This window comes from Cricetulus griseus, assembly GCF_003668045.3.
Source record: "Cricetulus griseus strain 17A/GY chromosome 1 unlocalized genomic scaffold, alternate assembly CriGri-PICRH-1.0 chr1_1, whole genome shotgun sequence".
Taxonomy (NCBI): Eukaryota; Metazoa; Chordata; class Mammalia; order Rodentia; family Cricetidae; genus Cricetulus; species Cricetulus griseus.
This window is the reverse complement of record NW_023276807.1, coordinates 12301481-12445659: the sequence shown is the minus strand read 5'-3', so window position 1 is coordinate 12445659 and position 144179 is coordinate 12301481. Positions and strand designations below refer to the sequence as shown.

Below are 144179 nucleotides of genomic sequence, written 5' to 3'. Positions count from 1 at the left end.
CTTTATACATAATAAATAAATCTAAAAATAGATTTAAAAAGAGTTTTCAGGCAGCCCTAAATGCCTCACATCCCAGCCCACCCTGCAGACGAGTTGATGGAGCTTTGGGTATGGCAACACCTTTGAAGACAGGAGACACAGACCAGATTCATTTTGCGCCTGTGTCTCCTCAGGACTCAACTCAGCTGCTGATTCTAAAAGGCCTGGGTTCTGGCCTTTCAGAACCTCCAGGAGCCGGTGATTGCTTGTAACAGTGATTGTCAACTTGACAGGATCTGTATCTCCAAGGAAACCAGCCTTCTCCCTGGTCCTCTGATGATAAGGTTTTCTGATTCCCACACACCACAGCATATTCAAGAAGTAATGAACAGGAAGGGCTTTCATAGGTTATAGAACTCCCATGCCTTGGAAGAGATTTGGGAGCCTCCTCTGGTGAGCCTTGGTCCTCCCTGGTGTTTCCTGCTGCTCTCCACACACACACCCATACATCCATACACACATACACACATGCACACAGCTCCCCTAACACCTGGTGCTCATCTGCAAAAGCAAGCCTGGGCTGTGCTGACCTTGAAAGTGTAAGCCCTTCCTTCACCTCACCCTTCCCTTTTCCTGTTGGCCTCCTCCTTTCTCTGTGTCTGAATGCAGTCAATTAGGAGAAAACACCTGCTAATTGTGCGTTTCCGCTTCCTCTGGCTTTCTCTCACCTCACTTTCCACGTTGCGGAAAAAGCTTTACTTAGAGTCTTTGTGGATTTTTGTTTCAAATGCTTTAAACCTTTAATGTTAAAATAATTACCGACGCACAGGAAATTTTAAAAAAAACAGTGTGAAAGTCTTTTGCACCTTTCATTCAGTTTCCCGAAACAATTATGTCTTCTGTGGGGTAATGCAACATCGAAACCAGGGAAGTGACGTTGCTGTAAAGTGCCCGGCTTCTCACTCTATGCCCTTCTAGCTCGTGGCTGGAGTCAGTCAGATCACAGCCACCACAGTTGAGACTTGGGACTTCAGACAGTACTTGCCAGCTTCCTGGCTGTAACAAAATGCCTGGGCAACTTAAGAAAGGGTTTAATGTAGCTTCTGGTTTGAGGATAAATGACAGAGGCAGGGATGTGAGGAGGCTGGTCACCTTATATGGTGAGACAATCTAGAACAGTGATTCTCAACCTTCCTAATGCTTCAACCCTTTAATACAGTTCCTCGTGTTGTAGTGACCCCCAGCCATAAAATTACTTTTGTTGCTCTCTTCATAATTGTAAATTTTCCATTGTTCTGAACTGTAATGTAAATATTTGTGTTTTCCTATTGTCTTAGGCAACCCTTGTGAAAGAACAGTTTGACCCACAAAGGGGTCCAGACCCACAGGTTGAGATCCACTGATCTAGATGAAGACGAAGGTGTTTTTGGGCTCATTGTTTTGGTGATTTCAGTCCATGGTTGTTCTTGGGTCAGTGGTTAGACAGCTCAGGACAATGGGGAACACATGATGGAAGAAGACTCACCTCATTGGGTCCAATGTATTGGTCCCCTTTTTTTTCTTCAACCAAATACCTAAGAGGAAGCAATTTAGGAGAGGGGTTTCTTTAGAGCCCAGTGTCATGGCAGGGGAGACATCGTAGCTGGGGCTCCAGCCTTAGTGTAGGAGGATATGGCTAGTCTCATCATGGTAGATGGAAACAGGAAGTGATGAAAGCATGTACCAGAAGGCTTTCTCCTTTTGCCCCTCTAATTCAGTTTGGACCCCAAGTCCCAAGTATGGTACTGTCTACCTTCAGGGTAGATCTTTCCTCTGAAAACATCCTCAGAGAGAGGAGGCCAGGTCTGTCTCATTGTTCATCCTAAATTAATTAAGATAATATGAAGATTAACCATTATGTTTAGGAGAGGTAGATTAGATGGGAGGGGGTACTGAGTTCTACAACTGTCTTTTGAGTATATGTCTCCAATTACTTAGCACCTCTCAGCAGTCTCTACTTCTTGAAGGTTCCAGCATGTCCCAGAAGTGGCACATGTAATAAGTCTTAAACACATGGGCCTTTGGGAATACATCAGATCCAGACTATAGCATCTTCACTAGAACAGCCACACCCACCACCTGCCACCAAGTCTCTAAGCCCTGGTAATAAGAAATCTGGCCCCAGTCTCTTTACTTCTGATCAGGACTCACAAAAGCAGAAGAGCAAGCATATAAGACAGGAAGTGCATTTGGTTTTTATTCTAATGCAGGTGGTAACTGTGTCTTTTCCCCATTGGCTTGGGACTGACCTCACAATCCTTTGTGATTGATTTGTTAGTGTGATGGCTATTCTTGGTTGTCAGCTTGACTACATCTGCAATTAATCAAAACCCAAGCATCTGGATACACCTGCAAGGGATTTTTTTCTTAATTACATAATTTGAAATGGGAAGACCCAAGATCTTTTGAGGTAGGAAGAGTCACCTTTAATCTACGCCACACCTTCTATATAAGAGACATGGAAGGAGAAAGCTTGCTCTTGTGGCCTGCTTGCTTTCACTGGCAAGTTCATTCCTTCACTGGCATTAGAGTCTACTTCTTTGGGATTCCACTATATATTGAAGGCCAACTGAGACATCTAGCCTTCTGGACTGAACAACTATTGGATTCTTGAAACTTATATTTGTAGACAGCCATTGTTTGGCTAGCTGGACCACAGCCTGTAAACCATTCTGATAACACACACACACACACACACACACACACACTCTACCAGTTCTGGTCCTCTAGAGAACCCTAATAATTAGTTTTTTAAATTAATGCTTACATTTTCTTCTAATTTGATTTCTGGCATTTTTCTATGTGGTTAATTAGAGATTAATAATGTTCTTACAATAACAGTATAGAAAATTCTGTACTGTTATTTGCTAGCTTTAAAGGAAGTGAAGGAAAGCAGAAAGAAGTTGGCCAATGACCTAAGCTCTGAGGATGGAACAGGGCTGTTGTGTAAACAAGAGTGTTACCAGGCAAGAGGCGAGCAAAACCTTTGCACAAAGGTTTTACAAGGTGAGAGATATAAAAAAAATTTACATAAAAGTCTTACAAGGTGAGGGAGATTAAAAAATGTAAATTTCTTGTTATAAACAAAAGCTTCACAGTATTTGACAGAAAAGACTAATATTTAGAGGGGTAGTTGGGTTCATCTCAGCTTACAATTCTCAGGTCACAATTCAACACTGAGGAAAATCAGGGCAAGAACTGGAGGCAGAAACCTGGAGGCAGGAACCACAGAGGAACATGGCTTCTTGGCCCATTCCCTCTGGTCTACATACCACCCTCTGGATAACTCTCTTAACAAACTATTTCTATCACTATGGTGGTGGTGGTGATGGTGATACACCAAAATCTGGACTCTGACCCATGTCTGCAGCATTGGCACTTGTTGATTCTGAGCAATCAGCCCAAATTCCTCCTTATCAGCTCCTCAAAGAAACTACAGATTCTTCAAAGACAAGAGCAAAATCGCATTTGTCTTCATTGATGTCTCAGGACCCAAAACAGAAACAGCACCATTGCTCACTGGGTTTCTTTATGAAGCTTCTGTCCTGGCTCATTGACTGCCTTTTGGATGTGGTGATGCCAGAGAGGCAGGAGACCTCAGGGTGGACTGTAGGTGAGACCTCCCTCAGCTTCCATTAAGGTATACCACCATGGCACAGGTTTCAGATACTCCTTGAGAAGCTCTTATTCTCCCTCCAACTTTGCTCTTTAAACAATATCCCCACAAGAATTGTGGGGGCGGGGAAATAGCAATAAGAGGGCAACTACCACCAAAACTGGTACATTTCCCATAAGAAACATGGCAAGAAACCAGGACAATGCCTAGATGTGGGAGGTGCCAAGGAATTGGTACTGAAAGAATTAACAACCCATGTGATGCTTCCATTGTGACATAAGTACAAAAATTTGTCCCTGTAAATGAGGCCCACCAAAGGCAAAGGTAAGTAGGGAGACCAAAGCCACACAGATTGGAACCTAATGAAAATTCAGTGTGTTCAAGTGTCAAAGTATCACTCCAGCACCAACACACACACACACACACACACACACACACACACACACACACACACGCCACTCCATCAAAGATGACTTAGAAGTTGTGATAAGAAACTATGGATTCCATGAGGGGACACAATCAAAATACAACAATAGAAAGTACACATTTCGAGAACTGTTTTTTTCTATCAAAGGTAGCTAGCCCATCAAAGGCTAGCAACCCCATCTTGGGATATATCTGTTGCCCAGTCCCTAGACTCTCTATTACACCCTTCCACTTGTGCCATATTGCATGTCACAATAATGTCAAATTGTGAGGTTGAACTTCTACCAGTAGGATGAGACACTGTCTACTGCCCACCTTAGAATACAAACTAAATGAACTTCCTGCTTCAGTGTGGTAGTTTGAATGAGAATGCCCCCGTCCCCCCATAGGCTCATCTGTCTGAATGCTTGGTCCTCAGTTAGTAGAATGGTTTGGGAAAGATTGGATGTGGCTTGGTGGAGAAGGTTTCAAAGGCCCACCACTCTCAGTTAGAGCTCTCTTTCCCACTCTCTCTGTCTCTCTCATGGTGTACCCCACTCACCTCTGGCTTGGGCTTGTGCATAAGATGTAAGCTCTCAGCTACTGTTCCATAGCCATGCCTACTTGCCAGCCGCCAAGCTTCCTGCCATAATGGTCATAAACTCTAACCCTCTTGAACTATGATGCCCCAAATTAAACCCTGTCTTTTATAAGAAGCCTTGGTCATGGTGCTTTGTCACAGCCATAAAGCAGTCATTAAGACACCCGCTGTGCTTTCTAGTTTAGGTTTGGTCTTGGTACACCCTGTATAAAAAGGAGCTTCCTTGCCAGGTTACTTTCACTATATTCATGTGTTTCTTTGTACAACACAGAGAAAATTCATTTCCAACCACCTGATGCTCCTTGGTTGACTATGAAAAGCTATACACGTTTAAGACACATTTTTGCAACAATATAAAAAAAAACATACCAGGACTATTTAAACTATAACTATGATTGTTTCTTGGAGTTAATGTAAGGTTCGGAGGAGGAGAGAAGAAGGGGAAGAGGGAGGAGAATGGAAAGGGGAGGTGAGAGATAAGGGAAGAAAGGGGAGAGGGAGGAGGATGGGGAGAAAGCATCCTTCAGGAAAGCCGAGGCAGGAACTGAAGCATATGGCATGTAGGAGCACAGCTTGCTGGTATGTTCTCCATTGCTTTCTTACACAACTCAGAGGTGATCCCACCCATAGTAGACTTTGGGGCCCCTCATCTCAGCCATTAATCAAGAAAACATCCCACGGACATGTCCACAGGCCATCCTGATAGAGGTAATTTCTCAGCTGAGGTTCCCTCTTCCCAGGTGACTTTAGCTTGTGTCAAGGTGACCAAAGCAAGCAGCACAACTTCTGTTACAGTTCAAATGTGAAATTCTCTGCAGGTTCATACTCTCAAATGCTTTTCAGAGTGCAGGGGTTCATAAGGCCCCAGCCACTTCCTGAGGATTTTTATGTAGTTAACGTGGTTACTGGAAGAAAGACATTTTCTTCAGTGGTGTAAGTTCCCCTCACCCGAATTTCAGTAAGTACCTCTTTAAACTCATTGCTTCATCAAGCTGGATTTGACTGCAATTGTTTCTTTGATTTTTTTTAATGCCCCTCTGGGGGTGAACAGACAAGAATATTTCACCAACTGAGAGCCCAGACCTGCAGGACAGGGCAGCATTAACACAGGACTGGGGCTAGAGCTGGTTGGAGGACAGAGATTGTTCCTGAACTACAGAAATTTAATATGAATGAGGGAAACAGAGCCAGACCTGAACATCCAGCCAGCTGGCTCTGCACTCCAAAGACTGTGGAGAGAGGGGCTGGTGTTGGACATAGCTCCAGCGTCTCAAGCCCTCTTTGACCTCTGGGTGGTAAGTGCTTGAGGGAAGAGTAGACAGTGAACCTGTATCACCCTCTGCAGGCCCCAGGGGAGCTAGTAGGGGCATGAACCACTTACAATGCCTGCTGTTTCCCAAGAATTGCCTCTGGTGAATAAAATGGGGAAACTGAGGCTGAGAACCAGCAAAGTAACAGAGCTGGTGTGTGGTGGGGTCTGAATTGAAACATGCCTCCTTGTGTTCGGCCTCAGTGAAGTCTCCATAGCCAAGGGAGGGAGGGGATATAGGGAGGGAAGAAAAACTCCAGATGACCCCACCACAGGTCTCAGCAGAGAGAAATCGAGTGTACAAGGCTGAGAGGGAAATAGACTCTTTCTTGTCAGCATTTCATGCAACTGAACATTGGTGTTAGGGTTTCCCACTCTTGATTGGTGCATGTGTGCACACCCAGACCACAGGCCTAGAAGTCAGCAGAGGCCTTTGTGACAGCTGCTTCTGTGCCATTACAGTACACAGACTGTGGATGAGAGTGGCTGAGGAATGTGTGATATTGAACACTTGCAGAAGGAAATCCCAAGAGTGTCCAACCTTTGACCCCTGAGCCACATATAACCTGTTAATGCAGCCCAGTGCAAACTTGTAAACTTACTGAAAACAATATGAGAGTTTTTTGTGATTTTTTGGTGACTCTGGAACATGACCTTTGGAGATGGCAATGTGGTGTTGTAGTATCAAAAGCTTGCGCGTGCCTGGGCCTCTAGGCTGTGATGGGGAGTACAGAGGTCAGTAGCTGTATGAAGACTGGAGTGGCTCCATTTTAAGAAATCAGACACCAGCGTCTGGAGACAATATTCAAGTCAGTAAAGTGTTGGCATTGCAAGAATTACATCACAGTTCAATGCCAGAACACACATTTTAAAAAGCTGGGTGTGGTGGCATATTCTTTTAATCAGGGTGTCAAGGAGGAGAAAACAGGTGACTCCTTGGCACTCCTGGGCCAGCCAGGCCAATTAAATTGGTGAATACTAGACCAGTGAGAGACCCCATCTCAAAAAACACAATAGAACCAGCAAAATGATTCAGCAGTAAAAGGCATCTGCCCTAAAGTCTGAGGCTTAGTCCTCAGAACCCACTGGTGGGTGGAGAGAACTGGCTCCTGCAAGATGACCTCTGACCTCTACACATGTGTCATGGTATGTACACACACACACACACACACACACACACACACACACACACACACACCACTAGGACTCACTGTGGCTGATAAATGAGAACCCGTTTAATGGCTTTCTAGCAATCTTCTGCACATGCATCTCCCCTCAGCTCTCTGTTGCTAGTGAGCTGTGTTCTGTCTGTGTGGTAATGATACAGAGAACATTCCCAGGGGCTCCCTCCCCCATCCACACATGAGTGTCTCTCCAAACCAGAGACCTACCGATTGGGTGGTTGGGCTGTGAACATTTTCACCATCGAAGAATCATCACATAGCATGCCATAAACAGTGAGTGGAAATCCCTCTACACCCAACTTCCACACTTGTCCAGACAGACTTCCTAAAAGAATCAACAAAAATGATGCTCTGATTTAGAGACATGCACACTTGAAAGGGAAAGAGAGCCAAGAAGTGACCACAACCAAGGGCACTGGGTGTCAGGGTGAAGAGTGTCACCCTAAGGGATATCTGTGATAGTTAATGTCAATTGTCAACTGGGTGGAGTGGAGAATCACCACTGAAATAAATCCCTTGGCATGTCAATGAAAGAGTTTCTCGACTGGGTTAATAAGGTGGAAAACACAACCAAAAGGAATGCCCCCACCTCCATGGGCTGTGCTTTGAAATAGAGAGGGTAAGGATGCGTGACTAAATAAGTAAGTGAAAGAAAGCTAACTGGACCAGGTAGAAAGTTACAGATCACCGCATGTATAACGTCAAATTTGAGTTCTTTATTAGCTGGGGACCAAGAGCAGGCTCTTCCCCCAAAGAACACTCAGCAGTGAAGCTCTGGGGTGCTGCGTATACAAAGTCAAACCCCACGATGACATCATTGTCAAGTATAGTTCAGGAGAACCTTGTAACATTTGTTTTGGCTGTACACGCAGCAGATATTTTGGTTATGCATCTGGCCATGGTCAGGATCATGGAAAGTACCCAATGTGTTGTTGCCAAGGAGGATATGGTTGTTGGGGGGTTAGGGATTGAAAAGCACCTGAGTTGACCCAAAATGGAGTCAGGGTATAATCAGGACAAGATAGCATTACTTTGGTCACTCCACTAAATACCAGCATTCATCACTCTCTGATTCCTGACTGGATGCGACGTGCACAGCCTTCTGGTGGGGCTGCCAACATGGCTTCCCTGCCATGATTAGCTGCTCTCTCACACTGTGAGCCACAATCAAACCTTGTTATCTTAAGCTGCTGTTTTCGGGTATGTTGTCTCAGCAGTGACCAAAGTCACTAATGCAAAGGCTTCCTCAGCCTTCTGTCCCTCACATGGACCCCCATCTCTCTCAGAACCTCTACTGCCTTCCTTGGCTACCAAATAAATTAGTGATTTTTTTTTATCTTTCTCTAATGGAAAACAGCCTTTTTCCTCTGTTTATAAACATGTTTGCTTGTTCTGAGATAAAATCCAGGATCTCTCCAAGTTACTCAAACTTCAGATTCACAATCCCATCGCCTCATCCTCCCACACACTTGACATTATAGGCATGCTCCATCAGGGCCAGCACGTTCGAAAAAATCCACATTAATTAACTCTGTATCCAACTTTACTCTCTCTTGTTCAGATACAAGGAACAACTATGAGATCAGAAGAGGAGAACAGAGTTCGCAACTGACTGTTCACTAAACCTGTCTTAGCTCTCCACCTCTGGAACATGCAGAAAGAGATGGCTGCAGAGGACATCAGGAATGCAGAGGAGCTGAACGCGAGTCTAGAAACTTAGGAAAACTGTGTCCTGCAGTGTCGGGGCTGGAATGGTAGCTTCTAAAGAAAGCCTAGAGAGGTGTCTTCTGGGGACACTTGACTCCATCTTTCACTTTGTAAGCCTATGAGTCACAGAGAGCTGTAGGAAATCAGGTCAAATTTGGACAAGGTAGGTTAGCATGTAGGGCTAGAATCTATGGTATGTAGAGGCCAAGGGAATAGAGCAGGATTTTGGATAAGAAGGAAGAGCAATAAGGTAAGAATTTGGAGCTCTGGAGGCTGGAATGAACTCAAGGGGACAGAAACCCCATGGGTTAGAAGCCAGGGGAAGACACTGGTACCCTGCTCCACCACTTTCTGCTCTTGAGAAAGCGTATTCTATTGAACCCAGAGCCCAGGTGGAGGCAGCAAGCCTCAGTGCACCCACCCTCATTCCCCACAGAGCTGTGGTTACAGGTGCACACGGTCTCACCTGGATCTCTATGTGGCTACTTGACATCCAAGCTCTGATCCTCATCAGAACATCAGGTGTACTTGGCCACCGAATCATCTTTGAAGCCCCTAAATAAGTATTTCTATTTGCCTTTATATCAAATGAGAAGATGGATCCTGTAGAAGTTACAATTTGCCTGAAATTGAGCAGATCAGGAGAGAGAGGGTGAGGACCCAAACAAGTTTCCAGAAAAATCTCAGTCTTCTGGCTAGGGTGTAAACACATGCAGAAAATTGCATCCAAGTTACAATGAAAAGATTCCGGGTAACTTTTTAATTATAAATTTCATTAATTATATAATAGGTCTGAGATTGTATAACACTCAATGAATCAACAAAACAGCAGGAACTGAGACATATCACTGCATTACTTCTTTTTTATAACTTTTTCTTTTTTTATTCTTTGTGTCTTTCGCATCATGTATCTTGATCCCATTCATTTCCCATCCCGGTGTATCTGCCTCTGCCCTCTGCCATCACAGTCCCCCACCCTCACTTGATTACTTCTACAGACCGTAGACAGCTTGCCAAAGGTAAGAAGAATTCACCCAAAGTTTTTAGTAAACAGCTGGTTGTTGAATGTATACTAAGAACCCTTCCCTACAATCAGGATGTTACTAGAACAATGTAAAGCTCAGACTCTAGTGAGGATGACTAAAGCAATATAACAACCCAACACAGCTCATCTTATGGATATATTACCCAGAATTCTCATATTAAAGCCTTACCTTTAAAAAAAAACACAGGGGCAGGGAAGGGTATCCATTTCTAAAAATTAACTCTAGCTACATGGATATCAGTTATCCTGGGATGGCTACTCTTCTTTGTCCACCTGGCTAGATTTAGAATCTCCTAAGAGATGGTGAGCATCTCTCTGGGTGTTTCTAAAGTGCTGTCAAAAGACTAATTGAAAGGAGACAGCCACCTGGGATGGGTCGGCACCATCCAATGAGCCAGGTCTCTGAGTGCAGTAAAAAGGGAGGGAGTGGAACCCAGCTGAGCTCTGCTGTTCACCTTTCTCTCCATCACAGAAAATGCTTTGATCCACCATGCTTTCCTGACATGATGGATTGAACCCTCTGAAACTGAGAGCCTAGCCCCTTCCTCCTCAAGTTGTTTGTGTTGTCACGGAAATGAGAAAATGTAATAAAGGGCCTTTAAAAGATGCCTGTCTTCCAAACAAAAGGTATAACACACAAACAACAGAGAGAAACAAGTTCAGAGTCCAGTACAACGCGGAGGTTGACTCTATTGTCTACTGCCCATCACACAGGTCAGTTAAAATAACAACTAATGTGTCCAAAGAAAAAGCTCAAGAGAGAAAGTTGTGGAACATAGCTCAGTGGTAGAGCTTTCCTATCAAATGCAAGACCCTGAGCTTGATCCCAGAACAGGAAACAAAATCCAGAGCCCTCAGAGGAAAAGGTAGATGGTTGACAGAACGCATGGTCACATGCGGGACTTTAGCAGAGTTGTGGAAATTATATGCAAAACAATGACTCAAGAGGTAATGGCAAAATAAAATATGTTAATGAAGTTGAAAGTGCTTCAGTGGTTTTGATAATATAACTGATATAGCAGAGCAAGGACTCAATATCCTGAAGACAGGTACATATAAATTATGCAAACTGAAACACACACAAAATGGAAAGAATGGGTAGAACAGGTAGAACTGAGTACCTAAAGCCACAGGACAGGTTCACATTGTCTAAGGTGGAGGAAGTAGAACCATTTGCATACAAAAATGTTCAAAAATTTCTTGAAGTTAATAACAGATACATAGATAAAAGTCAGAATTCGCCAGCATTAAACATAATAAATCTATCCAGTCCGCCCCACCTAAAAATCCAGACATGTCATATTTAAAATGCTGAAACACAAGTATGAAAAGTGAGGAGGGTTACTTAAGCTAACCACAGGGGAAATGCACGAGATACAGAGGAAAGCAGATTGGATTCACAGAAGGCTTTTCATCAAAAACTGTACAAGTCAGAAGAAAAATAATGACATATTTAAAGAGCTAAGACAAAGAAAAAATGAGAATCTCTTACACCAGAATTCTACAGGCAATAAAATACCTTTCAAAAGTGAAGGATGAATTAAAAGGTATATATCAAACAATACAAATGAAGACAGCTAACGCAGTTGCCATAAAAAAAAATACACAAAGAAGTTTCTTAGACATAGGAAATATGACACATGTATTCAGACCTGCACATGAAAATGTACTAAACTGTTGGAAATTATATTTATATTATATTGCTTTAAAAGTTAACAGTTAAGAAGAGCGCAGACTGCTCTTCCAGAGGACCTAGGTTCAATTCCCAGCACCCACATGGCAGCTCACAACTGTCTGTAACTCCAGTTCCAAGAGATCTGATGCCAATGCACATAAAATAAAGTTAAAATATTTTTTTATTTTATTTCTTTGGTTTATTTCAAGACAGAGTTCCTCTGTGTAGCTTTGGAGCCTGTCCTGAAACTAGCTCTTGTAGGCCACGATGGTCTCAAAACTCACAGAGATCAATAAAATTGTTTAAAACTTAAAATATAGAGAGAGATTAAAATTTTTCTGCAAAGTAAAAGATGTTTTTAGCTTTTTAAAAAGATTGTGTGTGTGTGTGTGTGTGTGTGTGTGTGTGTGTGTGTGTGTGTGTGTAAGAGAGAGGATTATTGTCTGCCTGTACATGCTGAAGCTGGAACAAAGCACCAGGCGTCCTCTATCTCTCCCTGCAAATAGCTTTGAGGTGGGATCCTTCTCCAAACTTAAGTCTCATCTTTTCCTCAGCTAAGCCAGAGGCCAATAAGTCTCAGGAGCTGGGATTTCAGGCATGCACATGACATAGCTTTTCCATGAGTTCCTCATGATTGCACAAGAGTCCTTAATGGCTAAGTCATCACTCTGAGCCTGGTTCAGGCTTTGGAATTACATACGGCCTCTGTCACATGTTCTTCATTTTGGTCTTGCAGCTGGTTGTTTGGCCTTGTCTTTTCTAGAATACCTTTAAAATGAACAAATTATTTCTGGAGATATGAATAGGTGGGACCTTCCCCTAGTCATCATGCTGAGTGCAATTAAAACTCCTTGAATATTATATGCGAAACAGACTTTAGAGGAATGTGAAGGTACAGAGATAAAAAGAGACAAGCTGGTGGTCTTGGTACCTAAGAAAATACATACTAGCACATGCCACAAAGTTCCTTCTTCCTTCATATATCCCAGACTTGTAATAGAAAACGCTGGAGGTTAAAAACAAAAAACACAAAGGCGTTAAAGCCTTACAACACTTTCCTTCCCAAGGACCAAAGCAGACGCTGCCAGTCAATACAGAAACCCATAGACCAGAACTGCTTGGTTCAGCAACATCACAGAGGGCAAGTGTTCCTATTTCACTGATACCAGCAAGGCCTGGTAGAGATTATCCTTCAGATTATCCAGTCAAAGAAACATGCCCCAGCCTTGTCCATGCAGCATCAGAACAAACTGAGCCAGAAGCTAGGACTTCATCCCCTGCGCAGTGAGGAGGTCCCACCACTGTGCCAGTGGAGATCAAGTGGGTAGCTGGAGCTCTGTCTTCTGTTGACAGAACTGAGGCATCCACTCTACTAGCGAACACATTCTCCATTTGCTAGAGGAATATCCTCCCCTCCTCTCCTAAAGAATCATCCTCCCCTCCTCTCCTAGGAGAGCACCCTCCCCTCCTCTCCCAGTAGAGCACCCTTCCCTCTTCTCCTAGTAGAGAGTTCTCACTTTCAACACTTCCCAGCAGTCATAAGACCAATTCCCATGTATATGGTAAAGTCTCATGGGGATCATTGTTACTACTCCTCCCAGCATGGGTGGTCCAGCAAATGCCTGGAAATTAACCTGACTGCCACCTGTTCCTGAGTCATGTGAGACAGCCTATAAAGACCTCATTAACATCTGGCTTTTACCTTTCAGAGCAGATGGGTATCACTGCTTCACCCAGAGCTGGGCTAGAGTAGTTCTAGAGGCAACAAAACAAAAGTTAATTTGAGTCACATTCCACAGTACGGTGTCAAAGCCATCCAGATCACAATTGAAAGTCACCTATTCCAGCAAAAATCATTAGGATCATGACTTGGATTAAAAAAAAAAAAAAGTCAAGTAATAAATAGCAGATACCAATGATGAAGAGATTTGAATTATCTGGTGATGATTTCAAAACAGAGGTGGACAAGATGGCTCCCAACCTAAGTTCAATCTCTGAGAGCCACATGGTGGAGGGAGAGAGCCAACAAGTTCTCTGGCTTCCACACGTGCACCATGGCATACAAGGGCATGCATACACACATAGATACATTAAACTGTTGTTGTTATTTTTTTTGAGACAGGTTCTCATTGTGTAACACTGGATGTCCTAGAACTTACTAAATAATCAAGGATGACCTGAAACTCACAAAGATCTGCTTTCCTCTACCTCCTGAGTACTGGGATTAAAGACATGTGCCACCATGTCTGGCTCAGTGAATAATTTATAATTGTATGCATATACAGAGCAAATACATAGGAGGAAGTGCCAGCAGAGAAATTAAAAATATATAAAGAGAAGCAAATTGAAATTATGTAATAATTTTACACAACCAAATATAAAACTGGTATAATTTAAGGAGCAAATACATGAGACTGTGCCTAGTGGGGAACAACTGTAATCCCAGCATCCAAGAGGCGGAAGCAGGAAGATTAGGAGTTTAAAGCTAACGTTGGCTGCATAGTGAGCTCACAGACTAGAGGAGACTGTCTACCAACAGTAAACAAATAAACAAACAGAATCGGTGAACTTATTGGTAAGCAAAGCAAAACTGTCTCATCAGAACAATAGCAACAAGACACACTAAGTAGAAGAATACAGTTTCAGGAACATGTGATTCAGGTCACTGCATCTGCAAAAAAAGGTGGGGGGGACACAAAAGGTAACTCAAGGGGTACAAGCTAGGTGCAGTGGTGACCCCAGCAATGAGGGCAGCAGAGCCAGGCAGATTCTGGGGGCTGAGTGAACAACAAATCTAGCAAAAATGGCGAGGGTAGGGTTCAATGAGAGACCTTGTCTCAAAAAATTAGGCGGAGAGTGATACAGGAAAACACCTGATGCTGACCTCTGGCATTCGTATAGATGTGCGCACACACAGGTGAGCACGCCTACACACAGGCATGTGTACACACGGAAAACAGGCAAACACAGCAGGAGGAAGAGGTGGTGGAGGAGATGAGGAGGTGAAGGGGGAGGGAAGGAGAAGAGAGGAGGGAGAAAGAAGGAAGGAAGGGTGGGAAGAAGGAGGGAGGGGAGGCAAGGGAGGGGGAAAGGAGACCATTCATATCTTTATTGGCTGAAAATTTCCAAAACTGCTCAACATGAAATTCAAGAATTTGAGAAAACTTTAAATAGGATAAAACCAAACAGTCTACTCCCAAATATATGTGTCCAATTTCTGAAAAGTGAAGACAAAAGAAAAATCCTGAGAGCAGCAAAAAGTAATTCTGCCGAGCCAGACAGAGAGAATGGCAGTAATTTCCCAACAAAGCCACAGAGGAAATACCAGAACATTTTCAAGTGCTGAAGAAAAAGAAAAGGCAACATGGAATTCTCCACCCAGTGAAGGTATCTTTCAAGGGTGAAGATATAATCAAGGGTGTGGTGATATATTGTTTATGATCTAATAAAACTTGCCTGAAGATCAGAAAAGCAAAGCAGTCAGCCACTAGAGAGGTCTTACCTCTACCAAGGCTGGGGTGACCCTGTCCTCCGTGTGGCTAGAGACTGAATGCTGTATGAGAACCTGAGCTACAGTCTTATAAACATCTCTAGTGCTGGGATTAAAGGTGTGCCCCACCACTGCCCAGCCTCTATGGTTTGTTAGTGTGGCTGCTGGGATTAAAGGTGTGTGCCACCACTGCCTGGCCTCTATGGCTGTGGCCAGTTTTGCATTCTGAACCTTCAGACAAGCTTTATTAGATAATAGACAAAATTTCACCACACAAGGAATTCTGAGATGAAGGGAAGAGTTATTTTGTCATTGTTGGTGTAGTCTGAGGTGAGTTCTTACACATCATGGGGATGTTCAAAGAGGGACTCTTGGGACATTAGGAAGGAATAAAAAAACGGAATGGAGTCCTGGACAGAAGGCTGCTCTTACAAAGGACCCAAGTTCACAGTACCCACATCAGGCAGCCCGAAGTTACCTGTCACTCCAGCCCCTGGGGATCTGATGCCCCTTAGCCTCTGGGGACACCTGCTCTCACACACAGAGACATACATACATCCTGTAATTAAAAATAAAATAAATCCTGGGCTGGAGAGATGGCTCAGTGAGTAAGACCACTGCCTGCTCTTCCAGAGGACTGGAGTTCAATTCCTGGCACCCACATGGCAGCTCACAACTGTCTATAATTCCAATTCCAGAGATGCCAACACCCTTGCATCGACATGCATGCAGACAAAACACAAATGCATACAAAATAAAAATAAATAAGTCATAAAAATAAAATAAATCTTTAAAATAGTAAAATAAATGGTTTTGAAAGATCAGAATGGGGTCTGGGAGGACTTAGAGATGGAGCCTGAAGAGGATGTTTGAGCAAAATATATTGTATACATATATGTAGTTCTCATATAAGTAAAAATGAAAACTCAAAACAATGTATAATACAGTCTCTTCCTTTTTCATCCTCTAAATGTTGGTTAATAGTGAGAAAGTATCATGTTGGCTTCCATGACTCTAAATGTGTTCAGACAATTATACTATAAACTTGGGAAGATAAAAGAACATACTGGAAGGAGTTGCCTACATTTGACTCAGACTGATAAAGTTTAGACAATAATAGGCTGAGTTATGTTATATGTATATAATTTACTACCAAGGAATACCCACTACTAACACTATCTAAAGAGGACCACAAAGATGACTATTGATACATCAATAACCCAAAAGGAAAATCAAAATCTTAAAATTAACCACAGAGGCCTGGAGATATACTGAGTTGTTAAAATGCCTCACAAGTATAAGGGCCTATTTCCTATCCCCAGAACTCATTTGAAAACACCAGACATAGTGGTACATAGTTGTAACTGAAGCACTAAGTAGGCAGAGGCAAACACTGGCCAGCCAGTCTGGCCTACTAGCAAGCTTCCAGCTAGGAAGAAACCCTGTCTCAGATGTAGTAGACAGTGTTTCTGAGGATGACACCCAAGATTGTCCTCTTGTCCCCCCCACATACACACATATGTTCATGTGTACCTGTACACACATGTACACATGCACACATGCATAAAAATATAAAAATAACCAAAGAAAGGAAAAATAGAAACAGAAAGCAAAAATGGAAATGTCTAACTTAATTCAAACCCATACATACCAGTAGTTATATAAATGCACATATTATAAACTCGACAACTAAAAGACAAGTGATTGACAGAAGGTATACATGCTATTTAAAAATAATTCACTTCAATTATAATGGTATGAGGAAGTGAACATTAAAAAGATAAGGATAAGTTGGGCCTGGAAGTGCACACCTTTAGTCTCAGCACTTGGAAGGCAGAGGCAGGTAGACCTATGTGAGTTAAAGACAGTCTAGTCTACAGAATGAGTTCTAGGACAGCTAGGATTGTTACACAAAGGAAATAAGGGATAAAGGGATAAACAATTTAAATATTCATCAAAACAAAGCATAAATGACTATGTTAACCAGATTAAGTAAATCTGAGTAAAGAAAATTACCAAACACAGAGAAGCTTTTTATATAATGAAAGATGAAACATTCAGTCCATGAAGAAAAAATAAAAATCCTGAATGTGCCTACATCAGACAACAGAGCTGCAAAATTTAGGAATAAAAACAGATAGAACTAAAAGACAATGAACACAAATCCTTAAGTGTTTTTGGAGAATTTAACATCTAAGTCTGGACAATTGATACAGCAATAAGACAAAAAGAGCAAGAGACAGAACTCAAGAAGATCATCAGTCAAAACATCTAGAACTTCATGGTGACACCAGCAGAATGTCTGTGTTTTCACATATGCGAAGCAAATACCAAGATAGGCCATGTCTTGCACTGTAAAACAAACCTCAACAAATTTCAGATAGGTAGTGGCACACCAGGGAGGAAAAGATGAAGAGGCAGAGGCCAAGAGGACTGAGGCCAACTGGGCTGCACCTTGTGTCTAGAAAAATGGCACAATGGGTTAAGAACACTTAGCATAGCAGAAGGACCTGAGTTCAGATCCCCAGAATCTATGTGCAAAAGAAAAAGAGGGGAATATGGAGAAATGGCCCAGTGGTTGAAAGCAGTTTCTGATTTTGCAGAGGACCTGGGTTCATGGGTTCATTTCCCAACACCTACACTGGACAGCTTACAACTGCTTGTAATCACAGTTTCAGGAATCAGATGCTCTTTTCTGGCCTCCATGGGTACCAGAACAACCCAAAATAAACCCTCCAGACTCAAATGTCTACCAAGAACACCACCACTCATCCAAATCCCACACCCTCCTTGATGGAAAGCCCTGCCACAGTATACTCAACTCCCCAAATACCCTCTGTCTCCATAGACCCTTCCTTCTCATCCCCACAGTCATACCACACTTCAGCTAAGCAATAGGAGATGACATCTTGTGTTTTATTTCTACCTGTCTTGAATCTCAGCCAAGGCAGTGCACAGCTAGAACTTCTTAGTAGAAGTTCATGGAATGGGAAACGAAAGCAGAGAGAGAGGAGGGGGAGGAGGAGGAGGAAGAGAGGAAAACAGAAGAATGGGAGGTGAGGCAGGGAGAAGAAGCAGGGAAAGCTAGAGAGGAACAGATGCAGAAACTAAGACCAACTAAAGGGAGCCTTAGAACCTACAGGACAGGCTCCAACTTGGCTTTGTAGGCAACTCCATTGAATTAATTGCAGTCCAAAAGCAAGTTCATATGCAGGACATGTTGCCATGACATGAAAGGGCTGTCAGTCACATGGAGTCTCTCTTTTGTTCACCAACTATACCATGAAAGACAGAGGCAGATAATGAGGATCCGTGGGTTCTTTAGGGACTGGGAGAGAGGAGAGACGCAGGAAGCAAGAGATCCAAGCCTTCATGAAAGAGGTCCCCATCTTCTTGGGTAGTTCCAGCCTCCTTTTAATGCTAGACAGGAGCCCAGATACAGATCCATGGAAATCCCTCTTTGATACTCTGGCTCCTGACAACTCTGTGTTACTCTGAAAGTGAGAGTTCCCAAGTTTGTAGGCCACAGGTGTGGGAGTCTTTTAAACAGAATGACAATTACACTTTCAGAATCTGGTCCATCCAGTGGTAGGTAGTGCAAGTCTCCTTCCTTGCCCATCAGCCGCTGTGTCACAGGATATAATTTTCTTGTCCCACATGCTGACTTGAAGGCAGCCTATATTTACAAACCAAAAAAAGGCTGCCCTCAAAGGCTTAGAGTAAACAGACAAAATGAGACATTACCTCTTGGCTCATTTTGAATGTTAAACTTGTGAACTGAACTTCCAAGAAAAAAAAAAAAAAAAGACCTAAGTCAAAGGTTCTACAAGGCTGATTCATGGAGTAAAACTTATTGATTGTGGAAAGTAGAAATGATACAGATGATACAGTAATGGAGCCAAATTATCTTGAGCTACCTTTGACCCACTTAATAGCCATTCATTCAGTGTCTACCTCTGACCTACCACCTTGTATCTACTATATAAACCTTACAGGATATACTAGCTTGCTAATCACCAACCCAAAAGCTCAGAGTGTCTTCAGATAGTATTAGACACCAACAGCAGAGATTTCCTGCCATTGCTGTAATGGTCTACCTGATACCCCAACCAATGTGTTTCAGAAGGTGGAGAGGGAACCCTTGACTCATGACTTTGTTTTGTCTGTAACTATAAAAACTCCATGAATCCATTTCCACTGGGGACTGAAGTTTCCCAGGGGGGAAAAAGCCACACCTATGTTTCTACAAAGTGAATTGATTGATTAGAAATTTGATTGCAGAGAGTTGGATTTTACCGACCCAGAGGCAAATTAACTTGGGCTGTCTTTATCTCCCTGTCTTAGTTTTTTCTATAGCTGCAAAGTGACACCATAACCAAGGCAATGACTTTTAATTTTAAAAAAATAGAGTTTAATGGTGTCTCATGGTTACTGAGGGTTAGAGTCCATGATCGTCATGACTAGAGAAGAGCAACAGGCAGACAGGCATGGCTTTGGAGCAGTAGCTGAGAGCTTATGTTGAAAGACCCGCTCGAAATGCCCCTGAGCCCCCTGCCCCGAAGCTGCCGGGGCCTCCCAAGCCTTCACCCCGGCAGGGCTCGCGCCCCCGGCCCGCCCCGCCTGGCACCGCGCCTCGGGGCTGGGGCCGAGCAACGAGCACCAGGTGGGCAGGCCCGAGAAGGAGCACCAGGTGGGCCGGCACGAGAACGAACACCAAGTGAGCCGGCCTGGAGCCCTGCCCCTGAGCCCCGCCCGATGAGAAACACTCCGTCCCAAGGTCTCCGCCCCCAAGGTCAGCCATCTGGACGCGGAGGGGGGGGAATTGAGTCTGTTGTACCAGACACCAGACCTTGAGAATATGCTGATCTGGAATGGCTCTGTGTCTTATTTGAACCATCCAATAGAAATGATTCTGTATTTCGCCTCATTTGAAAGACTCTGTGTTTCACCTCATTTGAATAACTCTGTACTTTGCCTCATTTGAATAACCCTGTATAGCGCCTCATATACATTGACCAATGGGAATAGCTCTGTACAATACCTCATTAGAATTATCCAATAGAATCCCTGCTCCTAGCTTGCGCCTTTTTCCCTATATAAGGACCCCTTTCCCTTGGCTCGGGGCGCTTAGCCACACAGAAGCTAAGTCGCCCCGGGTACCCGAGTCTCCAATAAAGCCTCTTGTTTTTGCATCCAAGTTCGTGGCCTCGCTGATTCCTGGGTGTGGGTCTCCCTCTACGAAAGTACCTCTTCGGGGGTCTTTCAATGTATTGAGACGACAGTCAGGAAGAAAGAGAGAAGCCTAACTGGGAATGGCATGGGCTTTTGAAATCTCAAAGCCTACCTCCAATGACACACCTCCTCCAATAAGGCCACACCTTCAGATTCTTCCCAAACAGTTCTACCAACTGAAGATTAAGCATTCAAATATATGAAACTACGAGGGGCATTCTCACTCAACCCACCACATGCCCTTAGTAGCCACCCATTATTCATCTCTGTGTTTGATGAACATTTTTGTGTCTATTAAGGAAAACCTTCTCGAATGTAAATGTTACTATTATCTTCAACACCAACACCAAAAACATACAGCAGAGATTGTCCCACTTTGTGTAACAAACTACTTTATGTTTCCACTAGTCTACTAAAAATGCCTCAATTTATGACTTCCTTTTGTTTTATTACAAAACAAACAACAACAAAAATCTTCATGAAACTGTGACTGCTTTGGAACTTGGTACTTGGGATAACTTGAATTGGTCTCACCTGTCATCACTCATGTTTGATTCCAAACTAAACTCTCTTATTCCTTCGAGGTGGGAGCTGTATTTTGCATCACAGCATCTGGTGGAAATTGAAAGGGAAATAACCCTGATGGGATCATATATTTGAACACCCAATAGGTGCTGTCTGAGGAGGTTATGAACCTCTACGAGGTAGAGGCTTACTGGATGGAGAGCATCACTAGGGGCAGACTTGGAGGGTTTGTATTCCTACCCACTTCCTGCTTTCTCTCTGCTTACTGTGTGTGATGAAAATGTGATTGGTCAGATTTCTGCTCCTGCTGCCATGCCATACCTTTCTCTGGAATCCTAAGCAAGACAAACCCTTCCTAAAGTTGCTTTTTGTCATGGTATTTTACTACAGCAACAGCAAAGTGATTAATATGATGTCACAGATAGAGCATCTTTATCGATTGAAAAATGAAAGAAAAAGGTAGAAGAGAGACATTACCTAGAATTCATATTCAGTTCTATCACAAACTCCCAGATTTCCTATCTTTAACATCTCTTTCAGACTCTGATACAGCTTTTAAACTCTCATTAATTTTAAATTAGCAATTTCAAATCCCAATCAAAATAAACTGCTCATTTATGATACTTGGGTGCATTGCCTAGGACCTGTAGTTTATTACATACAAAAAAAGATGGGAATATAAAATGTTCCTTTTTTAATACTTGCAAGTTAAATTAATGTAATTGTCAAATACAAACACAACTGGAGCACCAAATTGTACCTTTTCTCTAAGCATTTCCTCTTTTCTTGGTTATTTTTCATTTTCTCTTGAAAACTCCAGGCTTTTCTGTCAGCTAGTGATGTGTGTGTTTCATAGCAGCTGTACATGCTGCTTGTGGGAGAGGCTCTCTCAGCTCTCACACTGAGATCAGTTCCCCCTCACTGTGTCTTGTGTTTATCCTGAGCATCAGAGACATGAGCGGGCTCAAGAACTAGATGAACATCTCTGTTTGTGTCTCCCTAGCTGAGCCAATAAGATTTTTACTAACCAAGATTTCCCAGAAGACATTTGTCTCAGCCACCTGGGCATTACCAAAGCAAGGCTCTAAGTAACAGGAGTGCAATGGTGGCGTTATATTCTCCACAGTTCTGTTACAGCACAGCCAGGGCAGAGGGAAGATATTTATGGACAGCAGCTGCCAGAGAAAGGAGTGCCCTCCTCACTTACAGACCCACAACCAGGATAGTATACACCAGAGGACTGGCACAAGGCAGCTGAGCAGCAACCAACTCCATCCAAGCAAATCATCACACTTAATGAGCAAGTAGGTCCCTGTGATGGCGGTGCTGAAGCTGCAAGAGCAGTCACTGGAAAACGGGAAGGGAGCAGGTTCTGAGAGGAAGGGAGAACTGTCAGATGCCAGAGGGAAGGGGGGCATAACTTCAGCAGCTGACGTCTCACACTCATAGCTAAGTTGCTTGTTTTGTTTTGAAGCCCATTTTCCATTTATATGCAGCTACTCAACACCTGCACAGCAGTTACAACCAACCAGATGTTCAGAATGGCAGGACCGGGAAGGATGCCAGTTAGTCCCCTGGTCCTGCAGATGGCTTCAGTGGGGCAGGAAGCAGGAGTATGGCACTCAGCCTTTGTTCTGCTTGGCACGAAATTGCTGTGATAAACACCATGACCAAAAGCAACTTGGGGAGGAAAGGGTTTATTTGACTAACATGTCCCAAACACAGTCCACCATTCAGGGAAACCAGGGCAGGAACACACACAGGGCAGGAGCCTGGAGGCAGGAGCTAAAGTGGAGGCCACAGACAATGCTGCTTACTGGCTTGTTCTCCATGGCTTGTTCCCTTTGCTTCCTTATTCTACCCAGGACCACCTGCCCTGGTGTTTTGTTGTAACAATAGAAAGCTCACTAGCACCTCTAGGGCAATGATACATCACCTCATTCTCATGCCTCATCATTTCCCTTACTCCATGCAATTAAGACACAGATGTGGCTCAAATCCAAACATACGCAAGGGGGCAACTGATGGCTTAGCTGTTTCTATGCATGGTTCAGAACTTGGATTCAAGTCCTTTGGCCCAAGTGCTAATAATGACAATTCCAGGCCACAGATGTTTGCCAATAATAAGACCAAACTCCCCCAGGAAAAGGAGCCCTATTCCAGATTTCTGCCTGCCCTCCTGCACATAGAGTCTAGAGTACACACCTCAGAGCTAGGCTGGGCTCTAGCTCTCGGTTACCAGACAGCATGGGACAGAGTGGGTGGTGTCTGGAATGGACTTATCATTCCCTGCTTTTGCCCCAAGCCCACAGAGTCCCTGATAGGATGAACCCTCAGAATGAAAAGCAAACAGTCATCAAATAGTTGGAAGCTAACAGAAATGTGTTCAAATGTTTACCTAATATGTGAAACACCCAGGTTTTGGTCCCCAGCGCACCCAAAAGTGATGACAATAAAATTTCAAAAGAACAGTATCTTCCATTAAACCTGCCACCAGGCTGATGATTGATTAGAACCAGTGATTCTGGAGAGGTTAGGAAGTCCAGAGCCCAATCACAGTTTAGATTGGGCTATCACCAGCCCCCTTAGTAGCCACTTTCTGTCCATCTCTGTGTCTGAATTAACATCCTTATAAATAAACAAGTGAACTCTTTCAAAGTGTATTAACCAGCCACTACCTTTCACCAATCAAAAGGCTTATAAGACAGCTGCTTTCATGTAACCTGGTACTTCCACCAACGTATTTGAAAACTGTCTTGATTCATGACTTTCTTTGTTCTGTCACTATACAAAACAAAAAAACAACTTAATGAAACTGTTACCACATTGGAAAATGGAATTTGCATAACACGAATCTGTTCCCTGGCCATTCTCCCATATTTGGCTTCATAATAAAACCATCTCTTGTCTCCTTTGAGGTAAAAGTTGCATTCTTGCATTTGGGGATGGAGCATGGGTGGGTAGTAAAGTAGAACAGAGCAGAAGCCACAATAGCAAGTATGTAGAGAATGAGTTACTCGGGAGTCTGGATTGGGAGAAGGAGGAGGGGGGTAAGGAGGAAGTGGAAGAGGAGGAGGAGGAAAAGGAGGAGGAGGAAGTGGAAGAGGAGGAGGAGAATTGTTTCCTCGAGTTCCACACCAGCCTAGACAACATAACAGCACTCCGTATTAATTAGGTAATTGATTGTTACCAATCAATTTGGTAACCGTTTGGCTCATTCAGGGATGTAGCTCTGAGATAGACCATTTGCTTAGTATGTATAAGGCTATAGGTCCATCTCCTGCATGGCAATAATAATGATAATAGTGATGATGGTAGCCGTAATAAATTAGACAGACAGAGGTAGAGCTATGTCTAGATTTAGATGTTAGCAGCATTTTCTACATTTGGAGAGGAGAATAGTGTTGTCAACCATATTCTGGGTAGAGCCCCTGCTCAGCCCTTCTGGCTCTGGGACTCGGATGCTGAGTGCACTGTGAGGGCTGCCATAGCACAGGCAGAAGCTTAAGTCCTAGGTCCCAGGAATGAAAGCTGCGTGGTCAAGAAGGGAGCATTCCAGTCAGAGCTCCCATGAAGCAAAAATGTGTGTATGTGGTGGGGGGAGGGGAGAGGGAGAAGAAAAGGGAGGGAGAGGGTGGGGGAGACCCCTAACACTTTACTCCAAATGGGCTCAGGTAAGCCTATTGAGTCCTGATGGGGAATGTACTGTGTATGTTTATCTTACTGATTGTTAAATAGAATACTGTTTGGCCAATGAGACAGCAAGTTAGACTGGACTGGGAGTCAAAGAGGATTCTGGGAAATGTAGTAGAGAAGTGGTGATCCAGGCAGGAAGTGACACAGCAAGGAGATTCATATTTAAGTGAAGGAGAAACAGGAAGGGCCCCTTTATTCCCTTCACCTCCTCCAGCGGCAGGATGTGATCCACCGGCAAGGGAGGACACCAACAAGGCGTCTGATAAGATAAGTCTTATAATATATATAGGTTTATGATAGTTAAGACTGAGCTAACAGATGAGAATCCTAGTCATTGGCCAAGCAGCATTGTACCTAATACAAGTCTCTGTGTATTCATTTGGCCCCTAACTCAGGCGGGCGGCTGGCGTAAAGCTCACATGTGGCAGTGGGGCTCGGCAGCTTTTGGCAGAAAGATTTATCGTAACAGAGTCCTGTGACTGAGTGAAGGGACTCTGGAAGTATGTGACTGTTTCCTCTGGGATCTTAGTACCAGGCCTATAGAAATGGAGAGGGGAAGGTTTGCCTTGACAAGAAGACAAGCCCTCTCCCAGAAGACTTCCTCAGGCAAAAGGCTCTGGGCTTGAGGCTGGAAGTAAGGTACCGAGAAAGAGTCTGAGAAAGGGATGGCTTGTGCTTGCTCAGACTCCAGTGGGTATGTGAGCAACCCTAGAGGAGGAGCAGACCTTCTGCATACAGGAGAAGATAGCCCTGGCTACAGGACAAGATTAGAGTCCTTAGTTAGCCATGGTGATGAAAAAGCAGATGTCCACTCTGGCCAAAACACATGCAGTGAACAACCTAACTATCAGCGTAGGATGGCTGCAGTGACCAGCACCTGGCCAACAGACTGCACTCTGAAGAGGTCCCTTGAGAATTGAGCCACAAAAGCCTTTGGCAAGGGGCCTTCATTCTCCTCCTGGCCAGTATTTTCTATGTTAAAGGAAAAGGCAAAGAAGGGAACAGACCACACAGTTCTGACCTCTATAAAACCACTGATCGCCGCCCTGTGATTTTTCCTGATAATTTTGTCTTGCCCTGATTAATTAGCACTTTTGCTGTCAGCAAACCAGTTCTTAGGAAAGAATGAACGGTGTGTGTGTGTGTGTGTGTGTGTGTGTGTGTGTGTGTGTGTGTGTGCTTGCATGTGCACGAGTGTATTTGCCCACTCTGTCTCTCAGGCCTCTAGGAGAGATACAAATTGACTAACCCCTTTTTGGCTCATTAGGGAGAATGGAGACAGGAAGTCTTGCTCCTATGGGTAATGGGAAGGGGGAGGAGGACAGGGAAAAAGGAGGGGAGGGAAGGAGAGAGGAGGGGCTCTGTTTAATCCTCATTGGAAACCATAGAGTGAAAACAACAAATAAAACCACAAAGAGAAAAAAAGGAGGAAGGGACAGCTCTTCCTGGGCTTGCAGAAGCTGCCACACAATGATTAATGGCGCAATCAGGCCACAGAAGCTGCTCGGGTTTCTGTGCAAATGAAGAGGAAAAATTCAAATATGTGGCCAGATCCCAAACCCCAAAATGCCAGTGTAATCTGAGGAGTGTCTGGCAGCTGAGAGCAGGAGAAAAGCAACTGCTGGATGTCACTAGGCCACCCAGAAGGGACCTGGGGCACCACTCTAGGGATGCAGGGTAAGGCTTCAGTGCTATCTCACACATCACCTGCCGGTGATGTCTCTGCCGCCCTCTTGAGGGAGGGCGTGGAAAGAAAAGGAGCTCCTGGATGCTGAGTGTGGTTAAAGGCCCTCTGAATCTGAGCAGCATGGATCCCAGCACTGCCAACAGCATTTGCTGTGAAAGTTACTGATGGGAGAGTGTTTCCTTCTACCAGTGGTAGGTAGCCTGACAAGAGCTGGCATTCCCTGAACAGGGGTTTGCTCAATGCCTAAACGTTTCCTGAATTCTAGCACATCCTTTCCCTTCATACTCATTACTTTATTGAATCAGATTGTGAGATGCAACCCCCACCAAAGGGAAGAGACACAGCCACCACCTGGATTGGGGATAGAGGATGGAAGCCATCTTGAACCTAGTGTGCTCACTAACTCAACTTGGATTCTGGCATGCCCTTCCGGCAAAAAGAAATCCCCTTCCTGGGTTACTTCGTGTGTTTCTTTGCAAGACACCTAGATTATTCCTTCCCTACACTGACACGGAGATAATGTTCCTTTCGTATATAGATATTTTAAATTAAAATAGTAACAAACCAGGCTTAAGGCTTGAATATACACCATCTCAGATAGGGGCTCCTTTCTCTCTCTGACATTTTCAGGGAATCTCAAATAAAACTGTTGACTGTTTAGGGTGAAGATGTCTTAATTTCCTACACCTGTGTAATCTAAGATTCTCACCTTACCCATTGTAAGACTGCCAGGTACAGGTCCTGAACCACTCTGTCATCTCACCCAGGTTCCTTAGCAACCTTTTGAGGATGATAGCTTCAAAGCAACTAAACTCTGTGTGTGTGTGTGTGTGTGTGTGTGTGTGTGTGTGTACAATGAAATGTGGTTCTCCTTTGAGAAGCCCACACCCATACTCTGGGCTGTGCCTTCCATTCTTCCCAAACACGAATCCTTCTCTTAACCCTCATTCTAAAGCCCATGCTGGAATATCTCTTTTTGTTTTTAGTTCAAGTTAGGGAACAAGCTTGTTTCACATGTAAGTCCCTTCTCCCTCTCCCTCTCCCTCCCCTCACCCCATCCCTCCTCCCCTACCCCCAACCTACCCCTCACCCCATCCACCCACTACTCCCCAGGCAGGGTAGGGCCCTCAACGGGGGCTCTGCAGAGTCCACCAAATCTTCCTGGGCTGGGCTGGGCTGGGCCCTTCCCCATGTATCCAGGGCCAGAGTGTAACCCTTCATGTGGGATGGGCTTTCAAAGTCCCTTCTTGCACCAGGGAAAAATACTAATCCACTTCCAGAGGCTCCCTGGAGTGCAGAGGCCTCCTTATTGACATCCATGTTCAGGGGTCTGGATCATTCTTGTACTGGCCTCCCAGACAGCATCTGGGGTGGATGTGTTCTCCCTTGTTCAGGCCAACTGTGGAATATCTTTTAATAAACTCTGAGTCTGCTTTTGGCTCATCCCGAAGTTCTTTCCTACACTGACACTGATGGTCCACTTTCACTTGAGTTGGAGTCACTACAAGATAGCAAGAACACCCGGGGCTGCTGGGAGCCACAGTGTGGAGCTGTGCCTCAGTCCTGCCACTACCACCATTATTTGGAGTTACAGAATTATGACATGAGAACTGAACCAGGCTAGTGCTTGCCCTGGGATATACAGAAGAGACTCACATACTCTCAAAATCCAAGTTTTCCTTTGAAATGGCTGTGTAACAGTATTTTCATACAATTGACTTCTTTTAGAATTCTATGGTTTTTCACTTGAATTTTAACCCATTATTTTCTTAGGGACTCCAAAGATTTCACCCAATTGCTGAAGGGATAGCTCATACAAAATTAGGCCTGATACCTGGCCACCCTGTTGTGTACCGCCCCTGGGTCCTGTGGGCTGCTAAAGGAGGTGTGAGAGAGATGAGGCTTCTGCCCACTCGGGAAGCTGAAGCGATGACCTGACTGTCACCCTAAGCCACCACCTTAAGCCCCAGTTTTCCCAGAACCCTTGTCTTCCTTGTAGGTGACCAAGAGGCTAGAGTCCCTAGCGGCTTCTGTGACCTGGGCATTGTGGTAGTTGTCACAGGCTGTGAGTGGGGGCCAAATCTGGTCTAAGAAGACAACTTCCCAGCCTTACACCTGTGCAGGTTAATGTTAAGTGTGTGATGGGAAAAGTGGATGTGTGCAAAGAGAGACTCAGGACATGGGAAGGAAGGGGGGATGGGGCAAGAAGGGGGCAGGAGAGAGAAATAAAGAGGGCAGAGAGGAGGCTACACAGAGAGAAGGGAGAGAGGGGAGGGACAGGGCGGGAAAGGAAGGATCACGGAGCCAAGGATGGGGAGAAAGAAGTTGAGAAGGTGGAAGGAAGAGGAGGAAAGGGCAGAAAAGGGGAGGGTGAGGGAGAATGTAAGGAGAGAGAAGAATGGAGGGGGAAATAGAGAGAGGGAAGTGGGGGAGGGAGGAGGAAGAGTGTAGAGAGAAAAGAGAGGAGGCGGCAGTGGCTGATGGAAACAGAGACAGACATCCACAGATATACAATGAGCCGAAATCGGGAATTTAGTTGAAGAGAGGGAGGAATGAAGAACGAAGGGGTCTGTACTAGGATGGAGAAACCCACAGGAACTGTTGGCCTGAACAAGGGAGAGCACATCGACCCCAGATGCTGTCCAGGAGGCCTGTACAAGACTGATCCAGACCCCAGAACATAGATGTCAATAAGGAGGCCTCTGCACTCCAGGGAGCCTCTGGTAGTGGATTAGTATTTTTCCCTGGTGCAAGAAGGGACTTTGAGAGCCCATCCCATATGAAGGGTTACACTCTGGCCCTGGACACATGGGGAAGGGCCCAGGATCAGCATAGGAAGACTTGGTGGACTTTGCTGAGCTCCCGTTGAGGGCCCTACCCTGCCTGGGGAGTAGTGGGTGGATGGGGTTGGGGGGATGGGCTGGGGGTGGGGGAGAAAGTTTGGGGGTGAGGGGAGGGAGAGGGAGAAGGGACTTGAAATAAGCTTGTTCCCTAACTAGAACTAATAAAATAAAATAAAATTTAAAAAAAAAAAAAAAAAAGAGAGGAGGCGGGAAGGGACAGAAAAGAAAGGGGAGAGGGAAGGAAACAAACAAGCAAGGAAGGAAGGGAGAGGAGGAAGAGAGTTGGGAAGGGAAGGGGGAAGAGAGAGGGAAGAAAGAGCCCAGGGAGAAGGGGGAGGGATGGGAAGAGGAGGGGGAATGAAGGGAGAGAGAGGAAGAGGAGGGGGAGGAGAAAGAGAGAGGAGGGAGGGAGGGAGGGAGGGAGGGAGGGAGGGAGGGAGGGAGAGAGCAGAGGCTAACAGATTGAGAAAGTGAGACAAGGTAAGGAAAGATCTAGACTGAGAGAGAGTAATAATGAGAGGGCGATGTCCTCTGTGCTTGGCCAGCCTGCTGTGGAGGTGCCAGGCAGGTGACTATAAAGAGAAGCCCCGCCCCATGTTTCAAGGCTCCCCCCAGCTCAGGACTGCTAAACCAGCAGGGATTAAGAGCAGGTGCTGAAATCTCCAGTCAGACCCTGTTTTATGATTCTGGTGCTGGTGTCTTCCAACCAAAGCCTTAAGACTTAGTGGTGTCAGTAAGGGAGGAGGAGGGGAGGGAAGGGGGAGGGGGCTGCTACACGGGGCCCCTTGGCTTTGTCCTCTGCTTCTCCTCAGCCTTCCTAAGCCTGTTGTTCAGGAGAGGAGACATCTGTGGCTCTGCCTCTGGCCACCAGACCTACATGAGAATGATCCCCCAAAGAATTAAGAGTTCCCCCCGAATTGCATGCTGTTGGAGGGAAAGCCTGATGTCCCACCACCAGAAGGACTTTCTTCCCTAGGCAAGATGCCACACAGTTCTGTCAGGCCACAGGGCCACACAGTAGTGAGGGACACAGTCCAACCTGGACCAGGAGTGCTTAGCTATGCACTCTTACCTTCTATTCTAATCTAAACCCCAGGCCAGCGCCTTTGGGCACAATCACTGGGCCCCTTTATTTGTTCCTTTCCCAGTGTGGTCACAGTGAACAAATCCCTTTGCTTGGCTTTTCACCATTATTTGTTTCTCTAATCGGCTTGTTGAGGACAGGTGGGTGATCCTAGCTCATTAAGGCTGCCAGGGCCAAGGCTTTGCTGGGAGGGTGGGGCCTTCCTTTTGGTGTTTGTGTTCTCACAGGCTAGCAGGGGACTGACCTACTCTAGGAGCTTGGACTATGTGTCAGATAAGTGAATCTACTTTGTCTATGGACACCATGGTGGTGCATATTTTTAGTATCTCCTAGATGGCACTGCCTTGGAGAGAGGGGAGTCTTCATCCCTTTCACTTAAATCTCTAAGGTCTATGACCTTAGGGAAGTCAAACAGGAGAGTGAAACTAAGGAGCCACCAAATGACACTCCTGGTGCCACCTGGTTCTATTGGAACCTCTTCGAGCCTGGGAAGACAAAACCACCCCACTTCCCACTCCACACCCCTACCACCACCTTCATGTCCCACCCCTAGGGTCCACACCCTCACTCCTATCCTCCCCCTCCCACCTCCCATCTCTCACACCCCCACTCTCAAGGAGAGGCCACACTATAGAAGAGTAGGGTAAAAGTGAGGTCAGAATTAGCATATAAAAGAAACCAGTGGCAGAGAGAAAGAAAGAACACTCAGACTAGGCAACCTACTGACAATGTGGGGAGAGGGCATCCTCACTATGTGAATGACCCAAAAGCCTGCCATACTGGCCTATAAAAGTGTCACCCCTTTGTAGAGCATTCATCATTGAACCTTTGACCTTTTCCCAAGCTTCGGCCCACTTCCTTCCTTGGAAATGCTGTCTTTCTTAATAAATGGTCTCTGCTTCTACCAGTATCCATGTGTCCCTCCTTGGTCCAGTTCCTTTTTCCTAGACAAAACAAGCACCTAGAAATCCCAGTGGTATCCACCAGACCCCAATATATTATATTATGCACCTATAACAACATGCTGAGGTTAGCCCCGGCAGGCTTAGCTGAGGCCCCAGATTGCAGGCTGCCTCAAGCACCAGGCAGCAGAGCCACCAGCCTGGGTGAGTACAGTCCTAGATGGACATCTTCCCACTATTATGGACTCTAGACTCATAGCCTGTACCTCTGGCAGTCCCACCAAGCCACATTCAGCCACTCATTCTCAATAAACCAACTTAAAGAGCCAAATTAACAGTGAAGAGAAGAGGGACAGATTTATTCAGCGTGGATACATTGAAAGAGAGACAAAGAGAGCTAGGCCTTCCCAGTCAAGCTGTAGTCTAGCCACCACTCACTCACCTTCATCTTGGCTTCATTCTCCTACAGTGTGATCCAACAAATTCCAAATCTCTTTCCAGGGGAAAAGTTTACTCTCTGTCTGGCATTAGCCCTTTCTTTTCCCAACCTGAGATTCTTAGAGCATTTTGATTTGTGGGGGGAGTCACTAGTCTGATTGCCAAAGGGAAAGAAACAGGGTCTCCTTAATATATCCTCATTTTTGCCAGGCCAGTTACATCAGCATCACAGGGCAGAGACAGCATCCCTACCCTGCATGCTTCCAACCCATACAATGCAGAACGTTCAAGGAAGGGGCTGCAGGAGGGGCAATAAGAGGTAGGATGGAAGGGGTGGTGACCAGCATAGACTCAGAACAAAAGGTTTGAGATTGGAGGACTACACTGAAGCAGAGTTTCCCTTTGTATAAAAGCTTATTATAAGAGTTATTAATGCCATGGACAGACAGAAGGACGGCAGCATGGCATGGCCTCTGAGGACAGTTCAAGCTCCAGTGCCATAGGCAGAAAGACAGCATGAGCTCATAGTCTCAGAAGTCACTTCCACTAGGTTTCAGAGAAAGGGGTAAGTTGCAGGGCATGAGCTTGCAGCCAGGCTGTCCCTGATTCCTGGGTAGCAGGGGAGGGCAAGGAATTCTGGGTAAGGAATGTGTAACTCCAGGATTCAGGGGAGCAGGGGTACATCTAGTTGAGGTATACCCACTTTAAGAGTGAGGGAATATGGGCCACCTGTGGCCCTCTGATGTCTGGCAACCAGATCTGGAAACTTCCCTGGCAGTGAAAATGGTGCTTGTCTTTCTGGAATCCAAGCACCTGGGGAGCCTGTTTATGGACTCACAGACAGGTTCTGGGCAAAGATCTGTCTTTTTCCCTGTAGCATCAGGGATCCCAGAAAGAAGACAGAGACAGAACTGGCTGCAGATGTGCATAACTTGAGCAGCATCTGGTTTGGGATTGAAAATAAAGATGAGAGAGAGAATAGTAACATCAGAAGGACCAGTGCCTCCTGCCTCAGTGTGGAGGATCTGCACCTGAGAAAAGTAGACACGCAGATGGCCACACCTGGAAGACTCAACCTGTCACCCACATGGCCAGTTGTCTGGAGGTGACCAGGAGACAAGAAAGGCAGTTCTTGGGAAGAAAGACCAGGACGGCAGCAACCAGCCCAGGCCCTGTGTGTTAGCCCTTGCAGGCTGCTGTAACAAAGCACCATAGACCAAGTAGCTTAAGAAAACTAGGCATTTGTTTCTTACCATTCTGTAGGCTGGTGAATTGAAGATCAAGGTGCTAACAGATCCCAGTCTGATGAGGGCTACTTCCTTAACCACAGAGGAGGCCTTTGCTCACTGCGCCCTCACATGGTGGGAAGGGGAAGGGAGCTCCTGGGGGCTTTTTTTTTTTTTTTAATACTTGGTCCCCAGCTGGTGGTGCTACTTGGAAAGGATGTGGAACCTTAGGAGCTGGAGCATTGATGGAGAAAGTAGGGCAGCCTGTCCACATAGCCCCACTTGCTGTTCTCTCTCTGCTTCCTGAGTTCCAATATGAAGAGATTAGCAGCTCCCCGCCCTTGCTACCCTGTCTTCCCTACCATAGTGGACTCTATCCCTCTAGAACTGTAAATCAAGATAAACATTCTCCCCTTTAAGTTGTTTTTGTCTGGGAATGCTATCACAGAAACAGAAACTACACCAATCCCAATTGGGAGAGCCCAATACTCATGAGCTAGTCAGTTGGCAGAGGCTCCACCGCCAGCGCCAGCACATAGGAATTAAGTCACAGCTATGAACAGGTGGCATAGGAACATTCTAGGTGGGTCTCTCCACACCCTCTAAGACAAGACCTAGCAGAGATTTAGGTCCAGAAGGCCTATGTGTCTCCCACCCTAGGTCATATAGCTATGGCTTTCTAGGCCCTGATCTGCCAGGAGGAGCTGCTCAAGACCCAGACAAGCCCTGAGAAGACCTGGGGTACCGGGCATAGACATCTGCAGCCTCCAGCCACCCCAGGAGTACAGCATTTCCTCTGGGAGATGCCCCAGAGCCTCTGGGCTCTTCCTGTTTCTAAGACACAGGGCTACCACAGAGGGCTCAAAAACAGACCATGTGTCATTGGCATGCAGGCTTGTGTGTGTGTGTGTGTGTGTGTGTGTGTGTGTCTGGGAGAGGCAGGCCCAGCACATTTTTGGGATGTTATGCCTGATACTCTCTGATTTCCCCCAAATAGATAAGAGCAGTGTTCTACTTTGCTTTCTATTGCTGGGATTAATTTTTTTAAACAAAAATTCTGACCAGAAACAACTTGGAAAGGACATAGTTTATTTCCTCTTACACTTCCACATAACAGTCCCTCACTGAGGGAATTCAGGAACCTGAAGGCAGTAACTAAAATTAAAACCATAGAAAACTTCTTGCTTTTTTTTTTTTTTACATAATCCGGAAGCCCCTTCCCAGGGATGGCACTGTCCACAAAGGGATGGGCCCTTCCCATCAATCACAAATAAAGAAAATGTCACCCAGTCATGTCCCTGGACCAATCTGGTGGAGTAAATTACTCACCTGAGGTTCCCTCTTCCCAGGTGACTACAGTTTTTATCAAGTTGATAAAAAAAAAGTAGAGGTGATTATATAGGTGATTATATATCTCTGCTGAATAAAAGAGTCTATGGGGAGTTGAGGAGATGGTTCGGTGGGTATAGCGGTTTGCGGCATAGCATGAAGATCTGAGTTCAGATCCACAGCAACTGTAGAAAATGCTAGACATGGCTGCATGTGCCTGTAATCATAGTGCAGAGACAGGAGCATCCTGGGGAAATGCTGGCCCTGTCTTCACACACACAGCTCACAACACAGGCTCTTCAAAAAATAGGTTGAAGGTTGTGGTGATATATTATTTATGATTTAATAAAGCTTCCCTGGGGGATCAAAATGCAAAGCCAGCTATAAGCCATAGAGCCAGGCAGTGGTGGCACACACCTTTAATCCCAGGACTTAAGAGACAGGCAGATGGATCTCTGTTAGTTCAAGGTCACCATGGGCTACACTAAACTGATCCAGTCTAAAAGAGAAACAGCTCACAAAAAGGTGATTTCAGCACTTGGGATCCCAAGCATTTAATCCCAGCACTAGAGAGGTATAAAAGGAAGAAGCAAAGGACCTCGTGTGACATTTATTCTCCAGCCACACTGAGAATAGGACAGCCCTTTCAGCCTGAGGTAGAGGTAAGAGTTAGTGGCCAGCTTCTTCACTTATCTGTCCATCAGCTTAAACCCCAATATCTGCCTCTGGGTTTTTATTATTTGTGTTACAGATGGGTCCTGAGGTGGGGTGGGGAGCAGGGCCTGGCCAAACAGCTCTCGGGAGAAGCACTCCCCCACCTATGAGAAGCTGCTATTCTTGGCACCTTCTGGGTTTTGTCCCTGGAAATGGACCTACAAATTTCAGATGACTTTAGAATCATTTCCAAAACAGCATTAGGAGCTGGGAGACATGGCTCAGAGAGTAACATGCTTGCCAGCAGAAACATAAGGACCCACATCCAAAATCCACTGAAAAAGCCCAGCATTGTAGTATACACCAGTGCCGGGAGGTGATGACAGGTGGGCCTCTAGGAGCTTGGTGGCCAACCAGAATGCCAAATGAGGAAGCCCCAGGCCAGTGGGAAATCCTATCCCAAAACCCAAACAAACGAACAAAAAACCAATAGCAACAACAAAAGACTGGGCGGCTGGAGAGATGGCTTGTCAGATATTCTTCCAGAGGACCTGAGTTTTGTCCTCAACATCACGCAGCTCACAAGAGGGTGTCAAAATCTGACACCCTCTTCTGGCCTCTGAGGGCACCCACACATGTGGCATACAGACACACACACATACACACACACACACACACACACACACACAGTAAAAAATAATAATTTTTAAAGGTAGGAGGCTGATAAGATGGCTCAGTGGTAAAGGTGATTTCTGCCAAGCCTAAAAACCTGAATTTAATCCCCAAGATATACATGGTGGAAAGAAAAAAAAAAAAAAAAAAAGACTGGTACCCAGCAGTTGTCCTCTGAGCTTCACCTGTTTAAAACCAAATATATGTGTGGCAAGGCCTGGGGCCAGCGTCTTGGAGTAGGTTCAGTTTCAAGATCTTGAGAACTCAACTGTCCCCCCTCCCTGAAGGTCTATGGCTACTGAGCTCGTAGTCTGTGACACATGAGCTATGCTGTGTTCCCTTTGTGTACCATTACTTGATTAGCTTCCCACTGACTTTATCCCATTGTGTGACAGTTTTCTGCTGACTCTGTCCTATTTCCCCTTGTATATAAGATTCTGTCCTTCTTAATAAACTTGTTTGACATAACACATAGCTTGTGCAAGACCTCCTGACCCCACTTTCCTAACTACTTTTACTTCTGATCTGCTTGCTGGTCCTTCCTTTCAGAAGGTCATAACCCAATCTGGATTACTCCCACAGGCATGCCTGGGGCTAACCTAATCTGGATTACCCCCATAAAACAAGCTGTACAAAAAATCCCATTGTAAACTATTATTATTATTGGTGTTATTATTATCATTGAACACATATGTGCCACAGTGTCCTTGTGGGGGTCTGCAGAGTTGGCTGTCTCCTTCCATTTGCACATGGGTTCTGGGGTTTAAACTCTGCTCCTTAAACTCTGAAGTGCTTTTCTTGTGGAGCCACTTGCCTGCCTGACCTTGAATTTCTGATACTGGGGGTTGGATTTAGGGTTTCGTGATGATTAATCTCAGAGGCTCGCCAGAGGTAAAGGTGTCCTAAAAGGACAAGCTTACTAGGGACCGTCTCCCATGGTGGGTTGCACCTTCAGGTAACAGATATGGATGTCTAAGGATGGAAACTTTTGCTTTTTGCATAATTGCCTTCACTGCAATGCTTCTACTCTGTTGTTGCATTTGCTGCTGCCACCATCCTCAATTGACACCAGAACCTAGATAATTCAACCTTGAACTCGGTTCCACAATGAACTAAGTATCAGTGGCTATCTAGAAATCCTCCAGGCCTTCAGTGCCAAATTGGGACAAGTGAGGCATCCAGCCTCATGGACTGAACGGTAACAGGGTTCTCAGACTCTCCAGTGTAAAGACAGTCATTGTTAGCCTACCCAACCAGAATCCTATGAAGCATTTTTCTTCATGTATGTTCAGTTCTCTTCTTTAGAGAACCCTGACTAACACACTAGGCAAGCACTCTACCAACTGAGCTATTTCTCCAGGCCCTCCCTTTTCCTAGCCGACCCACGGTTCTCCATTCTGACTCAGCTGGAAATAGTTCTCTGTGGAGGAATCAAGATACAGACATCACCTGACTGGAATCTTGCAAAAAGAGCTCAGGCAGCCTGCATGCAGTGTGGAGCTGCCTCTTTCCGGTGGCCTGAGACCAGCATTTTCCAGCTTGCAGTCACTCTCCTGGGCTCCATGAACAGTGACTTCCTAAGTCAGAGAGCTTGAGAGTTCAGTTGAAAAAATGCTGTCATCTGTAAAAATACTTATTTTGCCTCTGTGTTTCCCATCGCTTTGACTGGGTGAACCTTTGTTTGCCTATTGGACACATTTCTTCACTAATCCCTCCTGGGCCCCTCTGCTGCCTCCCTGACTGACATCTTGATCCTTTCAAGGGAGAAGAGTTTTGTCTGAAGAAAAATGGTTTCTTCCTTTATTTTATTGTTCTGTTAGACTTGGAGAGATGGCTCTTTGGTTAGGAGCACTAGTAGACAACCTGAGCTAGGTTCCCAGCACCCACACTGGGCTGCCTACAATCACCTCCAACTCCAGCTCTAGGTATCCAGTTTCCTCTTCTGGCCTCTGAAGTCACCTGCACTCATGTATACCTGCCTACACACACACACACACACACACACACACACACACACACACACACACACACACACACACTCACCACACAAAAAATTAAAATAAATCTTTTAATTTTTGTTAACTTATTTATTGATTTACTTACTTAACATGCGTGTTCCCGGGGGTGTGCCACTGTGACATGTGGAAGTCCTAGGACAGTATGAGGGTCTTGGTTGTGTCTTTCCACTGTATGGGTCCCAAGGAATGAACTGAGGTCATCCGGTTTGGAGGCAGCCACCTCTACCCACCGAGCCATCTCACCAGCTCCTGCCTTCCTTCAATTCCAGTACCCATTGTTGGATCTTTTTTTTTCTCCTGTGCTTCACCCCTTCCCACTTTATTTATTTACTGCTCTGTTGGTGATCAGATCTTCTAAATTGTTTTTTGGTAAGGTTTATAATTATGTTGCTAATGCTTCCATTTGTTAGCAGGGAATGTTTCTTGCTTTTGTCCTCAGAGCCTCTATTGAATTGCTTACTTTTACATCTTGGGTTACAACTTAGGAGCATTTTTCTGTTGCCATTGTTTTAACAGCAGTCTGTCTGTTTGGGGGGTGCTTTCTTTTTAAATCGCTTTAGAAAATTGATTCTCCCATTCAAATTTATCTATAGAGATCCATTTACCATGTTATAACTATTTTATTGAAATTATCTCTATTTCCTATGGCTGACGTTAAGTAAAAACTTCAGGAGGCTGTTGTTTAGGAGTGGACTGCTACAATCCCCCCCCCAAAAAAAATAAAACCAGGAAAAGATACCAAAACAGGGGCAGAGGAGGTGGTTCCACCAATAAAATACTTGTCATTGGAGCATGAGAACCTGAGTTTAATTCCCAGAGCCCAGATAAACCTTCATGTGCCGGTGGTGATCAGCCCCACCTTCATCAAGAGACAAATGGTAAAGTCTTGCCCCCCTGTCAAGGCAGATCTGGGAGGGAAAGAGGGCTCTTATGGTATCATCTAAAACTTCTGCTGTACCATGTCAGGTAGAAGAAATGGGGCGGGGTCATGAGAAGTGCGAAGGAGTTGATGTCTTTGCCAGCAGTGAAGCAAGAATCCTAGAACAGTTTACAATGAATGTCTTAAGGCATTTCCCCCAGCCCAACCATAACTCAACATTTTTCTAGGAACATCACCAGAAAACCCCTTTACCGGGATAGGTCATGTACTAGACCCTTGTGCATCCCTAGTGGCTTCTGGTTTTGCCTTCTAATATTATAAGTTCCTTGAAGGCAACTCCAAACCATCTCACATATCTCTGGTTGGTCGTGGGGGTGGGGAGGATTGTCATTGGAAACCTTCTGCGATGTAACTTGAGAGTCACCAAAAGAGTACATATGGCTAAGATAGTTATTTGTCCTGTCTTGGAGAAACCTGTACCTACCCTTGGGTGTGTCTTACTTTTTCCCACCCTTCCTTGTAAAGAACCCAACCCCCATCCCACTTGGGTATGTCTCACTTCTTCTGTGTGTCTCTTGCTCTTAACCCTCAGGCCCAAGTCTGTATTAAAAATATCTATAATAAAATCCACAAGTCTGCTATATCAACTGGCTAGTCCTGAAATTCTTTTTGGTGCAAAAGCCACAAACATCATCAGATTGACTTGAGTTGAGGTCTCTAAAAGTCCAAGAGAATGCCTCAGGCTGATAAGGTGTCAATGTGGATCTGTGTTTCTGTCCCCTCATAGTTGACTAGACTTCTAAGTGACTTAAGGTCACTTAAAAGAATTTCAGCATGGTTCACTTCTATTTTGACATTCTTGTTTTCAAATGTCTCCGTGTAAAATGAGTAAGGTCTCTATGTCAGCAGTCTTCACCAGAAATCGTATTTGTGCTGGGATGTTTTACTCTTATCTGCCTGATGTTTCTATGAATGTACTTGAAAATGCCCTGATTTATGACTTTCTTTTGTTTTATAAATATAAGAATGCCATCAATCAGTTTCCACATTGAAACATGCTACTTTGGGTTACTAGAACCAATGTCTCTAGGCCATGATCACTCATACTTGGCTCAACAATAAACACTAATTCCCTTCTAGGTGAAAGTTCAGTTTTGTATTGATAGCCATAAATGATTGGAAGAATTTTTTTAATTTTTTTTTCCCCAAGGATAGGGCCCAAACAAGGTACAGCTGGGGAGAGGTTTGGCATAGGTTGGCCCAGCAGGGGCTTTTAAACCAGGGCTGTGACTCAAAAAAAGCAAGGGCTACAATCAGCCTGGGGCTCTGTCTGCCTCACCACACCTGGAGGAAGCCTACCATACAGCCAGACCTATAGGCTTTGTGGTGTGTTCAGGATCCAGGAAAGGGGCTTTGTGGTGTGTGCAGGATCCAGGAAAAGGACTGAGCTTGACATTTCAATCATATTTTGTGAAAACCACAAGGGCCCACTGTTTTGGACTAAGCTCACATTCTAGGCTCCATCAAAACAGGCTTATATTGTGCTTTGAATGAGAATGGCCTCCAGAGGTTCATGAGTTTGGATACTTGGTCCCTAGTTGATGGAACCGCTCAGGAAGGATTAGGAGGTGTGGCCTTGTTGGAGGATATGTGTCACTGGAGATGGGCTGAGAGATTTCAAAAGCCTCCTCCCATCCCCAGTGCTCTCTCTGCCTCCCGATTATGGTTGAGATGTGAGTTCTCAGGTGTTGCTCCAGGTGCTTGCTGTTTCCACTCTGCTATCATGGATTCTGTCTGGAACTGTAAACCTAAAATATATGCTTCCTTTTAGAAGTTGTCTTGATCACAGCATTCTATCACAGCAATAGAAAAATAACTATACCAGCCTAGAAATCAAAATGAAGTTTATGTCACCAACTTAACTGGAGATGTTCATCTGTTTATTCACAGAAGCCAGGCCTAAGAGGAAACTAGAAGCCAGGATTACAGAGATAACCACAAAGTTTCCCAAATAGGCCACTTCCATGCTAATGAGGCTTCCTCTGCTTAATCTTTATGTAGGAAACATTAACATAATTTAATTTGAAGTTAGCTAATGCAATATTTTTCCCCAAGATTAAAGTGTGTGTGTGTGTGTGTGTGTGTGTGTGTGTGTGTGTGTGTGTGTGTGTGTGTGTGTGTGTACTGGTGAGTGCAGATGCTCACAGAGGCCTAACAAGGAGCTTAGATCCCCTGAAGCTGAAGCTAAAGCTATAGACAGCTGTAGCCACCTGAAGTGTGTGCTGGGAACTAAAATCAGTCTTCTGCAGGAATAGTATGCATTCAACCACTGATCTCTCTCTGCAGCATCAAGTATTTTAAAGATTTATTTTTATTGTTTGTGTTATTTGCTTATTGTTCTGTTTCTCTGCCCATAATTTGTAATGAAAACAGCTTTGAAATTACCTTTTTGGTCCTCTTGAAATAGAGGGACAATAAGAGTCCTTCTGTGTGACAGATTTTTTTTCATCTCAGTGAGCATGACTCAGAGGGCTAGGATACTGAATGAGTGGCCATGGAAGCCACTCCAGACTAGTGCCTTAAGCAACCCCATCCCCCAAGAACCTAAATGCTACCCACCCTGACAGACCTACCCTCATGGTCAGGGACAGGTGCCCAGGCTTCCCTGGGGACATAGGGAAGTTCAGTCACTATAGTACTGAAGCATGTGTCTCTGTGTCTTCTGTGACCCTCTAATCAAGGGGTGCTCGACCTTCCAAATGCAGCAACCCTTTAACACAGTTCCTCATGTTGTGGTGACCCCCCAACCATAAAATTATTTTCATCGCTCCTTCAGAACTGTGATTTTGCTACTGTTATGAATTGTAATGTAAATATTTTTGGAGCCAGAGGTTTGCCATACGGTTCACAGCTCACAGGTTGAGGACCACCACACTAAAGCCTTCACAGGGATGTTCCAGGGCCATCGGAACAGCTATGCACATCAACCCCAGCCCTAGGAAGGGTTCTCTGCCCCATGCTGCTCTTGAGGAGGCTCTGTCTTGGCCTCATTAGTTCTGTCATTTTCCTGGGCTGAGCTCCTTCTGTTCAGCATATCTACTTTTGCTGCTCAAAGGTTAGTCCTCCACCAAGGGCCTTCCTGGAGTCCACTCCTGGCCATTGCTCCCCAGGGTGGGAGATCTACCAAGCGTGGCTAAAAGGCCTCAGGTGTGGGCTTCTAATGGAACACTGAGGTGGGCTGGTTTGGGGGGGTAAGAAGTTTATTTTAAAAAATATTAATGCCATGAGCAGACAGACACCAACATGGCGGGTGCTCTGAGTTCAGATCCCAACACCATAGATAACAGGCAGACAGATAGACAGACAACAGCATGGTGGGTGCTCTGAGTTCAGGCCCCAACACTATAGATAACAGACAGTATGGCCGATGCTCTGAGGAGAGTTTAAGACCATGAATGAGGCAGAATGGTTTCTCTTTTTATAGAAGCAAAGGAAGGAAATAGGTTCACAGCACAAGCTTTCAGTCACACTGTCTCTGGTTCCCAGCAGGTACCAAGGGGGGCATGGGAAAATAATTCCAGGGGAGAAATGTTGGAAGAAGCACTTCCAGTTGAGGTGTACTGCATAATGTGTGTGCCACTACTGGTAGCCCTTTGAGGTCCCTGAGTCTAGCAGTCACACTTTGGAAATGGGGAGCCACAGGTGAGTCTGTTAGGTAGCTATGAATTAATAGGCATGGTGTGGGATAATGTTCTTGTTCACTCTAAAGATTTGTCACTCATATTGGCTTTCATCAGGGTGCTAGTCAGTGGCTGTGAGGCAAAAGGGGGGGGTCCTGCTGCAATTGGGCCCCAACGTCTCCTCATCACCTTGATTCTGAAAGTCACAAGTCCTAGCCTTGTCTGTCAGCACTAGAGTCATGGCAGGGAAGATATCATAGCTAAGATATACACACACACCCACAGAGGCGAGGGGAGATGCACACACACCCAGGCACACACACGCATGCACACACACACACACACACACAGAGAGAGAGAGAGAGAGAGAGAGAGAGAGAGAGAGAGAGAGAGAGAGAGCACACACATATAGAGGCAAGTGGGCATATTTCCCTTACGACACATATCATTCTGTTACTGAGAATTTGGGGGGTCTCACTAGAGTTGTTACATGTGACTATGGAAATTAGGGTTCCCTCTTAGGAAAAACCTCAGGGCAAGCAAATTAGAAATCTCAACAGCTGCCTGGAGGAGAATGGAGAAGAAAAGGGGTCATGTTGTTTGAGTTAAGCAGGCACGGCCAGCCGTCAGCCACATTGTGAGCATACCCCCACTGGTGAAGAACTTTAGAGAGAATGAGAAAGCCCAAAGCACCAGAGAAAGCTTGCTTAGGCTCTGGCCAACATCTGAAAGAAAGACAGAAAAAAGAAAAAGAGAAAGTAGGGCCTCAGGTGGGCCGAGCCAACATGGTAGATGTGGAGTGGCAGCGCTAGGGATGGGAATTCTGGGAAGGAAAAGTGCATATCTCATCAAAGGGCTATTTACTCCTCCTACCTCTTTAGCTTGGCTTAAGGTGAGCCTTCCTAGGGGTGGTCCCACTTCCCTCAAGGGTGGTCCCTTGGCCTGGTCATTGACCTTGACTGAATGGAATGCTAAGTCTCTCCCCAGGCCAGAGATTCCATACTCTTGAGCCTTATTGCTGCTGTAATAATTCTGTCTGTACATCAACCCCTCCAAAAAGACTGAATTCCAGACTCACTCCCCACCCTTCCCGTGGATGGGCCCCAGCTTGTCAGGTCAGAGTGAAATGTTCCCCAGGTGAGCAGCTTGTGGCCAACTGCCTTTTCTGCTCACTCAGACACAATATCTGGGATTTGGATAACGAGAGAAACGGGAAAGGAGTGCAAGGGCAAGTTCCCATGCAGGAGGGGCTGGACATAGAGAGGACCTGTGCTTCCAGCCAGGCAATGTTGCCCTTGGAGGAGGAAGGGTGACCTCTTATTCTCAGGGCTCCCCAGCTGGGCTCAGGAAACATCCTCACAGTGGGTGGCCTGACCCCACAGATACTAGACTGACCAGAGACTTCCAATTCCTCCCTCCCAGGCAGCTGCTTCTCCTCCCAGCTTCTCAGGAAGGGAAGATAGCAAGGGGGCTGGTGTGCCCAGAGAGGCAGGCCAGGCCTATCACTGCAGAGCTCTCCTTTCCTTCCTTCCTTCCTTCCTTCCTTCCTTCCTTCCATCTTTCTTCCTTCCTTCCTCCCTCCCTCCCTCCCTCCCTTCCTTCCTTTCTTTCTTTCTCAGTATCTTTCTGCCTGTCTTCCTTCCTGCCTGCCTTTATTTCTTCCTTTCTTCATTCTTTCTTTTTTCCTGTCTTTCTCTCTCACTCTCTTTCTGTTTACTATCTCCGTGTGTACAGTGTAGGCATGTGTATTATGTATGTGAAACTGTGGTGGTTACAGGTTTGACACTGGATGTCTGCCTCCTTATTTTAATTTTTAACTTTAAAAAATTACATGTATTTACTTATTTGTTAGGAGTGTAGGAAGGGGAGGGGCACATAGAAGAGGACAGCTTGCAGGAGTCAACTCCCTCCTTTTGCCCACACACATAGTCCCAGGGTGTAGACCTCAGACTTGGTGGCAAGAACTACTTCTTCCTCAATAGGCAGCCTATTCCCCTACCATCCCTCTAAAAGGCCAAGGGAGGGACCATGGGCATTATCCACAGGGAACTTTGGGGACCCAACAGTCTGAATGAAGTTCACAATGTTCTCTTCCAGCTTGATCTTCTCCCTGGTGCACGTGACTGTCCTTTCTTCTGTTATCCATTCAGACATTCACTGCTATTTTCCCTGACCTTGAACCATTTCAGACGCTGGGCACACAGAGCCTCCATCCTCAGCAGTGTGTACTGTGGATGACAAAAGCAAAAAGAGCAAGTGCACAAATGTGTATCAGCTGCTTTCTTTGAGCTAGAAAGAATGAAAGGGAATTGCAGATTGGAGACCTGATCAGAGGCTGTGAGCGAGGGCTAAGAGCCTTGCAATCTCAAGTGGCCCTGCAGAGAAGTTTAAGATATCTGGGAAAGGCCACAGCAGAGAAGCCACCAGTGCAAAGGCCACAGGACAGGGGGGTTGTTTCAGATGTTCTAGAAAGGAAAGTCAGGCCCCATGTACTCTTATACAAGGGTGCATGACACACTAACAGACACTATAAGTGGATCTACTCACACTCACACACACTGATGCTCATGGGTACCTGCATCCTCACCCCTGCATTCCCACAGACACGAACTCATTCTGATACCCATGTGTACTCTCCTGCACCCATACACTCACCCATGCACTGACACCAGCATGTGTTCACCCTCACACTCACAGGCACTCATATACACCAACACACCTGCCCATGCTCGCACCCTTCCTTAACACTTTCAGTCTGGTATGTGCATATACAAACCCACTCAAACTACTGAGCTCTGGCTGTGCCAGCAGGACCACCAAAGGTCACAGTGTGGGAGAGGCGAAGGTGTGGACCACTGCTCTACCTTCAGTCCCCTCCCCAAGCCTGCTCCAGGTAAGATGCCCACAGTATCTACCTCCTTGACAGCGCCCCTTGGAAACATACTTTCTTCTTATTTTCAACCTTTGCATTTTAAATCCCTCCCTTGTGTCCTGGATGGAAGACTGGTGTTGAAGAATGGCTGCCTGGGGACTTCTCCTGGCAGAGAGGGTGCCCTGAGGAAGCTCCACACTGCCAGGGGCCCAGAGAAATGGAAAGCATGGCTGAGAGGGCTACAGGTCAGGCCTGCTCACAGGTCATGCCTGCATTCCTCTATACGCTGGCCCTGCACAGCTACGGCAGTCCACTGGTGAGGGGAGCACCACGGAGCTTCCTCACTCGCCTGTGCCCACTGCACTTCTCAGGCAGAGGACGTCGGTACCTGTGACGGCAGATCTTGATCATCAGCTTGATGGGATCCGGAGCAGTGGTTCCCAACCCTCCTAATGCTGCGACCCTTTAATACAGTTCCTCGTGTTGTGGTGACTGCCAGCCTCACGACTATTTTCATTGCTACTTCATAACTGTAATTTTGCTACTGTTTTGAACTGTAATGTAAATATCTGTGTTTTCCCGTGGTCTTAGGTGACCCCCGCTCCCTGTGAAACGGTCAATTGATCCCTAAAGGGGTCATGACCTAGGAATTGAGAACGGCTGATCTAGAATCATCTAGGAAACAAGCCTTGGTTTAACTGAGGCAAGATGACTTGCCCTGACTGTGGGGCAGCATCACACCATGGGAACCCCGGGGGCATAAAAATGAAAAAGCAAGCCAAGTGTCAGCATTTTTCCCTCCCGCCTCCTGGCCATGGAGGTGATGGGGCCAGCTGCCTCACTTTCCCACTGCCTTCCCCACCATGATAGCTGTACCCTCAAGTGGTGAGCCAATCGACAGCTGTGTGCATCCTCACAGGTGTACATGAGCCGAGTGAATCTTCACATGTGGGTGTATAGGCACAGGTGTGTCTGTGTGCACTTGGACAGGTGTCTGAGCATGCTTCACACATGGGTGTATAGGCACAGGTGTGTCTGTGTGCCCTTGAACAGGTGTCTGAGCATGCATCCTCACAGGCCTTCAGTGTGTTTATGCAGTCTTGGTTGATCCAGACACACCATGGAACGTACAGTTTCCTGTGTGTGCTCAGAGCACCCAGGCTTCTCACAGCCAGGCAGTTGCCTGAACAATATTTAGCACCTAAGATCTCAAAATGTCTTCAAGGGTGCTGGTGAAGGGACCAGCTCTCCATTTCAGTAGCCATGACAGTCTAACATGTGTTTGCCTGACCATGCCTTGGTGGTCACTAGGAGGTCAGATGCCTGCCTCGTGGCAAGGAACCAATCAGAAGTTAGCTGGTGGTGCTATGCTTTGCGGTTCTGGGTGTGCTTTATGGACAAGTGCACAGCAATGACGCACAGAGCATAGCAACCGCACTGGGAGGGCCTATGGGCCATAACAACCAGTTGACCAATCAACTCAGGGCACGTCCTCCAAGCCTGGAGGCACACCAATCCTGAGCCTGTGCATACCCCTAGACACTCCCCTTACGCTGCCCTATAAGATCTCTATGCAGTGGCTTCTCAGCGCCTTTTCCCAGCTATCTGCCATGGTGGATGGATGAAAGGCCTGAGCTAACATGGGGTTAGCTCGTTAACCAACTGCAATACAGCCTCGTGCTGTTTGCATCAAGTTTTCGGCTCCACCAGGTGATTGGGTGTCACTGAGGTCCTGGGCGGAAATCCTGGGGGCCTGAGCCTCCGGGGATCTTTCACTCAGGAGTGTAGCTCAGTTCCTAGAGTGCATGCTTAGCATTCAGAAAGCCCTGGGTTTGATCCCCAGTGAGTTTATGCCAAAAAAATGATTTGTTCCCCAAGTTCCAGGAATCCAGAGCTAAGCCCATTTGTTTACTCAGACGCTCTCTCTCTCTCCTTTTTACTTTTGTTTTTTATTTATTCCGCGTGCGTGCGTGCGTGCGTGCGTGTGTTTTAATGTGAGATCTGGGGATTGAACTCAGATCTTCATGCTTGTGTGGACAAATTACTTTACACACTGAGCCATCTCTCCAGCCCTTTGAACATTTTTTATAATAAAAACACCAGAGAGAAAAGGTCTGAGAAGGAAGAATACCAGTAGTCCATTTTTCTCCCCGTTTTCACCTTTGCTAAAAGCACAATAGGCAGTTTCTAAATATCAGAGGTAAACTCCAGGGTGTGTGAAATAAATTATGCAGTAGGTGGAATAATCACATGGCCACTCCTCCCTTCACATCTTAGAACGAATTCTGCTAGGGATGCTCTGCTAGAGTGATTAAAATGTACTTATCCATTATCTGACTGCTCTCAAACTACTGAAGACTAAGTCAAGTCATATCTGCTAATGCAGGGTCTGACACAGTCACAAGATGGAGATTGCAGGCCTGAGGCAGCCTCTGCTGCACCTGCCACTAAGCTCCTATCTCTGCAACCTTGCCTCTGGGAAATGATGCAGCAGCTTTGGGGCCCCAGCCACTGGACAGCTACACACTTCCTTGGCAGACCACAGAGATGTGGGGACAGCATCGTAGTGGCTATCACAAGGACTTCAGAAGCTAGCATTTGCCGTACAATATGCAGCACAAGAGAAGGTCTCAAAATTCTTTGAGGGTGATGGGAATGTAGTCCACTTGGTAGAGTGCTTGCCCAGCATTCAAAAAGCCCTCGGCTTGATCCCAACAGAAAGTATGTTGGCACATGCCTGTTACGACAGCACTCAAGAAGTAGCAGCAAGAAGAGCAGAAGTTCAAGGCCATCTTGGCCATGTAGCAAATTCAACAGCAATCTGGACTCTGCCTCAAAAAAATAATTGATTCTTTAAGTGTGCAGTTTCATGTGGCTCAATATGACTCATATAACCTTGCTACAAAACCATTTCATAACTGCTTTCCAACAACAAAAGCATGGAAAGTAGGAATTGCCAAGTCATAGACCTGCTTCTGGCCAGTGATTGACACATTTCACTACAGCTAATAACCACAGCGGGCCTCACTCAGAAGACACCTGCAGTTTCCGGCAGAGCTGCTCTGTCTCCTAATAGCTCTTGGGCCGATTTATTATCCCTCAGTCACCTCAACTGTGAAATGACAAACGTTTATATCCACATGGTTGTGTTAAGGAGCAGATCAGTTCATGAGCCAAGGACAGAGTATGATAATAGGGAAAACAGTATTGGTTGCGATGATGACGACAATGGTAGTGGTGATGGTGCTGATGATGGCGATGGTGGTAGCAGTAGTGAGGATGTTAATGGTGATGAAAACGGTGAAGTTGGGGTTAGTGGTGACAATGATGTTGTGTGATGGTGACGGTGTGGTCATGATGGTGATGGGCGTGGGGAAGATGGGAGTGAAGGCATTGACGGAGAAGAAGATGTTGCAGATGTTTAGGATGATGCTAACTTAGGGAGATGCTAAGAATGATGGGGATGATGGAGGCCATAATAGGGATGGAGGGCAGGATGAGGGTGGGGACATTGGGGTGACGGGGGGGGAGCAGTAGAGATGGTGCTGTGTGATGGAGGTGCAGGCAGTTGTGATGGTGATGATAATGGTGAGAACAGGAAAGAAGGGGCTGATGGGGATGATGAGGAGAAAGATAACAGGACGACTAGGATGAATAGTGAGAAATGATAATAATGATGGGTATGATGAGGAGAAAGATAACGGGGATGACAGGAAGGGTGGTGGCGATGGTGGTGGTGGTGGCGATGGTGGTGATTTGTACTTCACAGAGTCCAAGATGCTGAGACCTGCAGGGCTCTAGGAATTGACCTAACTGGGGTAGCAAGGGAATGAAGAAGCAATGACAGACACACAGGCACGCAGACAGAAAAGCTGGCATCAAGTGGTATGTTTTCTGATAGAGAAGCTGCTGCCTATGGAAGCTCAGTATTTTTATTACATACAATTGAACAGGAAGGCAAGGTTATTGCATGCAGAAAAACAAGGAATTTGGGTCATTAAACACAACTGAACAAGGAGGCGGGGTTATTGTACACAGCTGGACAAGGAGGCGGGGTTATTATACACAGCTGAACAAGGAAGTAGGTTATTATATGCAGTTGAACAAGAAGGTGAGTTAACTAATCTTGGTGGGCTCATTCTCTTCAGGGTAGCAGTTTCCAGGCCATAAACACATGGAAAGATAAAGTAATGGTGGATATTTTCTTCGCACACTGTCAACACTTGAACTCAGACCCCTGAGGTAGGTTTATCCATCCCTCTGACCCTCACCCACCCGGGGAAGGCTCTGCCACTCACATGTGGCATAACGGTCCTTAACATGGCAGTTTCCATGCCAAACAACATACATTCACCCAGGACCTCACTCTCCCCACACACAGATATAAAGAATAGCAGGATGAGAAATCAGACTCATTCAAAAGTAAGCCCTTTTTCTACATACCCCATCTCTTCTTCCTGGTCGTCATTTCAGTGCTCAACATGTTTCTCATATCTTATTACTCCCTGGGCCTCTTGACACAAGTCCTCCCCTGCCTGCCACGGTTTTATTTACTTTCCTTTTAAGCACCTTTGCATCTGACCTCCACACCACCCCGGATGATGAGCTGCTGCGACGGAGGCGCATTGGTGTGTGAATAACCAGAACTGCTCACATCCGCAACATCTGGCCCCACAGCACTCTGAGGAGCTAATGAAATATTCAGAGGCCGGCCGCTACAAATTGGGATGCAGAGGTCCCACCCGCCCTTTGCTTTCAATTTCCTTTTTTCAGAGTTTAGTTCTCCAATATCAATTTATGTTTGTGATAAATATTTAAGCACTCTGCCTGCCAGGCTGGCAACACAGGGGTGGGGTGTTCTAAGCTGTCAAGCCCCAGAGCTTCTGACCACTCAGCCAGCCAACCTGGATCCCACACCCGGAAGATTCCAAGGAGAGTTGTATCCTGCACTCCTACAACTACTGAAAAAGACCTCCCCCTTTGGATTGTCCTCTGTGTCCAATCAAAAACCACATCTCAGCCCCAACACCTCCCAAACAGCTCTCTACCCATCCTGGGACTCCTTCCCAGTGCCAGGTCACCTGTCACATTGACTGGCTCCTTCACAATTTCCATGTCTTCAATGTGCCCTCCCTCCAAGCCCACCTTCCCTGATAAGAACACAGCATATGCTGGGGAGACAGCTCAGTGAGGACAGAACTTGCTGCAAAGGTGTGACATCCTGAGGTCAAGCACCAGAAGGTATGGGCAAATGTGTGTAGTGGGTGTATCTGGGACCTTACCGCTGTAGAAGGGAAAACTTAAGGATCCTTGGGGCTCAGAGGCCAGGCAATCCATCTAGCCTAGTTGGAAAGTTCCAGGCCAATAACAATATTCTCCACCCAGCTTGAAATGCTCCTAAGGCCCTGCCTCTCCATAGCGTGAAACCCCAATCCATGCAGGTCCATCTGGCCAGCAGCAAAGTGAAACAAACCAACCAAGGTGGATGATGCAGAGGAATGATATTCCCCCAACACACACACACACACACACACACACACACACACACACACACACAAAAAAAAAAAAAAAAAAAAAAAAAAAACAATCAATCAATCAATAAATAAATAAATAATAAATAAATAAATCAGACAGTGTTATCCTCCACCCAGCTTGAAGTGCTCCTAAGGCCCTGTTTCTCCATAGCATGAAACCCCACTCCACACAGGTCCATCTGGCCAGCAGCAATACTCCAGGACCAGCTTGCTGTAGGCCTTCTGGAGGCCTTCCTGCTCCTCTTTCATGGAAGGCCCCTGAGACAGGCTTCACCTCTACCCGTATCTTTAATCCCACTACCCTCCACCACCACCCCTCACCCAGCCAAAGACTGGTCCAGGGCCCAGCAGGATATCAATATGTGGTTACCAAAGCAACTAGATCAAGGCCAGCAGAGAAACCTGTTGCAAGACCAGAGGAGGTAACCTGGGAGCTGAAGCATCTAGGTCCATACTCTTTCCCTGTCCCTGGCTTTACCCAGCCACCCCTGCTTCTCCTCCTCATCTTCCTACCTTTCCTTCTCTTCTTTTCAAGACAGGGTCTCATGTTTCCCACCAAAGCCTTAAATCACTTAAAGATGGCCTTGAACCTCTGATCCTCTGCCTCAAGTTCTATGAGTGCAGGTGGATGGTGGGAGAAGGGGCCTGCTTCTAATGCACTTGTTGATGTGAGCATCAAATAACATGGAGAGAAGGACTGACCCGTGTTTTTACTCAGAGCCTCTGGAATAGGAAGATGGTCTCCACTGAGAGGAGTTTCCCACAATCCACTTCTAAAATTGAAAAGAACCTACCATCTTCTCTCTGGGACTTTGTGTGTCCCAGTACATGCAAACCAAGGTCCTATCTGGCAGAAGCTGCTGTGGGACAGGTGTTGTGGGTGACCCTGCTTGGATACCCCTTGGGGGGAGGGGGTGAGAATGCGCAACACCAACAACACAGAGCACTGGGAGTCAGTGAGTAGCAGAGCATTCTGCAGACTCACTTATTAAGGAAGTTAGGCCTGCCTTTATATCCCCTCCCAAAGTCCTATTGGCTCAGGCAGTTGACTGCTGAGTTGTTCTTTCCTCATTGGTCTCTGGGTCAGGTGTCTCTTCGTCGGCAGTCTCTGGGTGTAGAGGCAGGCTTGGCTCAGGGAGGAAGTACCTGCCTTGAATGCTCATGCAGGCTGGCCTGGGCACCTTCAGCTTGGGTAGACTGGATAGCAGTTTCTCCTACAGACAGGGTCACCTGGACAATATCTGCAAGAAGACTGAAAGAATACACTGAGCTCAGTAACACCAGCTCTCAGCAAATGCTTACTTCTCCTGCAAGAGCATGCGTATTCCACAGTTATTTTTGTAATCAGCTTAGTGCTTTATAACCACTGCTGAGCTGGCTGACACATACTAGCAATTAGTTCTATGCCCCCAGGAAAAGGCAGGTAGTCCACACGAGTCTAACACATCTTAATAAAGCCATCTGCAGTCAAAGAGAGTTTGCACAGGTGTCAGCAGCTGCATGAGCACCCACAGATGCCCCAAAAGCAGGTGCAATCACCCATCACATTGCCTGTGTGGATATCCCCAGGGGTCCACAGCTGGATGATAATGAACAATCACCATCACAACCAGATGGTGTGGCCCCCCAAGCCATGTGCTGCTCACATGGACAGGGCAGACCAGGCAAAAAGCCAGGAGCCTAACTGCTGTGGGTTGGCTTCAACTGGACTGTAGGTCTCCACCAACGTCTACCACTCCATCTGAATCTTCACAGAGCCCCACAGTCTCAGCCCCTTTACAGATGTTCTTGTCTTTCCATGGTAGAAGTGCAGACACAGGCTACAAGGCGGTGGAGGTGGGCTGATCTTCAGGGCTCAGCCATGCAAAGTCTCCCTTGGACACTATTCTTTTCTCCTGTTTCCGTTCTTTCATGCAAAGCCCTGGTGTTGGCCATTCTGCAGCCATTTGGGGACTTTCAACCTTTACAAAAGGATTGCCATGCTGTTAATCTGCCCACTTTCAGGTTTCCAGGGCTCTCTGGGCTTCTCTTCTCTAATGCCATGTCCTCCTTAGCCCTTGATGTCCTTAGAAGTTTAGAGCTTTCTAATTCCTGTACTTGCCCTCTGTCAATGAAGTCGGAGACAGAGCACATCTCCTTGCTGTCACCCACGGTGGCCTGAGGGGCTCCTTTAATCTTTTAGGGAACTTGACTCACATAAAACCATATCCTTGGCCGTGACCGAAAACAATTTCTGAATGGACCAGCAGGAAAGAGAGATGGGGTTTATTAAAAGACATTGTAATGTGTATTTTGAGCAGGATGCTTAATAGAAAAAGGCTCTCGGGGAAAAATTTATGATGTACCTAAGAGCATGGAAAAGCCCATCCCCCCCTTCAGGTCTGAGCAGTCAACCACCTACACCATTGTGGTGGTTCTCTAGTTACTCCACAAAAAGTTGCTGAGAAACTTTCCTTTGTTCACCTTTTCTCTTTCAATAGATGAGAGGTGTCTTGGATGGAATTACAACCTGCTAAAGTAAAACCAGGAGAGCAGAGTTGCACCAGGGAGTTAAGACGTGGCCTTTTATTGTGAAGGGTTTTGATGGGAGTCCTAGAAAACTGAAGTTTTCAACTGGAGAGGGAAAAGACCTTAAAAGTTGTTAATTGTGTTGGAATTCATGAGTCTCAGCTGGTGAAAAGTCTCAACCAAACCCCAGGGTGAGGGACCAGTTCTGTTCTCATGTCCCCTACCATGCTCCTGATTTTCTTTCCTGCCCCACTTCAAGCAAAATGTTGATAGACGATGCCATGCTGGCTGAGTTCAGTTTCCTGAGTTTGGAAAGGATCCATCCCCTTCTTGCCTCTGGTGGCATCTGTGGAGAGTGTTAGTCGTTGGACTCATCCATCCATCCACCCAGCGCACATACATCAGATGGACAGCGTAAGCCAAGCTCTTGATCAGATACCAGGGGACTCAAGAAGAGACCAGAGATAAGGTGACTCACCCTGAGGAGATCACATGGGGACATGCAACTTAATGTGGCAGCTGTGAAGAGCCTCATGTAATATAGATCATGCCCTAGGCTCCACATTTCCAAACTAGGACAGGAAGGGCCAAACAGACACATCCAACTGCAGCCCATGGGCTGCATATAGCCAATTAAATCTAGGAATGCCACCTAACACAAAACCCTAAACTCACTTAAAGTCTTATGGAATTAGTTCTTGCAATGATTTTTTATTTTTTTTTAGTTTGTTTGTTTGTAGTTCAATTGAATGGCTCTCCAGTATCACATTGTAGACAATAATACTGTGTCAAAAATATCAAAAAAAAATGGTATCCCAGGGACTCACTCCTGCAGATGAGGAAACTGAGGCTGTGATGGCTGGCCAGGGGTTGACTTGTCTATTTCTTGCTACTCCGAGAATCCTGTCTTCCTGTGTTCTCTGCCCCCTGCATCTCTCCCCCACACACATACACCCTTCAGCAACAGCAGGTGTCTGTTTCCACTAAGTCAGACCTGGGACACACTATCTGATCAGCTGGAAGCCTGTCCTGGGAGCCTGTCACTCAGGCATCACTTCCATTCTATCCTACATCCATGTCTGACCAGGGTGGTCCATCCTAGGAACCTTTTGCCTTCCAGCTAGCAATGCAAAGGCTGCTTTCCACCTCCAGAGCCCTGATGTCACTGGCTCATAGCTCCGATTCCTCTGCCCACCCCTCCTCACTTCACCTTCCTGAACCCTCCACTTGAGCTTCTGCCTTACCTCCCTCCCACTTACTCTCCTGCCTTGAGATGCTGCCTCCCTCTACCTTTGGAAGAGAAAAAAAGTATCCGTAGGCGTGGAAGCCAGCTTCTGTGACGGCCTAGGCAAAATGCCTGGGCTGCCTGTCACATTTGATTTCAAAAGATAATTCTATTTTGAGCAAAAAGAATAATGAAAAGACATGCCCAGCTGTCCTGGAAAGAACTCTCTTCCTTCTCCCCAGAAGCCTGCATTCCCCAGGCACCCTAGGTATCCTTGTTGCCACAGCACTAAGCCTTCCAAGGTATTAATCCTTGCATTGTTGTCTGCTCACACCTGAGCCCCGGCCAGCACAGACTGTCCCTTGCCCTCAGTGAGCTCCTGTGACTCCCTCCCTCAGGAAAGATCAGGTCCTTTCCTACTTGGCACCCACACAGAGGTTTTTCCTTGAGACCCCTTCCTGCTGTCTGTTCCTGTCATTGGTCTTAAGGCTCTTCCGGGTTAGCACATGCGTTGCGGGCGGGCTGGTATATAGACACACAAGCAGCATTTACCAAATGAGTTGAGCCTGTTAGTGGATTGACTCACACCAGCCTGAAATAGGGAGGAAGGCAGGGCTTCTCATTGGTGGGTTAAATCTTAAGCTGAAGCTGTACATGGATGGTGGATGCCCTGCTGGAGTTTCTTCTACAAACCTGAAAAATGCAGGAAGAACTCCATGTACTGTACCATAGTGGATGCTAAGGGACTCAGAGCCACTGGCCACTCCAATTTCTGAACCCAAGTGCCAGCTCAGGCTGCTAAGGATGTGTTTGCCAGAGGATGTGCCATCCAATGTGCATGGCAGGAGCTGAACGCTATGGGAAGGTCTAAGCCATAACCTTGTCCCCAGGGCGCTGTCCTAGCCAATTTTAGGTTAATTTGACACAGGCTAGAGTTATTTGGGATGAGAGGACATCAGCTGAGAAAATGTCCCTACCAGATTGGCCTGTGGGGTATAGTCTTGATTAATGATTGATGGGAATGGGCCAGGCCCACAGTGGGAAGTGTTGTCCCTGGACCGGTGCTCCTGGAGACTATAAGAGGCTGATCATGTCATGCTGAGCAAGCCACTAAGCAGAGTTTTCCCATGGCCTCTGCTTCAGTTCCAGTCTCGACCTAACTTCCTCATTGATGGGATGTTACCTGACCTGGGAGTTGTCAGTTGAACTAAGCCCTTTTCTCTCCAAGTTGTTTTTTGTTCTGCTGTTTTATCAGAGCAAGAGAAACCCTAACTAAGACAGTACCCAACAGCCCAAGGTGGAAGCCTGCTATAGCATCAATGAGATGAGCACTCTCCTCTCCATTTCCTGGTAGCGGCCATTCCAGAACCCCATCTGTTACCCACCTGCACAGCCCCAGAGCGAAAACAGCCTGTGGTTTCCAGAAGTAGCTGGTTGGACCCCTGCGTGTGTCTTTCTTATTCTTGTACCCTCCACAGACAGAATCAGATTTCCAGACACAGCCTGTGCAAAGCAACCTGTCCCCACACCTCTTAAAGGACTCTTAAGTTGAACCAGAACTTCTCATGGGAAAGCATGGTGGAGGGTGTCATACTAGGTTGGTACTCCTGGTTTCTGACACCCTCAAAGCAATGTCAGGCCTGTATATCCTCAGTTAAAACAAAGCAAAATATACACTAGAAACCTTGGCAATGTGGGGAAATGTTGTATTCTAAGAAACTGAGAGCAAGTGTGAACATGGAGGGTAGACACACTTAGTTCTCACGCTGAGATGGAAGACCTGAAAGTCCTGAAGAGGATGATCTAAGAAGGAGAGGGGTGGGGACAGAGCTGAAGTACTTCACATAAGGAGCTCTTAGGTGACCATGCACTATGAAACTTTGGGGAAGAGGGGAGCTAGGAGATATCTTAGTCAATAAGACACCTGCTGTGCAAGCATGAGGACCTGAGCTCCATCCCTAAGACCCACTAAGAAAACAGCCTGTCCTTGTAATCCCAGAACTGGGGAAGTGGAGACAGCCAACCTGTGGGGATCACAGGCCAGCCAGCCCAGAGGAATTGGTGAGCTCTAGGCCATTAAGAAGTCTAGTCTCAAAGACAGGTGGATAGCACCTGAGGAATAACACCTAGGTTGGCCTCTGGTCCCCCATGTATACATATGTGTATGTATACCCTTACATTTACACATGTGCAAACATACCATATTTTTTTTAACCTGAGGGGCTGGAGAAGTGGATCAGCAATTAAAACACTGTTATTCCAGAGGACCTGGGTTCAAATCCCAGCACCCCATGGCAGCTCACAACCACTTGTCACCCCAGTTCCAGGGGATCTAATGACATTTTCTGCTCTCCACAGACAGCAGGCATACACATGATGCACTGACATACATGGAGGCAAAAACATATAAAACAATTTAAAAAACAAGAAGAGGAAAAGGCAAGGATGTGGTTTTGCTATGTTCTTTGATTTAACATTTTGGACTGAATGCATGGGTTTGGTAGATGAAAACTAGAACATTTTTGATTCTTTGTTTATTACAAATTATTTATAAAAAAATTAGCAGCTGCATGGCACCCACCTACATACTTTATTTAAGACGTGTTTATCTAGACTTTTGCTGGTGCTGAATTGGAAAACTAGAATTGCTGTCCAAGGGACTAAGGTTTATTGACACCTCCTTCCCAAAATAAGGGAGACGCTTGCCAGGAAAGCAAGCTATAAACAGTTAAAATGAGCTTGAGAGTGGGTGCCAAAAAAAGACAGTCAAGTTTGCTTTTTAATTTGTTAGGGCACTTTTATTATTTCTCTTTTTCTATTGTTGAATTATGAGTTGTTTCTGTATTCATTTAAAGAATTATTTATTTCTCTCTGTGAGTATGAGTATATGGGGAGGTGTTGATGGGGGTTTATGTGTGTGGGCTGTTCATGTGGGTGGGTGTTGATATGGATGGGTGTTGGTGTGGGGAATGTTGGTGTGGGGGTGTTGATGTGGGTGGGTGTTGACAGGGGGGATGTGGGGGTAGTTGATGGGGCAGTGTTGGTGTGAAGTGTGTTGATGGAGGGGTGTTGATGTGTACCACATCTGACATATGACGGTATAGGTGCAAAGTGTTGTTCAGCACCCAAAAGAACCTCCCTATAATGGTACTGGTTCAGAATGGAGTACAGGGCTCAAAGCACCGAGAGGACATCTGACAACAGTGTGGATGATTAACAACAAAACAAACCAATACAAACCTATCAAAACATCATCCTAAATGGGGAAAGCACGAATACATTCTCCAAAGATCAAGAACAAGATAGATGTTCATCTAGCATTTCTATTTAACATTGCACTGGGGGAGCTAGTTAATACAATAAGATAAGAAAAAGAAATAAAGACACACAGATTGAAAAGAAGTAAATGAATTAACTCTATTCATACATACCATAATTGTCTAAAATCCCAAGATTCTAAAAACTAATGAAATAAGTAAGTGTAGTAAGTTCTCACGTTACAAACAAACCAAAGCAAATGTGTTTTTAAAACTTATCAACAGGTGACATACATTGAAAGTGGAAAATAACATCATATGCTTGGAAACAAGTCTGACCAAAGATTTTGAAGCTATAAAGCAGTGCTGAAAGAAACTAAAAGAGACATCTCATTTTTACTAGCCAGAAGACCCAATATTGTCAAGATGCCAGTTCTCTTCAAATTCATCTACAGATTCCTAACTATTGCAAGCAAGAAGACCTGTTTGCATATGTTGACAAAATGGTTCAGAATCTAGAATACCTAAGAAAGCATGCAAAGAAAGACCAATACTCCCTGATATAAAAACTTACTGTAATGCTATAGTAATTATAAGACAGGATGGTGGATGCAGAGATGAATTCATCCAGAAAGTGTTTGCTGTGTATCCTCCCTAGTTTTAGCTGCCAATCTGACACAACCACCTAAAAATTCACCTGAGAAGGTAGTCTCCTCAATTGAGAAATTAGCTAAATGGGATTAGATCACAGGCATATCTGTAAGGGTCTGTCAATAGTTAATTGACCCAAAGCATTGAGGATGACATCATTCCCTAGACAGAAGTCCTGAATTGTGTGAAAGTAAAGAAAGCTAAGAACAAACAAGCAAAGATGGATGTGTTTATTCTCTTTGCTCTTGACTGGATGTGATGTGACTACTTGAGTCTCTGCCTTGACTGCTCTGGAGTGATGAACTATAACCTGGAACCGTGAGCCAAATAAACCCTTTCTCTCCCCTAAGCTGCTTTTTTGTTGGGATATTTTATCACAGCAAAAGAAATGAAACTAAAATGCTGTGTAAGGACCCGAGTTTGATCTTCTGGAAGCCACATTTAAAAGCCAGGTATAAAAGCATGCATTTGTAACACCAGGGCTGGGAGGTGGAGACAGGCAGACCCTTGAAGCTCACTAGCCAGCCAGCCAGGCTGCATCAGCAAATTCCCAGTAAAAGTGAGAGGCTTGTCTCAAAAATAAGGTGGATGATGTTAGCCTGGGACTGGTGGGAGTGATGCAGAAATAAAGAAAGCAGGCAGGCCATCTCCAGAAGCACAACTGTTCTTTTAATCGGAACAATCGATGGACAGCTGTCTCTCTAAGGAAGTAGAGACTGTGGGCAGGGCAGGGCAGGATGGGGGATTGTGGGGTTTTATAGGATGGAAAAGAGGAAACTTTGGGAACAGAGAGTCTGTCTACAGATCAGTTCCCCTGCAGTCTGGAAGTGGTAGATACTGGTGGGTCTGGTATAGGGATCACCCAATCACAAGCTTCCATAGGTGTTGGTGGAGTCTACCTCCCTGTCCAGAGTGAAGCTTGCGGGTAGTTAACCCTTCAGATTGCATTCTGAGAAGCATCTGTGACTGACATCTGTGCGCAACACACAGGCTCACAAATGTGCATAGGTACCCATGTACACATGAATATGTACATGCATGTACACACACACACACACACACACACACACACACACACACACACGCACGCACTCACGGGGAGGGGATATTATAATGGAAACAGAAAATTCAAACTTCTTCCTCTTCTTGCCCCTCTTCCTCCTCTTGTCTTTCTCTCCCACCCACCCCCACGCCTTCTTTCTTCATATGTATCCCAATGTGGTGTCAAACTCTCCATCCTAATACTTTAGTTTCTAGGGTTCTGGGTACTGGGGTTACAGCTGTATGGCGACATGCCTGGATCAGATAGGACCCCTTAAACAACTTTAGACAGCTCGTTTTCAGTGGGTCAGAGAACAGCTATTCTAGGCTCTGCCCATGTGTCCCTAGCCTGCTCTGATGAGCCTTTGACCCTAGAATATCTCCAGGATCTGTGTCCTCCCTGAGGGATGAACCCTTCCACCCAGAGCATCCCCAGAGGCCAAGGTAGACACTGAACATCCCTGCCTTCCATACTGAATGATCACTTTCCCAAGGACCCAGCGACTTGACTTCTGAGAGTCACTGAGACGTGACTAGTCTGTTCACCTCTGTACTCAGATGACCAAAGGCCTGACATTGGCACCAAGTGCTATAGCTACAGGAGGCTTATTTAGCCTGCCTGACATGCTAGAACTCCCAGAGCAGGCATCAGGATGAGCAATGGTTCCTTCCCCAAAGGACCCAATCACCAAAGACCATGGGAACATTTCTAGGAAGAACTAACTGAGAGGAGAAAGACCCCTCCCCCAGAGTGGGCAGTATTTTTGGGCAATGGGTCATGGATATAGATGTCCAAGGAAAAAGCAATACAACTTTCTCGCCTGCCTTCATCTTTCATCTGAATCTGGAAGGCAACCAAAAGCAGGTTTTAGACTTAACTGTTGGTTACAGCATGCTATGCTCAACTATCCCTCCCAGCACCTTAATTAAAGAGACAGGTGATGGTGAGAAGCAGAGAAAAGGGATGTGTTCAGTGTGGTCACATAGGACAGAGGAACCAATGCCCTTGGGTCTGTCTTTGGAATCTGAGGTTTAGGCTTAAGGGCCAAAGGCAAACACAACCAAGCAGTTTTGCTGATGGTACGTTTCCATCTGTCTTTAAGCCATCTGTTTTGTAAGACAGTCCAGTAAGTTGTCAGAAGCCTGTGGAATCTCTTCTTGGGGGACAAGTTCTTTCCCTGACTAGCCCTGGGGGCTTCACCCTTCTCTTCCCCCCAGCATGAGATTCCCGTGGAAACCTGAACACTTTGGAACCCATTGCTTCAAGACTCTGATAGTCAAAAGAAGGGGTCGACCAGTTCTCCTTCCAGTGCCATTTCTCCTGCTAGGATGGTTATAAGAAGAAAGTTCCTCATTTATGTCTTCATTTTCTATTTGCTTCCTTCTTTTTATTTAAGGGGTAGATTATGAACAAAGGAGTTACAATTTAATGATACCAGCTTTTAATTTTTTTTCCGTGCAAACAGGTATGTGTGCATGCCCCAGTGCATGTGTGAACGTTAGAGGATAACCAGGGACAGCCGGTGCTCTTCTTCCTTAGGTTGGCTTCCCAATACCAACTCACATCATTTGGTTCAGCAGGAATCACTCTCATCAACTGAGTCATCTTACTGGCACCAGGATATCAAATTTTTGTGGGGGTGGTAGGTAGAAGAAATGTCCCGTCCTACCCCACCTGGCCTTCCTTCTCTCTCTTGCTCTCAGACAGAGACTCGGGTAGCCCAGGCTGGCCTTGAACACTCAGACAGGGACTTGGGTAGCTCAGGCTGGCTGTGCACACGGTATAGTAGAGGATGACTTTGAACACTATATAATAGAGGATGACCTTGAACACATTTTTCTACTGACCCTGCCTCTAAGTGGTCTCCTTTCCTTTATTACATGCTTGCCTCCAGCATATATATGTAAATCATTTTAGACATGTCTACCTAAAGCATCCCCCTTTACAGCTTGAAGCACAGAAATGGGTCATTATCGCATATATATTGTAAGAGGAAGTCAAATCTAAATAATATTTATGAGAGGATGAAAGAGATTAGGATGAAGCCTTTTGTAAGTCACTAAATGGAAAACTACAGCTTGATTTTACAACAACCAAATTTTACAGTTAACTCTTCAGTGCCTGTATTTTAACTAGACCAGCTGACCAAGACAAACACCTGGAATAACAGAGTTTTCAAAAGGTGTAGTCATGATGAGAGGCAGGAGTACACAGATAACAAGGAAATCATATCAATGCATTTACATATTAACACTGTAATTTCAAGTCGCCCTGAAAATGTTTATATTCTCTCTCTCTCTCTCTCTCTCTCTCTCTCTCTCTCTCTCTCTCTCTCTCTCTCTCTCTCTCCTCATCTTGAATTCTTGAATTAAGCATGCCAAAAATAGTAATTTTTAATCATATAGTAAACTGTTTTTAAAAATGTAAAAATGCAGTGACCAAAGAATTATTATTTGGTTATTTGGTTATTTTTAGGAATTCTGAAGGCATATTTATTTTTCTCACATTGTTATAAACCCAAAATTACATATAAAACAATTACATGAAACCAATAATCGTTAATAAATAACTGTATTAAGTTAGGTGCACTCTTGGTAAAAAAGGAAAGTAGAGAATTTTCACTCCTGTACCTTTGAGACATTAGAAAGCCCCAGTAAAAGCAAAATTATCAGAAGATAAAGCTGTGTAATCTTAGTTAAGGTCTTCCCTGTTTTAACAGCTAATCATCTGGGAGGGGGGATGCTTAACAGAAATTTTAAATGTCAGAAAATCCCACTATGTATATCAGGAGAGTGATCTGAAATTCTTTACCAAATGTCAGAGAGTCCTGATAACTCAGGAAAACCCACACCCAAAACTTTTTATTTTGCAGATTTTTTTTTGTTTGAATTAGAAACAAGATTGTTTTACATGAAAATCCCAGTTCCCTTCTCCCTCCCACCTCACCCCCTACCCCACCCACCCTCCACCCCACCCCCCTACCCACCCCCATCCCACCCCATCCTCCCCTACCACCCCCCCCAACTAAAACCCTACCTATCACATATCTTTCTGCTCCCCCTGGATGGTGAGGCCTTCCATAGGGTGTCATCAGAGTCTATCATATCCTTTGGGATAGGGCCTAGGCCCACCCCTGTGTGTCTTGGCTCAGGGAGTATTTCTCTATGTGGAATGGGCTCCCAAAGTCCACACCTATGCTAGGGATAAGTACTGAACTACTACAGGGAGTCCCGTAGATTTCCGAGGTTTCCTCACTGAAACCCAGGTTCCTTGGTTCTGGATCAGTCCCATGCTGGTATCCCAGCTATCAGTCTGGGGAGCAAGAGTTCCCCGATGTTCAGGTCAGCTCTTTCTGTGGGTTTCACCAGCCTGGTCTGGAACCCTTTGCTCTTCACTGGTCCTTCTCTGCATCTGGATTCCAGTTCAGTTCAGTGATTAGTTGTGGGGTCTGATTCTACTTACACCAACTGCTGGATGAGGGCTATTAGGTGGAATATAAGTCAGTCATCAATCTCATTATCAGGGGAGGGCATTTAAGGTCGCCTCTCCTCTGTTGCTTGTTAGTTGGTGTCATCTTTGAAGATCTCCAGACATTTCCCTAGTACCTGATTTCTCTGTAAACCTAAAATGTCTCCCTCTATTATGGTATCTCCATTCTTGTTATCTTCTATTCTTCCCCTGACTCAACCTTTCTGCTCCCTCATGTCCTCTACATCCCTCCTCTTCTTCCCTTCTCATTCTCCTAGCTCCCTCCCCCCTCTTCCCGTGCTCCCAATTTGCTCAGGAGATCTTGACCCTTTCCCCTTCTCCAGGGGACCATGTATGTCTTAGTGTCCTCCTTGTTTCCCTAGCTTCTCTGGCAGTGTGGATTACAGGCTGGTAATCCTTTACTCTATGTCTAAAATCTACATATGAGTGAGTACATACCATGTTTGTCTTTTTGTGACTGGGTTACCTCACTCAGAATGATTTCTTCTAGTTCCATCTATTTTCCTGTAAATTTCAAGATTCCATTGTTTTTTTCTCACTGAGTAGTACTCCATTGTGTAAATGTACCACATTTTCTCTATCCATTCTTCAGTTGATGGGCATCTAGTTTGCTTCCAGGTTCTAGCTATTACAAATAATGCTGCTATGAACATAGTTGAACAGATGTCCTTGTTGTATGAATGTGCTTCTTTTGGGTATATGCCTAAGAGTGGAATTGCTGGATCTTGTGGTAGACTGATTCCCATTTTCTTGAGGAATTGCCATACTGATTTCCAAAGTGGTTGTACAAGTTGGCACTCCCACCAGCAGGGGAGGAGTGTTCCCCTTTCTCCACATTCTCTCCAGCATAAACTGTCATTGATGTTTTTTATTTTGGCCATTCTGACAGGAGTAAGATGCACACCCAAAACTTTATGTTTTAGTTTTATCTAGGGAGTAGACACAGTATGGGATTGCCTCTACCTCTATATTTTATCATAAAGGAGGCTATAAAAGTCTTTTCTTTTGAGAGAGCTTTCCCTTTGGGAACTGTTAGAGAAGAGGGCAGAGGGAATAATAAAAAGGGAGAAAGAGGCAAGATCAGAGATGAAAGTGAGAAACTGATGAAGTCAGATTCCATGCTCACAGGTCTAGCTCTGGTCATGCAGCTCCTGCACAACCTGGCACAGACTGGAAACTCACGCCTGACACACCACCAAAGAAAGAGGGCTACATGCCCAGGTCACAATGTAGAACTACAAAAAATGAAAGGTCAAAACAGTATGTCTGACCTCAAACCCACCAGTCCTATAGAAATGTTCTCCAATGAGTATTACCTAGGTTAAAACCAGGACACATATTTAAAAGAACAATCATGAATTTCATCAAAGAATTTAAGGTGTTTAAATGTGACACAAGAAAAGCAGATCGATTAACATAAGAGAATAACAATAAATGTCTGAAGGATATCCAAGAAAATACAAATAGGCATATGGTTGAAGGAAATGGTGAAGATTATTCAGGATTTGAAAACTGAGTTTAGTAAGGATATAAGAATATTGAAGAGAGTAGGGCCTTGGTGGGGCACGCCTTTAATCCCAGCATTCGGGAGGCAGAGGCAGAGGCAGGCGGATCTCTGTGAATTTGAGGCCAGCCTGGTCTACAAAGCAAGTTCTAGGACAGGCTCCAAAACAATACAGAGAAACCATGTCTCAAAAAAACAAACAAACAAATTGAGGAGAACTCAGGATGAAATGAAGATGGAAGAATAGAAGATAACAAGAATGGAGATACCATAATAGAGGGAGACATTTTAGGTTTACAGAGAAATCAGGCACTAGGGAAATGTCTGGAGATCTACAAAGATGACACCAGCTAACAATCTGAGCAACAGAGGAGAGACTACCTTAAATGCCCTCCCCTGATAATGAGATTGATGACTGTCTCATATGCCACCTAATAGCCCTCATCCAGCATTTGGTGTAAGCAGAATCAGACACCCACAACTAATCACTGAACTGAACTGGAATCCAGATGCAGAGAAGGACCAGTGAAGAGCAAAGGGTTCCAGACCAGGCTGGTGAAACCCACAGAAAGAGCTGATCTGAGCATGGAAGAACTCTTGGTCCCTAGACTGATAGCTGGGATACCAGCATGGGACTAATCCAGACCCCAGGAACATGGGTTTCAGTGAGGAAATCTCGGAAATCTACAAGACCTCTTGTAGTTGTTCAGTACTTATCCTTAGTATAGGTGTGGACTTTGGGAGCCCATTCAACATAGAGAAATACTCCCTGAGCCAAGACACACAGGGGAGGGCCTAGGCCCTATCCCAAAGGATATGATAGACTCTGATGACACCCTATGGAAGACCTCACCCTCCAGGGGGAGCAGAAAGGGTTTGTGATAGGTAGGGTTTTAGTTGGGAGAGTGGTAGGGGAGGACGGGAGGGAGAAGGCAACTGGGATTGTTATGTAAAACAATCTTGTTTCTAATTCAAATAAAAAAAATCTGCAACAAAAAAAAGAAAAACTCACTAACCCAATTAGAAAAATCGGGATGGGGGGGGGAACCTTATTAGTAAATGGACCAAGTAGACTATCAGGATTTGAAGACAGAGAAGATAAATTAGGACACTTGAGTAAAGATTATGAAATTTGAAAATAACACAAAAGAAACATGCAACAACTTTGGAATATCATAAGAAGACCAAATCTTCAAAATATAGACAAACGAAAACAATACCAGATCAATGGAATAGACCAGATCTTTAACAGGATCATAGGACGAAACCTTCAGCAAATAAGGAGCCACACACCCACCCAGACATAAGAAGCACACAGAATGCCCAATAGGCGGGATCAGAAAAGAAATCCCCTGTGCTATGTTAAGTTAAAGCAGTAAATATACAGGGGAAAAAAAAGTAGGTTCTGAATGCAGCAAAAGGAGAAAAAAAAAAAAAAAACCCGCAAGTCTCATATAAAGGAAACCCCATCAGAATAATAAACAGCTGATTTCTCAACAGAAGTTTTATTAGCCAGAAGAACCTGGAGCAATGAACTTGGAGTTCTGAAAGACCATGGAGGCCAACCTAGACTATTCTACCCAGCAAAACTCCCCACCACAGTTGAAAGAGAAAGAAAAACTCCCTGCAATATCGACAGGCTAAAAGAAGTCATTCCCACCACACTAGCCCTGTAGAGACTTCTGAAAGCAATGCTTCAGACTGAAGAGAGGAACAAGCATAGCCAAGAGACTATAGAAAGAAAACAATTGAAACTATAGTTACTGAAATACAACATAGAACCAAGAACACAAACAGAATCAACAATCCCAACAAAATGAGAGCAATTGGCGCACATCTTCCAAAAAGTTTTAGTACTAATGGTCTCAACTCCCCAGTCAAAAGTCACAAATTTGAATGTACTAAGAAACAAATTCTATCTGTGTACTGTCTACAAAAGACTAGGTTTTTCTTCAAAGAAAAGAGTCAGCTTTAAACTAAAGGATGGAAACAAATATTCCAAGCAAACAGAACCAGGGAGCAATCAGTTGTCACTAACACTGTATCTGGAAAAAAAAAAAAAAGAATTTAAACTAAAACAATTCAAAGAGATAAACAAGGACACTTTAACCAAGGTGACAAATAACCAAGAAAACATTACCGTCTTAGACATATATGCACCAAATTCTTGCACATCCAGTTTTATTCAAAACAAATTATAATTAAAAAAAGGAAACATACTATTGGACTTAAAGACACACGTTAGTGCCATCTCAGTAACAGGTGATTTCAATACTCCAATTTTTCCAATAACTGGGTCATATGGCTAAAAAATAAACAAAGAGACCTCAGAATTAACTGATGAAATGCACCAAATAAACATAACAGACATGTATAGGATATTTCATCCAAACACCAAAGAATAAATCTCTAATCTAGGCCACATGTTTGAACACACACACACACACACACACACACACACACACACACACACACACCTTATTAAATTCAGAAAATTTTCAAATACCCCCATATATCTTTTCTAACTCAAATGCAATAAAACTTCAAATCAATACTAAATAAATCCCTAATAACCACACAAATTCCAGAAAATTAAATAACACAATACTAAATGATGAATGGGTCAAAAAAGAAACCAACACCCTCCTCTCTCCTCAAATTAAATGAAAATTAAAACACAACAGAAATAAAAAAAAAAGAACCTCTGGAACACATTAAAAACCATCCGAAGGGGGAAATTTATAGCTCTAAGATCCTACATTAAAATATAGAAAAGGCACAGGTGAATGACTTAATGATGTATGCAAGAATTTGGAAAAAACAAGAACAAACCAAACCCAAATCCAGTAGACAGACAGCAAGGAATAAACAAACAAACAAAATCAGAGCAGAAATCAGTGAAAGAGAAACAAAGAAAACAGTAGAAAGAGTCAATGAATCCAAACCATAGTTCCTTGAGAAGATAAGCAAGATCGACCAAAAAGAAAGGAAGAGACGGCCCAAGTTAGCAGAATCAGAGGTGGACATGGAAACATCACAAACAGATACCAAAGGAAGTCAGAACATTATAAGGGAGTACTTTTAAAATGTACACTTTATTAAACTAGAAAATCTAAAAGACATGGATGAATTGCTCAGGTCATTCAAACAACCAAAGTTAAACTTAGAAGAATGAACAATACTCAGACCATAAGAAATACAGCAATTGAAAACAGTAATAAAAAAAAGCCTTCCAACTCAAGCAGTGCAGGCCCAAATGGATTCACATCAGAACACTACCAGACTTTCAAATATTTGTGACCAATACTCCTTAAATTACTCTAGAAAGAAGGAAGAGGAGAAAGGGGGAGGAGAGAGAACAAAAAGAAACAGAAGGAGCATTTCCAAACTCTGTGAAGCCAGTAGCACTGTGATACCCAAACCAGTTAAAGATACAACAGCAACAAAAATAAAATCAAAGGCTAATATTCCCTGTCAATGCAGATTCAAAAATCCTCAATAAAACATTTGCAAACCAAATATGGGTATGTAACGAAAAGATTATCCATTATGACCAAATTGGCTTTCTTCCAGAGATGCAGTGATGGTTCAAGGTATACACGTCAATAAATATAATAAATCACATAAATGGACTCAAAGGCAAAAATTACATGATTATTTCAGTAGATAAAGAAAACACCCTTCACAAAATCCAGCAAACTTTCATTCAAAAAGTTTTAAAACGACACCAGTTGTGATGACCTCCATCAGCTGCAAAGAGACTTTTCTGTGGAATGCAATTAGGAATTATACTGGTTTGGTAAGGTGACAGCAGTAGGTTCTCCTTTAAGATCCATGACTTCACTAGCCCAGGTATTTGGCTCAGTTTCCAGTTCCAGGCATGCAGAGTGGCCCAAATCCAATTACACAGCTGTTGGTTACCACCAAGACATGAGTGACACTATTGCACCTTTAGGAGTGTCTTTCAGGGCTGGTCACTGTTTTGGCTCACAGGCATCAGGGCTGAAGAGAACTATTTAAATTGCTACCCCTCTTTGGCATCTTGCACAGTACCATTTTGTACTATGAAAGTTAGCCTTCAGGAGGAGGTACCTAAGGCTAAGATGGGTTTCTTGTAGACAACAGAAAGATGGATTTTGTTTCTTAATCCATTCAACCAGCCTGTGTCTTTTGACTGGACATAGGTCTGTGTGTGTGGAGATGGCAGCAGGATTTATGGAAGAGGGGAGAGGAGCTTACCAGGCAAAGAAGGCCTTGGTCAGGAGCTAGGTGTATGGGTACGGTACGGAGATTCCCATTACATGTCTCATTGCCTACAGCAAAGGCCACACAACATCTGCCAAGCCTTCTTACAATCCCATCCTGTATGTGCTACTTTCGGGGATTGTAATGTGTTCTCTAGTCCCTCAGCCTTTTGGGAATGGCCCCATACTTACAGATCAACTCCATTCATAAGGGAGGCATACCATCCTATACCACACAGAAGAAGCTAGCTACCCTGGGATTTCATCTAAGGAAGCTTCACTCTCAAATGCTTCACTCTACCAGCTACTGCAGGAAGCATGAAACTATCACTACATGCCATACCACATGGAGGAAATGAAGCTCTATTGGGACTCTCTCTCTCTCTCTCTCTCTCTCTCTCTCTCTCTCTCTCTCTCTCTCTCTCTCTCTCTCTCATGAATATTTCACCCTCAGGGTGTCAGCCTCGGTTGCATGTCTTATCATCTATCACAGGGGTCATGTAGCTGACATCCCCACCTTATCTTTGATCCTGCTACTCTGCTTACAAGCTAGGTTATGTGACTTTAAGTAGGTTGTGCGACTTTACCTGGGGAGGTATGAACAAGTTAAATCAACCAAGACAATAGACCAGGGGTGTGCATATAGCTTGGTGAACTAGTACATTTACTGAGATGACTTACTGCAGTATGGGTGACCCAAAGGCAGCTGTATCCGTAGGTGACAACTCACAAGGCTGCATCCCCAGAGTTTGCCGTACAACTTGCAGGCAACTCTACTGGAGAGTCGCCTCCTCCAGCAATTCTTTACTGCTTTTATAAGCCTGTAGGGGGCGTTTCTGAGGCTTGGGACTTTCTGACCTTCTCTAGCCTTGTACTTCTTAAGTTTCATGAGCCTCCTTCCTCCATCCAGGAGGGGGCGCTTCAGTCTAGAAGAAAGAGCTATGAAACATGCACATCTCCAGCATGCCTATGGCAATTCCAATGTTCTTTCCTTCCATGCTGATGTCTTTAATGAGAGAAGAAGGCTGAGTGTGTGTGTGTGTGTGTGTGTGTGTGTGCGTGCGTGCGTGCGTGCGTGCGTGCGTGCGTGCGTGCGTGCGTGCGTGCGTGCGTGTGTGTGTGTCATATGCCCACATGAAGAAACAAGAGGGGGGAACCTCAAGTGTCTACCTCCATTCCTCTCTGCCATTTTGCCTTGAGACAAGGTCTCTAACTGAACTGGAGGCTCACCATTTTGGCTAGGCTGACTAGCCAGCGAGATACTGGGGTCTGCCCATCTCCATCACAGAGTATTGGGGTCACAGGCAAGAGATGATTAGGGCTAATGGTCAGCTTGGCAAATTCCAGAATGACCCAGGATATGGGCCTCTGAGCATGCCTGGGAGAGACTATCTTGATTCTGTTGACGTGGGAAGGCCTGTCAACTGTGAAGAGCACCATTCCCTGACTAGGGTCCTAGGTTGTCTGGATGGAAAAGGAAATTGAGGAAAGACCTTTTTTTATTCTTCTTTTGAGTGTACACACAATGTTACCAGCCGCTTCGAGCTCCCGGTGGCTTGATTTCCCCGTCAAGATTGATCAGAGACTAAAATAAACCTTTCCCCCTCAAGCTTCTTTTGTTTGAGTATTTCATCACAACAAAGGTTTAAAAAAAAAAAATCTTGTACAGAGTGCAAGTAGCTATGTCTGAACTTTTTAATGTGGTTCCTGGGGATTCAAACTGATGTCCTCATGCTTGATACACAAGTACTCTTACCCACTGAGCCACCTACCCAACTCCCTCCACGCTGCTGTCTTTATGGTGGGTGCATGCTGAAAACTATAAAGTCCTTGTGACAGAATGAATAAAACAACCCTGCCCCAGAAGTTCCCACGTCCTGATTTCTGGGACCTGCAAATGGTGGCTCAAACACGGGCTACCTGAGCTCGGGAAGATTTACAGGACACAAGGTTACTTTGGTTCCAGGGTCTGGAAGTTGAAGAAGATGGTCCAGGACACAATGGAAGATAGAAGGGCAGTAGACTCGTGCAGCCAGCATGCTCAGAAGCGGCAAAGCAGGAGGGGCAACCTTGCGTTACAATAACTTGATCTCAACATGGGAGCACTTAGAAGGTGTCCCATGACCTAATCACCACTCCCCAAGGTTCTGGCTTCTCAACGATACCACACAGGAATCAAACTTCAACATGAGTCAAGGAAGACAAAGATTGCAGTGGTGAGCTGACCCTGCAAAGTAGTGCTGATGGGAGGGGAGTGTTTCATGCGTGGGTTTCTACACCTGACCACTGAGGTACACAGAGTGACATGGCCAGGGGCACAGGGTTATCACCATCTCCAAAATAAGTTGAGGGAGGCAGAGTGCCTCTGCTCAACCCCCAGAAGGGAAAAGCCACACACCTGTGACTTGGGTCTGAATACTGCCAACTTCCTGGCATATACGCATGAGATCATCACTGTAGGTCACCGTTCCTACCAAGAGTGGGGTGTCCATGTCCCACCCTCACAGAGCATCCCCAGACCCCACAGAGTAGCTTAGGAGGAGCTGGTGGGACCACAGGAGAACCAGGCTGTTGAGACAGATCCACAAGTGTAAGTCAGGTGAGCTTGTGTGGGCTTTCTTCCCACACAGGCTGGCAGCCCTGCCCTGCTCCATGGTGACAGGGTGACTAGGCTGAGGTATAGGGCCCTTGAGAGTCAGAGCAGGAGGTGCTGCCACAGGAGAAGAGGGAAGGATATTGCAAACAGCAGAGCAGCTGGAGCAGAGGCCTTCCAGAGAAGCTCAGGGCCGGGTACAGTCTACTGTGCTGAAGTCCTTAGAGTTATGTTCATACACAGTGTTGTACAGTGAGGCTGCCTGCATACAAGCCCAGGGGCTAAGCGCCAAGAAGCTTTAGCATGATCTGGTGTTTACCCCTCCAGCTTTTGCCTCCAGTACTATGTGTGTCTTCACCCTTCCCTGAGAGATTGTTTACTGGGTGCCCATTGTGTGTTCTAGAGGACAGCTAGGCATACTTGAGTAAGCAAAACAAACTCCTGACCTGGAGTGACCCTGTCTACATGGCCTTGCTCCCACCTGAGTCTACTACAGGGCCAGACAGGATGAGGATGGTAAGAGAATCTTCCAACCCCAATGCAAAAGGCCCTTTAACTATAAGGGCCTTTCTAACCACAGCTGAGTTCTTGGTAGGGAAAAAGCTGAGGGGGTCACCTAATTCTGGATAACCAGGATACTCACATTACCCCTGAAGGATTTGGTTTTTTGTTTTTGTTTGCTTATTTGTTTTTCATTTTTCAAGACAGGGCTTTCACTGTAAGTCTGGCTGTCTTAGAGCTCACTCTGGAGACCAAGCTGGCTTCAAACTTACAGAGATCTACCTGTCTCTGCCTCCAGTGCTGGAATTAAAGGTGTGCATCACCATTGCTTGATGGAATCTACTTATATTATCCCAATGTTTGGGTTGAGAAAACTGAAACCACCAAAGAATGGTCACTCATCACAGCCTCGGCAGATCCAGACAATTCAGGAGGAGTTCATGGGATCCCGGCCTCCATAATGAGAACAAACACAGACAGAACAGCATGTCACACAAGGGGAAACAGGCCTCAAGAAAGAGAGATCCAAGTCAATCAACGCTGGCCTGGGCCTAAAGCTTGTGCTCTTGGCTTTGAGAGAAAGAAGAAAAGCAAGATGCAGGAAAGATCCCCAAGCAACCATCTCTGGTGGGCCGAGGATGGTCCTCCAGAGAGCTATGCACAGGCTCTGGGTTTCTCTCCTGTCCAGTCAAGGACACTGCTTGAAATTTAAGGAAGGGGAAGAGAAGTTTCTTCTTAAACGCTAGAAATAAATGCCAGTAGACATAATGATCAGAGACTAGCTTCTTCTGAAAAGGGATGGTAGGTTTAAGAAACACGGAAGCACAGGGCAGCATCTCAGCAGGTTAATTGCAAGCTGTTCATGTATGTAAATCTGAGTGCAATCCCCAGAGCCCACATTAAAAAAGAAGAAATGGTCTGGTAGTGTGCACACGTGATCTTAGTGCTAGGGAGGCCACCCAGCCTAGCCTGATCAATAAACAAGGTGTAGAGCTCCTGAGGACTGACACTTAATACTGGCCTCTGCCTTCTAAATACACTGTGTTAGGGTGCTCTAAACAGAACTGATAGAGTACATACATACATACATACATACATACATACATACATACATACATACACACATGTTAAAGGGGAACTTGTGATGGCTTGCAAGCTGTGGACAAGGTAGTCCAACAATGGCTCTCTCCAGTTGGAAAGGCTAAGCATCCAGTAGTTGTTCAGTACAGGAGACTGGGTGTCTCACTAGTACCAATCTGGTGCTAGAGTTCTGGAAGATTCCTAGAGAGCTGCCAGTCTTCGGGAGTCTATACTAGGATCCCTAAAAAGTAGATTCTAATTCCAGCAAAGGAATACCTCAGCAACAGGATAGATGAATTTGCCAGTGAGTATGGGGGCAAGCAGGCAAAGAACAAAATCTTCTTTTTTCATATCCTTTCTTCCATGTTGGGCTGCCACCAGAAGGTGTGGCCCAGATTTGGAGTGGTTCTTCCCATCTCAAATGATTCAATCAAGAAAATCCTTCATGGGTATACCAAGCTGATAATAGATGTGATCAAGTTGACACCCAAGATTAGCCATCACTCATACACACACACACACACAGAGAGAGAGAAAGAGAGAGAGAGAGAGAGAGAGAGAGAGACAGAGACAGAGACAGAGACAGAGAGACAGAGAGACAGAGAGACAGAGACAGAGAGACAGAGGGAGAGAATCAGAGAACATTAAGTTGATTAATGTAATGTCTGCCCCGACATAAGGCCTGCAGGGTAAGGAGTAGTCAGCACTCTGATGGAGGAACATTTCAGACAAGATGCCCACTCTCAAACTCTGTGCATACCCCAGCTTTTGGGAAGGGGGCCCTGTACCCACACTAGGCCAAGTCGAAAGTTCTGTGTTTCCAGAGAATATGCTGTTCACAGAGAGATCACCTGCAAAGAGTTCAGGAAGGAATAAGCTACCAGTCCTAAAGCCTGGAGTCCATTTACTTATGTCTCTGACAGGCCATACTCATTCAATGGGCTTGGGATGACTCTATGAGGCTTTATTCTTAGTGCCTTGGGGGATATTCCCATGTGAGTGTCTTCACAGAACCCACCCTGAAGTTCACATCTGCACAGGACCAGTTTGGAGACAGCACCAAAGCTTGCCTCATTAGTGAAACTCTGTGGCAGGGTGGAAGTTTAAGCCTACTGTTCAGTGGTAGCCCAAGGAGCCAGTCGGGTCCATACTGTTTCCCAGCCACTGGAGCAAACAAATGACTCACAAGTGCCTAATACCTGGGTTCTCCCACCCCTTGACCTGGAAAGCCATCATCCTAGGTACTAGTGATGACAAACGTTGCCTACCCTCTTTAAAAGAAGAAGGGTCCACAATCTAAAAATGGCAGGAGCCTCCCCTGTACCCACAAGCCCAGAATGTATCTAGCAGGCAGCACTCAAAAGTCCATGGGTGGGAAGAACTGGAGAAACAGTTCAGTTTCTCCCAAAACTGTGCTTGCTGGGCAAGTATGAGAATCTGTGTCCAATCACTGGAGTCTACATAAAAACTCCAGGCTTGGGAGCACAAGCCTGAAATCCCCAGAGCAGAGACAAATAGATCCCTAGGGCTCGCTGGCCAGCCAGCCTAGCTGAATCAGTGAGCCTCAAGTTCCAGCTAGAGAACCTGCCTCAAAATAAAAACAAAAGTAAAAACAAGGTGTGTGGCTCCTGAAAACCCCAACCCAAGGTTGACTTCTGGCTTCCATGTGCACTCATGTCCAAGCATACATATACATGTCCAAGCACACACACACACACACACACACACACACACACACACACACACACACACACGTCCAAGCATACACACACATGCCCAAGTGCACACAAACATGCCCAAGCATACATATACATGTCCAAGCACACACACACACACACACACACACACACACACACACACACACGTCCAAGCATTCACACACATGTCCCTGAGGATAGACAGAGGCACAAAGGAAAGGGCAAACCTCTCTAAGAAGGACCTGTTTACATTAAGCACATTCTTTTTTGTGGACTTGTAAATGTCACTTGCTAAGAGGAGGGTCTGGGAATGTGAGCTATGTCTATCTGACTCCACAACTTAACAGCCAGAAACTAACAAGAATATGAATATGTGGAGAAGCTGCTAACAGTGGGTGTGGGATGGGGATACTTCCCAATTCAGAGACAGTCAGAAGCAGGAGTTCCCAGGTACCAGGACAATGTAGACCCCGGACTCCTGAGGGAGGAAAGCCGGATATACTATGTCTACAGAGCATCCCTCGGCCTCTTCCTTCCTCCACCCCTCCTCCTCCATTCCAAACAGTAGCCACCAGAGAGCCCCCACACTGAGCTTCTGTCTACAGGAAGAGTTTTAGAGAATTTATTAGGAGCTGAAGAAATGCTGACACTGCAATCTTGCCCGTCCTAGCAGGCAACTCGGAGCTCCCATTAGACAGTCATATGCAACAGGGGAGGGCTATGGCGGCAGCAAGGGTCTGCTCACAGAGCCCAGACCACCAACAGCCAGCAGGAGGGATGGCAGAGACAGACATGGCACACTGGATGCTAATTGCACACGGTGACTGCAGCACTGGCAAAATCTGAGCAGCCTGGGGTGGTCATCTGTGAAGGCCAGAGTGAAGAGAAATGGGGTCACCCGAGCAGGGCTGGTCCTCGGACTCCCCAGCATCTGGTGCAGCTCATTTGCCATTTTCCTCCTTTGAAAGGCATGGTAGGAGATGCCATGGGTAAGAAAGGCTGCCTTCCCTACATCTGTCACCTTTTCTGAATCCCTTCCTCATCCACAAAATAATGTTTTCTTGATCCCTCAACCTCCACCTGTTTTAATGCCTCCTTTTAAACGAGTCATAACTGCCAAAGTGTACTGCAGGTGCTGAGCAAACTATGAAGCTACAGGGTCATAGTGAACTAACTACTCACACATACACACAGACACCATACACACACACACACACACACACACACATGCACGCACGCACGCACGCACGCACGCACGCACGCACGCGTGTTCGCACGCCATCCAGGAGAGCAAGTTCACAGAGGCTGAGCAACTTTCCCCAAGTCACAGAACTAAAAACTGGGGCAAGGCCTGATACACGAGCCCCACATTTAGTGACATAGCTATGCTTTCATATTTATAGTCTCATGGGAAATTAACTCCTGGTTAAGCCAGCAGAGCAACAATCACCCCTATTGAACAGATGTGGAAACCGGAACTCAGTGAGGACCTGCCCATGAGAACCCGAAACCTCCATGTCCTAATTCATGCTACACAACTGGGTATGATGATGTTTGCTTGTAACCCCAGTACTAGAGAGAGAGGCAGAGATAAGCACCCTGGAGCTCACTGGATAGCCACCCCAGCTTAATCACTGGCAAGCCTTGGGTTCCAATGAGAGACCCAGCCTCTAAAAACAAGGCAGGTAACTCTTAAGGAACACACCTGAGGTTGGCCATTGGCCTCTGTGTATATGGGCACACACACCTGTGTATACATGGACATGTGCACATGCTTGCATGTGAGTGAATACGAGAGGGTTGCTCATGTATGCACATTGTCTGAGCCCTTGCCTTAGGCCACAGGGTATTAGGGATAGGAGCAGGAAGCCCACTCGGCAGAGCCAATCTTTCAGGAGTCAGGGAGTTGCACCCTGCTCAACATTCCCACCTTCTAGCGATAGAATGTTCACTAGAGCTGGGTTTGTCCACTGCTCTTGATACTAAGCAACATTTCCAACAAAAGTCTTATAAATTGATTTGTAGCAGAGGGAGTGATGGAGCAGCACAATGGAGACTGCAAACATTGAATTTAACACCAAAATAATCTAATGTGCCCAATTCTGTATTCCTTCCCTACATTTAATATGTACTAGAAAATCATTGGCACTTCAGTTTGCACATATATCTCAATGTGAAATAGTGAAACTGCAATAAATAAATGCATTATCTAGATAAATGGTTGCCCGTCAGAGTGAACCATGAGGAATGGTTTGTGTGCCACCATTGCTTTACAAACAGGAAAATCACTTCTCCCTTGACCCTTGGTTGTTGTCAGCTTTTGGAAGTCTAGAACAGGGTAGAAAGTACAGGTAGACCTAGAGTAGCAGGGGAGGAAGAAAAGGGGTTCCAGGACTGCCAGGAGAGGATGTCATCAGTGATAATGATGCCCGGGGCACCACGGCCCTGAACCCAGCCTGGATGCAGCTTAATCTTTGATCTTGGCCTATACACTTGAAAATATCCAGCCAACCATGACAGCCCACTCTACAGACACCAGCCTGCACTTACACCAGCCAAGCATTTTGACCCATGTCATTTCTCCACCTCTCCCTTTCTAGTCCCAAGGCTACATGTCCCCATGTGCACCGCTGGAGCAGCCAACCAAGGATTCAGCCTCTCCTCATCTTCCACCAATCTAGCCTGCTGAGAGGAGCTTGCCAGGGAGTTACCTGATGAAATCCTCAGTGGCTTCCTTTTTCTACCCTATTTTGACTCCAGAAACTTCCTCTTATGAGTCCCTCTCAACTCTCTTACATTTTTGCTTTTCTCAGGCACCTGTAAATAGGCTAATATGCTCTTAAAGGCAGGAGCTTTATCTAATTCACCTATTTGTTTCTCGGCATCAATTATAGTACCTGGGATACTGGGATGCTGAAGGCTGGTTGGATATACAGGTGGAAGTAGATGGGTGTGTCATGAGTGGATGCATGGATGGATGACATAAGCCAATGAATGGGTGCATGCATGCATTTGTGGGTGTGTGGATGGATAGATGAATGGATAAATGAATGGGGCAATGGGTAAGTGAATAAATAGATGCATGGAATGGATGCTTAGAGGAATGGATGCATGGATGCATGGTGAGTACACGGATTTATGGATGGATACATGTATGCATGCATCCATGGATACAAAGATGGATGATAACTGTGTGGGTCAGTGGATGTCTTGATGGTGAGTTGACAAATGTGTGAATGAGTAGTTGAGTATATAAAGAGACGGGTGCATAAAAGCATGGATGCAGATAGATGAGTGGGTAAAGCATGAGGAACATGGCTGAATGAAAAAAGAGTAGAGTGAGAATCAGTATGAAAGAACAAAGATCCAACCCATATGTTTGGCATTAAATTTCCTGGGACCCTGAGAAGTCTATCTGCATTCTAAGCAGCAGGACAGATTTTAGTATGTCATGAGTGCTGATGTGTCATTCAGTAAAGTGCTTCCTTTGCAAGCATGAGGACTTGAGTGGATCCCTGAATCACCATAAAAAGCCAAGCACAGTGGTGTGCACTTGCAATCCCAGCCCTGGACTTATAATCGCAGCCCTGGAGAGGCAGGGATAGGTGGATCCCTGTGACTCACTGGCCAGCCAGTCAAGTCAAATCAACCAGTGCCAAGTAAAAAGTGAGAGACCCCACCTTTAAAAAAAAAATGAAGTGGATGACACTTGAGGAACAACACCTGTACACACACACACTTTATAAAACTATACCATGAACCTCTGGCAAAGCTCATATCCCACATGGTCCAAGTCCATGACAAAACAAGCTCATCTTCCATATAATACGTCAGCTCAAATGGTGGTTTCAGGCCTGAGTGCCTGGCTCAGCCACCATTCTAGGCTCTTTGGAACCTCTCATTTAACACGTTATCTCCCTCTCAGAGCTCCAGCTACCTTTATACTGTCATCCTCCTGTAGCTGTCATGACTTCACTTTTGGATAATGTCTCAACCAGTGTCCCGCAGCCATGGTGTTAAAAACAAAATGTCTGAATCAAATGAGGTTCCTCCATCAAGCTGGGCCACAAAATTCCCCACTCAGTGCCCATCTAATTGCAATCACCCTAGGTTGCACCATATTGCCATTTTATTCATAACAGCATAATTAGAAATGTCCAATATTTTACAGGGCTCACAGTATGTTTGATTTAAGAGTATCTGTCTTATGTCCTGATACCGGCCCAGTTTAAAGGGAAAAAAAAGCATCATTGAAGTATGTCTTTTTTAATAAGCTGCACAGGCTCCAGCAACAGCCAGGGTCTTTTTAAAATTTCCCCCTTGGTGCTTCTTTGCCTGAGAATAGACAATGAACTCTAGGATGCACATAGAAAAGCTGGGTGATGTGTTCAAGATCACAATCGGGCTTAACAGTTTACTAAATTCCAAACCATAAACACCCACATTTACCTGCTACTTCTTCCTCTAAGTTGGACCCCAAATCCCAAGATGAGTCAGCACTTCAGGTGTCAAGTGAGGACCCACTTTCCACCTTTCTCGTTCTGCAAGGGCAAAATTGATGCCTGTTCTACTTATGCCCAAGACTCTTCATTGTAAGAAAGGACAACAGTAACTGCCCCAGAGGGTGATTGAACCCATGAGATGTCATACATGCATGCAAGCATGCATGCATGTACACATGGGTTGCTTTTCAAGTTGCTATGACAAAATACCTGACAAAACATGATTTAAGAAAGGAAGAATTTATTTGGTGACAGTTCACATATACAGCGCATCATAGCTAGGAAAGCATGGTGGCAGAGAATGAGGCAGCTGGTCACACTGAACACAGAGCCAGGAAACAGAGATGGGTGAAGGCTGGTGTTCCAATTTCTTCTTAGCTTTCATTCAGTCTGGGGCTCTAGCCTGTGGAATGGTGTTGCCCACACTGAAGGTTGGTCTTCCCAGTCTCCAGAGTCCCTTAAAGACTTGTCCAGAGGTTTGTTTCCATGGAGATTCTAAATCCCACCAAGTTGACAACCAAGATTGAGTATCACAAGGTGCTCTTTAACCAACAATGGATGATGTCTCTCAAGTCCACTATTGCTGAGCATATAAGCAGGAAATGGGTCTATTATGCCTCTGGTACTCTATGCTAGCAGAATGGCCCACTGTGGAGCACTGTCACTTCCCCTCATCATCACACGGCTAACTAGGAGTTGCAGCCACTCTTGCACCACTGTAGAGTCAGACCATCATACACTGGAGATGTCTGGACCAAGACCCCAAGGTTCTCCCTTCTACTCTGCATCTTTCAGGAGCAAGAGCCTATTACCCCATCCCAGAAGAAGTCTGAATCCAAGAATCTCAAACCAAACTGTCCTATTGACTGTGCACAGTACTGGAATTTGGATCTTAACTACCTCCTAAAGGTATGCTCTTGTCTTGATCCCCAGAATGGCACTAGTGGGGATTTTTTTAAGAGGAGGCAAGAAGGGAGCTGTTATGCTATTGCAGAAGCCAGACCTTCAGGAAAACAAATCGAACTCAGGGAGCTGGAAAACTCGTCTTTAATTGCGACAGTGGGCCCAGCTGGCAGACCCATCTGAGTTAAGGCTCTGAGGAGTTGGGCCCTGATTCACAGTTTTTCACAATATTTATAGACTGGACAGCACCTTTTTTTTTTTTAAACCTTTTTCTGTCATTGGTGGGGTTTAGCCTGTGTGATTAAGGACCATGATCAAGCATGTTGACAGAAGAAGAAGTGATGAAGTTGGAACAATTGTTTTGCAACTGTCCATTTAAGCCGAGGATGGTGGGGGGGTGGCTAGCTGAGGTAGGAAGTGAGATTTCGGAAGCAAAGTGCAACATGTGTGACGTAGCTAAAAGAGCAGCAGAAATTTAAACTCATTCTAAGCCTCCTCATCAATGGTCATTCATAACATGTCCTGTAAAGGATGGGTGGTACCCTAGACCTTCCCTTGCTGTCACTCTTATTTGACAGGATCATAAACATGTGCTGGTACCTATGCATGCATATGCACTGCTGTGTGGAAAACAGAACAACCGTGGCTTTCATTCCTTGGTAACACCGACCACCTTAGCTTTGAGGATGTCTCACCGAGACCCAAAGTTTGCACATTATTCTGGGCCAGTGGCCAGTGATACCAGGTATCCACTCGTCTCCACTTCCCCAGCATAGGGATTATAGATAGGTGTGTCCCACCATACCTGGCTTTTTAAAAGTAGGTTCTGGGGATTGGATTCAAAGCACTTATTATTCATGCTTGCAAGGCAAGCACTTTACCCACTGAGACATCTCTCCTGCCCTTCCTGTCACTTTTGAATGCCAGCCACAAGGAGGGCAGCTTTGTTCTGATACATACGCCCCCACCATGTTGTGCTGACTCATTGATTACAGAGTAGAACCCACAAGACTGAGAGTGAAAAAGAAGCTTTTTCTTTGTTACAGTGACAGCAACACAGCCACCTACTCACTTAACAGTCCCCAGTCAGTGTTGGCCTCCCTGACTGTTAACTGTTGAGGAACTGTCCTTCGTGACAAAGAGAAAAGAGTTGACCTGGAGAACATATACACAGAGAGAAATAAAGAAACATCCCTCCCCCGTGACAGCCTCTGAGAGCTCAGGGACAATATTGCAGCCATGAACTAAGAAAGAAAGAATATCCCAGAAGAGGAGACTCAACAAACACAAAGGACATCTGAGAAGGAGAGCTATGGTTGTAAACAATCGAAATCGTGACAGTAGCATACATAGACACCTCAAAGAAAGACACTAGAAAGACAGACAGCTAAGAAATCAGGGTACAGATAAATAGGGACCCATCCGTGCTTTGGTGACACGTAGGGGCCTGCCAGTTGATGGACTAATCTGACTCCATTTTAAGATTAGAAGCTATCTTATTACAAGATCAAAATAAGTCCACTTATGTCTTCAGTAAAACTTGGGTTCCACCATGTCTTGACCCCTTTTCTGGAACTTGATATGTTCCACACCCTATACCCTGACCTCCACCCTAATAAGATAAGATGGTCTGCCAAATAATTTTGAGAAGTTTCAGCCAAGTTCCTATGTAACCAAATTTCCTCTAGAAAACTCCAAACCCTTAAAACCCCATCCCTCAGTTTTGCAGTTTTGAGGGCTATATAAACCCCACTGTCTCACATTTATTGCTATTTTCTCAAACCCCTCATTAGGGACATAGCCTTGTCTGACAGAAAATAAAGTTTGCTTAATTCAACTAAAAGAGTTTGGATAGGGCTGGAGAGATGGCTCAGAGCACTGACTACTCTTCCTGAGGTCCTGAGTTCAATTCCCAGCAACCACATGGTGGCTCACAATCATCTATCATGAGATCTGGTGCCCTCTTCTGGCATACAGGCAAACATGCAGACAGAACACTGTATATGTAATAAAAATAAATAAATAAATTTTTAAAAGAGAGTTTGAGTAATGGTCTTTATTCTCAATCCGTGTGATTAACACAGTGTCCTAAGAGGCCTGGACTCAGGCTCCCCATCCCCAACACAGCAGCCCATTAATCCCAGTACTATGCCATCCTTTCTCTGTCTCTCTCTGTCTCTCTCTCCTTTCCTGGGAAAAGGGGGTGGCAATGCAAATGTGTATGATTATGTGCAGAGGTCAGACTACATACAACCTTGGGTGTCCTCCCTCCAGCACCATCCACCTTGATTTTTGAGACAGAAGCTCTCGCTGTACTAGAACTCACCTGATATGCTCGGTTGGCTGGCCAGCTAAACTCAGGGCTCCACCTGTCTCTGCCTCTCCAGCACTGGAATTACAATCGCATGCCACCATGCCCAGTTTCTTTGTATCTACACAGAAGCCAGAAATATCCGGGTTCCAGAGCTCCTCAGTGGTGCTAATGAACAACCATGGCTACAGAAGTATGAGAGGTTTGTACCCTTGTGTCAATAGGGAAATTCTGAAGCTACATGCTGAATTCTTCACTGAGGCCCCGCCACAGACTCTGCCTGAAGCCCATCATCACCCTGTTCACACAATCCCGACTCACTTCTCCTGCAATCAACACACTCGGGCAAACAATGAGAGCTTTACAGACACCCACCCGCCTCCCAAAAAAGAACACTGAAAGTAAGAGGAAGGAAATCAAATAATCAAAAAAGAAGGAGAAGAAAAGGAGACTGACTGGGGATTTCCAGGCTGAAGGGTCTATCAAGTACCAAGAGATGAGAACATGTCAGACCCATGTGACCTCACTGTGACAGTTCAGAAGATGAGGACAGAGCTAGATCCTATGATCTTCAAAAAGCAGGGGAGGCCATGAGTACTAGCTTAACACTTTCAAGGAATTTTAGCTTCCTGGAAGTACATAGGAACCTGGAAGAGATAAAGACTTATCACTTCCTACTGAGGTCCACCTCCCAACACACACACACACACACACACACACACACACACACACACACACACACACACACACGTTTACCCACCAAGAGGACAGAATGAAAACGCAGAAGCAGTTGAGTCCCAAACAATTATCCCCTACCTCCTTTCTCAAAAGACCCCTGAGAACCAGTCATTCGCTTATGGGCACAAACTGAGGGCCCAGAAGCCAGGATCCCCCAGCCTTTCCCACAAAGGGAGCAAAGAGGGTGGGGCTAGCAGTCTGATTCTATCTGTGGTGACCCTGCCTACAGACAGGTGAGGATGGTTCTCTTGAGTCGGTCCAGGGGGGAAGGGATGCCAGAGTACTGGGACTGAGATAGCCCAGGAAGGCCATAGTCATCATTGGAAGAGTGTGAGCAGCAGAAGTCAGAATCTAGCTGGACCAACCCCACCACTTTGCCATCAGAATGGAGTTGACAGTTCTATTCTAGACTTGTGGAAACTGGGATCAAGGAAGTTCAAATCCCAAGCCTGGAACCGCACCACTCCATAGACTAGCCTGATACAGACACACACGGCAAGGCCAGTGGCAGAAAGGTTCAGAGGTCATTTAGGTAAAGTGAGGGATGCTTTCCATAGCCCTCTAGGTGGAGGGACCCACTCAGTCTGTGTTCCAATCTAGGTGCCACAGCCAGGGTGCAGCTATCTTGAGGTTGGGGCTAATGAGGGAACCCTGAGCCTTGTGCATGCTAAGCACACACATCACTGCTAAACTCAAAATGTACACCCAATGCTTCTTTCTTCCTGTGCCTCAGCTCTTTCAGAGTGAGAGGGGCTGATTACAAGCCACCAGAGGCAGAAGAAGAGCTGCTTGGAAAGTTTGTTCCCTCTCCATAGCCCATTAGCACCCTGGGCATAAAACAGGAAATGAGGAGATGCTGGGTATGGTGACACAGGCCTTTATCCCAGCACTCCTTGAGAGGCAGGTGGATCTCTGGGTTCGAGTCCACCCTGGTCTACAGAGCAAGTTCCCCAGGACATCCAGGGCTACACAGAGAAGCTCTATCATGAGGCAAGAGGAAATGGGGAGAAGAATGACATAATTCAAAGTAGCTGCCTTGTGAGAAGTCCTCTAAGAATGCCCTTGTCTTCCTCCTCTCTGGGTCAAGGGGTAGAGCTTCCACCAAAGGAAATTGTCTTATAGCTAGCTACCCACCACCAAGCCAACTGAAAGAGGGAGGCTCTAAAAACTCAGGAAATGAACAAAACTTAGAAGCCACAGGAACTAAACAAGCTTCCGAGTCTCAGGACTCCCCTGGCAAAGTGGTTCTGGAAGGCCTCTCCCTCTGCCTTCTCCATTCAGAGGCACTAGGCTGCAAGTGGGTTAATGAAATGTATGCACATTATCGATAGAATAAGTCACTTGCAATGCCATGCTGACCTGAAACAATGATGGGACTGCTGTGTTCTAAAGGGTCCTGATATCCCAGAATGAAACATCCTTGGCTGAAAGTACAAAAGCTGGGCTCTGGAATCAGTCTGTTAAGGATGCTAGCTGACAAAATCCAGGCATGAAGGCTCTCTTGCCCTGTGTAGATCATGCCATATCCTTGCTTAGTCGAGGTCTCTCTTGCAAGTATAAGCCAGATACATAGGCCTGGTGGGGTCAATAAATCTTAGCTCCAAACTGCCATTCTCCCCTTCCCAGGCTACACAGAGTCTGGGTTAATGCTGAACACACAGCACAGGACCCATGCTAGCTGTCCCTCAGTGACGACTGTCTTCAGAATTCCAGAGACACCATATTCTTTTCTGAACACGTAGGTTTTACAAACTGTATTCTCACAATGACTACATTACCTTTCCATGATTAGAATGCATTGTTTCACTTACAGAATCCTCCTTTTACCCCAAGAGCAATAGAGCAATGTGACTTCCCCAAGGTCATGAGTAGCAGAACCAGATTCTGAACACTTTTTGGGAGGGCTCATCCCAGAATCCAGGGTCTTCACACCAGGCACCCTTGCAGTCTCCAGACAGCCTGCAATGCTGTGACCCAGTGTCACCCTAACTGTGGATCTTGTCAAAGCCACACTCTCAACACAACAAGATTTAGACTCCAGACAAATCCTCAGAAACATGCCAAGCCATCAGCAATAGGCTGTGTCCTAGACTGTGTCCTAGCAGTCTGATGGCTGAAAAGCATTTCCAATTTTTCTGTGAAAAAATGTCTGTTGTAGAAAGATAAGCGAATGCTGACACACAGCATGGTGGCTTCTGATCTAGCCCCTATAAGAAGAGAGTGTTATTCTTATCCTTGGAGTAAGTATACCTGGTCCTAATCAGCAACCTGGCTAAAAGTGGCCCGACAAACTCCAACTCAGACCCAAAAGTCAGCAGAGCCAGGATCAGTATCTGGCAAGGAATGTGGGTGTCAAGGCCCTGAGGACCTACCTCTGTGGTGGGTCACACTGCCATAGAAGCAGCTGAAGAGCTTTGCAGACATCTAAGCCCTGGGAGCCTGACTGTGATGTCATGTGACAAGCCGACTCAGTCTCCTGCCTTCAGGAGCTCCCCATCATGATGGACTATATCCTTACTCAAACTGTGAGTTGCAATAAATACTTTCCCCCTGGAGTTGTTTTTGTCAGAGCAGTTTGTCACACAACAGGTAAAACAGCTAAAACATGATTTAGTGAGTGCTCAAGTCAGCCATTGCCTCTTAACTCTTTCATGGGGGTCCATCAAAGCCCTGCCCAGGCTCTGACACCACGGCAATGTATTAGGTCACTCTTATTTGCCACTGGGGAGACTTCACAGGGTCTCTATGGACACGTCTCTGTGCCACCTGGCTAGCAGAAGAAGCGCTAAGAAGGACAGACAGCCCATGCTTAGTAGGCAGGGTAGGAAAAAGACTGGCCAGCTGTGTCCACTCAAGTGCCCCTAGGGTCCAGCTCAGCCATGCTGTCCACCTTGAGCTCTGTCCCGGTCTCATGTCTGTTGCTGTGAGAAAATATTCTGACCAAAAGTAATGTGTGTGTGTGGGGGGGGGAAGGGGTTGCTTGTCTTAGTTCATTGCTGTGGGTAAGTCAAAGCATGAAGCCAGAGTGTCATGTCCACAGCCTAGAGCAGAGGGGATAAATTCATGCTTGCTTGCTTGCTTTTCCTTATGCTCATCTTGCTTTCTCCACTCTTAACAATTCAAGGCCCAGCCTATAAAATGTTGTTGTGTATATTCAGGGTGGGTCTACATGCCCATAGGCAACCTGAACTATATAATCCCTCATTAAGATTCTCTTCCCAAGTGACTCTAGCTTGTATCAAGTTGACAGTTAAAACTAACCAGATCAAGTTCCATTGACCCCGTTCAACAGCTCCCCAAGGTCTACCAAGTATATTTCCTACACTTATTTCTAAGCCCGACTATGCGCCTTGCTCATCAACCCAGCCAGGGAGTCCTGAGGACTCTTCTAGACAGCGTGGGAGGGAAGCCTGGTGAAAGAGCCATGCTAGCTCCGTCATTTCAGGCTAGCTCCAGGTTGCAGAGGGCAGAGTTTCTGGTGAGTGGCCTTTCCTGGGAACTTCTCGTCTCATCTCCTGGCCCCAGACTTGTCCTCTGAGTCTTCACCTGAGTCTGCAAATCTGACTTCTTGCTGCAGCGCACAGAAGCCCAAGACTTTCACTTCTCTGTGTCATCCTGATTGGTGACTTTGTGGCTTGGCCTGTCCCTACAAACTGTCCAGGGACCATCTGCCCCTATGCACTCCACCTGAGACCTTCCTAAAGCAGCCTCCTTGGGCTGCTAGATCTCAGGAGAGTGGAAGGAAAGTTAGTGTGGAGGGGACCCCATTCTGTGAAGAGGAGATTGCAGGCAGGAGTTAGGGCTTCATCTTGACTAACCATATCTCTAAGCATCCATGTCCCTCTGGAGTAGAGGGGAGGGAAGGCCATAGTGCTCCCTCACAGCAGATTCCTGAGGAGAGGCTGCCTCCCTTGAGACTAACTGCAAAGTCAAGGATGAGCTATCTTGCCAGGGAGATCCACTATGTGTTGCCAAACACCAGGAGTTCAAGAAATCTCTCTGAAAATGAGCCCCTATCTGTATGGAAATAAGAATACAGGAGCTACCAGAAGCCTCCCTAGTCCCTGGTTGACTGGGTCCAGTTTGCAATGATAGCGAAAACTTCAACCCCAGCTCAGACAGGGTATCCTCTAGGGGGCTCCCAGAGCCTGACACAACCCTGCTTTATGATCCTCAGAAATCTTTCCCTGAAAAAATGCAAATTCATTTACCCTAGAGGAGCCCTTAGCAGTGCATTTCAGCCCGTCTCTGTGAGGAGATGGCAGCCTCAGCCTACCCTGAGCATGACTGTGACAAATGGGAGTGGGAAGTGGATTTGAGATGTGATTTCTGATTAACACAATTACAGGGAGCATGGGCTTCAGTTTCTGGTAGACAAGACAATAAATTAATTGCACCCTAATATGGAAAAGATTGCATCCCTGGATCTCTGTGCCCGGCCCCACTGCAACTCATGGATGTAAAGAATAATTGTATGGTATTGTCAAGAGAGTCATGGCAGGGATTCAATTACACTGTAGAGTGACTGGCTGTAAGCATGACCAGCATTGGTCTCATCCTCTGATCTTACAGGATAAAATGCTGCTTCCTAAAGCCCCATTCTCGAAACAGGAGACAGAAAGAGCTGGGCTGTTGTTTCACACCCTTTGTGCAGCAAGAATACTTTCAAGATCTCTGCCAGCAAGTGCCTGGAGGTGACCCTGTCCATGAACATGACCTGAGGCCTTCATCTTTGTCCTGCAGCTGTTAAGGGTTCCCATTCCCATAGTGGCTCTGTCCTTGTGGGATCCATCAGTTCTATTGACCTTGTGTTAAGAGCTATATGAGGACTGGGCTCAGTGGTGAAAATGTTTGTCCTGCAAACATGAGGACCAGTGTGCAGATTTCCAGAACCTACTAAACACTGGGCTGGCATGGAGGAGACAAGGGATCCCCAGACCAAGCTGGCCAGTCAGTCAGGCTAGCCAAATCAGCATGCTCTGTGTTTGATTGAGAAATTCTACTTCAATGAATGGGTGAAACAGCTTTTAAGGATGATTACCAGCATCTATTAGGGCTTCCACATACATGGATACCCATTTGCAAGTGCACCCACTCCGGTGCGGGTTTTCACAAGATGGTCGGTGAATTCCTGATAAGGAGACTTGGTGAAAACAGTCTCTTTCCAGAGGTCAGGGGTCAGGTAGCTGTAGGTCTTAGAGATGACATCAAAAGTGGCCTTGGCAAAGTTGCCCTGGGCTGGCAGTGCAACCCCTGGCTAACGTGTAGCAGACATCAATACCAGCCATCATCAGTAGCTTTTGGGACACAGAAGCAGTATGCCAGTGCCTTTTGGGGCAGGGATGAGACACACCAACACAGAGCCACAGCAGCCTGTCATCTTGCACAGAACAGTGTGAGCTTGCCAATCTTGTTCCCCCAGTAGCATCTCTGCACAGGGACAATGGAAAGCTTGGCCAAGATGATGGATCCTTAGATGGCAGTGGCTATCTCCTGTCAACATAATCATAGTAGTCCCCAATGGTAACAGAAGCCTTGAACCTGTTCCTCTGGCCAGCAGTGACTGCTTCTGCAGTGGCATGAGATTTAGAACCTTTAGGGATGCACTCAAGAGAAAAAACAAACAAACAAACAAAAAAGCCAATGATCTCAGATTCCTTAATGGGCAGACAGAAGAGGTAGATCTCCTCCAGGGATTTGATCTTCATGTCCTTAACCAGGCAGCCCAGCTTTGTGATGAGGATTTATTTACTCTTGTCTCCAGCTTTACCTCCATGAGACCCTCATCCTCCACCATGGTCACAGCCTCTTCCACAATCTTGGCCCCTAAGGCCAAATCCTCCAGAGAAGCACTGTGGCTCCCTAATCCTGGCCCCCAGGGTTCTCCTGGCCCTCCTGCTGCACCAGCATCATCCTCCATTTGGTATTTTCCCAAAGAAGAAGCTATTGAGAAATTTTTAATCCATGTTCACCACAGATATTGACCAGTTTACTAAAACAATTCAGTTTCCCAAGAATTTGATGGGCCAGCTATTGTTTTATGTGAAATCATCCCAAATTCCTTCAGCTTCAGTTAGCAAGGAATAAACACTTAATAGGCTATGGGGCAGTGAGGGAGGCAGTCAGGTAGGTATCTGGGTCAGGGAGAAGGACTAACCCCAACACAGTCCCTGAGACAGAACATACATCAAGTGTCCTCCGAAGAGCAAAGGGACGCACCAACTGTGCAGCTTAAAGCAGAGCATGGGAGATCAGTAGCTGAGAGAGAAGCCATGCTGCAGAGAGCCTCTGAGCTCTTTGTGGAGGTGTGCTCTGGTAGAGGGAGTGTGAGAAACCACACCTCCAAGCTTTATTCTGAAGGCCCTATGCCTGCCATATACGGAGCTGAGCAATTAGGAAGGCTACTATAGTAAACCAGGTGAGATGCAGTGGTTCCTGCCAGGGCTACCTCAGTGCATGGAGCAGTAGATTTGCAATCTCTTCTGCCCAGAGATTGGTAAAGATTCCCCGAAGTAGGAGGGAAGGACAAGGGTGAATGAGCTCACTCACCAAAGCCCCAAAAGTCTTTACTTGAGCACTTGTAAGGATATCGTGGAGTTGGGGAAGCTGTAGCCCAAGCGAGCTGAAGGAAGAATGGCAGTTGTGGGCCTCAGTTGAAGATGCCCACGAGGTAGCCAAGCGATACTTTCCAGATTCATCAGAACATTAAGAGTGGAGCTTGCTAAAGAATTCAGACTCTCTCACTTTGCTGTTGAACCCTTTATTGTTCCATAAAGACTTTCTTCTTCTAGTAGTTTGAGAGCTACAAAGCAGAAGGTTACTTATGAGATAAATGCCAATTTTGCTTTGGGATTTAAAAGCCAGAATTTCTGTATCTCAGGAGACCTGTCATTGAAAACCCTGGGTGAGACCAACAGTTCCTACCAGGGTACTGCACCAACTTAGTGCGTTCAGCCACATACATGTTCTGCACTGTCTGATCATGCCTCTCTCCTCCATCCTCTAGACTGGCAGAGGCATTTGTGTTCATCTGTGGGCTCTCCGTGCCAGACTCTTGAGGTAACCTACAGTTATAGAATTTGGTGTCAACCCATGGAAAGCTGTGGGGGCTCAGGGACTTCTTTCTGCCTTTACTAGGGAAGTTCAGAACACCTTTGGCCATGGTTGTCATTCTTTTGATATTTCTCTCTCTATGAATGGCTCATTCATAGTGTTTGCCCCCACCACCACCGCACACTTTGTATTATGTTGTCTTTTTCCTTCTTGATTTGTGGGAATTCTTTATACAGGTTGGCTACTTAATTTTTGTTATTAACAAAATGGTTTGTGCTTTTATGTTGTTTTAGTGTCTTTTACAAATACAGATATTGGATTTTTATTATTCTTTGTGATTTTTTTTCTTTTTGTGTTATTCAATATTTATAGTGAGAGCCTCAGATAGTCACCAATATTCTAAAATGCTTTACTGTACATGTTTAGATTTTTAATTCACTTTATACAAACCTGTCCTAATTAACCTCCTTTTGCTATGACCAAAGCCAAGCTTGTCCATGACCCCAAACAACTCGGAGATGGCAAGAACTTACAGGGCACATAGCCTTTCATTGAGGTGGGAATTCAAGCAAGATCAGAAGCTGTGGAGGAATGCTACTTATAGCCTCACCCTCCAGGGTGTGCTCAGCATACTATCTTATACAACCTAGAAATACCTGCCCAGAGGTGGCATCATTTACTGTGTACTGAGCCCTCCCACATCAATTAGAAATTAAGAAAATGCCCCACAGACATGCCCACGGGACAAGCTGATGGAGAAAATTCCTCAACTGAGGCTCCCTCTTCCCAGGTGACTCTAGTTTGTGTCAAGTTGACCAAAACTAACCAGTGCAGCCACACACAGAAAGAATCTAGCTTTATTTTTTCCCTTGAAGACAAGTGTTTGTCTTTATATCAGTTATAGAAAAATCTGGCCCCACCAGTTTCATGCTAACCACTTAAACATTGTTTGCACACATACTTGGTGCACACATACTTGGGTCTGTCACATTCCTATCGTGCCAATACCATACTGCCTTAACTACAAGCTTCATTAGATTTCTAATGTATCAAAGAATCATTAGTCCCCATCAATTTTCCAGAGTTTTAGTTGTATTCTTAGCCCTTAATTCTCCATATATTTTGAAATCACCACTTTGTCACATGACAAGAAATAATACCAAGTTCAATTTTAATTTGAATAACAATGAATTCACAACTTAATTTGGGGAGAACTAACATCTTTATATTGATGCTTGTTATTGTTAAGGATAATAAAATTCCCTGCCAATTCACATTTACTTCTGCTTTTTCAGGGATGTCTTCGAACTTTCTCTAAGGAGGCAGAGATGCCACTGTGAGTCGCTTGTCATGGTCTGTGATCTGACGACCCCTGTGTGCAGTACACTGACCAGGCAGATCCACCTCCGCACATGTCTCATGCACATTTTCCTAATCTTATATTATAGGGATTGGTATCGTTAGAAGTTGTATCTTTCAAAACTTTACATTAAAAAATTTTTATGATGTTGCCCTGAACACAGCATCACCGTTCTCTTCACCTGTCTGTATTAGGCTGAGCTCTTTCCTCAACTAAATAGTCTTGAAGACTCTTCTAGATTTCTCTATATATTAATCATAAAACCAGCAAATACTAAAATGTGTTTCCCCCTTTCTAATCTTCATACCCCTGCCCTATAATACAGGTTAAGAGCTCAGGCACAGTGACGAGCAAAGCACTTGTCATCATCTTCGATTTTAAACAAATCATGCAGATATTAAGTGCGACCTTTCCCTGCATGCATAAAACCCACATTCACTGAGTTAAAGATGCTCCCTCTGCTCCTAATGTGTTAAGTGCTTGTTACTGATTCTTTAATCTGTAGTAAAAATTTTTAAGGTTGCCTTTTGTCTTAGTTATGGTTATTATTGCTATGACAAAGCACCATGACCAAAAGCAACTTGAGGAGGAAAGGGTTTATTTTACTTCTATTTTTATGTGACAAACAGTCCATCACTGAAGGAAGTCAGGACAGGAACTTAAGCAGGGCAGGAACTTGGAGGCAGGAACTAAAGCAGTAGTCTTGGAGGAACACTGCTTACTGGCTTGTTCAATCATGGCTTGCTCAAGCAGCTTTTTTATGCATCCCATGACCGCCTGCCCAAGGGTAGCACCACACACAATAGGCTGGGCCCTCCACAACAGTCACTAATTTAGAAAATGCCACATCAACCAGCCTACAGGTCAGTCTTCTGGAAGCATTTTCTTAGTTGTGGTTCCCTCTTCTTAGATATGTCTAGCTTTGTGTTTAATAATGCTAATCCCTAGTGCTTTCAGAGGAGCAAAGCAGTCATGGTACACTATTCTATTTATTCATTACTGGAGTTTGTCTGACGTTTATTGGTTTATTTATGTTAATGAGTGTAGTTGACCTGCAATTCTCTCTATTTACATCCTCATTTATTTTTTATAACAAGGTTACACTAGCCTTACAAAATGAACCAAGAAGCGTTCGTTCCCTGTATTCTTTAGAATAGTTTACATACTATGGGGATTATCTGTTCCCTCATTCTTTTGAAAACTCACCCTACAGCCATCTGGCATCTCCTACCACCCCAGACCACTGGCGGACACTGTCTTTGTAAACTTTTGTTTTGCATATGTATGTGTGAGGTTGGGTGGGGGGCCTTATACATGGGCATATGTGAGTATGTATGTGGAGGCCAAAGGTTATGTGGAGGCCAAAGTTTGATGCCAGGGTCTTCCTCAATCTGTTTCCACTTTATATATTGAGGAAGGGTTTCTCTCTTGAACCCAGAACTCACTGACTTGACTAGTCTTATCTAGGCAATACCCTCCAGGGATCCCCTGTCTCTGCCTCCTTTGTGCTAAAGTTAGAGATAGGCCACCATGCCTGCTAAGTGGAAACTGAGGATCTAAAGTCCAGTGTTGTACTGGACATACAGAGCCACCTCCACAGCCCTCTGCAGATTTTTAAACACTGATCTCATTTATTGATGATTATGTGTCTACTTAACTTTGCCATCTCATCATAAGTCAGTTTTGGCAAGTAACATTTGTTAAGAAGTCAACTAAACTGGCTATTTGATTAGAATTGCAGTCCCACTTTTCAGTTCCTCTTTCATTGATTTCTGTTCTCTGTGTTTTCTTTTTTCTACTTTCTTGGCTTATATTCCTATTTTTCTCATCACTGAGTTAAAGTCTTACTTATTAATCATTAATATAAGCAAAGTAAGTTTCTATTTAAATACAAACACTTGTTTTTATATCCAGTGCTTTTGTCACAGTTCAAATTTAACAAACTATAGAAATGATCCCTGAAAGTATAGTCTTTCATAGTTCAAACTTAAACGTTTTCTATTAACATTTTATTCCCTTTTAACCTATAAATTATCCTTACATATATTTCCTATATCCTTAAATAAATGGCTTTTGCTCATCTGTGATGGGGGATGTTCTTCTGTATGCTGTGAATATATGTTTCTCTTATTGGTTGCTGAATAAAGCTGTTTCAGCTAATGGACAGGCAGGATGTAGCCAGGCTGGAAGTATAGGCGAGGCAACCAGACTAGGAGAATTCCTCTGGGAGGAAGAATGCAGAGAGTGAGTCTCTAGGGAGATGCCATGTAACTGCCAAGAAAGCAAGAGGCTTGAGGATCACCAGGAAGCCAAGACCATGTGGAGATACACAGATTAATAGAAATGGGCTAATAATTAAGAGAGATCTAATCAATAAGAAACCTTAGCTAGCACCCAAACAGTTTATAATTAATGTAAGCCTCTGTGTGCTTATTTGGGACTGAAGGGCTTCAGGACCAGGCAGGATAGAAACTTCTACCTACATATCTGATTCCTGTTTTTTGTTTTTTGTTGTTGTTTTTGTTGTTTTGCTTTATCATTTTCTGTTCCTGTGTGTGTTCATATGCTGTGGTGTGTGTGTGTGTGTGTGTGTGTGTGTGTGTGTGAGAGAGAGAGAGAGAGAGAGAGAGAGAGAGAGAGACAGAGACAGAGACAAAGACAGAGAGACAGAGAGAGAATGCGTGCACATGTCCATGTGAACATGTGTAAAATCCAAAGGAGGCTGCCAGGTATCCCAATCTGTTACTCTCTACCTTATTTTCTTGTGACAGGGTGTCTCATTGAACCTGGAACCATGTTGGCAGCCACCAAGACCCATCAATCCCCTTGTATTTCCCCTTCACAGAACTGGGGTCACAGACACACATATAGCCAAACCTGACTTTTTCTGTGTAGGTTTTGGAGATTCACTCTCAGAGCCTCAAGCCTACTGAGGAAGCACAGTTACCCACTGAGCCATCTTTCCAACGCCTTCAGTTATTTATTATTGATTTCTGGTTTGTTCACATGCTATATAACATCTCCACAATTCATTGAGATTGGCATTTGGTCTAGTAGATGATCAATTTAGTGTTAAAATTCCATGTTACTGATATGTGTGTGCTACATAATTCTTCAATAAATTTAGCTTATTAATTGTGCAGTTCAAATTCTCTGTGTGTCCTTACAGTGTTTTGATAGGCATCACCTGAGAGAAGCAAACTCTTACGAATTTCTTATAACTATGTCACATTCTGCTTTGTAAATATGAAGCTGAGTTTTAGTTGTATATCATTTGGGATGTTCTGGTGAGTTCTTTTTGCCTCTTTTTTCAATTATAATTTTTTTTCTTCATGATGCTGTTTTTTGTTTGTTTGTTTGTTTTGTTTTGTTGGTTGGTTAGTATTTCCATAGGGGGTGTTTACATGCTAATTTTCAGGATTTTGTTTGTTTGGTCACATTTTGAGTGTGATTCTGTAAACAATCTAAATCTGAATTGTTCTTCTAAATTCCACTACTAGGTATTGTTTTCTGTTTGAAGCAGGAGAGGTCAGCCACCATGGTTAGTGTGCTCACCGATCTGTTCAGGTTTCTTTTCAACCCCTTATGGCATATTATTTTGTGCTTTCTGTTTGTCTGGCTTTTCTGATTAATTTCTTTTTCTCTTGTAATTTACTGTCATGGTTGACTTTTCTTGTTCCTACTTTTTCATCTGAAATTACACTTTTTATTTCTTTTGCATAAAACTGCCTACATGGGTATGCATGTGAGTGCATGCAATCAGGAAGTGTGTGTGTGTGTGTGTGTGTGTGTGTGTGTGTGTGTGTGTGTGTTCATTTGAGTTTGTGCATACATGAATGTGTGTGCACACAGAAGCAAGAGGTCAACCTTGAATGGCATTCCCCAGATTCTGCCATTTTTAAGACAAGGTCTCACTGATCTGGGATTTGCCAAGCAGGCTAGGCTGGTGACTACTCTTCTCCAACTCTCCACTGCTGGGATAACAAACCACTCCTGGTTTTAGCACGTGCATTCTAGGGCATGAACTTAGGTCCTCATGCTTGCAAGACAAGCATTTTGCTTAGTGAGCTATCATCTCCCAGCTATCTTCCGGTCCCCACATAAAGCTTGTAAGGCTGTTTTTAAACCCATAAATTTTTAATACTTGAACTTAACAAACTTCAAATGTCACCAGCCATGCTCCAGTTCCTGGACTCTATGGAAACTCCAAGAGTGGTTTCTGTTTGCCATCCTCGTTCAGCGTACATTACTGGCTCACTGCTTCTTATCTGACTTAGTCCTATTGATTTCCTGAGAACGGGTTAAGTGCTTGCCTTGGAAACCTAGCCAGTATTTGAGACCCTGAGCTTAGGTAATGATAATGACAATAATGATGATGATGATGATGATGATGATGATGATGATGATGATGATGATAAATGCTAGGTGTGGTGGAACACAGTTGTAAGGTGAGGTAGTTGGGGAGGTAGAGACAAGCAGATAGATCCTGGTGGCTCATTGGCAAACCACTCTAGTCTGCACGGTGAGTTCAGACCAATGGGAGATCCTGTCTCAAGAAAACAAGGTGAACAACACCTGAGCAACTGAGGTTGACACACACACACACACACACACACACACACACACACACACACACACACTTTCAAAGTTATAAGCTAAAATAAGTCTTTCATCTTCATGAGCTAATTACCACAGGTGTTTGCTACAGTAATAAAAAGCCGACTCCCACAGGCTTCTCCCCTCATTACCGCCTGCACTTTGACAGTCCCCATCAGAAACAGTGTCAATTGGGCCCATGGGCAGGCCATTAGTGCTCCCTGGCACTGGAGGTTAGGGAAGGGGGGCATCTCAGGACTGCTTGACTTCTAATGGACCAGAAGGCAGTTTATGGACTCCAGGGACTCAGCTTCGGGCCTTTTGCAGAGGACACTCTTGGAGATCATTGGGAGAAGGCATTTCTTCTTGAAGTGAGGGATGATTACATACACTCCTTCAAACACACACTTTCAGTCCACGTATATGCACTCAGCTTGGTGCTTGTCCCAAACACTATAATCTAGCACAACAGATGTCTGCCCCTAGTAAGACAATGTCAGACTGTCCTGTGTGGAATGGAATTTTCCCAAGTCCTCGGCTTATAGTTACTTTCTCACTAATGAGAAACAGCATCCTTCGTGGACACACCCATGCCATCCTCTTCTGTGAAGCACCTAGCTGTGTGTTCTACCCACCCACCTGTGTGTTCTACTCTCTTGTGTTCACGTCCCATTTTCCTGAAACATTGGGAACTCTCTCAGCCTTTCCAGCAGCATGGGTTAATAAAGACTTTCTGTGGCTGGGTCTGGGGGAACCTTTCCCTTAGATTCACAGGGGAGCTACAGAAATCCAGCCATTTGTTTCTGTGAGCCCAAACTTCTGTGCTTTGTCACAAAACATTTCAATGTGTGTTTTCAAACTTTTCAGGTAAAAATTTCTAAAAGTTAATTGAATTTTCAAAAAAAAAATGTTCTCAAAGGGGTTTGGGCAAATAGTCCAGTGGGTAAAGTACCTGCTTTGCAAGCCTAAGGGGATGGATCTCAGTTCAAATCCCCAGCACCATTTAAAAACCATGTAGCCCCGGATGTTAGTGGTGCATGCCTTTAATCCCAGCACTCGGGAGTCAGAGTCAGAGGATCTCTGTGAGTTCAAGCCCAGCCTGGTCTACAGAGCTCGTTCCAGAACAGCCTCCAAAGCTATAGAGAAACCCTGTCTCAAAAAAAAAAAAAAAAAAAAAAAAAAAAAAAAAAAAAAAAAAAAGATGGCCTAAAAACCATGTAGCCCAACGGTGGGATCCTGTAACCTGCCTACATACAGAGGAGACAGCACCGCCCTTGGACTTGGGGCCAGCTAGTCTAGACAAATCCTGAGCTCCAGGTTGAATAAGATACTATGTTTCAAAAATTAAGGTGGAGATTAATAGAGGAAGATCTCCAGTGCCAACCTCTGGCCTCACATATACATTCACACATGTATATGAGCCCCTGTGCACACATACAAGCACATTCAATGTATGTTCGTGCACACACATGCACACGGCATAATTTCAAATTATGAGTAGTGAAATTTAAAGCATCCAATAACCATATAAGTTGGACAAATAGCTATGCCCTTGATCTGCCCCATAGCGTGTGACTTCTCAGAGGAAACCGTTCGTTTGAAATTACATTTATCAGTTTAAGGAACTGCCTACAGGGTTAACTTTGCTTTTATGGGTGTGATCCTCATCCCCACACTAGAAGGAGAGTTTTCTCTCTCCTGGGGCTTCTACTCCCCAGCAGTCAGAAGGACCACACACAAGTTACATAATTTCCAACTCTCATTGTCAACAGCATGGTTACATCCTAATTCTGGAGGGACTGAGAACGCAGAAGTTCCCACACTCCTGGGAAAAGCCCTATTGTATTGTAGCCATGGTAACACAGCAGCAGAACCGGTGCTAACCCCTTTCAATGGCCTCAGGGAAGATGTTTTGCAGCCAACCAATCAGTATCATCCCTGTGTGAAATTCAGCCAATCGGAGAACAGACTCCCCTGTCCCCAGCCTCAGTGATTGGTGGATCAGCGCTCCTGCTGCTTGGCTCCCTCCTGGAGACAGCCTGAACCACAGTGTCCTGCTTGCTTGAGTGAGCAGTGAGTCCAGTTTTGCTTTTGATTTCAGAGTTGAGAGATGGTCCCGTTGTCCCTGATAAAGTTGTCATTCAATGTACACATTGTGACTATGTTAATTTAGGCTTTCAGTCCCAAGCCTTTTATACACAACTTTTAAAATTTTCTCTGTAGTTAATGTTTGCTTAGTGGTTTTCATCTGCTTCGCTTTCTTTTCCTGTTTGGCATCTTTCTGTTGTCTGTTTTAACCAAACTGCCTAGTTATTCCACATTACATCTGTTTCTTTTTGTATCAACTAGGGACATGCCTACTCCAAGGTATGATAAGCGGAAGATTTTTATTATAGATACGAGGGACAGTACAGCCAGAGGCATCTGGAAGAGTTCAGAGCAGGGAGAGAAAGCAGTTGACTGAACGTGGTCAGCAGACTGGACTGGGCGGTGAGAGGAGAGGGACAGGGGGAAAGCAAGAGAGGAAGACAGAGAGAGGACCAAGTGAGGAAGACAAAAAAGAAAGAGCAAGCATGGCCAAAATAGCAGGGCTATACAGAGAAATGAGAAGCTGGGGCCAGGGAAGCCCCTGAGCTGGAGTCTAGGATAAGGGGCTGGGTGAGAAGAGCCAGGATGCTAGCATGGACTCTGTATGTGGAACAGGTACTTGTGATCCCAAGGGATCCTGGAGGCCAGCAAGCCCTTTGGTATGTGCTTTGGTATGCTAATAGGCATCACAGACACTCATTTGTCCCTTCTGCCAGTGATAAGGGAACTGGCTCCTTTGGTAGCTCCTGAGGAATGCTGGCTTTTGTCTTGCCTCCAGAACTTGGGGAAGTGTAAGTTTCCTTTGGACCTGACAATTTTTGTCTGTACTTGTGCCAAAATTATCCTCAAATTCCTCTCTACTCCTTGGACCCCTTCCCCATGGGTGTAAAATTGCTTTCACTTCATTCCAATACATCAATTTAATACATTAATTTTATTTCCTGTAAAATCTCCCTGGAAGGCCCTGACCACTCCATCTGCTCAGCCAGGGAGAGGTTTCCCCTCACTACTCTTCTGGGGAGCCTTCTGGGGAGCTCCCCATCCCATTGCACCCCTGTTTCCTGCAGCCTGGGCAGTGACATTTTGGAGAAATGTGCACATCTGGAAATGTCTTACATTCCCACTCATGACTGTTACCTGATGTTATAGGCTCAGTTGTGTCTACAGCAAATTCATATGTTGAAGTCCTAACTCCTCTCTCTCAGATTCTGACTATATTTGGAGACATGACCTTAGAAGGAGTAATTAAGGCAACATGGGGCTGTTAGTGGGAGCTTTAATCTAGCATGACAAGTAGGAGATGGATTTTGTGGGTAAGAGAGCTTACTGTACATACAAGAGGACCTGAGTTTGGATCGCCAGCACCTATCTAAAAGCCATATGTGGCTATACATGCCTATGACACCAGCATTCTAGGTGAAGGGTGGGGAAAAACAGGAAGATTTTAAGGGCTTACTGGTCGACCAGCCTAGCCAATAATGATGATAACAACAACAACAATAATAGTGAACGGTGAATGACAGGCTAAATTAAAAACCCTGTCTCAAATGGAATAAGGCAGAGTGAAATAAAGGAAGCTATCCAATGTGCTCCTCTGACAAGCACACAGGCATGCACACACACACACACACACACACACACGGACATGCATGCACATATGATACACGAGTACGATACACAAAAAGATAAGCTAAAAAAGAAATTAGGACACAGACGATGCAAAGTGACCTTGTAAATAACGAGCCCGTAAGTATAGGGTGTGGGAGTGACCATCTCTGGGTAAGGAGAAAGGCCCAGGAAGAAATCAAACTTGCTGACACTTCAGTAACAGACTTTCATCATCCACAGATGTGAGAAAATGTGTTATTTGGTAGAAGCCTCTAGGGCTGTGACTCGGGCTCTGGCAGCTGAGCAAATCCACAGAGCTAGTGTAGTGTGGCCCAAATCAACACAATTTTCTTTCAGAATTTTGAAGATATTGCTGCTTCCTTCCAGCCTCCCAAATTACAAGAATCTCCAACCGCTCAATTCTTGGGCCATGGCATCTGACCCCAGCCACCTTATCTGAATGTCCCTCAGAGAGCTGGTGGCTCTTCTGCTTGCCCTGGGTGCTCTGAAATCTGAACCGCAATCAATCACAAGCTCCATCTTGAGTGCTTTCACATTAAAGCCCAGCCCCTCCCTCAGCATACACCAGGCTCCCAGAAGCCAAGGCGCTGGCTGAGAAACTGAGGCAGGCTTTGGAGAAAGACGTAAAAGAGTCCTTTTTGCCAAGTATGTCTGGCACAGGCTGGTGCTGGTAGGATTCCCTGGCATCTGACGGGCCATGTTGGTCCTGCCAACCTGTGATCACCCAGCACCTGATGCGTACTCATGAGCCCAGTTCTGCAGCCAGCTTTGGGATAGCATCAAGCTATCATGTCCTGCACCTGATAGCTTGTAGTTAGGAACTCAAAAGTAAACTCCCAGGCTTTGTTGGCCCTTAAAGAGCCTCCAAATATCTCTTCAAGTCGGTTTTTGGTTTCAGAGAAGTCCTTCCATAAAATGTGGGATCATCCTTCCCCATGACCTAAAGTAAACTTGTTCATTATAATGTTAAATTCTCTCATCTACCGACTATGAACATATAGTGTGTGAAACAGTGTAATCACCAAGAGAGCATGCTAAGGAAGAGGCCTGTCCCTACTGTGGGATGATGTTCATACAATACAAATGTGCCTGAGGTTCCCCAATAAAATTATCCTTGTTTGGTGACACCCAGCCTACAAATTGTCCCCAAGCTGTCCTCAAAATGGAAGAACTCTCCTTCCACAGTCATCTCCCTAGGCTGCTTATGGCTTTGTAGGCACCAAGAGTGACCCTATTCTGTTTGGAGGGCATCCTCTGTGGGCCCACACTGTCCTGGGTCACTCTGGAAGTAATGAATGGCTCACTATGCCCATAATCCTGACCAGTTATAATGGTTGACAGTAATTGTCAACCTAACGCATAGGAGGCAGGCCTCTAGGTAGACCTGTGAGGGATCATCTAGATAAATGTTAGGCTCTGAGGATGTCTCTGAGGGGTATCTTATTATGTGAATTGATGTGGGAAGATTCAATTATGGGTGGCACCATTCCTAGGCAAGGGATCCTGAAAGTAGAAATGCTGATCTGAGCACTGGCAAGCATTATTCATTGCTCGCTGCTTCTGACTGTGACTATAACGTGACTGGGACTTCCCAGCAATAATTTATTATACCTGGAAGTGTAAGATAGATAAAACTGTATAAATAAATGGCTTTTGTCAGAGTATTTTTAACACAGCAAAAGGTAAAGAAATTAAGACAGCATCTTCTCTTAGATGGTCCAGTTTCAGAACTATTGAGGTTAGATAATGGATTGGGTTGAGTTTTGTCATGAGTGCTCGAGTGCACGTGTGTGTGTGTGTGTGTGTATGTGTCTGTGTGTCTGTGTGTCTGTGTGTGTGTGTCTCTGTGTGTCTGTGTGTGTGTGTGTCAGTGTGTTAGAATTAGCTAATCCTGCCAGGCGTTGGTGGTGCACGCCTTTAATCCCAGCACTCGGGAGGCAGAAGCAGGTGGATCTCTGTGAGTTCAAGGCCAGCCTGGTCTCCAGAGCAAGTGCCAGGATAGGCTCCAAAGCTACACAGAGAAACCCTGTCTTGAAAAACCGAAAAAAGAAAAAAGAAAGAAAGAAAAGAATTAGCTAATCCCCTCTGTCGCTCTGTTCCATTTTCTGCCGAACTAAATTGGGCAGTAATTGCTTAATTTTGTCTTTTAAATTTTTAACAAGAACAGTTATCAAATGTTTGCTGTTGTAACTAGTAAGAATGTCTTTTATATCTAAAAGCAATTGCAGTGCCTTAACACTACACTTCTCTGGGCTGAGAAGCAAGCTCTCCTCTCTCTCTCTCTCTCTCTCTCTCTCTCTCTCTTTCTCTTCCCTCTCCTATCCCTCCCTCCCTCATCTCTGTTCATATAGAAGGGTATGTTTGTATGAGTTCATACAACCGTGTATTCATGTATGAAATAGACATGAGTAATGAGAATTTGGAGGTCAAAGGTCAACCTTGAAGTCTTTCCTCAGATGCTGTCTTAGTTAGGGTTTTTATTGAAGACACCATGACCATGGCAACTCTTATAAAGAAAACATTTGCTGGGCAGCAGTGACACACACCTTTAATCCCAGCACTTGAGAGGCAGAGGCAGGCAGATCTCAGTGAGTTCAAGGCCAGCCTGGTCTACAAAGCAAGTTCCAGGACAACCAGAACTGTTACACAGAGAAACCCTGTCTCAAAAAATCAAGAAAAAAAAAAGAAAGAAAAGGCAAAGAAAGAAAAGAAAAGATTAATCAAGGGTGCCTCGATTACACTTTCAGAGGTCCAGTCCGTTATCATCATGACGGGGAGCATGGCAGCACGCAGGCTGATGTGGTGCTGGAGCTGAGAGTCCTACATCTCGACTCAGTAGCAAGAGGAAGTAGACTACTGTCACACTGAGGGAAGCTTGAGAAAAAGACTTCAAAGCCCTCCCTGACAGTGACAAACTTCCTCCAGCCAGACCACATCTCCTAATAGTGCCACTCCCTTTGGGGACATTTTCTTTCAAACCACCGCAGAGACTATGAGTCTTGTTTTTATTTTTTTTATGTATATGGCCAGGGGTGCCAAATAGTCATAGTCACTAACAATGCCTTGGTCATGCATGTACACCACCAGTCCAGGTTCCCACAGACAAAAATACAGTCAGCTCCAGTGTCAATAAGTGTACATTAATGGGGGATCGATGAATAGTGAGATCCATAGAACTTCACGTAAAAATACAGTAGCAATGCACCCAGCCTTGGCACGGTAGGAGGAGGCCTGCTGTTTGCAGCACAGGGTAGCCTGGGCTTCTCAAGAGCAACTGTTTCATTTGGTGAGCCTGGCATATTTTTTACCCTCAGACTATCAGTATTAAGTACAAGTAGGTGGTTTATTTACTCATAGTCTCTGGCAATTTGCCAGCGTTGGTCCATACCAGACATACTCTGGCTATAAGCCAGCTCATTAGCAACTGTTCTCCCCAGTTTTGTGGCCTTGGGACCTGTAGGCACTTCCTCAAAGAGGGATAGGTGGTGATAGAGGTCAATTTCTCCATCTGTCCTGCAGTTAATGAGACATTCTACCCCCTTATCCCAGAGGTTCAACAACCAGGCAAGGACTGGCACCCCAGGGCTCTGTCTATATACCCTTCCTTTTTATAAAAGGGACTTAATGCTCCAAATCACGAACTGAGGTTTTCTCTTGGCTCTCAATCGTACTTCAGCTTCTCACTGCAAAGTGTCTTCGAGGCCAGCTTTCAGCACAGTCAAAACACTGTTGATCTCCATCTGCTCCATTCCCAGTGACTCAGGGCTCCAGTCCACCTCTTCAGGATCCTGCTGACTCTGCCAGCTGTGAGGTCCAGGTTACCATGCAGGAGAAAAATGCAGTCTTGTAGGCAAAGAGAGGGAAGAGATTGTGAGGAAATGAAAGTAAGTGAATGTATTTCATTCACTCTGGACAAAGGCCACTAGGCAGGCAGACATCATCAGGAACCCAGGCACACACCAGCACACTCGTGCCACATACAAGCAGGCACAGGCACACACACAGGGTGATCAGTACAGGGGCTGCATAGAGATAGCACACAGACACACACGGGCAGTCTGGTAAAGGCTCAAGTAAAAGCTAAGGCCTCTGGTCCTAAAGGCCATATTTGTACAAATAAATACTTACATAAGTGACATCTACCATTCAGAGAAGTTTATGCTTTACAAACATCTGGTGACAACTACTTTTTTCTGACTCATAGCCCCCTGGATGTTCAGTGTTAGACATCTTGGACCATTCCCGTTATTCATAAACTGGCCCTATGGCCCTCTGCCCCAGTACAGGATCTCTCACTGCCATGTAACTCACTAAGCAGAGCAGGCTCACTGGCCAGTGATCACCAGGGATCTGCCTGGATCTGTGTCCCCAGCACTAGGATTGCAAGTGTGCACCACTATGCCCAGCTTTACTGTTTTTGTTTTTAATGGGTGCTGGGAATCAAAACCCAGGTCCTCCTGTTTGCAAGGCAAGTACTTTACTAATTAATCTATCTCCCCACCCCCTCCTCTGTTTTCCCTGTTACTTGTGATGAGAAGCTCTGATTTATAAGATAGACAGACAGACAGACAGACAGAGCACTGATAAGATGTATAAAAGATACATAATCTCATTTTTCAATCTAGAGGTTGAACCCAGAACCTTGAACAGAATAGGAAAGTCACCTGTTACTTATCTACATTCTCAGCCCTTGTTTTTTGTTTGTTTGTTTGTTTGTTTGTTTGTTGTTTTGAGATAGGCAGATCTCTGATAGAGTAGCCTGGGATGGTTAGAACTTGCTATTCTCTTCTCTTAGTCTCTTGAGTTCTGGGGTTACACAAGTATGCCAACATGCCTAGATACACTGATATATTTTTCCATGTTATGTTCACATTGTGTGTGTGTGTGTGTGTGTGTGTGTGTGTGTGTGTGTGTGTGCGCGCGCGTGCGCGCATGTGTGTGTTTGCTTATGTTTCCACAGAAAATGGAAAGCTATGGATCCCTTCCAGACTAATATGGTTTGACCAAGCAAGACCCCCTGAAGCAGTGGCCCAACTTATCCTACATCCAAAACAGCTGAGATGATGCAGTCATAGACGACTATACCCAGGATTTCTGTGTTTTATCATGATCCCCATGGTAAGGACATCACCCCCCACCCAGCAGGAAGTAGTTTGGAATGAACAACGCCCAAATTTCCAAATACTGTTTATAAATGTTTGTTTTCATTTAAATGGGATTGGTTATAAATGGTCATGATCACAGTCAATCTCTTTTTAAAGGAAAAAGGGGAAATAGGATATAGATATGAATACTTTGCCTTGGTGTGGATTTTCATTTATTGAAACAACTTTAAGATCAATTTTGTGATATGTATATTTCTCCTCTTGTTTAGGTATTGTGTTTATACATATCTTTTAAAATGTAATGCATAATTAAATACAGATTATATAGTCAAGTATAATAGATAGTCTATTATGGATGGATAGATAGTCTTCAAACCTTTCAAAGACCTACAGAATACATGGCATTTAAATGGTTTAGGGTTTTTCATGACAGTGAGACACAACTGCTCCTGGCACACCAATTACGTCAGAAAGGAGGATGGACATTAAAGGAACTCGTTATGGAGTTTGCCTTCAACATGGCAAGATTAGCCATTTGGGTAAGAAACTGCTCTTGCCTAGACTGTTCATTGCTGTATAAACTTGGACATGCCAGGACCCACAGGAAAGTGACTGTGGAACTGGCAAAACAAGACAGTTCCTGCTTCATGGAGAGCCTGCAGGTCACACTGTGGCCTATAGGCTGAAGATGGATGCCCCAAAGTTACAGAGGAACTTTGGGTGACTGTCCAGGTAGTGAGATGTCTCTGTCAATTCTAGAGTTTATATATTATCCTTCTGTGGTCTTTGATGGAGTTGAATACAAATAGTTATGGTTATAGTTTTCTTTAGTTATTATAGAAGATAAGTTACATATAAGACCTTAGACTCACAAAGATAGGACAGATGATAGAATATTTTCTTTAAATCTCGCTAAATGTTAGTGGACTAAATATTGTAACTATAGTTCTTACTTGATAACTGTTTTGTTATATATTTTACTATGTTAATGTTAAAACCCTTCTTTTCATTTAGACAGAAAAGAGGAGATGATGAGGAAGGTCCTTCTGGGTGTGTTTATCTTATTGGTTGTTGAATAAAGCCTATGAGGCAGCAAGTTAGGCGGGACTAGGAGTCAAGGAGGATTCTGGGAAATGTAGTAAAATCTTGTGATCTAGGTAGGAAGTGACATAGCAGGCCAACTCAGAATATAAGCAAGGATAAAGAGGAAGTTGCTCTCTTCCCCCTCCTCTCTGTGGAGCCGCCATGTGATCCACTGGCAAGAGAGAAGGCATACAGCCAGTGTCCTCTATAAGATAAGTCTTACAAATATATAGATTAATGGTTATGGTTGATAATTAAGACTGAGTTAGCATATAAGAAAATCTTAGTCATTGGCCAAGAGCATTTTACCTAAGATTAATCTCTGTGTGTTATTTCAGGCGCCCACATGGCAGCGGGGCTCAGGCAGATTGGCAGAAAGATTTATCGTTACATGTATGTGTATTTACCATAGTATACATGTGGTCAGAGGACAAGCTGCTGGAGTTGGTTCTCTCCTTCCACTACATCAGTCCTGGGGATAGAACTCAGATTATCAGACTTGGGGGCAAGCACCTTTAAGCTGAGCCATCTTGTCAGCCCTGATTATTCATTTACTTGGATGGATGGATGGATGGATGGATGGATGGATGGATGGCAGGTCACAGTGTAGCACAGTCCCACTGGCATAACTTGGGACAGAGTATGATGGCTGAAGGAAGAAAATTATATAAACAAATTATTTTTTGGTGAGCTGGGAATCTAACTTTTGGGCTCATACAGGCTAGGCAAGCATTCTAGTAACAGAGATGTGTCTATCTCTAGTCCATTGGTTTTTTATATAACAACTGGTAAAGTTAACTGTCTTAGCCTTAGAGAAAAATATAGAATGTAAACATTTGCAGCTGAATAAAAATTATTCAATTCACTTTTTCAGTCTATCCTCTCCTCAAGAATAGTCAAACATGTTTGCTTTTTTCATTCCCAACACACACACACACACACACACACACACACACACACACACACATACACACTCATACACACACACACACACACACACACACACACACACACACTCACCACAACCCTTTGCATTCTGTCCAGCTCAGACAACAGAGAGGTAGAGCACCAGACCTACTAGGGGACACCTACCTTCTAGGCTCCATCCACATCCTTTTTGTCTTCTTCCCTAACCAAAATATGACCCCTTTGGGTATTGAAAGCTGTTGTTCTATCAATGACAAGAGTGTGTTTATGCTACATAGTATCTAAGTCCTCTTTCAAGACCTAGCTCAGGGATGGTGCAATGGCTCATCTGATGGCTATTTTTTTTATGTCAACTTGACACATGCAAGATGGCTCAGCTTAAAGGTGCTTGCCCCCAAGTCTGATAATCTGAGTTCTATCCCCAGGACTGATGTAGTGGAAGAGTTATCAAGAAGAGGGAATCTCAACTGAGAAAACATCTCCATAAGATTTGGCTGTAGGCAAACTCATAGGGAATTTCCTTAATTAGGGGTCTAGTTTATTGTGCATGTTTCCTTCCCTGGACTGGTGGTCCTAGGTTCTATAAGAAAGCAGGGGAGCAAGCCAGTAAACATCACCCCTCCATGACCTCTGCATCAACTCCTGACTCCACGGTCCTAGTGTCCTTGAGTTGCTGCCTTGACTTCCCTCAGTGGACTGTGATTCATGACATGTAAGCCAAATAAACCCTTTCATCCCCAAACTGCTTTTGATCATGGTGTTTCATCACAGCAATAGAAATTCAAAGTAAGACAGTTCAGTTGGTAATGTGATTGCCTGGCAGGCATTAGAACCTGAATTCAATCACTGGAACCCACGCAAAAAGCTGGGTACAGTGGCACCTTCTTGTAATCCCAACAATAGCTAAAAGGGAGGCAGAGACAGGCAGATACCTGGAGCCTCATGACCAATAGCCTAGCTTATGTAGGAAAGTTTGAGCCCCTATCTCAAACACAACATAGAAAATGACACCTGGGGTTGTCCTTTGATTCCTCTATGTGTGCACACACATGGATCTACACACATGTGAACATGCATGCACAGGATAGAAAGATAACCTACCTCTCACCATTAGATCCCAGGGCTCTCTAGTCTGTGTGTCTGCTATGAATTTTAGGGGTTTGAAATCACAGACAAAACAAGTATATTACTAGTGAAGATTCTCCAAAGAAAAAGAATCATTGCGCGCACGTGTGTGTGTGTGTGTGTGTGTGTGTGTGTGTGTGTGTGTGTGTGTGTGTGTATTTATGTGTATAATTTGAGAGTGAAAGAAAATATATGAAGAATGTGGTTTACATGATTATGAAGGCTAGCAAATACCAAGATCTTCAGCTGGCAAGCTGGAAAACCAGGACAGCTGCTTGTGTGAGTTCTATCCTTGTCTAAAGAATGAAACACAGAGAGATAGCCAATACTGTCTCTCTAGCTGAAAGCCAGCAGGCTCAAAAGCCAGGAGAAGCTAACATCTGAGTCTGGTCAAGAAGGCCAGTGTCTAGATCAAAGCAGTCAGGCTCTGACCCTGTCATCCAATTCTATTCAGATTGGATGAGGCCCGTTCACGCTAAGAACCAGGGAATTGGCCAGAGCAGCTGAGTTCTTAGGGTGGGTTAATTTGGTTCTTAATTCCAGATTACAGTCCAGTCCATCATAGCGGGGAAGTCAAGGCAGCAGGAGCTTGAAACAACTGGTCACATGACACCCGTAGTCACAAGCAGAGAGCAATAAGTGAATACATGAATGCCAGAGCTCAGTTCATTTCCTCCATTTCCATATAATTGTGTATACCCAATCCAGAGAGATGGCGCCATCCACAGTGCATGCATCTTCTTACTTCAGTGACTGGAATTAGGATAATCCTTCACAGGTATTCTCAGAGGCCATCTCTCAAGTGATTCTAGATTGTGTCAGGTTGACAAATAACACAAACGATCATAGCCTCCTTTCTCACTTGGACAGTGTCTGTGGCCCATGAGGAGGGACACCATCAGCAGGTGGCCCAAATCTGGACCCTCCAGCACCATCCACAAAGACAAAAAAAAAATGCCATTTACAGGACTGAGCCAACAATAATCATCATGTCAGCCTGCTGGTGGCCCCTTTCCCCACAAAACTCTTAACACAGCACTGTTCCAAGGCAGATAAAAATAGCTTTGGATCAAAGAGGTAGTTTCCTCATTCTGTCTCTGAAGACAGATCAGTGGGCTGGGCTCATGTGGGCAAATCCATTTCTTTTTTCCCCTCTTGGCAGCAGCTTCCACATATTCTCTCCTTGAGCACAGAAGAGCCTGCCAATGTTGACATCCAAGGCTGAGATCATAGGCTCCAGTGTAGCTGGGAGTCAACCCACTCCCAGCCGGCTAGGTCTGTGCTAGCGTTTTTTGCAGACAGGCGAGCTAAGCCGAGGCAGCAACAGCTGCTACTGTGGAGAAGTCTACCTGCTGAGGTCAACGCTGGTGACTAATGATAGTGCCCTTGTCTATTAGTCCTGTGGCTTGCAACTCTGCAGATCCTGGCACCACCTTCATTCTATAAGTGGGGAAACCACGGCTGGGAGGGGCCTTTTCATTACCAGTAATCTTCAGTATACAGCTGTAAGTTCAACCACCCTATCTCAGTCAGTGTTCTATTGCTGTGAAGAGACACCATACCACACAACTCCTACTGAGGAAATCATTTAATTGGGGCTGTCTTACAGTTCCAGAGGTTTAGTTCATTATCATCATGGCGGCACACGGGCAGATTTGGTACAGAAGTAGCTGAGAATCTACCTCCAGATCCACAGGCAGCAGGAAGAGAGCGACTCTGGGGCTGGCTTATACTTTTGAAACCCCAAAGCCCACCTCCACGTGACACTCTTCCTCCAACAAGTTCATACCTGCTCCAACAAGGCTGCACCTCCTAATCCTTCTGAAATAGCACCTCTCCCTAACGACAAAGCATTCAAATATATGAGCCTATGGGGCCATTCTTACTCAAACCACAACACACCTCCAGAAGCTTGACATCTTTCTCCTGCAGCCTGGGGGTCTTTAGGACTATACATTTCACATCAAATAGCTTGAGTTGATACCTGTCTCCTCATTACAAGGTTGTAAGTGTATTGTCTTTAGTTTCTGCCCATAGGCATGGGTGTGAGTGGAGTCTGGGGCCACAGACCATGCCCCCAGAAGGTAGACTGCCCACTTGAGTCCACCACAAGTGTTGGGCACTGGACCCTCACTTTTTCCGCTGTAGGCTTAGCTCTGAGGCCCACGTCCCAGTGGTTATGAAGGTTAGCTGAGCTGTTCCCAGTGTTGCCTTCAGTGTTTGTGCCGCTATCACCACAAATGCCAATGAGCAGAGACAAGCATTGAATCTTTACATTGGGCTCTGTTCAGAGAGCTGGCCATCAGAGAGGGCAGCATGTGAACATCTCTTTGAAATGCCTCACTTTTCACCTGCAGCCAGCAGATTATATGGAGTTACAGGGACGGAAGCAGTCAACCACTCCACAGCTCAGGATTACCCCCTCTGGTCAGGTGATGTGATAGCTTATGTTAATTCTCAACTCAGCAGAATCTGGAGTCACCAGGAAAGGAGTCTCAATGGGTGATTGTCTAGATGAGGTTGGTTTCTGGGCATGCCTTCAGGGAGATCTTAAGTGTGTGTGTGTGTGTGTGTGTGTGTGTGTGTGTGTGTGTGTGTGTGTGTGTGTATGAGTGCCATATCATGTGTGGAGGTCAGAGTACAACTTGTAGGAGTCAGTTCTCTCCTTTGCTCGTGTGGGTCCAGAGAATGGAACTCAGATCACCAGACTTGTCAGTAAGGACCTTTACCTACTAAGCTCACTGCACCGCCACTTTAAAATAATTTATGAAAGGTTATCTTGCATGCATCAACTGAGATGGCAAGACCTGCCCACTTCAAATGGCATCATTCCAAAAGAACGGAATCCTGTAATGGAGAGAGGGCGCTGAGGGCATGCAGGCACTCGCCACTTCCTATTCCTTCTTATGGATGTGCTATGGAGCATTTGGATGTGACCAGTTCCCTCAGTCTCCCCAATATGACAGACTATAACCCAGAACTATGAGCCAAAAATAAGCATTTTCTCCCCTAAATTGCTTTGTCAGTGTATTTGATCACAGCAACAAGAGAAAATTCTAAGACAGGTGGACAGCCACATATCAGACACTGGTGGAGAAAGTCATTTATCAGAGACAGGTGGACAGCCACATATCAGACACAGGTGGATAGCCACTTATCAGAGACAGGTAGACAAACACATATCAGACATAGGTGGACAGCCACATATCAGACACAGGTGGAGACAGTCATTTATCAGAGACAGGTGGACAGCCACATATCAGACACAGGTGGATAGTCACTTATCAGAGACAGGTGGACAGCCACATATCAGACATAGGTGAACAGCCACATATCAGACACAGGTGGACAGCCACATATCAAACACAAGTGAATAGTCACATATCAGAGACTTATGTCTCTCTTCACTATGATCTCTTGAATTTTCCCCTCCTCTGAATGTCTGGGCTAGGTCACTTCTAGAAACACTGAGTCTAGCTAGTGTCTGCTAGTGTCAACCTTGCATTCCTCCAAAGCATCTAAACTGTCAGGGATTGGATTTTTAAACGTAGGTTCTGAGTGTCAAACTCCAGTACACATGTTTGTGTACTTTACCCAGCGAGCCATCTCCTCGGACCAAGGTCAACATTTCTAGATTGCACATATAAGTGATATGGCTTCAGAGACCTGCTTTGACATTTGTCTTCCTGTACCCAGAAACATTCAATTTTCTGAGGACCAACCATGCTGGGTCCATGCCAGGTCATAACATGACAGTATAGTTGGACTTTCTCTTGGGGACCACCAGCTCCCCAATAATGACACAGAGACTTATTATTAATTATGAAAGCTTGGCCTTAGCTTAGGCCTGTCCCAATAGTTCTTATAACTCAAATGAACCCGTTTCTATTGACCCACATTCTGCCACATTGTTCAGTTATCTCTCCTCTGTACCTTATGCCTGACTTCTCCAGGGTTTCGCTGGTATCTCCTCTCTCTTCTTCTAAGAGTCCTCTCTATCCGTGCAAGTCCTGCCTATTCTCTCCTGCCTAACTATTGGCCATTCAGATCTTTAATAAGCCAATCACAATGACACTTCTTCATGCAGTGTAAATAAATATTCTGCATTTCCTCCTTTTGTCTAAATAAAAAAGGAAAGGGTTTAACTCTAACACAGTAAAACTATATATGATAAGAACAATTATCAGATAAGAATTACATTCACAATATCTAGTCCATTGGTATTTGGCAAATTTGGAGAAACTACTCTATTATCTATCCTGTCTTAATGAGTCCAAAGATTTGTACCTAAACCACTTTCTGTAATAACTTGTATTACCATCCTAAAAATACCTTTGTAGACCTTAAAGCATTTTCTTAGATAAACAACTTTCTTTTATGTCTCTCAACCTTATAAACTTTACATCTCTTTTTGTAATTTTCTTTTCTGAATTTGGTAAGAAGTAAAACAGCATAGCTATATAGTCTTCACCCCCATCAGTGACCCAAGAAGGATATACTTTTACTTGAATAAACAGAAAGTACGAGCAAACAACTTCAAAACCTATAGAAATAACAGAGACATCTGGCTGCCTGGATAGTCACCCAAGATTCCTCTACAATGTTGGGGTATCCATCTTTGACCTAAAGGCCTATAATCTCTGACAGACTTTTCTGTGAAGCAGGAATTTTGTCCTACCTTGTCTTAGCAAAGTTTGTCAGTCCCCTTTTGTATCCTGCTCATCCAGTTGTCCAATTGCCAGCTGTCAAGGCAAGGGCAGTTTCTTGCCCAGTGTCTATCTTTGCCACAAATGAAAGCAAACTCCATATGGAGGTTTTTTGATGTTCATCATCCTTTTTTTGAAGCAAATTGGTTCTGCCAGGAGCATATGTCATGAAAAGTCTTATGTTACTAAGACATCTTAAATGCCATATTCTGTAGATCTCTGAAGTGTTTGAAGACCATCTATCTATCTATCTAAAATATATCTCTATTTGACCTTTAAAACATACCTAACAAGGCTACAAATTCTATTGTTAGATGACTATTAATCTGTATTTCTTAATTATCCTAAATGGTTTGTAATAATAAATTTCTAGTAGAAATTTACATTACATAGGTACAATAACCTTGAGCACGAATAGAAATATATAGAGAGCATAACAAAAATAACCTTGTATTTCCATCAATATTCAGAACCCTGAATGTGTGCTCAGGGAGCCTGGTCAACCAGAACAAGGATGAAGACATACTGGCCACTGCTTGAGAAGCCCCAGGGACAGGGGCTTCGAAGAACAATCACCTCAAATGCCTGCAACCATCTCTGGAAGTTGAGTTGGGATTGCCTGATGAAAGGTGTGAATGAGGTAGGTTTCACTTGGTCCAGGATCAGACCTGAAGCTGAGGTGTGTGATGTGTGAAAAGGAAGTGATGTGGTTCTTTGTCAGAGGTCTCGGGTGTCAGTGCCTGCTGAATGTGCAAGTGGGTGTGTCCTGGAAATGCTGACTATGGCTGGGATGACAGAGTTAAGAATGTCCATGAAGGTGTAGCTCAAAAGTGCATCTATTCACACCCCCGGGGGGTCTGAGACAAGTCTGACTATATAAGTGAGTTAGGAGAGGACTTGGCGAGCATGACCCTAAGGTCCTAAGTTCCATTCCCAGCACAAACAGGAAGGGAAGGCAGGGAGGGCACAAAAGGAAGGAAAAGAGGCTGAGACAATGGCTCAGTGGGTGACGTGTTCGCCACCCAAGCATGAGGACCTGGGTTTATATCCCCAGCACTCAGGTAAAACCAAACACAGTAACACATCTGTAAACCAGTGCTCCCACAGCAAGGTGAGAAGAACTGGAGAACTGTGATCCAGCTAGCCTGGCGGGGGCAGCAGTGAACAAAGAGATCCTGACATGGCTGCCCCGTATATGGTCCTTTTCTTGGTGGCTCAAGCAAGATGCACCGTCCTGGGCTTTCCCATCTAGAGTTATTGACTTCTTCTTCTAAATATGTCCCTTGATGTGTGTGCATGTGTTTGTGTGGGTGGGTGAGAGCATACATATATGTGAGTTGACCTTTTGTCTCCATACACATGTGCAGAGGTCAGAGGTCAACATCAGGTGCTTTTCTCCCTCACTCTCCACCGTATATATGGCTGAGCTGCCTCCCAAGAGTGGTGTGTGTCGCATTCCAGAGTTTAGGGCAGTACCCTGAAGGGAACAAGAAACCAACCAAGGCTGTTTTCAGTCATTCCATTCAGAGAGCTTGATATGTGCAAATTACAGATGCTAATCAGGTCTGATTTCCTAGTTTGCTTTGCTTTTGTGTGGAAATGCCTTCCTTGGCGGTGGTGTTTTGTTACAAATAACATATGCTAGTTAAAAAAAAAAAAATCCAACCATCTAGAAAATGAGTTAAGTGGAGAATAAATTTCTCCTTAAGGGAGAGAATGAAGTACCATCTCCAAAGTTGACCTTTGCTTAGGTACATCCTTTTCAACAGTTTCTTTACATTTGAATTTTTATTGGATGTATTAAATGCATTGCTCAGCCCCTGGCTTTCCCTTTGTGTGTCCATGTATGATGTGTCAGTGTGTGTGTGTGTGTGTGTGTGTGTGTGTGTGTGTGTGTGCGTGTGTAAAGCACATGTGCAAGCACATGTATGGAAGCCAGAGGACAATATCTGATGTCCTCTACCTTGTTTTCAGCCTATGACTGAACCAGTGCACCCTGTTACCAGTGTACCCAGGATGACTGGCCAATATGCCCCAGGGACCCTCGTGTCTCTGCTTCTCTGGCACTGGGATCACAGGCATGGGTCGTTGTGCCTGGTTTTGTGCGTGGCTTCTGGGCTTAGAGTCTTGTGCTTACACAGCAAGCACTTTGTTGACTAAAGTGTCTCCCCAGCCCACACCCACCCCCATCTGTTTTTTATACCCAGCAAAAACAGACATCTTCCCATTGCACAGAGTGAGCGGTTTCATTATTTCAAAAACCTTTGCAAGGTCTGCCATGCACATTACAGACGTTTCCAACTTGCTTGTCTGTTTCTCTGAGTGACACCAGCTGAGACGCTTGTGTACATGTATCGCCTTGGCACACAGGAACATGCATGCTTAGAACTTCCAGGACATGGTCAATGGCAAGCACACTTGAACTGCTAATGACAACTTCCACAGTTTCCCTTAAAATAACAATGCAACATTGCTGGTATTATATAAGAGTGGCTTTCAGTTTTTACCAAGCCAATAAAAAACATGGTTTCCTGTGGGGATGGTGGTAGGGAGGTGTTTATGTGTGGGAGAGAGTAGATGGGAAATCAATCTATTCATTTACAAATCTGAGGCATGGTCACTCTTATTCTCAATGTTCCACGTGTTCCAGACTACCTGGCCTGCAAGCTTCCAATTGATTCTCGTGTCTCTGCTGCTCATCTCATCATAAGAGTGCTGGGATTTCACCACTCAGGTGGCTGAGGGATTAACTCATTAGGTTTGCACAGTAAGCCCTTTCTTTACCCTCTGAATCATCTCTCTGACCCCTACTCTCATCTTCTCAACAAACAGGGACTCAGATTCTGCTGTTCCCCTTTTTACAAATGGAGTAACCAAGTCACACAGAGGTTAAACAAGTGACCCAAAGTCACACAGCTTATGAGAAATTAATCTGTGATGTATAATACTTTAATGTACAAGACCTTAACCTTTTCTTTGTTCATTCTTTTGGCGCCTGCACCTTTCATAGACAAAGTTCATGTCTTTCAGAGGACTGGCAGACCTAAGGGGAAAAGCTTAGTGCTACAAAATGGGGTGTATGGAGAAGAACAGCACAGGACCAGGACGGGGTGGAGTCGATGTAATTCAGCAGTGACCAGTGTTACTGATGGCACCATGTGAACAGAGACTAGAAGGAGATGGGAGGCAACACTGAGGACATCGGGGTGCTCTAGAGTGTGGTCCTTCTAGCAAATCAGCCACACCTTATCAGAATACTTATCAGAAACCCCTACAGTCTAGCTTCTTGGCTGCTGATATTCCCTCATAGACGGTAGAAAGGTCATTAGTTGCCCCCTCCTGTATCTCACAGCCATTTGTATGTAATTCTGCCCTAATTTAATGTATGTCTCAAGAGGTACTGGAGTATAGAGATTGGGGAAGGTTAACTGAAGGAGTAACTCCATTTATGTGGCTATGCTGGATGGAGATTTTCCAGTATGGCTTACTTCTGTAAACAAGCTCTTACCCATGGTCCATAAGTCAGCACAATAACCTCATTGATTCCACATTGTTTTTTGGTAAAGTCATATTTTGATTTGTTGTTGAGGCCTTATAAGGAGGTGGTAGGCATCACTTTGCATCTTCCCAGAGAAAGCATTTGTACAATGGGGATCATGCTGTCATGTTTTCAGATTCCACTGGAGCACTCTGAGCCCCTGTCCTTGAGCTTTTGACTTAGCATGTGACCCTCTGCCCCTTTATCTGTAAAAGTCATGGAGTCTGTTTGAGAAAGAGACTCCATGACCCTCACAGTTAGCAGCCATACTGGAAAATCTCCATCCAGCAAGGATGATAGCTTCCCCATAGCCACATAAATGGAGTTCCTCCTTCAGTGTCCACAAGGGTCCCCTCGCTGGACTGGGCTTCCCATTTTGATTCTACAAGACTTGGCCTCAACCAGACCTGCATGGTTCCCATTTCTGATAGCTCTGGGAGCTGGTCCTTAGAAATCCACACTTCTCAGTCTGCAGACAGAGACTCAGGGAAGCTGACTTGTATCTTAGGTAAATGCCTCCTGAGAGACCTTGATAGGGTAGGGGGGGAACAACTATCTTAAAAAAAAAAAAAAAAAAAAAAAAAACCAGCTTCTCGGTAGTTCTATGGCTAAATTTCAAAGCTCTGCCTCTCACAGTACCAAGGACTGTAAGACATTAGGGAAGACACGTGATGGTCAACACTTCCCAAAGACTAAAGACCAAGGTTAGCATGACAACAAAAACCTAAAGCCACAGCTTACCTCATCCTAAACCCAGTGGCCAATATGTTGGGTGGCTCACACTTGATCCAGAAGAGCTGACTTACATTTCCAGGAACATATGAGTTAGTTGTTCAATGCAGCCATTGTTGAGAATTAAATTATATGGGTAAATCATATTAAACCAAAATCAATAATTGTTTTACCACGTGTCCTAGTTTTATTTCTGCTGCTGTGTCAAAAAGCAGTTTATGGAAGAAGGGGTTTGTTGGCCCTATGGTTTCAGAGGGTTCCAGGCTAATGAGAGACCTGTCTTTTAAAAATTGGGGTAGGGGGTGCCTGAGGAACAACGCCTAAGGTTAACCTTTCACCTCCACACCTCCTTTTTCCTCTCAAGGTGTTCCATAGCACCTCTGTGGAATCTTGTGACAGGTTCTACCAAAGTGTCATAGCTGTAAAGCAGTATTGGGCACCTATCACGCGCTAGGAATTGATTGGGCAGCAGTAAGTTAGCCACGCCCATGTTAGGTGGCAGGGTAGAAGAGTGCCTAAGACCTATGCTTCTCTTTTTCCCCCAGAGGCCAGAAGCACCTGGGGGAAAAAGACTGGAATGAGTACTTACACGAAGCACTGCAGATTCCCACTCTCCTGCAGGACCCCAAGCCTGCTGGTGATGACCCCATACATGACCCTGGGCCAACAGTGCCCCCAGTCTAAGGAAGGTCTGAACAAGACTCCTTTTCCAGTCCATAGTGAGGAGTAGAGGAGGCCAGAGGGACAGAGATGAGAAAGAAGCCCAGACCCCTGGTGGGTCCCAAGCTTGCAAAGAGCATGTCATTATCCTTCCGAGTTACCTCTTAGGCTCATAATAAAGCCAGGACCATATGACAAAGCTGCTGCCAATCCTACAGGTGATAGTTAACCTTGTCAACTTGAGAGGATCAGGAAACATGTGGGAGACAAGCCTCTGAGATGTCTGTGAGAGTTTCTGGTTGATTGAACTAGGGTAGGAAGACCCACACCCACAATTGCGTGTGCTGGGGTCCTGAACTGAATCAACAGGAAAGTGTGAGCTGGGCAGCAGCATTCGTCTCTCTACTTCCAGACAGCAGATGTCATGTGACCCGCTGCCTCACAGTTCTACTGCCATGCTTTCCAACTGTGATAGATTGTCCCCTCGAAGTGTGAGCCAAATAAACCCCTCCTCTCTCAAATGAACTTTGTTGGGTATTTTGTTGTATCAATGAGGAAAGTAACTGGTAAACCACCCCAATTCATTTCCACATAGAGAACCACCACACTGTGATGACATTTGCCCACTGTCGAGAGCAAGACAAATGACTGTTTCCTCTTCAGACCCAGCAGAGACAAGAACGTGCTGGACAAAGTCACTCAGAACTCAGCCCTCTGAGGAGAAAGGGCTTGATGCAAAGCAGGGAGTGGGTGATGAACCCTGGGACCAATCAAGTAAGGTTATGATCCTCCTATGTGCAAGCCCCAGACCTTCAGTAATGACCCAACCCCCCCCCACCCCCACTGATGAGGCCTGGAATGCTTCGTGGCAGCCCCTCCCTAAAGATGTTCATGTGATAGAACGACAAAGCAGTGCTGTGTGTGTGTGTGTGTGTGTGTGTGTGTGTGTGTGTGTGTGTGTGTGTGTTTTCCATACTGGCCACCTCTAAGCACCAAAGTAATTTTCTTCAGGCAATGTTAGGGCCAGGTAGACCGTGATATCCCTGGCTAGACACTGTGAGCCTGCATACAAGTTCATGTGTTCCTATGTCCTTGACTGAGAGTGGTCAGTACAGGGGTGAGTGATCAGCCACTTTTCTCATTGTTGTAACAAAACACCTTACCAATGCAACTTCAGGAAGAAAGGGCTTGTTTTGGTTCACCGTTCAAGGAGATATATTCCATAATGTCAGAGAAGGCATGGCAGCTGGAGCAAAAGGCAGCTGGTCACTTTGCCACACCCAGTAACCTACTTCCGCCTCCTAGAGGTTCCATAACTTTCCCAACCAGCACCACCAACTAGTGACTAAGTGTTTGAGCACACAGCTCACAGAGAACATGTCACACTCAAACCACAACAGTGAGAAACACTCACAGGCTTCTTTGGCCACCTCCTTGGTGCAGCCTTTTGCCAAGACAACAGCGGAGGAAGGCTAATCTGCCATCAGCAAGGAGGCAGAGCATCCCACACTGTCAAATCACGTATGATCTACAGAATCTAGCTTGGGTTTCCTCTAGCACAAATGTCAGTGGAAAAATCTCAGTTCCGTTTTCAGGAAACCTAGTCATTTGTCATGAGCACAATGCGTGATCAAGAAAGACATCTCCTTCCGCCCTCCAGCACCACATAATTCATCTCCCGGAACAGCTGCAGACCCTCCAGCCCTATCTGTGGGAAGCCGGGCATGTGATGCAGCCGCTACTGGTCTTCAGGTGACCCCACAGATCAGCCTTTCTCAGAATGAGGACCTGGAAGCTGGAGGCTGCTGCGCCTTGGGAAGTTACCTGCGAGCCTGAGGTCAGATCAGCAGAAACCAGTACAGAGGCCAACAGACCTTCTCAGGAAACTTCATATCTACAGGGAGACGCATTCAGAGGAGTCAGTCTGTGGATCTTGCAGTGATGGAAGTGAGGAAAGCAAAGCGAGGACAGAGAGAAGGAAGAGCAGCCCAACCACTGCCTATCAGACTCTTACAAACAGCCCTCCATTGCGATGTACACAACTTTTGAGCTAGAAGGAAGCTTGGGGAAAACTTACTACAAATTTTGTTCTGCATGTCAGCGAAGATGGGAAGTGACCTCACTGCTCACCGAACATCTTGGTGGAAAGCCTGGGAGTACAAATAGGGACTTCTGCCCTGCACGCACAGTCAAAACCCTCATTCTCCACCCAGAGGCTGGTGCAACTCCTCATGAAGCATCAACTGTGTGCAAGACTTTGCACTAAGAGCATGTGGATCACAGATGACAAACGGATCATCCCACAGGAAATACTTGATATAAATTGTGGGGAAAAGCATGTCTAACCAGGCACCATGCTTTGTCTTCGGCTGGAAACAAGAACCTGAGACTTGAAGGGTTTGCCAGATAAAACGTAGACAGAGGGAGTCCCAGGGAAGAAAGGCCACAGTCTCCCTTCCACTTCTCAGCCCATGCCTTTTCTAAGCAGAGCTTTGCTCCAAACAAATCAGAAACATTTCTGGTTCTTATACACTCCTTCCACGCAGGCCCGCATCATCAAATCAGGTCCCTCCCCTAGGGTCTCAGCCTCCTCCAAACTCCCTGATGAACGGGGACCAGGTGTGCTGTGGATTCCTTCTATTCCAAAATTCCAGACCCCATTCCTGCTCCTGACCCAGACCTGAGCTCATCACAGACTTCAAGCAAAAATGAAAGAATGAATTAGTGAGGAACCCCACAAGACAGATGGCAAGAACTCTGGTGTCTCTATGCATCTCTTACCAGGCCAGAGTGTCCTCATGAATCCTGAGCATAGCCCCTGATCCCAGGAGGGAAGGTAGTCTTTCTACAATAGCTTTTTCAACATAGTTTCTATTCAGCTGTCAAAAATAAAAATGGCATTACTAAAACTCTCCTCCTCCTTACTAAAACTCTCCTAGCAAAGACCTTGGATTTTGGCCTTTTCTTGTGAGGAAAGAAGGGCTGGGGGCGGGGATGGCTCAGTGGGGAAAGCACTTGTCATGCAAGCACAATAAATTCAAATTCTGAGTTCAAATCCCCAGAGTCTATAGAAATCTGGGTTTCACATAGTAGAACATAGCTATAATCTCAGCACTTCTACAGTGAGATGGAAAGCAGAGGCAGGAGAATAGCCAGAAGCTGGTGGGACAGACATATGCAGCATGAACAACAGAGACCCTGGCTTAAACACAGTGGAAAGTCCCCTGCCACTGCCAACCTGGGTGCTCCCAGCCCAGATCATAAACTATCTGGGACTCTGGTGACAATTGCTCCAAGCATATTAAGCAACCAATCCCAGTGCTCAGCTTCCAGGCCTTTCCACTTCTGAGAAGGATCAAATGTACCTATTTTGTCCACTTGTCTTTCTGAAATCAGCTACTGAGTGGGCTAGAAGAAACAAGGGCAGAAAATAAATATCTTAGACACCAAGTGGCCTTGTCAGAGCCTCTGATGAAAGCTATGACCTGCGTACTGACTGAAGGGCAGAGCGATCTCAGGCTAGAGACAAGACTCGGCAGCCAAGTGTTTTCTGTGCAAGCACAAGGACCTGAGTTCAGATCCCCCACACCTACATAAAATGCCTAGCATCAGCCCAGTGCTGGAGGTGCCTGGGGGACATTGGTGGGGTTTACTGGCCAGCTAGTCTGGATGAATTGGTGAGATCCAAGTTCAGTGAGAGACTCTATCTCAAAAAAGAAAAAAACAAGGTGAGGAGTGACTAAAGATACTGACCTCTAGTCTCATCACATATACACAAGCATGTTTCACATGCTGTGAAATCAAGGTTCTGAGAGAAATTGTATTTTCAACCGAACCTTCACATGGCTGATTGACTATTAGAACCTCAATGACTATGGAGTGATTGGCAGAACTATGCTGCCGTTCCTGAGCCTACTTACAATTTATCTTGGGCTATCCTTACTCACCAATAGAGCTATTACTTGCCTACCTCTATCTCAGGAGATTGGACCTAATATACTGTGACTAACACACAAAAACCTTCTCTACAGTACTAACTTAGCAGAACTCTAAGGCTAAGAATACCGTGAGGTAACATCCAGGGCCTGTAGGAGAGGTTGCTCTGCCTTGCTTCAACACACCTACTTCATGTTTCCGCCAATGTATTTGAAAAGGGTGTGACTTCCTTTGTTCTATTACTATTTCCTTTGTTCTATTACTATATAAATTTCATCAATCTGTTGCACTTTGGAACATGGAACTTGGTTTAACATCAATCTGTTCAAGGCCACAGCCCCTCACGTCTGACTTACGAATGAAACTCCTGAAAAGATTAGAACTGCCATTCTGTGGACAGGTTGGAATGTTGCAAGCCCAGAGGCTAGTTACCTAATCCTGAGCTAGTTCTAGCCCTCAGAACAGTCATTCCTTGTCCACCTCTGTGTCTAACTAACATCCTGTGACTAATAGATAAAAACCTTGTGGAATCTATTCGCTTAGCAGACAACTAACTCAAAAGCTCAGATAGCATCTTGACCCCTATATCAAAGTTTCCCCCATCTCGCTTTACCAGCCTCACTGGTGTATGCACAAATTTATTTTAAACTTGCCTTGATTTATGACTTTCTTTGTTCTGTAGAATCTACAAAAACTTCATGAACCTGCTTCCATGTTGGATCATGGAATCCGGGGTAACCTCAAAGCCATAGTCACTCAACTGGCTCCAGAATAAACTCTCTCATTTCCTTTAAGATGAGAGCTGTGGTTTTTGAGTTGACAGGCCCCAGAATAATTTGTCTCTTATCCCCTTTGAGGTGAAAGTTGTGGCTTTTGCATAGACACACACATACATCAGGCACACACACACACACACACACACACACACACACACACACACACACACACAATGAAAACATTTAAAAAAAATAACTGTGTATTAGCCACTGATGGGGAACCAATCAAACAAGTTTAGAGGCTTGTGTGTGAGGAATTGCTGAGAAGATGGAAGTTTAAAAACCAAGACAGAGTGCAATACCTAGGAGCAGAGGCGTGACTCCTTGAAGTCTGTTTTGTTTCCTGGGGAAATTGCAGAGTTGGTTCCTGTCCAGTTGGAACTGCAGAGCGCTGAAGGTTAGCAGAACACTTGTTTTCTCTACCAGACAGTCTCCATGGAAGGATTCCTGGGCCCTCTTAGAGGGACAGGAAAAATACACAGTCTACAGCCGTGGATGGTGTCATTAGAGTCACTAGAGTCAGAGCCTGGGCCCTGGAAGCTCTGACAAGTCAAGCTCAGCCACCCATCCTCAATAAGAGTGGTTTGAATGAGAAATCACAGAGAGAGAGAGAGAGAGAGAGAGAGAGAGAGAGAGAGAGAGAGAGAGAGAGAGACTCATGTGCTTGAACCCAGTGTTTGCGAAAGTGGTGAAGCCTTGCAAGAGAAAGTACATCACTAGGGGTGAGCTTGGAGAATTCACTGTCTCTCCATACTTCCAGTCTGCTCTCTCTGCTTCATGCTTAATGATTGACTTCCTGCTTCTGTCTCCATGTCTGCTGCCTGCTGCCTGCTGCCTGCTGCCTGCTGCCTGCTGCCTGCTGCCTGCTGCCTGCTGCCTGCTGCCTGCTGCCTGCTGTGGCGATTCCCCGCCATGATGGACTCTTAATCCTCTAGAACTGTAAGCCCAAACAAACTCTTCCTTGAGTTGCCTTTCATCACCATTATTTGTAACAGAAAAATAACTAGTGCAAAATAAACAGACAAGTGAAAGTAAAAAGTGGAGAAAGGAGATTTATCCAGCGTGGTCACATAGGTAGCAGAACAAAGAGGCCCAGTGACCACCTGCCTCAAGTCCATCTTCAGGGTTGTGACATTAGGAGAAAAGGACACACGAGTAAGTATTCCTAGTCTATGCGTGGTCACACTTATCACTGACCCACCCTCATCCTGTGTCTCATCTCCAGGCTCTCTTGCAAGGTGGCCTGACAGGCTATCAGAACCATATGAAACCTCTTCCTGGAGACAAGTCCCTTCTCTGGCTGGCACCAGGCTTCTGCCTTTTCTTCTCCCTGAATGAGATTCCTGTGGAAATTATAATTTCTTGGGATTGTTGTTTCAGTAGTCTGATGGCCAAAAGGAGGGGCCCTTTTATAACATCCCATTCCTGCCAACATGGCTACAATCAGACACAATGTGCCTCAACCCCTTTTGGGAGTGGAATGACCCTTTCACAGGGTCGCATATCAGATATCCTGCATATCAGATATTTACATTGCAATTCATAACAGTAGCAAAATTATAGTCATGAAGTAGCAACAAAAATAATTTTATGGTTGGGGGTGATGGGGAATGTACTGTGTATGTTTATCTTATTGATTGTTAAATAAAAAACTGTTTGGCCAATGAGACAGCAAGTAGACAGGACTAGGAGTCAAAGAGGATTCTGGGAAATGTAGTAGAGAAGTGCTGATCCAGGCAGGAAGTGACATAGCAAGGAGACTCATATTTAAGCGAAGGAGAAATAGGAAGGGTCCTTTTTTCCCCTCTGCTCCTGCTCCAGCGGCACAATGTAATCCACCGGCAAGGAGGGACACCAATAAGGCGTCCGATAAGATAAGTCTTGTAAAATATATAGATTTATGATAGTTAAGACTGAGCTAGAAGATGAGAATCCTAGTCATTGGCCAAGCAGCTTTGAACCTAATACAAGTTTCTGTGTATTCATTTGGGCCTATCTCGGGCGGGCGGCTGTCATAAAGCTCACACGTGTCGGTGGGGCTCAGGCGGCTTTTGGCGGAAAGATTTATCATAACGGGGGGGGGGATATCACCACAACATGAGCATCTTAGTTAGAGTTTCTATTGTTGTAAAGAGACATCATGACTATGGCAACTCTTATAAAGGAAAACATTTAATTGGGGCTGGCTTATAGTTCAGAGGCTTAATCCATTATTGTCATGGTGGGAAGCACAGTGGCATAGAACCTGATTCCCCCACCTTAAAAAAATACAAGTCCCTAATAAAGTCAGAAACTACATCTATCCTATGGGATTGGAAGGCACTCTGTGCTGGATAATGTTATGTCACCTTGACACAAGCTAGAGCCATCTGAGAAGAGGGAACCTCAATGGAGAAAATGCCTCCATAAGGTCAGTCTGCAGGCAGGCCTCTAGGGCATTTTCTTAATAATTCATTGACCAGGGGAGGTTGAGCCCATTGTGGATGGTGACATCCCTGGGCTGGTGGTCTTGGGTTCTATAAGGAAGATAGCTGAATAAACCTGAGGAGTAAGCCAGTAAGCAGCTCTCCATGACCTCTGCATCCCAGGTTCCTTCCCAGTTTGAGTTCCTGCCATGGCTTCCCTCAATGGACTGTGATTCAGGATATGTAAGCCCAATAAACCCTTTCTTCTTTTGGTCATAGTGTTTTATCACAGCAGTATAAACCCTAACTAAGACACACTCCTATATGGCTGCCAACAGTATGATGCTATGTCTCCTAATGCTCTCCCACTTTAGAGCTGCATGGCGGATGCACATGGCCATCAGCCTGCCATTCTCCTCATACAGCTCTTTCAAGGGCAGTTCCATAGCAGCCATCACTGTACTAACCTGCCTTTTTTTTTCTGTGATAATGCTGTCCGAGAGTCACATGACCACACTAGGACACATCAGGATGTTTTGACTCTGGATTTCAGCACTCTGGAGGCCTCTCTGCCCATAGCAGAAGCAGAAGCCCTAATGCATTTCAAGGTCACACAGCCTTCAGGGTTCACCCCTCTTGAATCCAGGAGCAACCCATCTCTGTGAGCACCTTCCCAGTCAACATAATGCCTTTAGTACTTGACTTATGACACGAGACCTTTGGATCCAAGACCATGTGTGATACAGGTCATGTCATGTCATAGAGAAGGTTGTTTGTTTGTTTTGCTTAGCCTGTGCAAGACGCATGCCTAAATAATCACACAACTTTTAAGAGTTCATTTGTATTCTGTCACCTGAACGTCATTAACAAACTCCACCTATACAACAGCAATGAGCATCTGGAGGCCCAAGCTCAGATGATGGCTCATTTCTCATAAGCATCATCAACTGGAAAGACATCACAGACACCTGAGAGAGACTAGAGAAGAGAAAGAGTGAGCACTTCCTCCCAGCATCCCTAGAGAAAGCTGCATTGCCTCTCCTGAGTCTCCTTGGCATGCAGTACCAGCGTGCAATTCAGAATGTCTTTGTGCAAGTGAGTTTCAGATGCTAGGGAAGTGTCCCTCAGAGCCAGTTGGCTGGGGGAAATGGGAAGGCACCTTGAGTGCAAAGACATTTCTGCCTAGCCTCAGCCCATACAGAGTTTGTCAGGTGAGCAAGGGAAGGGGACACACCAGGGGAAAGAGAAGGCAATGAGGTGTCCAGCTTGCTTGGGTGTTCAGAGGGGCCAGAGGCTGATCCAGGAAGGCTATGTGTGTACCCTTGGGTCCCATGGCTACAAAAGTGACGTGATTCTTCCTGAAACCATTTACAGTAAGATGAGACATTGGCTGTTCTCTCTGGACTATAAGGAGTGAGTCATGCTGTGTACAAGGCACACCTTTGCCTCCTCAGCCTCTTAGTTCCTGGGGCCTCCTAGAGTAGGAAGCACGACCACAGGGTCCTCACCCTCTCAGGACCCACAGACAGGGAACAAAGGCATCAAGCAGGCATCACTGGCACCCTGGGGAGTGTTGGGAGACTTGGAGAACTTCATCTCTGGAGAGATGTAAACAATGTCTACACCTCTAATTAAGGTCCCAACAAGAAACCAAAGCAGACCAAAGTTCAGTTTGGGAAACCAATGAGTTTATTGGACATACCTAAAGAGCATTGCTGAGGATTCATGTCTGGGAGTATGGGTTACGTCAAATCAGCCACACTGGAATATTTACTAGGCACAGATGATGGCTTCCCTATGAACAAATAACTGCACCCCGCCCCAATTAATTTCCCGAAGCCTACACAGCCTGGCACCTTCCAAGAACCCAAGGCCACATGCAGTTAGTGCCAAATTACAGTGGCTGGAGTCTTGAGTGAGGGTCCAGTGGCTCTCTCCAGCCCTTCTTTTCTGAGGGAAAGTCAAGAGTCTATGGACCTGCTTCTGAGAATGGATCCCAAGCAGGGACAGCCAAGCTATCTTGCTGTGGGAAGGACTGAACAGGACTGGTGGGTGGTGGGTGAAAAGCTGAAGTGACGTGAAAGTCATGCCCTAGGAGAGAGTACTCCTGGTGAGGGAGTGGGGGGAGGGGGTTCAAGGAAGGACTCAGCTGAGGGCAGAATAAGGGAGGGGTAGAGGGACATAGGCAGACAGGAAAGCAAAACCAGGCTCCCTGAGTCAGCAGAGGTGGCAGCTCCTTGTTCCTTGAAGATACTGCAAAGAGAAACGCTCGAAAGGCATGGGGGTGGGGAGTTGGTATCTCGACAGGACTAATGGGAGAAAAGGAAGGACCCAAGGACCCTTTTAAAACATCCAGCCCAGAGTCTATTTAGCAGACTTCCAGACATGGGGACTACCCACCCTGAGAAAATCCGTTCCTTTTCTCCTCAGCCTGGTCTGGTCTTCTCTATTTCTTGGATGTTCAATTCTCTGTCCGTCCCAGGGAATGACCTTGTCAATCTATTACACAACCAACCACCAGCACTCCAAATGGAGAGTCAGAGAAAGCCAGAGCAGCTGAGGGGCCCTCTCTAGAATCTCGCTGTGCCCAAAAAAGCTTCACCCGGCCACCTGCTGTGGCTCTGCAGGCCACTGTAGGCCTTTGTGTGAGCCTCTCTCCCTCCCCTCTCAAGCTTCAGACAAAGGAGATAAAGGAGGAAACCTTTAGGTCTCCTTGTGTGACTCCATACCAGGGCACTGCCCTTCAGTACTTGGTGGATTCAACTTAAAATTCATCCTCGGGCTCTTGGCATATGCCCAGCACACACTGAGTGACGAAAGAAGGAAAAGTTATTCCTGATCATTTTATATCAAGTTTCACAAGAAGGTCTTGGTTCTGAAAACCTGGGAAGTGCAGGAAAGCACACTCAAGTACACACACTCCCCACGCCCCTGCCTCGATGTCCATCTGTGGATAGCAGTATAGATTCATGGTGTTCGGGGTAGTGGTGAGTGTTTGTTTGCATCACTAGAAGCTGAGTTTTCTGTTCTGCATAACGAGGCCTGGGGATGGTAGCTCCTTGGGAGGTTGAGGTGGGAGATCAAAACTTCAAGGTTTTCCTGGCATACAGAGCAAGTTTCAAAATGTATAAAGCTTGAGTTCCTTCCAAAAGGCTCACAGAAGAGACACTACCCTCTCCATCCCTCACTGGTGTGTGTGTGTGTGTGTGTGTGTGTGTGTGTGTGTGTGTGTGTGTGTGTGTGTGTGTGTGTGTGTCCTGGGGATTGACTTCCCAGCCTTGCACATGTTAAGCAAGCATTCTATCACTGAGTTATGATGCAGGCTCCACTCTCTTTTTATTTTGAGATGTGGCCTTGCTAAGTTTCACTGGCCAGGACTAAACTGGGCAAGGAAGAAGCAGTAAAAGAGCCTCTCTAGCTAGGGACCCAAGTCCCCACCAAACAGGTCAACAGATGGGGCGGGGTCTTTTCGGTGAGGCTGAAACAGGAATGAGACACTGGGGCTTTTTGGCAGCCAGACAGAACACAGTTGAAGTGTCTGCATTACTTTGGCTTTTTATACATTTTGAAATCACGAGGTGAATTATCTCACTTTTGTTTCCATTTTTCTTTTTCAAAAATGTTTTTGTTTTGTTCTAGAAGTTTTCTGGGTGGACGTTTTAGGGACTTTTATGCCTAGCATCATATCATCTGCAAACAGGGATATTTTTACTTATTCTTTTACTATTTATATCACTTTTCTTTCCCTCAATTATGTAACCCAAAAAATAAAAGATGCAGAGTCGGATATTGGGGTTCCATCTTCAAGCTAAAGTTCAGAAAAGCAAAGCAGCCCGACACTAGCTCTCACCTCTAGCTCAGGCTGAAAGGGCTGATCCAGGAGTTCTTCACCAAGACTCAGACTGCTGCCTCTACTCAGGGTAGCTGGTCAGAGACCCTGGGCTGTCTTTTATATTCCTCTCTAGGGCTGGGATTAAAGGTGTGTGATCCCAGGTGCTGAAATCATCTTTGTGTGATCTGTTTCTCTTTAGGACTGGATCAATTTTGAGTAGCTCAGTGCGGCCTTGAACTAACAGAGATCTGTCAACCTCTTCCTCCCCAAGTGGTGGGATTAAAGGTGTGTACCACGTCCTGATCTCTATAACTTGTGGCTGGCTGACTTTGCTTTCCTGAACCCTCAGGAAAGCTTTAATAAATCATAAATACTATATCACCACATATTTGTCTTGTAGCTCCAGCTAAGGCTTCAAAGTCTATATTGAATAGAAGTGGAGACAGTGTATAGTTCTGTCATGTTTAGGGTTTTAATGGGCTTGCTTTGAGTTTGTCTCCATTTAGGGTGATTTGCTATGATTTGTCATATAGATAGCCTGTACAATGTTGAGATACGTTCCCTCCATCCCTATTCTTTCTCTAACCTTTGTAATGAAGTGATGTCAGGTTTTGTCAAGGGCATTTTCTGCATCTTTTGAGATGGCTATGTGATTTTCATCTTTAAGTCCATGAGTTGATAGGGATGAGAGAGAAGCAAGAGAGGATGGGAAGATTATACTCAGAAAGCATTATATATGTGTATGAATCATCAAAGAACAAACATTATTAATTTCAAAAAGAAATCACCATTAAGACACACAATACAATATTTTGTTTTGTTGTTTTTCTAGACAGGATTTCTCTGTGTAGCCCTGGCTGTCCTAGAACTTGCTCTGTAGACCAGGCTGGCTTTGGACTCAGATCCACCCACCTCTGCCTCTGGAGTGTTGGGATTAAAGGCTACCACAGTCCAGCTAAAAATGTTCTTTAAGGAATTTTATCCTCTACTGCTTTGGGGAAGGTTTGAGTAAGTTCTACACCCATTTTTCTTTAAGTATCTGGTGGCATCTACCAGTAAAACCTGTTTGGTCCAGAATTTTTCTTTCTTTGGGGGTTTTGGTTACTGACTTGATCTCCTTACTCATTATCGGTCTCCTGAGATTTTCTATTTCAACTGAAGTCAATTTGGCAGTTGGTTTATACTGTGGTTTGAATGAGTATTGTCCCGCATAGGCTCTTGTGTTTGAACACTTGGTCTCCAGTTGGCAGCACTGTTTGGCAAGGGTTATGGGGTTCTCAGGTGAAGGTCCTGCTGACTTTATTTCCCTATAAAGGACAAAGAATTGTACACCCTGGAAAGAAAATCCTGTCACAACGGAAAGTGAAGTGACAGTTGACAAAAGAAGGGCCACTGACATAGTTACAACTAGAGATATGAGGCAGGGGACAAGAAAGCAGAGTTGCCCAAGAGAGAAAATGGCAGAGATCTTGAGGGGTCCCTGACAGAAAATAACAGTTACAGATCTGAGGCGGATATTCCCAACACAGCTGCTTCAATAGGGAAAGTGGAGATTCTGATTGTCCAGGACAGGGAGTAACCCGACAGAAAACTGATAGAGTAGAAGCAATAGTTACAGATGAACACAGAACTGAGAAGCACTAGCTACAGAGGAGGAAAAAAAAAAGAACAAAACCTACAAACTCTATTAGGATAGACCAGCGGTTCTCAACTGCAGGTTGTGACTGTCCAGACTCCTTTGGGGGTCAAACAACACTTCCACGGGGGTCGCATATCAGACATCCTGCATATCAGATATTTACATTATGATTCATAACAGTAGCAAAATTGCAGTTATGAAGTAGCAACGAAAATAATTTTATGGTTGGGATCACCACAACATGAGGAACTGTATTAAAGGGTCGCAGCTTAAGGAAGGCTGAGAACACTGGGGCAGAAAGACAGTTCCCATCAAGGAGATGAGAGGGGCCCCAGAGATAAAAAGCCACCCAAGAGGCTCTGGGAGTGACTTTTATAGCTCCCAGTCAATTCTCCATTGGTCCTTCCTTGTGGAACCCTCCCTTGGATAGGCTCCCCTTCCTCCAGTCTCTCCAACGGGTTGGGTGGGGAGGGACAATCCAAAGAGCAAGAAGCAACCCTTCTTAAAGGATCCATTCCCTATTTTCCAGATGAGCTCTGGTCTGGTGACCCAACTTCAACCAGGTTGCAAACCTTTAGGAAGTGGTTTGAAGCAAGAAGTATGCCACCATGGGCAGGTTTTGATGTTTTGGAAGCTGTCACACTTTTTATTCTCTCTCTCTCTCTCTCTCTCTCTCTCTCTCTCTCTCTCTCTCTCTCTCTCTCTCTTCTCTTCTTCCTCCTTATTGACTGTCAGGCCAGTCTCACATTCCTGTCATGCCTTCACTACTAAAATGAACTATATATACCCTTTATTATGAAGTTGCTTTTGTCGGGCTATTCTACCAAAGCAACCGAAGAGAAAACAGTACAGTTTTCTCTAAGGTTATGTCCACTCATCAATGGGATCAAATGTGCTGATGGGCATTGCTAGTGTACTTATGAGTCTTCTAATTTAGATTGTGAGTGACATCCCCACTTGAGATTTGGTTTGCTTTAACTTTTATAGACTCTTAAAATGTAAAGTTGGAGTGGTGAACTCTCCTCCTCTTCCTTTTCCCTCTTCCTCCTCCTCTCTTGTTTGGTTTTATTTTGGGTGCTGTTTGTTTGTTTTGAGACAGGGTTGCCCTGGATGACCTAGAACTCACTGTGTAGACCAGGCTGGCCTTGAACTCACAGAGACCTGCCTACCTCTGCCCCCCACAAGTACTGGGACTGAAAGTGTGTGACACCACAACTGGCTCCATTTCTTCGTTTGTTCTGCTTCTGCTTCTTCTGCTGTTTCTGCTACTGCTTCAGGTTGTTTGTTTTCCAGACAGGGGTTTCTCTGTGTAGTCCTGACTGTCCTGGAATTCACTCTGAAGATCAGGCTGGCCTTGAACTCAGAATGCCACCTGCCTCTTCGTCCTGAGATTAAAGGTTGCACCACCACTGCCTGGCTATTTCTTTGCTTTTAAAACATATGTTCTGGTAAACTTCTTCCTGAGCACCGCCTTTATTACATCTTATATGTTTTGATACACTGTGGTTCTGTTCTCATCATCTCATTATTCTTTTTTTTAGTGAGCTCTTCTTTGACCCAGTGTTTGTTTAAGAGTACATTGTTCAAATTCCACATATCCCTTATTTTCCAATTTTCCTTCTGTAATTGACTTTCAGTTTCTGTTCCTGTATAAATAAAGATGAGACATGATGCAGTTTCTGTGTCTTTTGACTGGCAGGAAGTCATCTTGTGTCATAAACTTGTTTATCCCTATAACACATGCACTTGAAAAGTATGTGTATTCTATGTTATTGGTCTCCACCAATATGCTCTTGACATATATAAGGTCTGGTTGGTTTAGAGCAGTGTTTCTCAACTTTCCTGATGCTGCAACCCCTTAATATATTTCTTCATGTCCTGGTGACCCCAACCATAAAATTATTTTCATTGCTACTTCATAACTGTAATTTTGCTACCATTATGAATCATAATATATATATATATATATATCTGATATGCACATGGTCTTATGTAAACTCTTTAAAAGGGTCATTTGAACCCCAAGGTTCTCAACAGGTTTAGAGTCTTTGAGTTCTCTATTCCCTTACTATCTCTATATAGATGCCCCACATATTACTAAGGGTAATGCCCCATATATTACTAACAGTGAGATACTGAAGCTTCTATTATTGCCATAGAAACAGTTATCAGTCTCTTCAAGTCTGTTGATATCTGCATCTTATAGTTTGGGATTCTGTTATTCACAGCTTACATGGTTTTGTTCTAGCATTTTGATCAGCAAACACTTTTATAAATATGTAATAGTCTTTTGTCTGTATAATGATTTTTAACTTGCAATCTTTATTTCTCCTAAAGGTAGTATAGCCACCCACTCCCTGTTTATCATTCTTTCACTTTCAAGTTTATTTGTTCCTTTGAGTCTAAAGCAAGTTTACAGCAATCATCATATAGTTGTCTCATGTTTTCCCTTTTATCTTAATCCAGTTTTTTAAATGCCTCTTTTAATTGGTAAATTCAACCCACTTTCCTATTGTTTTTCTAAATGTCTTGAGTCATTTTCTCAAATCGCTTTTCCTCAATCCTTCCAATATGCCCATATTCTATACATGATCAATTTTTTTCTAGTGTGTCACCTGACTTCCTCTTCCTTTCTTTTTTCAGTATATTTATCAATTATTACATCAGTAGTTGCCTTGGAGATTGTAGTTATAAACCTGTTAACCATAATGCAATGTAGTTTGAGCTACTACCAACAATTCAATAGCTATTGCGACTCCATTTATTGTGTAATTGCTTCCTCTGGACTGAAATACTTCCTCCTGGGAGCTCACAAAACTTACCAAAGAACTCATGAAACAAGTAAGATTAATAAGCCACCCCACTCCCCATGTATAAAGGGTTTATATGCAGTAAACAACTGCTATGGGAAATGGGATCTTTCTGTGATGCAGGGAACTCTGGTGGAGCAGCTTTTGTGGGGTGGCCTGAAGTGGTGTGGCCGCCATCGTCTCTCTGTTAGTGCCCATCGGTCATGCTCTTCTAAGTAACCTCAATGGACTCTGCCAAGCTAGACTCGGGTGGAACCAGTGTCCTGTCTGGTGTGAATCAATGTCTGCTCACATCTGCTCCACTCCATCTCTTGTTTGTGTTATTATTGTCATCTTAATGCATTTGGGTTCCTCAACATCAGCCATACTTACTGTTTTACACATTTGTCTTTTCAACCATATGGGAGGGAAAGGAGAAAGTAGAACCCCAAAATACCGCACTGGTGTCTTCTAAATTTACCTGTGTAGCTACACTTCTGAAGATCTTCTCTTTACACAGCTCTGAGTTACCATCTAATACTCTTCATTTCAGCCCAAAATACTACCATTAGCATTTTTTTACAGGACAGAGCAACTAATGACAGTCACACACCCTTTATCTAAGAATGCTTTAAATTTCCCTTAATTTCTGAAAGGTAGCTTCGGCCAGACACAACATGACAAGTTCGCATTTGTTTGGATGTTTTTGTTTGTTTGTTTTAGGTTTTGTTTTTGTTTGAGACAAGATCTCACTATGTAGCACAAGGGCTCACCTGGCTCTTACTATGTAGACCAGACTGGCCTGGAACTCCCGGAGGTGAACCTGACTCTGCCTTTCATGTGCTGCTGGGATTAAAGCTGTGTGCCACCACACTTAACTGTTTGGGTGGGTGGTTATTACTGTTGTTTAGGCAGCATAAAAATGCCACCCCCACCTCTGCCTGCCATGGTCTCTGATGAGAAGCTGACTGCTGATTATTGAGTATTCAGTGCACTCGTCAAGTTGTCTCTTTCTGCTTGCAGTATTTTCACTGGGCTTTGGTTTTTCAGTTTGATTAGGGCATATCTTAGCACCCTTGTACTTGAGTGTCTCCCTGCTCGATCTCTTTAATCTTCATGGACACACAGGCCAGTCCTTTCACACATGAGGATATTTTCCAGCTTTTGTTTTTTTCTGGTTTTCTTTTCCCTGTTTTCTTCTAGTTTTGCCAAAGTATGTGCATTGATCCCCATGTAGATTCCTTAGTTCTGTTCACTTTTCTCCTTTCTTTTTTATCTCTGCTACCCAGACTGGATGCTGTGTACTGAATTCAGTTTCCTCCAAACTGAAACACTCCCTCTTGGAGGGAGGAGGAGGAGGGGGCATAAGAATGAACAAGCAAGCAAAACTTACCTGGTTCAGGTAGTAAACAAACATGCAGTCTCAGGAAGCTCCTGAAGTTACAAGGTTCACAAAGTCCCTTCCCCAGGTTATATAAGCAGTAGCGATTGCTGGAAAGCTGAGGGAACTCCAGGGGTACAGCCTTCATGAGTCATCACCTGTGTGAGGTGGGCCCTTCAGTCATGCAGCTGTCTTTGAGGCATTCATGATCCTGTAAATAGCCCTTCCCCCTCCCCAATATTCCTATTTTAAAAAAAGAAAAACTCAATAAACTCACTAGGACAGACTGGCAGACTTGGGTGGAATCCTTTCTTTGGTCTGTTGTTGGTGTCCTCTTGGGGGGACAGGCATTTGTTTAAATCTCCCCACCAGAAGCTCACACAGTGCTGGGTAATTTCAGTTGCCTTCTGGATGCCACTCTCTGCCTGCTTGTCTCTGCCATTGGAGCTCTCTAGTGAACTGGTCACTTTAGCATTGATACTGTCCCGCTCTGGTCATCCTGTTCCATTGTTATGGTTTTCACTTACTTGAATAATGCTCCGTATTTACTCGTCCACCATTCTTCTGATTGGCTTGTCCATGCCCTCCTTTACCTCACTGAACATAGAAAATTAAATCAAAATTCAATGTCTGAATTTCCTTGAAAGAGCTTATGTTGCTTGCTTTCTTTTCATGTTGAGAATTGTATATTTTGAATGTTTTAGTACAGTAACTCTGGAAACCTGATTTTTGCTCTCTCCAGGGATACCTGATTTTATCTGTTAAGGGCTCCACCTATCTATTCGTGTGGTGACTTTTCCAAACTATTTCTGCAAAAATTACAGACCTGATGCTATGGGCTCACCCAAGTCCCAGCTCCATTGCCCTAACTGCCTGGAACTAATAAGAAAAGGGAAAAGAGGCAGTGTTCTGACTTTAACTTCTTTGGACAGATGCTGTTTTCAGCCTGAGTGGGCTGAAACACACTAACCAGTCTTTATGCTACTCCCTGGGCCATGCATCTGACAGGAAAGAATGCAGTTCCATTTGGAAGACAAGGTTTAGTAGCTGCCCTGGCAACAGCCAGCTACACACTAATGCTGACAATGAGAGGCTGGTGGCTGTGACAAAAAAACACCAAAATTCACCATTCTGTCTCCCTTTTCCATGCACATGTGCAAACATGTGTGCAGTCTCTCTGTCTCTGTCTCTCTCTGTCTCTGTCTCTCTGTCTCTCTGTCTTTCTCTCTCTCTCTCTCTCTCTCTCTCTCTCTCTCTCTCTCTCTCTCTCTCTCTCTCTGTGTGTGTGTGTGTGTGTGTGTGTGTGTGTAGGGGTGCACATACACACAGAAGTCAGAGGACAACCTCAGGTGTTATCCCTCAGATGCAGAGTGTATATAGAGACGCACATACAGGGTCTCCTGTGGTCTTGAATCTTTCCATGTGTCTATACTGACTAAACAGTTCAGTCCAAGGATCAACCTGCCCCTCCTCACTTTGTCATTACTGGACATACAGACTATTGTGTAAAGTATTTCCTCTGGGATTGAAACATTCCATCCTGCAGGGAAGCTCCTTAAACAGGAAGGCAAACAACTCAAAATAGCTTCAGGAAGTCCCTGAAACTGACCAAATTCAATAGGCTCTTCTCTCCCAGAGTAACCAATAAAGACCACTGAGAGAGTCACTCTCAGACAAGACAAGCTGCAAAGACTCTGAGACCAGACCAGCTGCCTGAAAGAGGTTTAGGCCAATTGAGTCATTTGGAAGTGATATACTCCAGGGTGTTGAGCTGTCTGGAGGACACACAGTGTGCTCCAGGTTCCTAGTTTGGGTGAGCTGCCACCCATGCTGGGGTGGGCTTTGGTGATACAACTGTCTTTGAGTCACTACTGCTCCTGTAAGTGACCCCTGACCCATATTCCTGAAACATGGATAAAAGTCACTGGTTCACCAAGTTGGACTTTGGTGGTATCTGTACTTTGGTCTGTTTTGGGCACCCTATGTGAGATGAGTAGGTGTGTCTTGCATCTCTTCAGGAAGAGTCCTGTCACACACATTGGTGCACAGCACTGCATTTGACTTTTGACTTGTGTTTTGGGGATCTGAACTCGTCGGGTCTTTATGCCTGTGAGACTATAACTGTATTGATGAAGCCAATTCTCCCAGCCTCATCAACTATGCTGTTAATCAAAGAGCCCCCCCGAATACTTCAAGGATTTTACCAGATTCCAGATTTTCCAAAGAAGTTGGCACTTCAGTTTGCCAGCTTAGTAGTTGTTAGAAAAGGCCAATTCCTGGGGCTCTATATTCTGCCTATTTTCTGTGATACATCACAATTTACCATTTTGTGGCTGACTCTATTCTTTCTATGCTTGCAATTCTATTCATATTTTGTCTCTCTTTGGAAGTAAGTTGCCATTTATACTTACTCAGAAAATCTTCAAGTGAGTTTATTCAGCAACATCTTAACCCCTTGTCAATATCCTCTGTGTCAAAGATCCTATCGTGTGACACTATTTCTGGAGAGATGTGAATGTTTGCTCATCCCAGACTGGGGAACAATGACAGACCAAAGTAAGAATTCCACCAAAATCCAACTTGGTGAACCAACGAATTTAATTGGGGCTACTTACAAGAACATGGGTGTATTAGTTACTTACAAGCTGTTCTGATAAACAACATGGCCAAAGCAACTTATAGGGGAAAGAGTTTGTTGGGGATTATGGTTCTGGAGGGTTAGGGTGCAAGATGGTGGAGCAGAGGCAGCAGGAACAGGATTCTGAGGGCTTACATCTTGAGCTATAAACAGGAAGCAGAGAGAGTGTGTGTGAAAATGGCCCAAGTATTTAAGCCTTCAAAGCCTGCCTCCAGTTACATCCTTCCTCCAAAAAAGCCACACCTTGTAAGTCTCCCTAAACAGTGCCAGCAACTGGAGACCAAAGGCTCAAATACCAGAGCCTAAGGGGGACATTCTCAATCAAACTACCATGTTCCAAACTCCCTGGCTCCCCATAGGCTCAGGGCCATATCATAAGGGAAAATGCATTTTGTCCACCTTCAAAGGTCCCCCATGGCTCTGTCTCAACACTGTTTAAAAGTTCAAGTCTTTTCTGAGAATCGAGGTGAGCTCTTAATTATAACTCCTGTAAAATCAAAAGCAAGTCACATACTTCCAAACTATGATGGCCCAGAATGTGCATTACTATCTAAAAGGGAGGAATAGTGGCATAATGCAGAAATAATTGGACCAAATCAGATCAAAATCCAGCAGGGAAAACTAACTCCTGTAGCTCCATGTTTAATGTCAAATGGCTTAGACAGCCCCACCCTCCAGCTTTGCCTACTACAACCCGCATCTCTCTTGTTCTGGTTCCACTCCGTGTATGCAGGGGTCCTTAGCAGGTATCTCACAGCGCTGGTATCTCCAACATCTACTTTAGTACAGACCAGGATTCACTTTCACAGCCTCGCATAGGGTATCTCAGGGTCTCCATGGAGGGACTCCCCTGACACATTTTGCCTGGCTGCAGCAGCTTTCTGAAACCAAGATTCTATGACCCCATTTAGAGTCATGACTCTTGCATCACCATGTGAGTGACACTGCAAAGGTCAGCTGCTGGCTGGTCTGCTTGAATCATATTTGCAAGCGGCTTTCATTTGTCCCTTTCCAGAAGCAAAAAATCTCTTAGACTTTTGCTTCTCCAAAGTAGGAAGCTTATCTGGGTGGGGTCCCACCCAGTGGCCACCCTTCCTTTTATTCCAATGGGCCAGGGCGCTCTTTAATCTCAGTATCTCTTCCATAACACACTTGTCAGCAACATTAAGTTTCCTGGTGCTTTATTTTTCCCTTCAAACTGTACATTTTAAATCTCTTTCTGCCTCACTTGTTCATTTTCAATGTCGACTGTCATGTTAGGTCTCAAAAACCAGGGACCAATGGCTGACTGAGGTGCCTATTAGTATATCAAATAAAACAAGGGCCAAATCTCCCAGCATCCTTCAGTACCCGTGGCTCCTCCCAGAACTTACTCACCCCACCCCCCCCAACCTAAACCTCTCCCTCCCAGGGGTTGGGCTTCTGATTCCCTTCCCCTAGCCTGAACCCTATATAACTCAGCCTTTTTGGCTGCACCAATCTCCTGGTCTCTTGGCTTAGGCTGCCTATTTTGGCCAGTGGTTCTCTTGCTCTCCCAAGCCCTTCTCTCCTTTCCCGGTCTGGTTTAGTCTGGATTATTCAGCATCTTTGGCCTCTTCAGTACTCTTTGTCCTGAAGTCTTTGAACCTCAGCCTGGACTCTTCTCTCTGCCTGCTTTCTCCCTTATATTTACAATAAACATCTTCTTCATACTTTAGGAATAGTCATATCTTCCTCTTTTAATTTCACTTTTTTCATTCACATCATAAGGATGTTTACTAATAACCTCACGACACACTCAGTATTAGGCTGTCTTGATGCCAGTGAATTTAGTCCATTACTTTTAAGTTTAGCCTCAAAAAGGTTCTTAGGACATGGACAGAAAAAGCAATCAAATTTTTTTATTGCCAAAATACCACAGGAACAGTGTCTATCCCAGTTGCTAATATTGGCCCACTATGAACTTCTTGAGCTGAACTTCCACAGTCTGCATCACTCTCAGCACTACTGTCTGCCTTCCAAGGTCCTTCTGCAATGGGATATTGTTTCACTTACAGTGCTCAACCATTTTTCCAGTCCAAAGTCCTAAAGTCTTCCACACTCCTCCCCAAAACAGAAATGGTCAGGCCTATTATGGCAATGGCCCACTCCCTGGTACCAACCTTTCTCGTAGTTACTTTTCTATTGTTGTGATAAAATTCCGTGACCAAGGCAATTTATTCATTGAAAAGTTTATTTGGGATAATGGTTTAGAGACATAGAATCTATCATTGTGAAGTGTAGTCAGAACTACAATAACTGTAAATTGAGGACTCAGATCTTGCACTGCAAGCAGGAAGTAAGAAATCACATGTCTTTGGATTCTCAAAGCTTGTCTCCAGTGACATATTTCTTCCAACAAAACCACACCTCCTAAGTTTGTTCAAATAGTGCCACCATCTGGGGACCAAGATTTCAAATGCCAGAGCCTACTGGGGGCAGTCTCATTAAAACTACCACAATAAGTAAGGAGTTACTTACAGGAACAGAAATGACTCAAAGACAGCTGCATCACCCAAGCCCACCCCAGTGTGAGTGACACTCATAAAAGCTGGAAACCTAGAGTGGGCAGTACAACCTGCAGGTAAGAGGACCGAGCAGACGCCAAAACCGGTCTTCTCTCAGAGATCAGGCCTCAGTTTCAGTTTCCTAAGACAGAGCAAGCAGTTCCTGATGAAGAGCCACAAGCAAAGGACAATCAATCTCCAACATCCCCAACAGCAGGCAGGGACGAGGAGGCCTGGTACATGCAGTAGCAGGCCTGAGCCAGGCCTCACAGTCAGTACAAACTAGACCAACCGGCCTCCACAGCAGCTCAGGGACAGGACTTGCCCTGGTCTGCCCTAAAATGGAAAATTGTAGCTCTGACCAGCCCTTGGCTAGCCCTGGCCAATTAGAATGCACTAATATGATTGCCACTTGCTTGAGCCAATTGTAGATAAAGAAAACTTCCCTTCTGCTGTGCTTAAAGGGAGCCTTCGCGTTCTTGGGATCTTCACCATCTTGCCTTTGTGTGGGATGGCAGAACCCAGCATGCCAGGATAATGAACACTCTTGCTGATTGCATACGTGAATGGTGGTCTTTTGTGGGACTTCTCCAGGACCCTAACAGCAGACAGCTCAACAGGCTGGAGTGGGTCCTTGCCAGGAAGCTCAGCTGGTCAGTGTGAGCCTCTTCATGTTGCTCAGCTGCCTCTGCCTCTTCCAGGAAGCTCTGTTCTCTGCTTTTCTGCTTCTTCGACATAGCTCGTCTGAGGTGTCTCTCAGACGTCCTTAGTACTTCTATATGCTTGGGTCAGGGAGGGGGCTGGTGAATCTGGTCAATTTCCAGGAATTTCTGAAGCTTGTGAGCTGTTTACTTCCTGAGCTTTCCCTGCAAGATGCAATGGCTGCCGCCCCATAACCTACTGTTGTACTTGGTTTCTAACATCTTACGGAGCTTCCCTCCAAGAACTCTCTGAGGAAATATCCACCTCCCTTCATGTGTTCTCTGAGCTTTGTTTTTCCCCTCCACCAAGATGGTGCAATTCTTTGGGAGCTTCAGTTCATCATACATTAAATTTTTCACTTTTACTTAGTCATTTCCATAGGTTTACAGATTTTTTTTCTATTATATAATATTTTTTAATTTTTACTTCAAATTTTTTCATATAATATATTTTGATTATATTCGTTCCCCTTCTCTAACTCTTCTCTTCCCCACTTTCCTACCCAGGAAACTTCATATTCTTTCTCTCTCAAAAAAAAAAAAAAAGACAAGAAAATTTTTAAAAATGAAAATCAAAACAGACAAACTAAAAAAAAAGAAAAAAAAGAAAATGAGACAAACAGAAAATACCAAAACAAAATACAGAGCACACAAGCAGAGGCAAACACAGAGAGAGAGAGAGAGAGAGAGAGAGAGAGAGAGAGAGACAGAGAGACAGAGACAGAGAGACAGAGAGAGAGAGAGGAGGAGAGAAGAAATAAACACGGAGTCCATTGTATATTGGCCAGCTAGTCAGGCAGGTGGCCTGCTCTGGCTTACATACCTAATACCCATTACAAACAGATTTTTCTCTCTCCCAGCAGGTGTCAATTGCAAGTAGCTTCTTGAGTACAGATGGGGCTTTCTCTCCACCTCCTCTCTCAGTTCTGGGATCCTGTCTCGTTTAAACCTTTGCAGGTCTTGTGTGTGCTGTCACAATTCCTCGGGAGTTCGTATGTGCATCAGACCTATTGTATCCAAGATGCTGTTCCCTTGGAGTGGCCCACCACCTCTGGCTCTTACAGTCTTTTCTGCCTCCTCTTCTGTATAGATGCCTCCTTGAGCTTTGAGGGCAGATTATGGGGAGTTCTAATTTATCCCTGAGTCAATGGCATTCTACTCCCTGCATTCTAGAAGAGATTTTGTTGTTGTTTTGTTTTGAAAGTTTGAGGATTGGAGCTTTCTGAGGGGATGGGAACTTGCACCATAGCTCTAGGGCATCCCATAGGGGTCACCCTGCCTGCAACACCATCCATCATATGTAACCTAAAGGAACACCCCAGAGACAGTAAGCTTAGCTGAGAGTTTATCTCATGTGTTGGAGTTGTCCAAAGGACCCATTCTGATATTTATTTTTTTGTTGTTGCTGGGGAATTTAATTTACCAATATGTCCTGCTTTCCTAAAATTTTACTCTATCCTTCTAATTTTTACCCAGAATTAAAATGTTTGTTTCCATTTATGTCTGCTAAACATTGCAAAACCCGTAGGGGCATGAATTTGCTTCACTGTGATTTTTAACATGTCTCCTGTGTCTTGGCATACAGGTTTTCACATTGTTTTTCTTTGGTTATTTAGCCATTGTATTCCCAATTATCTCTTTGACTCAAAAGTCATTTATGAAATAGCTGGAATGTTTTGTGTTAATTTTCATGTGGAGGGAGGTTTTCTCCTATTCTGTTGCTAACCTCCATTTTCACTGCCCTGGGTCAAAACAATGACCTGCACAATTGGAGGAATTTCATTTGGAAGAATTTGCTATAAGTTTTTTCTTCTTTGTTGTGTAATGAGAGAGATGCTTTTGCAAATGTCCTGTCTGCACTGGAAAAGGCATAGCTCTCAACCTGAAGGGCACAACATTTGCCTTGTAAGCTATGAGGTCATCCTACTAACTCCATTGCCTGGAGTTCCCACAGCCTCATGGACGTCTCAAACACCTAGACAGTATATTGGTTACTTCATGTCATTGGGATCAAATGCCCCAAAAAAGCAATTTAAGGAATTAAGTTCATTTTGGTTCACAGTTCAGAGGACACAGTCCATCATGATGAGGAAATCATGGTCATGGGAACAGGTTAGTCCATGGTGGAAAGTGTTTTATCCTTCTAACATGATGTCAATCAGAAAGCAGACAGGATTAGCTAGAAGGTGGGGCTATAACTCTCAAAGGTCCAAACCTAGTGGCCTATCATGGCCAGTCAGGCCCAACTTCCCCCAAACAGCTCCACCAGCTAGGGACCAAGTGTTCAGATACATTAGTCTGTTGGGGATATTTAACATACAAACTATAATACTGAGGTATATGTTCTCATTTTCCACTCTTTCCTAATTTTTTTAAAAAATTGTATTACATTCACAAATACAGTAGAAGGGGTTGGTGTCAATCCAGAGCCTGTTATTATCCTGGAATGCTGTTTTTAGGGCAAAGAAATAGGACTGGCAACATTCACTAAGGAAAGGAGGAGCCCTCAGGGGTCATCACAGGGAGCTCTTTGTGCCTATTGTGAATGGACCTATTCCTTGTCAACCCACTGTTCACATCCAAGACTTCTCAGTGCCCCAACTCTGGGAAATGACAGGAGTTAGGTGAGATTCCAGGTTCCATTCCTTTGGACAATCAATCCACACAAACCATGAGGGAAATTGAACATAAATATGATACCAAGATTAAGGAATTAAAATAGCTGTACCAGGGTTGAAGAGATGGCTGAGTGGGTAAAGTGATTGCTATGCAAGCATGGTGACCTGTGTCTGATAGCCAGAACCCACTTGGAAAAGCTAAGCATGGTGGTGTACACAGTAATGCCAGAACTACAGAAGTAGAGATAAGTGGATCCCTGGGGCCCACTGACCAGCCAACCTAGTCTACTAGACAGACTCTAGACCAGTGAGAGGTGCTGTCTCAAAAAGCAGACAAATCATTCTTGAGGAACAGCACCCAAGATTGACCTCTGGCCTTCAGACACATGCAAACACATTTTACACACACACACACACACACACAACACACACACACACACACATACACACACACACACACACACACACACACACACACACACACACACACACACGAATATATCCACATGTAAGCATGAGAACACAGAGAGACACAGACACAAAGAAACATGCACTCACCTGCGGACATGAGAACACATACTAAAGAAATTGCAATACAACACACGCTATAAAGCCATATCCATCTTCTCCAAAGCTATGAGCCATGGATCCCTATAGCTCCTTCAAGGACCTTTTGACTTTACTTGCATTTCTGTGATACAAGACCCAGGCTATATGCTGTGTCCATTTATTCTTCCAATGTAAAATGAAAAGGCAGCTCATTTCTATTCCTCTCTATACCACTTTCCTTTTTTCTTCTGGTTTTTATCAGTCTTTGAAATCTTAGAACCAGCTTCATATTAGTCTTATTATTAATATCTTTTAATGGTTGCTATTGAGATAATAAGGCATCCATCATTATTAAAACAGAATAACACAAATCGAAAATCTTAATAGAATACCTTCACATGCTCACCACACAGCAAACTTGAAAATTCTGACAATACTATTTCCATAAGCACTCTGCTGTCACAGGGATCCTCATGTGCCTACAGAAGAAGAAATTAGCACAACAACTCTGAAAAACTATTGGGCCTCATCTGATAAAACTGAACATCTGCTTCACTTCTTAAATGTTTCATTATTCATTTCATACATTCATATAGTGAATTTTAGTCATTTTTGCTCCCACATCCCCATCTCATCCTCCTCCCGCTCCCACCAGAACCCTTCCTCTCAGTAGATTGCTTACCTACCAGCATGTCTTCTTGTGTGTAGCCCATTGGGTTTAAAGTTTCATGTCAGAGTGTAGGTCAAAAGCTACTTATTGGAGCATGGTTAGTGTATCTGTGGCTATCCTACTGAAGAAGATGACAGCCTCTACTGCAACAACCAGTAACTGCCAATAGTTCCTCATGGACCCCTCCTCTATCAGTGACGATTTGTTGAAGGACTCGACCATGTGCTGGTCTTGTATGGATAACCACAGAGGCAGTGAGTCTGTGAACGCAACAGTTCTGTGATGTCCAGAAGACGTCTATTTGCTGCACATCTCCCCATTCTCTGGCTTTTACATTCTTTTCACCTTCTCCCCTGTAATGTTCCCTGAGCCTCGGAGGAGACGATACAGCTCTCCTATTTAAGGCCAAACACACTCCACCACTACCTAATCTCAGCACATTGGCTACTTACGGGTTTCTGTAGTAACCACTGCTCTACAGTTAGCAGATTCTTGGATGAAGGCTAGACAAAATATTAATCTGTGGGCATAAACAAGAGTGCTAAGAAGGT

The 144179-nt window shown here is 44.9% G+C and overlaps 4 long non-coding RNA genes and 1 pseudogene across 4 annotated transcripts; 4 read left to right on the top strand and 1 right to left on the bottom strand.

Annotated features, from left to right (window-relative positions):
* Window positions 1-34566: 34566 nt before the first annotated feature.
* LOC113832261 lies at window positions 34567-45565 on the top strand. Its single transcript, XR_003479458.2, has 2 exons — window positions 34567-44809; window positions 44919-45565. It is a non-coding gene; the product is annotated as an uncharacterized LOC113832261 (long non-coding RNA).
* Window positions 45566-64917: 19352 nt separating this feature from the next.
* On the top strand, window positions 64918-72107 carry LOC107979116. The gene is made up of 2 exons (XR_003479457.2): window positions 64918-70458; window positions 71540-72107. It is a non-coding gene; the product is annotated as an uncharacterized LOC107979116 (long non-coding RNA).
* Window positions 72108-74225: 2118 nt separating this feature from the next.
* Window positions 74226-104312, top strand: LOC118239046. Its single transcript, XR_004772442.1, has 3 exons — window positions 74226-89626; window positions 90916-90956; window positions 104254-104312. It is a non-coding gene; the product is annotated as an uncharacterized LOC118239046 (long non-coding RNA).
* Window positions 92871-92954, bottom strand: LOC113832295 (annotated as a pseudogene).
* A 45-nt stretch (window positions 104313-104357) lies between the features above and the next one.
* LOC103161665 lies at window positions 104358-122732 on the top strand. Its single transcript, XR_003479456.2, has 3 exons — window positions 104358-104411; window positions 112710-112879; window positions 117765-122732. It is a non-coding gene; the product is annotated as an uncharacterized LOC103161665 (long non-coding RNA).
* The last annotated feature ends 21447 nt before the right edge of the window (window positions 122733-144179 follow it).